Source organism: Hyperoodon ampullatus (assembly GCF_949752795.1).
Source record: "Hyperoodon ampullatus genome assembly, chromosome: X".
Classification (NCBI taxonomy): Eukaryota; Metazoa; Chordata; class Mammalia; order Artiodactyla; family Ziphiidae; genus Hyperoodon; species Hyperoodon ampullatus.
Window position 1 is genome coordinate 13,340,242 of NC_136913.1, and position 144,179 is coordinate 13,484,420.

Genomic DNA, 144,179 nt, shown 5'->3' on the forward strand with positions numbered 1-144,179 from the left:
TTTTTAAAATATATTGCTGTAGTCGGTTAGCTGATATTTTGTTTGGGCGTTTTGCATCTGTATTGAAAAATTGGCCTGTAAATTTCTTTTCTTGCACTTTTCTTGTGTGACTTTGACATTAAAATTATGCAACCTTCATAAAATGAGTTAGCAGTGTTTCCTCTTTTCTGCTCCCTAAAAGGTATGGTCATTGTGGAGTTCTAACCTGGTTTCCCATAAATCACCCCTCCTCGAATTGATTATTGTTGTTTTATATATTAGTGGTTGCTTATATGCCATGTATTTGCCAATACCTTTATCTATCATTCCTTAAGTTTCAGATCTTTTATCTGGTATCATTATTGTTTCATCTTAAGTATAACCTTTAGATTTTCCCTTGGTGAGGTCTTGGTGGTAAACTTAATTTTAAAAATGTCTTTATTTTCTCTGTTTTCTTTAAATTATGCAGTTAACCTTGCAGGATGCCTTTGTCTTATTAGGCTGAGGGAGGCAAAGTAGTTAGAGAAGTAGAAGAACTAGGAAATGTTAGTATCATAGATGATCTCTGAGGAGAATTTCAAGGACAGGAAGATTAGCAGTGAATAGAAGGAAGCTCTGTACGTAAAGGTACATAAAAACGGGATTGTTCTTATCAACTGCCCTCTCTGGAAAGGAAGGGTGTAAGGAAAATGGCATTTAAAGTGGAACTAGTATAGCTGATTGACTTTGTTATAAAGCAGAAACTAACACACCATTGTAAAGCAATTATATTCCAGTAAAAATGTTTAAAAAAAACAAAGTGGAACTACACTCCTGGACATTTTACGTAAACTCTCTAGATTATGAACCATCCAAGGGGTCAGTTCAGGCTTTATTCATCTTTGTGTCTGCAATTCCTAGCTCTCTTTTGAGCTAACATATGGTGGGTGATAATAAATTAGTCCTCATAACTAATGAATTATGTATCATCCCCAAGAGAGGAAGCCTTTAGAAGATAGGTAGGTAGACAGATAGATAGACACACACACACAGGCACTTGGATTTCCTTAAATTCTACTCCAGCATTCTCCAGGTCAGCCTTTTAAAGTTCTCATGATCACAAGAAGAGGAAAAGATGTGTTAAGAGTTTATCAAGTTTTGTCCTTAATACATGTCTAAAAATATCAAGCCTCTGATAATAGAGAGTATAATATGATGTTGTAACTTTATGTGGGTAGAATATATATTTGTGCTCTTGGAACTTTTGCAAACATTCACCACATATTAAGTCATAAAGGAAGTCTCAGAAATTCCAAAGCAGCTAGATCATACAGACCATATTCTCACCCCATTAAGCAACTAAATGAGAGGTAAGGTACTTAAAAAGAAATCAAATGTTAGGAAACTAAAATAACACCTCTAAATGACCCACGGGTTAACAACTTTCCTGCAATGTGTAATTCTTACTTCTGCTAAATAACTCGTAGGGTAAAGAGGATATCACAATGGAAATTACAAAATACTTAAAAGCTGAGCAGAGAATGTCTGTGGTCTCACTTTCATTTATTAGAAAACAAGGCCCAATAAAAATCAGCTAAAGATTCAATTCAAGGAGCTAAAAAATGAACACGAGTAAATTAGAGAAAGTAGAAGGAAAAAAGAGCAGATACTCATGGTATAGGAAAGAAAGATAGTAGGTATAATAAACCTAAGTTGGCCTTTTGAAAGAACTAGTAAAATAAACCTTGAATGACTGATTAAGAAGACAGGGAGAAGGCAAACACATACACTAGGAACAAAAAACAGAATTATAGATGTGGTAGAGATTTTAAAAATCATAAGAATTCAATGACCAGCTTTATCACAGTAAGTTAGAAAACTTAGATTAAGTGGAAAACTTTCTGGAGAAAAGAAAAATCATCTAAAATTGTCTCAATGAGAAGTAAAAAAACCTAAATACATCAATGACTATTAAAGACATTGAATTGGTAGTCACAGACCTCTACCACTCTCCCCACCCCACCATCACAAAGGCACACACATACACAGAAGGCCCAAGGTCTTTTGTTAGCCCCAGGAATACAAAGGTAATTCATAATCAGAAAATGCAGCAGAGGAATTTACCACGTTAACCAAGTGCTTCTCAGTGAAATTTTTGAACGGGCACAGTTCACAACCCAAACTATAAAAAGGTACACATTGCAAAGTATCTTACACCTCTTGTGCCTCTTCACTCCCTCTTCGTCTTCCTTCTTTAGCTAGCCATATTTGTTTTCTGTTTCTTTTTTCTATATTTGTTTAAGCAAATACAAACATTTGCAGTAACCAGATTAAATGAGGGAAAATGTTTATTTCAGTAAAGACAGAAACCACACTGGCTATAATTCACCTTTATGAAAAACAAACAACACTTTTACCAAACAAGATAAACTTTCTTAGCTCTGAAGTGTGCCTTCTAAAATTCTACAGCAAAGGTCATGGTTAATTATGAACCTTCAAAATGATTCCCAGAGTGTCAGGAAAAAGACAGTGATCTACAATATTATTTCTGTAATTCTACTGGATATAAAATAACCTAGTTATCAATATGGCAAGGAATATAAGAGGTATAACGTTTGCCAGTCTTGTCATTATTGGCTTATGGTAGCAACACAAAAATCTGTAGACTGCTTAATAATCTGATAGAAGAAATATACAACTTTTTTCTTTTATGGAGAAAATTACAAAGTATTATTAAAGAACATTGAAAACAATAGATCAAAAGGGAGATAAGTCATCCAAGATATAATATCTCATACATATCCAGCGTATGAATTCAGCTCTTCAAGGATGGGAGCTGAAGCACAAAGCACCTCCCCTCTCTACAACAGACCAGAGGTCAGCAAAGTCCTGTTGTCGTTGTTTTTTAATAGCCCCTGAGCTAAGAATATTTTTTGTATTTTTAAAGTGTTGCTAAAAAAAAAAAAAGAAGAATCGGCAGCAGAGGCCATATGTGGCTTCAAAGTCTAAGATACTTAGATGTTTACCATCTGGCCCTTTACCGAACAATTTTGCCAACCCCTGTAATAGGCCCGTAGTTCTCAAAGTGTGGTCCCTGGAGCAGCAGCAGCATCCTGTAGGAATTTGCTGTAAGTGCAGATTCTGGGATCCCACCCATGAATTAGACACTCTAGAGGTGGGGCCCAGTTATCCCCGTTTTAACAAGCCTTCCTGCTGACTCTGAGAGGTGCTAAAGTTTGAGAATCGCCGCTATAGGCCAACAGCTTAATCCCATCGTAGATGATCACCTGCTTCTCAGTCTCTCATCAGCTAGCTTCACAGGAAAGAGGAGATTCAGGGTAGGTTGTGGCCAACCAGCAGAGGATGCCCTAAAGGGAATATTTCATTATTTCAGCCTGATCACTCCCATTGTTGACATTTACATGGTCCAGCCAATAGAAGTGGTCCATCCAGTGCAAATGCTCTTCCGGGGTCGCACCAGGACTTTAAGTGGATCAGTGCTCAGAGTCCTTGGAGAAATAACAGATGCTAAGAGGTTTTAAACTATTGTTGATGTTGGATAGTTGTATATTTGCTGCTTTTGAACAGTATGACACCCAGTTAGTAACTATTTTCTGGTTTTCATTATAAGAATACTTTTGTATTTTTTCAACCTTTCTATATGAATTCTAGGCACATTTATAATAACTATAATATACTTTCAAGATTTTCTCAACCGACTAATAGGTCAATTAGAATTTAATCTTTTCATAGGGAGCATTCTACCTTATGTTAATAAAAATTCATTGGTATTGTGTTTAAAATTTTCAAAGTGCCCTTGATCTTCATTAGACTGTGGATAGATAAACAGACCTTATCTCCATTTTACAGAGAAGAAAATCAAGCCCAGAGTGACTTGCTCAGTCTCCCTGGACATAGTAGCAGGGGTCTTCTGATTTCATCACTCTGCCCGGTATCCTGAATCAGGCTATGAATTTTTTTTCACACTTGTTAACCCTAAAACACAGTTTCTGGCTGGTTGGTAATTTCACCAGCCAACAAATGCAAGAGAGAAAAAGAAAAGTTAATAATGGAATTCTCTGTTTTATGAGTAAGCACTGTATTCTGTTTATCCTGCAGCACTTAAAATTGTGTATGTGAGAGAGAGCGTGAAGGAGGTGAGCATGCACACGCAGGGAAGAGAGGAAGAAACAAAAAGCTGAGGGGTCATCTTTACCCTGGAACATTTAGTCCTGTCTAACAACAGAGGAGTGGCCAAAAATGAGCTTTGAGCTATTTTGAACAAATGTAAGGATGAGGCTTAAAAGTCCGCCACTTGAGATTAATGTTGGTTTGTGATGAAGTTTTCACTGGTCCTCAGCGAGAAAGTAATAAGGACAAGGTATTATGAGAGTATACACATATATATATCTGTGTATAAGGCAAATCTCTTCCTCATCTCTATGCTTTAATCACTGAGAGGTAAAGTCTTTCAAAGTGTCTTAGGTGGTGGGGAGGGGTGTGCGCACATGTGTGTTTTGATATCTTCAGATACCTTTTGAGTGTACATGTTTAGCTTCTTCCCGTAACATCTGGATTTACTGAAGGACTGGTTTTCAGAAAACTCCCTAACACTTGAGGGTTCTGTGGAGGGGAAAACATTTTCCTTTTACCCTTCTAGGTTCTTTGACTGGCCTAATAACTAAATTGATATAAGACAGATGAACCGGATAAAAACAAAAGTTTAACATGTGTGTATCCCTTGTATACGTGGGAGAGACCCAGGAGAACTGAGTAACTCTCCGAAGTGGCCCAAGCCACCACCTTCAATACCATCTCTAGCTAAAGACAGAAGATGCTAGGGTGGGGAGTCAGTTATTAGAGGTGACCAAGAAAAGCTCAGTAAACAAGGGTATGGTTGTGCAGATTTATGTCCTTGCCTTTCCCATTGATAAGAGTTTCTGGAGATTTCCAATCATTCCCCTCTTCCTGTTACAGAGAGGGAGGCACTTACAAATGGAGACTTCCTTTATACATGTAAATGTTTCTTATAAAAGGGTGACTTTTACTCACTTTAACGATTCCTGTGTGTGCTGTTTGTTAAAAATATCAGTCTAAAATAATCGGGATGCCAAAGAGGTATGTTTGGGGCTGTGTAGTTTGCTTCCCCTCAGTTCAGTTGTCTGGGAGCTGTGTTTGAAAGCAGCAAATTGTGTTGTCATAAGCAGTTATTATTACACTTGGCCTTGTGGTCCCAGGCCAAGTTTTCCTTACCTTGAATGCTCAGTTTTCTCTCTGTTTCTCCCTGTGTGTCCGTCTGTCTCTCCCTCTCCTCCCCTCAGCCCTCTTCTCTGTCCTCTTGTGCCCCTACTTTTCTCCAGCCTCTCTCCCTCCACTCCTACATGACCTCCTCCCCCATCCTCTCTTGCTCTGTCTTTTCTAGCTGCTTCCATCTCTACCTGTCTCTAGGGGTAAATGTTTAACAAGAGGTGTCTCATATGTAAGTACATGTCCTATTAATAACAATAATTAATCATTTTAATCTAAATGGAGATTTCTAATTTCAAAGATCTGCATCCCTAAAAGCTATCCAAGAGCAATAAGCTTTACATTCCTTGGTAATGGGCACTGTCTTGTTTATGGCGTCCGTAGTGGTAATATCAGCAGTGGTAGGAGTAATAACAACAATAATGTTTGATTCTTCTTCTTATGGCTAATATTTTTTGAGTTTGTTTTTTTTTTTTTTCTGCGGTACGTGGGCCTCTCACTGCTGTGGCCTCTCCCGTTGCGGAGCACAGGCTCCGGATGCGCAGGCCCAGCGGCCATGGCTCACGGGCCCAGCCGCTCCGCTGCATGTGGGATCTTCCCGGACCGGGGCACAAACCTGTGTCCCCTGCATCAGCAGGCGGACTCTCAACCACTGCACCACCAGAGAAGCCCTATTTTTTGAGTTTTTACCACTTGCCACATGTTGTCCTGGGGAAGTAGTAGTCTGCGGACCCTTGGAGATGCCCAGGACTCTTCAGGAGCCCATGAGGTCAAAGCTGTTTTCACAGTGATGCTGAGAAGCTTTTTTCCCTTTTTCGTTTGCTCTGATTACACGGAAGCAACGGTGGGCAAAACTGCTGCCTCCTTGGCCCGAAACAAGGCAGATGGCCATTATAGTCTTCATTGTCAGTACTCTCAGTTAAAACTTTTTTTTAAAGTCAATTTTATTGTAGAAAGCCCCCGATGAAGCAGTAAATTTTATTAAATCTCGACCCTTGAGTACATGGACTTTAAATATTCTGGGTAACAAAATCAGGAAGTACACATTAAATACTTATGCGTATTTGAGTTGCTAGCTAAATTAGTCACATTCTTCATGGACCACCATTTTTATTTGAAAGAACAACTGTTAAGTAAACTATAGTTATTCAGACTGGGGTATTTGGGAGAAATTTTCTTGAAGTCAGACAGTAATTTCAAGGAAAACACTATATTGGTCCAGTGGAGAGAGCTGTCCAGTGGCCAAACTGGATGATCTGACTTTAGGGGCAGGTGCTCCCAGGGTCCTTTTTGCTGCTAAACAGTATATAAATTCTTTTATATCTCATCTCATGTTTATAAATCATAATTAAAGAAAAGTTGTCCTTTGAATACTGACGAACTTTTATAGACAGAGCTAAAATACCATTTTCTAAGGTTTACCTACAACAGAACCACTCATTGTAAAGATTAGAAAAATAGAGCCCAGATATTGAAAGCCATATCCAAGGTAACACTCTACAAATACATGATTTATGGCCTCATCTTATATTTTATAGTGCTTGAAACTTTCAAGTACTTTCATATATACATTTTTCTCTGATCCTCACACAACCCTGTGAGTATCTAAAACAGTTTAAAGATAAGGAAATTGGGACTTGAAGATAATTCCACGGATGCTTTTTATATTTCCCCGCCCTTTTCAGCTATTATCGCTGAGGGCCTGAAATAACTCAGAACTACTGGAGAGGAGAGAGAATCTATACAATTTGGCAACTAACTAAGGGCAAAAAAAAAAAAAAAAAGATGAAGGAGCCAGGCAATTTTCTGAAGTTTCTTCCTTGGGTCCCTGGGAGGGTACCATTGACAGAGAAAATAAAAAATAGAGAAGGAATAGATTCAATCAACAAATGTTTCCTGAAGGCCTTTTCATTGGCACTATGTAATCTGCTTTGGGGGCTTCTTAGGATGTATGTAGACTGTGCTGTTACGATCTCTATATGGGAGGATATGGCATAAACACGAGTAACTCTGATTCAGGGGTGCTAAGTGTGTAGTTTAGGTCCTGTAGCTATTCACGGGAGGGAAGGAATTACTTCTAGGCCCAGGGAAAATTTTTATGGAAGAGGAAGCATTTGAAAGGAGTCTTGCAGAATGGTAGAATTTGGATGTGCAAAGGTGGTTGTGAGGAGACAAGGAAAATTCAGTTACAGAAAAATAGAGCGGGGTGTGGAAGGAGGATATAGAGGTATGTAGAGGTTGGTGAGAACACAGCATGTGTGTAGGTGGATAATGAGAAATTATTGGCAACAATTATTCCAATGAATTATGGGAAATGTTGACTGCTACATACATAGTTTTCCATTCTGTATTTAGTTCATTTTCAAAAAAGACACTTGGCAAACACGTCTTTTTAAGTACAACCTAGTTCTTTCTTTATACATAAAAGTTCATTTTTCATTGACTAGGGTGAGTATTTTAAGTTCACATAACATAATCGATCCTCCTAGATGTTGGTGTATGGTTTTAGAGGGTTACGCAAAATATTTTACTACGGTCTTATTTTTTAAATCTGTGGTGGCTTGTCTTAAAATAAAGCTGCAGTTTTTAGATAACTTTATTCTAGTCACACTTAGAAATTCCATCAGTCCTTTAAATTGCATTTTCATCTGAACTGCATCCCTGTGTCTGTCTTCAAGTAGCTTAGCTTTATCTTCCAGGTCTTTCTTCTCCTTTGGTATTAGTGTTGGTTATCATTCACTGCTGAATTTATCTGACTTGGATATTTATTACTGTTTTTCCCCTAGATAAATCAGATAAGTATGATCCACGTGATGTTGAAAGACTACAACAAGATGATAACTGGGTTGAAAGTTACTTATGTTGGAGGCATAATGTTGTAGATGATACACTGAAGATGCTTGATGAGAGTTTTCAGTGGAGGAAAGAAATGTCTGTCAATGGTAAGCTGTTCAATTTAACCTTGACTGTGTACTGTATCCCCTGCATAAATGTTACTATTTTACACTTACAGCGTATTTGCAAATATTCTTGGCAGTCATCAGAAATATCAGAATATAATGTTTTATAAAGACCCAGTAACATTTGAAAGGAGCATCTTATGAATAAATCTTAAAATAGGATTATTCATAAGGAAATCAGATCACCAAGGAGCAGAATCACAGTCAGATTCTTCACTCACAGCGGAGGCTCCTATTCTGTCTTTTTGGTTTAAAACCATTAAAATACCAAGACAGCATGTTCGCTCCTAGGCCTAGAAATAAGGGGATACTATTTGCCTATTTTTCTCAGTTGTTGCCTGGTGTCTGTCTCTATTCCCAGAGTTCCTTGTGCTAATAGGTGTTCCATGTGGAATTACTATACGAATGGGAGTCCCCAAAAAGCAAGCTTATCCCCAAGGATGCCTATAGCAGCCTCCTCTTAACTTCTTGATTTCAAGGCCCAATTCTAGATTGAAATTCCCCACCTCCCCAAAAAAGGAGTTTTAAATCTTAGAGGGGATTTTATAATAGTGTTCAAGTAAATGGAGAACTCTTTTCAGGAAAGGTTACCCGTTATCTCTCTCCTCCTAAAAAATTTAACAGGAAGAAACTGGCACAACTACTAGTTTCGATGGGGTATAAAGAAGGATTTCCTGACCTTGAGGATTATAAACTCTGGAGTGACTGAGTCTGGAGACTTAATACAAAATAGTCAACAAATAAATCCAGAGCAGATACTCTCCCCAGTCATCCTACTTGGAGAAGGAATCTATCAGAAGGAGAGTATTTAAAAAATAATTTGATTGGAAATATAAAAACTGTAGGTAATTTCAACAGTGAAGCATTTATTAGTCAAGCAAAGAAATGTAAACCTGACGTTTCTAAATCATTTAAGGACAGAATAAACCTTTAAACTCAACAATAGTTTTCTCTTACATAGAATTGCTAGTTTCCAGTGGCAGACAGCAGAGAGATGATGAAAGGTGGGTAGGGAAAGATAAAGAAATCTTTGAGAGTTCTCGGAGAAGTACTGATGAATGACACAAAAGCCTTGACATTTGCTGCCTTGCTGCGTTGGTTCTCGGCCTCACTAGAGAGTGGACCTCCTGCTGAAGGATCTAGCATTTTTCTTGAAGTATTTCCCACCTGCCCCAAGATTATAAATGTATTAGAGTCTACTGGTTATCAAACTTTGATTTCTAATACCACTTCTGAGGCTATAATGTGGATATTTACTGCCATGTTCTTTTGAAATTGTCCAATCGTGATAATATTTGTTTGCAAGTCATTATGTGAAATACAACTAGAACATGGAGATGTGTCCACATCATAATGGCTGATATGTAAAAGGAAATGGATTTTTTCCATTTCTCTCCTCTGTGTCTTTATGTAGTTTTTTTTCTACTTAGAAACACCATTTTTTATCGTCGGAGGTTCTTTCCAGATGTTTGCATAAGCTTTTTCTTTTTTTAATAAGTTTATCTTTTTTTATATCAGAGCTACTATATTAACAGTAACCTATATGGTGTAAGTTTTCTTTTTAAAAGGCCTCTAAGTTACAATTACTCATCAAACTTTATCACTTTTTAGACCTGACTGAAGCCTCCATTCCCAGGTGGTTATTGGAAATTGGTGGTATTTATCTCCACGGTTATGACAAAGAAGGCAACAAGTTGTGTAAGTATAATGTATGTACTGGCTTTTCAGGATTTTGAGATGTAGCCATCCATCTCAACTGAATTAATAATAGGCAGAGCTTTCTACTTATGTACCACACGTCAGGTTTCCTACAATAGGGATTGTTAGGGCCAGCTGGACCAAGCGTCAGATACTTAGCAGTTGAATGTACCGTTTGCATTATAATAAAGTAGGCTGTAAAGGCAAATGCCACATCCCATCACACAGCCAAAATGATGTAACTCAGAGTCATTATCTTCTTTCTAATTTACTGATGTTAAAATTCAACCCAGTATCTTTATGGAAAATCTTTTTGATAGTCACTAAGGGTGGCTAAATGGGCCAAGCCGAATTTTGGGCAAAGGGGATAGAGGAATAACTTGGTTTGTGCCAATGCTGGGACTCAGCAGGCGTGTCAGAGCCCCATCCTGAGCAGATGTCCTGCCAAGGCAGTTTCCTGCAGGTCGTGCCCGCCTTGCGCGCCCTGTGTGTGGCCCGTGGTCGGCTCCTGTTGGAACAGTGCTCTCGCAGCGTTTTCCTCCCATTGCTGGCTCCCCCTCAACCTTCCTTTCCCATTCCTCTTATTCCACCTGTACCTCACATGTGCTTCCCAAGCTTTGTTCCTTTCTTGGCCTCTTTTCCTTTCCAGCTGATGCAGTCTCCTTGGGTGATCTCAAGTACCTTGGCACCTTCAGCTGCCTTCCCCCCAACAGCGGTGACCCCAGGTTGTCCCCAGGCCACATGCACGTACACATCCAGCTGCCCACCGGATTGATGGTTGGCCGCCTTCAATACAACACACAGCTGAACCACATGCGTGCCACCACCCACCCTCCCTGTACTCCCAGCTCGGCCCCACAGCCATTGGCTCTTCCTCGACATAGAGCTTCACTTTAGCCCCTCCTCCGATTTCAGCAGCACTTCCTCAGTTCACTCCCAGCCCCTACCCCCTTAGCATTTCATGCAGAGTCCTTCAAGCCCCGCCTGTCTCTCTGTTTAGCTGCTCCTCTCACCACTTGTCACATTTTGTCCTAGCTGCCACCACTCTGAACGGTTGCCAGGCTCCGTCCCCACACACGACACCCGCTCATGCTGCCATCGTGCTTCCGTCTGGGCTTTTCCTCTGGACGGAACATTTTTCTAGTACTCTGTTTTTTGTTAAGCACAGTATAGAGTACTTTTAGGTTATTGCCAAATATTGTTTTTTCCCTTACTTACTAAGGGGGGAAAGTGTATTTTCTAAGGGGGGAAAATAGTTTACCTTTCTGCTACTCTTTAAGGTTCCCAAGTATATACTATTTCGAAGAGATGTTTTTAATCTGAGAAACAAAGACAAATGTCAAGGAAAAGGAATGATATAATATATGCATAAATAATATTATAATGCCATAAATATTTTTTCTTATTTTTATCGTATGACCTGCTTAAAGTCTGGATCAGGGTGAAGTATCATATAAAAGACCATAAGACCATATTGGACAAAAAGAAGCTTATTGCATTCTGGTTGGAACGGTATGCTAAGAGAGAAAATGGGAAACCTGTAACAGTGATGTTTGACCTGTCAGAGACTGGAATAAATAGCATAGTAAGCATTTTCCATTAATTCTAAATCATTGTTTATCATGGCATCCTCCCTCTCTCCCGTCCTCCCTGCCACTACCCCCTTGACCAAGTAGTCCTGTAAAACAGAGCTAACCAAGTCATGTTTGGGATTTATTTCCACCCCCTGCATTGTGAGTGAAGTCAAACGTGGAATAGGATTTGCAAAAAATTAAATATGCTTCAGTATTTGGCATTGAAACTGTAGATTTCCTAGAAATGTTCCTTGTCTGATACACAGGATATGGAAGGAAGACGTCGAGGCTGGCAGGGTAATGAGTAGATGTGGTAACAGTGAACTTTTCTATCAGAGCTAATAACACCCTCTACAGCACCTCCCCTGTGCCTGGCGCAGAGTAATGCACTCAAGAAATGTGGAGTACAGGGCCTCCCTGGTGGCGCAGTGGTTGAGAGTCCGCCTGCCGATGCAGGGGATGCGGGTTCGTGCCCCGGTCTGGGAGGATCCCATATGCCGCGGAGCGGCTGGGCCCGTGAGCCATGGCCGCTGGGCCTGCGCGTCCGGAGCCTGTGCTCCGCAACGGGAGAGACCACAACAGTGAGAGGCCCGCGTACCGCAAAAAAAAAAAAAAAAAAAAAAAAAAAAAAAAAAAAAAAAAAAAAGAAATGTGGAGTACAGTAATGTATGCTCTCCAGCGTACCATTACCCACATGCCATGTTTTGCAGTGGCGAGATGTTCACCTGCATTTTTGCACATCCAGCACTTTGTGATTTTGTTGAGGTTTTTTGTTTGCTCGTTTAGGTTCACTTTTTGTTTGATTTGGTTAGCTTTGGAAACCAGTTTTCTTCAGGTGATTTTGCCAAGCTTAAAAAATAAATAAAACCTACCGGTCTTTAATTTGGGCCCTTGTGACCTTAGTGCTAACTACAAACCCTTCAGCAGCGATGGGGATTTGTTGGCGCATTTATTAGAGCTGTTGTCTCTAACACTCAAAGCTGGGCTAATTCTGGTAGCAGTGAAGTGGCGTTCGGAGACATGCCTGGGGCAGTGTTAAAATCTTTTTCAAAATCCAGTTGGCAAAGTATGTTAATATCCCTGAAGTGTTCGTATTCATACTCTTTACCTGGTAACTAACTTCTGGAAATCTATTCTAAAGAAATGAACCTGAGTATAGAAAAAGTGTACCTCAAAATGTTCTTTCAGAGTGTCATTTAAAATGGTGAAAAATTAGAAAAAATGTAAATGTCAACACAGTGAAGTGAATTATGGTATATCTAATTGATGGAGTATGTGTAGCTATATAAAATGGTGTTTGTAAAGAATTTGTAGTAATATTGGAAAATAGCTTTTTTTTTTAAGAGAAAAGGGCGACAGGATTATATCATAGTGATATATAGCCCCCAAAAGGGAAGCCTTAGACATTAAACAAACAAACAAAAAAACAGGCTAGAGTTTTTTTAGGCAGTGGGACTACAAGTTTTTTTTCATCTTTCTTTGTCTCTAAGAGTCATTTGCCCTGGATTATTTTTTCAATCTAGTTTCCATGTCAATGAGTTCTAGATTACAGAGTAAACCATTTTATACCCAAAATCTAAATCAAAATGCCTAGATAAATATTGCATAATAATAAATTATGATTCTGTTATCCTTTATGTATGATAGTTTTCTAATTATTAACCCAGAATCATAAAAAATAAATGTTAATGTTTTTTATTGACAAATACAGGGGCAAGGAATTGAGCTGATTATTTTTCAAGCTACTTATATACTTTAATTTATAAAGTTTATTTGCATTATCTTTAATTTATAAAGTTTATTTGCATTACTAAGTAGTTAAATCATTAATGTTTTCAAATACTAGAATCTTACTGAATTACGTTTATACATGACCCTCGTAATTCAGAAAAGATTTAAGTCAACCTTTAAAGATGTATACATAATTGCAAGTCAAAATTTAAATTATTTACTAGAGTTAGGCCACTAATTTGGCTTTAAGCTTGCCTGAAAGAAATGGAATCATTTAAAATTACTCAGTGAACACAACATCGTAAAGCAATTATACTCCAGTAAAGATAAAACAAATAAAATAAAATAACTCAGTGGACATACTTTAAAACCAGCATCTTAGGAGAAGTGTATCTATTGCTGATACTTGAACCAGAAGAAAAGTCTTTTTTTTTTTCAAGTTTTATTCTTTAATTAAAATTTTTTTTTGATTGATTGATTTATTTTTTATTTTTTGGCTGCACGCATGTGGAATCTTAGTTCCCCCACCAGGGATCAAACCCACACCCCCTGCATTGGAAGCGTGGAGTCTTAATCGTTGAACAGCCAGGGAAGTCCAGAAAAGTCTTTCATGGGTCTTCAAAGGGAAGACATTTTAGAAGATAATGAATAGCATCCTTGAAAACATCCTCACAGAATGCAGAGCAATGGGTTTCATGGAGCTTCTTTATGTAGTACCCACTAATACACGTACACCAGTGGCATCCTATCAAATCGACTTGAATTAGCAGTAATTTGGGATTTTATAAGCAAGGTTATTCAATTAAAGATGAAAAGAATATTGGACAGAGACTTTTGGGGCAAAGTCTGGAGGCCACAGATCATATACTAGGTAACCAAATCTTTACATAACTAGTTATTTTGAGATATCTTCTTTGACTCTTACTTAACTACAAATTATTCAACTCTGTGCACCGTGGATATAATGATTAGTTATAAAGGTATTATTATATGCTAGGATTTATCCCATAATAAATATGTAATATAGTTATGGATGCTTATTTTCAGTTTATTAGCATTAAAGATGCTACAACTCACATGCTAGGAATAACTTTATAGACTCAGATCTCTAGGGCAGCTCGCCTTTGAGTAACAGATGGATTTAAGTTTGCCTGGTTGTATCTTTCATCCTACAGTCCTTATAAGATGGCTGATCAGTAAGTCAGCCTGTGGCCAGGGGAAACACATGGAATGAAATGATCCATGTGAATAGTAACCCTAATAATCTAGTTTCATGTTGCTGTGTTCAGTGCAGTAGAACCAATAGTCAGCTGTGTCTCCTAGAAATTGAAGTCAATGAACAACATTTAAATATAAACGAAAAAACTCTAATTCTTATTCTAAGCTCCTACACAAGAGGAAAGAAGCTAGAAGTGAAGTAGATACAGCAGGCCAATATGATCAGATTAACTGTTGTATAAATGATTAATAAAATATATTTTATTGACTATTAGGTATAGAAATTAGGTTTAAAAAACAAACATATCAGAATTAACATGCATATATATTGTCGTTCCAAGTAGTCAGGTTGAAAACTATATACTTGTTCTAATAATTCTTTAATTGTTCAACAGATGTTTAGAATTTCTTTATGGGGGTTCCTCTTTAGATCTGTTTTATAATGCCACATTACCTTAGCAGCCTGAAGTATCTAACTAGTCTGGGGTAACCTGAATGATGTTTAAGCTAATTTCTTTAACTCAGTTTTAGGACTGATTATTATAAGTAGCTTAATGACTTAAAAACTAACTCCCGGGAATATAAATATTTATTTATGAGCTATTTTTTAAAGAATTTAATAATTCCCTCATTTATATTTAATAATTTATCACCTTTAGATATATGCAATCTAAAATTCTTTAATGTGGACAGTCTTAAACATTTAAATGTATAATCTTTCTTTTAGGACATGGACTTTGTACGCTTCATCATCAACTGCTTTAAGGTTTATTACCCTAAATACCTCTGTAAGTAACTTCCTCCTTTATAAAAATACAATATAGCGAAACTGTAGACAGTGTCTAAGAATTGTGGAGCTTTGTATTATTTTAGACTTTAATACCTGAGACATTGTTTTCTGGTGAAGAGCTTAAATATGTTCTAGAAGTTGAAGTACATATCCTAGTAGGTACAGGAGAAATTTTTCATAAATAATCATTGTCCTTTACAGTTAGTTTTAAGAGTTCAAGTTATAATCTGTGTATATGCCATCCTATCACACACACACACACACACGCGCGCACACACACACACATAGAGACGTAAAAACATACATTTATTTCCAAGATTATCCCATTTTTACTAATTTTTCAATTGAGAAATTAATTTTAAATATTATTTGGAACTTCTTACATGCAAGAAACAGATGAGCAGTATTGGTAAGTAAAGTATACTGTGTGATAAGCAATACCCATACATAAAGTACACTGTGTTTCTAGTTGCTATTTTTAAATTGTCATTAAGAAAACACTTGACTAGTGTGCATGACATTTGAATCTGGCATTTGGAGTTTGTTTTTAATTGTGACTCTTCTATTAATTGCCTGAATGAAGAACTCCTAAATCTTATATATTCATTTTTGACTTGATAGATTTACATGATGGCTTCCCCCTAGGGAAATCAAGATGCCATTCCACATAAACAGCCAAATATTTTTAAAAACCCCAGTGGGTTGAAAGTGAAGAGACAGAAGAGAGGCAACAGGGACATCAGAAATGGAAACTCACAGGTCTGCCTGGGCACACCCCTGGCAAATACCACAATTAGCGTCTTTGGGGACTTGTGACTCAGGTGACACTAAAGCATGAAATGCCTAAGTCATTTTATTTTGATGTGCTTTCACATTAGTGTTAATGTGATGTGAGAAACAGACAGAAAGCATGGTGGATATCGAGGATCATTGCCACTCCTAGCCCTGTGCTCTCGTGTCTTCAGAGAGAGTGTTCATGAACATTTTTAGGTAAAAGGAATGTCTAGTTTGGGGAACCTGTAGGATCTGCTGTTCCTTCTGAATTCTTCCTGGATCTGGCATATACCCTGATTCATTAAGACTTGCTGAGTGGTGCCAGTCATTGGTCAGTAGGGAATCACTGCCCTGTATTATTAGATTTTTTCTTTCATGTACAAAATGAAAATATCCACTTGTTTATTGAAATATCCAAAGGGGTTTGTGAAGAGCTGTTTATAAAGAGCATAAATATTACTATTACTTTATAAAACACATCTAAGATTCTTTTGAGAAAACTATTAATAAATTCATTGTTCTATATAAAGATGAATTGAACACTGTCATTCCAAATAACTAGAGATAATGTATTTATTCTAGCTACATAATGTTTTTCAGACATTAAATTTTATAGAATCTTAAGTTGATTATGTTTCACAATTTGTCATGAAATATAATATTCTTAAAATCTTGAGTCAAAATCTTTTTAGGCATATCTCAGATGAAGAGTGAGGTACTGAGCACCAGGGTACCTCTTTGCAAGTACCTTGTTCCTTACATGTGCATTATTTGTCCTATAATCATTCTAGGAAGTTCTCTGTTCAGGGAAGAATGAAATTATGTTTTTTTTTTTTTTTTGCGGTACGCGGGCCTCTCACTGTTGTGGCCTCTCCCGTTGCGGAGCACAGGCTCCGGACGCACAGGCTCAGCGGCCATGGCTCACGGGCCCAGCCGCTCCGTGGCATGTGGGATCTTCCCGGCCCAGGGAACGAACCCGTGTCCCCTGCATCGGCAGGCGGACTCCCAACCACTGCGCCACCAGGGAAGCCCTGAAATTATGTTTTGATTCATCTGGAATAGAAGAATGAATTTGTTATCAAAAATCCCCTCTGTGGGTTCTGATTCTTTCTCACAATTGTTAATAGGGCTGCTTAATATCTTCATCTAAGTATACAAATAAAATTTCTGTATACTTTGGAATTATTGGCTTCCTGAGGCTCATAATATTAAGAAAAGTTGAAATAATTTTTGTTTCTTAAAACATAATGATTTATTAAAAATGGGGCAACTGTCAGAGTGGGTTTAACAATATAATATCTAGAAAACTAGAATTGAAGCCATAAATTAGACATTGAAATCATTTTAAAGCTCAGTGGACTTTAGCACTAATATGACATGCCACATCCAGAGTTTCCACTTACCCACTTACTATTTTTTGGTACCTTTCTGCAAACAACAAAAACAATAAATGAATAAAAGAACACGCTATTTGCCAAAGGGCAGTGATAGTACATTATTCATTTCACACAAGCCATCCTCCTAGGTGAGCCCCTCACCATTGTGAGAAGTCAGTTTAGTTCTAGCACCACTCACACTTTATGGAATTAAAACTGAGTCATCCATCTCAGTTTTTAGATACATTTAGATCACTCATTTTTTTTAGGCCAGGTATAAGTGACTACTATTGTGGTACTAAGTCACAGACAATGAATTTTTTTTTCATCTTTCAGCAAAAATGGTGATCTTTGATATGCCTTGGATAATGAACGGTGAGTATATTACTTATACTTTCCTAACATAAAACGTCTGGTTTTTTTTTCTTTGCCAATTTAGCCATATTTCTGTGGTTGTTTAAAAAAGAATGTTACTGTGTTTGGTGTGTAATTTTAAGAGGCTGGAGCTAGAACACACAAAGGCTGTTACTAAGCAAACTGGGCTAACATTGTACCCCCAGGCTCTGGGGATACCCATTAGTCTTGTCTAAAAACAGTTTTAAAATGTTCAGTCATTCAGATAAAACTGTAGCCAGAAGCCTATTTGTCATCTACAGATGGGATATGTCACAGAATGCAGACCTTGGCTAGGTTCTCTCATGGGCTTCAGGTGTTGAGGAAGAAAATGGGATGAGTCTAAAATTTAGTCCAAATCTCTATAGTCACATAATCCTTAGGACAGTCATGGTATATTTTTTTGGCAAAAAAAAATTTAAACCATTGAAAAACATTCTTTACCAACTTGGATGTGGTTGTAAATTTAATGTTATTTTCAGAATGTGCATTTTCATTTGTGTTTGCCAATCAGTTGTTACATAGAAAGCAGTAGAGCAAACCAATGAAATCAAAACTCAGTTCTTTGAAAAGTTCAACAAAACTGACAAAACTTTAGCTAAACTAATGAAAAAAAAAAGACTCAAATTATTAAAATCAGGAATAAAATAAGAGACATTACTACTGACCTTACAGAAATGTAAAGGATTATAAGGGAATACTGTGAACAGTTGTGTGCCAAGAAATTAGATAACCTAGATGAAATGGGCAAGTTCCTAGAAAGACACAAACTATCGAAATGGACCCAAGATTCTGAATAGAAGTATCACAAAAGAAATTGAATTAGTAATCAAAAAACTTCTCACAAAGAAAAGCTAAGACCCCAAATGGCTTCACTAGTAAATTCTACTAAACATATAAAGAAGAATCAACACCAATTCTTCTCAAACTCTTCCAAAAAATAGAAAACACTTCCCAACTCATTTTATGAGGCAAGTATATCCCTAATAACAAACATCACAGGAAAAGAAAACTAATATCAGACTAATATCCTTTATGAATATAAATGGACCAGCCCTCAATAAAGTAACAAACTGAATCTAGCAGCATATAAAAAGGATTATATACTATGATCAAGTAGGCGTTATCTCAGAAATGCAAAGTTGGTTCAACATATGAAAATCAACCAGTTATCCAACATATTAATAGACTAAAGAAAAAAACCACATGATCATCTTAATAGACACAAAAAGTATTTGACAAAATCCACTACACTCTCCTGATAAAAGCACCCAAGAAACTAGGAATAGAAGGTTCAAAGAGTTGGGACAACTGCAAAGTTAGTTGGATCACAGTAGTTCACACAAGACTACCCTCACTTATGACACTAATTGTAAGTTCAAGGGTTTTCCAAAACTACCCTCAGGTTTACTGGAATCATTCACAGAGCTCACTGAAAGCTATTGTACTCACAGTAATGGTTTATTACCAGGAAACAATTCAGATTAAAATCAGCCAAGGGTAAAAAAAAAAAAAAAAAAAAAAATATGGTAGAATCCAGGGAAGTACCAAATGTGGAGTGTGTTACTTTCCTGTCATCAATATGTGACAATGCTCATGAAGTATTTTCAAACAGTGAAGCTCACCCAAACCTCAGTGTTCAGAGTTTTTATTGGGGCTCCATTTCCTAGGCCTGACCAGTTTATCACATGGTTCATCTCAGTCTCCAGTCTCTCCAGAGGTCTACAGATACTGTGTGACCCAAAGCCCCCACCCTAAATTGTATTGTTCCAGTATGACTCAGGCTCCCTAGGCAAACAAAGACACTCCAACAGGCATGAAGGTTACCTCCAGAAGCTGAGGGTAAAGGCCAGACCTTTCTTTGGGTAAAGTTAATTTTTCACAGAAGAGAATTTCCTCACCCCAATAAAGGGCATCTATGTAAAACCAACATCTATGAAAACCCACGGCTAACATCATACTTAGCAGTAAAAGAATGAATATTTTCCCCCCTAAGGTCAGGAACAAGATAAGGTTGTCAGCTCTTACCACTTACATTGCCAGGACACTTTGGCAAGAAAAATAAATAAAAAGCATCCAGATGGGGAAAGAAGAAGTCATACTATCTATATATGCAGGTGACATCTTCTATATGGAAAATTTTAAGGAATACACACACACACAAGCCTATTAGAACTAATAAATGAGTTCAGCAAGGTGGCACGATACAAAGTCAATACACAAAACCAGTTGTATTTCTGTACACTGGCAATCAATAATACAAAAATGAAATTAAACAATTCCATTTATAATAGCATCACAAAGAAGAAAATACTTAGAAATAATAAAAGAAGTTGAAGACTCATGCTGAAAACTACAAGACACCATCGAAGGAAATTCAAGACCTAATACTCATCTCTTGTTCATAGATTAGAAGACCTAATATTCCTAAGATTCAATGCAGTCCCTGTCAAAATCCCAGCTGCCTCCCCCACTTTTTTTTTTTTTTACAGAAATTGTCAAGTTTGTCCTTAAATTCATATGGAAATGCAAGAGACCCAGAGTAGTAAAAATAATCTTGAAAAAAAACAGTGAAATGGAAGGACTCACACCTCTTGATTTTTTTTTTTTTTTTTGGCTGGATTGGGTCTTAGTTGAGGCACACAGGATCTTTTGTTCTCATTGCAGTGTGCGGGCTCTTTGTTGGAGTGCACAGGCTTCTCTCTAGTTGTGGCGTGCCGGCTCCAGAGCTCATGGGCTTTGTAGTTGCAGCATACGGGCTCTCTAGTTGTGATGTGTGGGCTTAGTCACCCCACAGCATGTGGGATCTTAGTTCCCTAAACAGGGGTTGAACCAGCGTCCCTTGCATTGCAATATAGGTTCTTAACGACTGGACCACCAGGGAGGTCCTGTACCTCTTGGTTTTAAAACTGACTACAAAGCTATAATAATTAAGATGTTGTGGTGTGGACATCAGAATAGACACATAGATCAGTAAAACAGAATTGAAAGTCCAGAAATAAACCCTAACATTTATGATTGATTTGTTAACAATGGTGCCAAGACAATTAGGTGGAGAAAGATTAGTCTTTTTAATAAATGGTACTGGGACAACTGAATATCCACATTCAAAAGAATGAAGTTGGACCTCTACCTTCCATCATATACAAAAATTAACTTAAAATGGGTCAGAGTTAAAATTATAAAACTCTTAGAAAAAAACATAGGAGTAAATCTATATGACTTTGGAGTAGGCAGTGGTTTCTTAGGTATGACACCAAGAAAGCACAAGCAACAGAAGAATAGATATATTGTACTTCATTAAAATTGAAAACTTTTGGGGCCTCCCTGGTGGCGCAGTGGTTGAGAGTCCGCCTGCCGATGCAGGGGATACGGGTTCGTGCCCGGGTCTGGGAGGATCCCATATGCCGCGGAGCGGCTGGGCCCGTGAGCCATGGCTGCTGAGCCTGCGCATCCGGAGCCTGTGCTCCGCAACGGGAGAGGCCACAACAGTGAGAGGCCCGCGTACCACAAAAAAAAAAAAAAAAAATTGAAAACTTTTGTACCTCAAGGGCCACCATCAAGAAGGTAAAAAGAGGGGCTTCCCTGGTGGCGCGGTGGTTGAGAGTCCGCCTGCCGATGCGGGTGACGCGGGTTCGTGCCCCGGTCCGGGAGGATCCCACATGCCGCCGAGCGGCTGGGCCCGTGCGCCATGGCCGCTGAGCCTGCGTGTCCGGAGCCTGTGCTCCGCAACGGGAGAGGCCACAACAGTGAGAGGCCCACGTATCGCAAAAATAAAAACGAAAAAAAACAAACAAACAAAAAAAAAGAAGGTAAAAAGAAAATTCTCAGAATGGAAGAAAATATTTGCAAATAAGACATCTGATGAGGGACTTAGGTCTAGAATACATAAAGAACTTTTATAATGCAACAATAAAATGACAAATGGCCAAATTAAAAAGGGTGAAAGATTTTAATAGACATTTTTCCAAAGAAGATATGCAAATGGGCAATAAATACATAAAAGATGATCAACATCATTAGTCATTAGAGAAATGCAAGTAAAAACCAAATGAGATACTACTTCACACCTACTAGGATGGCTGTAATCAAAAAGACTAAAGTAACAAGTGTTGATAATGATGTGGAGAAATTAGAACCCTCATACATTGCTGGTGAGAATGTTAAATGGTGCAGCCACTATGGAAAAACAGTTTGGCAGTTCCTAAAAACATTAAACCTAGAATTACCATATGACCCAGCAATTCCACTCCTAGGTATATCCCCAAGAGAATTGAAAACATGTCTACACAAAGAGTTGTACACAAATGTTCATGGTAGCATTATTCATAGTAGTGGAAAGTGGAAACAATCCAAAGTTTATCAGTTGATAAATGGATAAACAAATGTTACATATCCATAAAATGGAAAGTTATTCAGCCATAAAAAGGAATTAAATACTGATACATGCTACATCACAGATGAACCTCAACATGCTGAGTGAACAAAGCCAGTATGAAAAAAAACACGTTGCATGATTCCATTTATACAAAATGGGCAAATCCATAAAGACAGAAACTAGATTAGTGGTTGCCAGGGAATAGGAGAAGGGAGGATAAGGAGAGATTGCCAGTGGGTGCAGATTCCTTTTCAGTGTGATGACAGTGTTCTAAAATTAGATAGTGGTGATGGGTTACACAACTCTGTGAATATACTAAATAAAAAACATTGATGTGTATACTTTAAAAGGGTGAATTTTATGGTATGTAAGTTTTATCTCCATAAAGCTGTTATAAAAAGTCAGATTTTGCACTTCAGTTAATTCTAGTAGCATAGCTTCAAACATGTCAACTCAGACTTTTTAAATTGAAATTAATGAAAATGTTATGTAAAAAAATTTTAAGCATAATTAGCCAAAGTAAAAATGCAGTTTTCTGAACTATTGTTTAATCTTTATCATGCTGTTTTATTTCCTGATTTTTTTTCATTGACGCTTTTGAAAATTTAATGCTGGATTTCTCTTTTAATTCCTTTAAAATGTGCTTAGAAAGTCATGATGGAAACGAGGTTTAAAAGTTTAAGTATAGGTCTTCCCTGGTTGCGCAGTGCTTGAGAGTCCGCCTGCCGATGCAGGGGACACGGGTTCGTGCCCCGGTCCGGGAAGATCCCACATGCCGCGGAGCGGCTGGGCCTGTGAGCCATGGCCCCTGAGCCTGCGCGTCTGGAGCCTGTGCTCCGCAACGGGAGAGGCCACAACAGTGAGAGGCCCGCGTACCGCAAAAAAAAAAAAAAAAAAAAAAAAAAAAAAGTTTAAGTATAAATCAGAATGGCATGACAGAACAAAATTGTAATTAATAAACAGTTGTGTTTGATAACAGTTTATTTTTGCAGATTCTATAAAATCATCACAGTTTTAAGCTGCAGGGCTTAGGAGAAAGGCACAGAAGTACAGGCTTAGGATGGAAAGTCTGGGTCTGGCTCACACATAATGAGGAAGCCTGCTTTTTTCTCTTCCTGACTTCTCAGTTGAGAAGGTTTTTCAGATTGGGGGTTTATCACAGAGGCATAAGGGAAACGACTCTTCTCATACTATTGTACATATTAGTGAATCACAATGCTGTTTGATTCATTGTCTGGAAATCTTAGTAGTTGGGATCATTGATGGATTTGTACAGAGGCCAAAACCCTGATAGGTTTATTAATGAGCATCAGGATAATTTAATCTTCCTGAACCTTCCTGGAACATTTGAAACCCACAAGGGACAGTCAAAATGTAGATGCCTACAGAGATTAGAGAATGTGAATTAAGTACTGTGCCATGGAAAAATGCATATTAACAGATTTTAGCCTGAACTAATTTCAGAGGATGTGGGTTAGCACATACAGTAAGTAAATCGAGAAAGAGAATGAAAGGAATTTAATGAAGTGACTGTTTTTTCTTCAGCTGCTTTCAAAATTGTGAAATCCTGGCTTGGTCCAGAAGCAGTGAGTTTGTTGAAGTTTACAAGTAAAAATGACGTCCAAGACTATGTCAGTGTAGAATACCTGCCTCTTCACATGGGCGGAACTGTAAGTACAGTACTTGAAACCTGTTTCTAAAATAAGACTGGGTCATGGCACATGAGGCTGTATTCTTTCCTCAAGGAAAAAGGAAAAGCAATATCTTACCATCCTAAGAAAAATCATAGATATCCTAAAATAGCAAGCAGTGTTACAGATACTTTTTATTTAAGTTTTCAAGTTGTTAAATTTTTATTTGTGAATAGGTCATGTCTTTACATGGTTCGAAACTGAAACCTATGGAGTAAAAGTATTCAGAAACAGGTATTCAGTAAAAAGTCTTTGGACTGCTATGCCAACCACACTGTTCCTCTCCGTAGTTTCATTTATTATTTTTCTTTCCAGGGATCTTTGTTACCTATATAAGCGACTATAGTAAATATGCAATACATATATAAGCAACTATAGTATATATGTAATTCTTTCTCCCTCCCATCTCTTTTAAAAAAGTAGTGTATTTATACACTATTGTGTATCCTGCTTTTTTCTTCACGACTTACAGATCATTCTAAATCAATATGTGATAAGCTGTCTAACTCTTGTTTATGGCTGCATAGTATTCCAGTGTCTAGAGATGAACCATAAATTGTTTAAGAAATAACCATAAGTTATTTAATTTCCTTTTGATGTGTCTTTAATTTGCTTCCAGTTGTTTGCTGTTGAACAGTTTTTAATTTAAAAGGTAATATATACTGTCATTTCCATTTTTTGGAAATGATCTTACTACTTAGAAGTGAGAGACCAGGAGTAAGTAGTTATGTGTTAAATTTTTAATACTCCATAACAATGAAACATATTTGGTTTTTTTGTTTTTTGGTGTTTTTTTTACATATTTATTGGAGTATAATTGCTTAACAATGGTGTGTTAGTTTCTGCTTTATAACAAAGTGAATCAGTTATACATATACATATGTTCCCATATCCCCTCCCTCTTGCGTCTCCCTCCCACCCTCCCTGTCCCACCCCTCCAGGTGGTCACAAAGCACCGAGCTGATCTCCCTGTGCTATGCGGCTGCTTCCCACTAGCTATCTACCTTACATTTGGTAGTGTACATATGTCCATGCCTCTCTCTCGCTTTGTCACAGCTTACCCTTCCCCCCCCATATCCTCAAGTCCATTCTCTACTAGGTCTTTGTCTTTATTCCTATCTTACCGCTAGGTTCTTCATGACATTTTTTTTCTTTTTAAATTCCATATATATGTGTTAGCATACGGTATTTGTCTTTCTCTTTCTGACTTGCTTCACTTTGTATGACAGACTCTAGGTCTATCCACCTCATTACAAATAGCTCAATTTCATCTCTTTTTATGGCTGAGTAATATTCCATTGTATATATGTGCCACATCTTCTTTATCCATTCATCGGATGATGGACACTTAGGTTGTTTCCATCTCCGGGCTATTGTAAATAGGACTGCAATGAACATTTTGGTACATGACTCTTTTTAAATTATGGTTTTCTCAGGGTATATGCCCAGTAGTGGGATTGCTGGGTCATATGGTAGTTCTATTTGTAGTTTTTTCAGGAACCTCCATACTGTTCTCCATAGTGGCTGTACCAATTCACATTCCCACCAGCAGTGCAAGAGGGTTCCCTTTTATCCACACCCTCTCAAGCATTTATTGTTTCTAGATTTTTTGATGATGGCCATTCTGACTGGTGTGAGATGATATCTCATTGTAGTTTTGATTTGCATTTCTCTAATGATTAAAGATGCTGAGCATTCTTTCATGTGTTTGTTGGCAGTCTGTATATCTTCTGTGGAGAAATGTCTGTTTAGGTCTTCTGCCCATTTTTGGATTGGGTTGTTTGTTTTTTTGTTATTGAGCTGCATGAGCTGCTTATAAATTTTGGAGATTAATCCTTTGTCAGTTGCTTCATTTGCAAATCTTTTCTCCCATTCTGAGGGTTGTCTTTTGGTCTTGTTTATGGTTTCCTTTGCTGTGCAAAAGCTTTGAAGTTTCATTAGGTCCCATGTGTTTATTTTTGTCTTTATTTCCATTTCTCTAGGAGGTGGGTCAAAAAGGATCTTGCTGTGATTTATGTCATAGAGTGTTCTGCCTATGTTTTCCTCTAAGAGTTTGATAGTTTCTGGCCTTACATTTAGGTCTTTAATCCATTTTGAGCTTATTTTTGTGTATGGTGTTAGGGAATGATCTAATCTCATACTTTTACATGTCCCTGTCCAGTTTTCCAAGCACCACTTATGGAAGAGGCTGTCCTTTCACCACTGTACATTCCGGCCTCCTTTATCAAAGATAAGGTGACCATATGTGCGTGGGTTTATCTCTGGGCTTTCTATCCTGTTCCATTGATCTATCTTTCTGTTTTTGTGCCAGTACCATACTGTCTTGATTACTGTAGCTTTGTAGTATAGTCTGAAGTCAGTGAGGCTGATTCCTCCAGCTCCATTTTTCGTTCTCAAGATTGCTTTGGCTATTCGGGGTCTTTTGTATTTCCATACAGATTGTGAAATTTTTTGTTCTAGTTCTGTGAAAAATGCCAGTGGTAGTTTGATAGGGATTGCATTGAATCTGTAGATTGCTTTGGGTAGTAGAGTCATTTTCACAATATTGATTCTTCCAATCCAGGAACATGGTATATCTCTCCATCTATTTGTATCATCTTTAATTTCTTTCATCAGTGTCTTATAATTTTCTGCATACAGGTCTTTTGTCTCTTTAGGTAGGTTTATTCCTAGATATTTTATTCTTTTTGTTGCAATGGTAAATGGGAGTGTTTTCTTGATTTCACTTTCAGATTTTTCATCACTAGTGTATAGGAATGCCAGAGATTTCTGTGCATTAATTTTGTATCCTGCTACTTTACCAAATTCATTGATTAGCTCTAGTAGTTTTCTGGTAGCATCTTTAGGATTCTCTATGTATAGTATCATGTCATCTGCAAACAGTGACAGCTTTACTTCTTCTTTTCCGATTTGGATTCCTTTTATTTCCTTTTCTTCTCTGATTGCTGTGGCTAAAACATCCAAAACTATGTTGAATAAGACTGGTGAGAGTGGGCAACCTTCTCTTGTTCCTGATCTTAGTGGAAATGGTTTCAGTTTTTCACCATTGAGGACGATGTTGGCTGTGGGTTTGTCATATATGGCCTTTATTATGTTGAGGAAAGTTCCCTCTATGCCTACTTTCTGCAGGGTTTTTATCATAAATGGGTGTTGAATTTTGTCGAAAGCTTTCTCTGCATCTATTGAGATGATCATATGGTTTTTCTCCTTCAATTTGTTAATATGGTGTATCCCGTTGATTGATTTGCATATATTGAAGAATCCTTGCATTCCTGGAATAAACCCCACTTGATCATGGTGTATGATCCTTTTAATGTGCTGTTGGATTCTGTTTGCTAGTATTTTGTTGAGGATTTTTGCATCTATGTTCATCAGTGATATTGGCCTGTAGTTTTCTTTCTTTGTGACATCCTTGTCTGGTTTTGGTATCAAGGTGATGGTGGCCTCATAGAATGAGTTTGGGAGTGTTCCTCCCTCTGCTGTATTTTGGAAGAGTTTGAGAAGGATAGGTGTTAGCTCTTCTCTAAATGTTTGATAGAATTCGCCTGTGAAGCCATCTGGTCCTGGGCTTTTGTTTGTTGTAAGATTTTTAATCACAGTTTCAATTTCAGTGCTTGTGATTGGTCTGTTCATATTTTCTATTTCTTCCTGTTTCAGTCTTGGCAGATTGTGCATTTCTAAGAATTTGTCCATTTCTTCCAGGTTGTCCATTTTATTGGCATAGAGTTGCTTGTAGTAATCTCTCACGATATTTTGTATTTCTGCAGTGTCAGTTGTTACTTCTCCTTTTTCATTTCTAATTCTATCGATTTGAGTCTTCTCCCTTTTTTTCTTGATGAGTCTGCCTAATGGTTTATCAATTTTGTTTGTCTTCTCAAAGAACCAGCTTTTAGTTTTACTGATCTTTGCTATCATTTCCTTCATTTCTTTTTCATTTATCTCTGATGTGATTTTTATAATTTCTTTCCTTCTGCTAACTTCGGGGTGTTTTTGTTCTTCTTTCTCTAATTGCTTTAGGTGCAAGGTTAGGTTGCTTTTTTTGTTTTTTGTTTTTTGTTTTTTTTTGCGGTATGTGGGCCCTTCCACTTGCGGAGCACAGGCTCCGGACGCGCAGGCTCAACGGCCATGGCTCATGGGCCCAGCCGCTCCGCGGCATGTGGGATCTTCCCGGACCGGGGCACGAACCCGTGTCCCCTGCATCGGCAGGCAGACTCTCAACCACTGCACCACCAGGGAAACTCAAGGTTAGGTTGTTTATTCGAGATGTTTCCTGTTTCTTAAGGTGGGATTGTATTGCTATAAACTTCCCTCTTAGAACTGCTTTTGCTGCATCCCATAGGTTTTGCGTTGTTGTGTCTCCACTGTCATTTGTTTGTAGGTATTTTTTGATTTCGTCTTTGATTTTTTCAGTGATCACTTCGTTATTAAGTAGTGTATTGTTTAGCCTCCATGTGTTTGTATTTTTTACAGATCTTTTCCTGTAATTGATATATAGTCTCATAGCATTGTGGTTGGAAAAGATACTTGATACAATTTCAATTTTCTTAAATTTACCAAGGCTTGATTTGTGACCCAAGATATGATCTATCCTGGAGAATGTTCCATGAGCACTTGAGAAAAATGTGTATTCTGTTGTTTTTGGATGGAATGTCCTATAAATATCAATTAAGTCCATCTTGTTTAATGTATCATTTAAAGCTTGTGTTTCCTTATTTATTTTCATTTTGGATGATCTGTCCATTGGTGAAAGTGGGGTGTTAAAGTCCCCTACTATGAATGTGTTACTGTCGATTTCCCCTTTTATGGCTGTTAGTATTTGCCTTATGTATTGAGGTGCTCCTATGTTGGGTGCATAAATATTTACAATTGTTATATCTTCTTCTTGGATCGATCCCTTGATCATTATGTAGTGTCCTTCTTTGTTGTAATAGTCTTCGTTTTAAAGTCTATTTTGTCTGATTTGAGAATTGCTACTCCAGCTTTCTTTTGGTTTCCATTTGCGGGGAATATCTTTTTCCATCCCCTCATTTTCAGTCTGTATGTGTCCCTAGGTCTGAAGTGGGTCTCTTGTAGACAGCATATATATGGGTCTTCTTTTTTTTTTTTTTTTTTTTTTTTTTGCGGTACATGGGCCTCTGACTGTTGTGGCCTCTCCCATTGCGGAGCAGAGGCTCCGGACGCGCAGGCTCAGCAGCCATGGCTCACGGGCCCAGCCGCTCCGCGGCATGTGGGATCTTCCCAGACCGGGGCACGAACCCGTGTCCCCTGCATCGGCAGGCGGACTCTTAACCACTGCGCCACCAGGGAAGCCCATGGGTCTTCTTTTTGTATCCATTCAGCCAGTCTGTGTGTTTTGGTTGTAGCATTACTCCATTTACATTTAAGGTAGTTATTGATATGTATGTTCCTATTACCATTTTCTTAATTGTTTTGTGTTTGCTATTGTAGGTCTTTTCCTTCTCTTGTGTTTCCTGCCTAGAGAATTTCCTTTAGCATTTGCTGTGAAGCTGTTTTGGTGGTGCTCAATTCTCTTAGCTTTTGCTTGTCTGTAAAGGTTTTAATTTCTCCATCAAATCTGAATGAGATCCTTGCTGGGTAGAGTAATCTTGGTTGTAGGTTTTTCTCCTTCATCACTTTAAATATGTCCGGCCAGTACCTTCTGGCTTTCGCAGTTTCTGCTGAAAGATCAGCTGTTAACCTTATGGGGATTCCCTTGTGTGTTATTTGTTGTTTTTCCCTTGCTGCTTTTAATATTTGTTCTTTGTATTTAATTTTTGATAGTTTGATTAATATGTGTCTTTGCATATTTCCCCTTGGATTTATTATATATGCGACTCTCTGTGCCTCCTGGACTTGATTTAGTATTTCCTTTCCCATAGTTGGGAAGTTTTCAACTATAATCTCTTCAAATATTTTCTCAGTCCCTTTCTATTTCTCTTCTTCTTCTGGGACCCCTGTAATTCGAATGTTGGTGCGTTTAATGTTGTCCCAGAGGTCTCTGAGACTGTCCTCAATTCTTTTCATTCTTTCTTCTTTATTCTGGTCTGCGGTAGTTATTTCCACTATTTTATCTTCCAGGTCACTTATCCGTTCTTCTGCCTCAGTTATTCTGCTATTGATTCCTTCTAGAGAATTTTTAATTTCATTTATTGTGTTGTTCATCACTGTTTGTTTGCTCTTTAGTTCTTCTAGTTCCTTGTTAAACGTTTCTTGTATTTTTTCTATTCTATTTCCAGGATTTTGAATTATCTTTACTGTCATTACTGTGAATTCTTTTTCAGGTAGACTGCCTATTTCCTCTTCATTTGTTAGGTCTGGTGGGTTTTTGCCTTGCTCCTTTATCTGCTGTGTTTCTCTGTCTTCTCATTTTGCTTAACTTACTGTGTTTAGGGTCTCCTTTTCGCAGGCTGCAGGTTTGTAGTTCCCGTTGTTTTTGGTGTCTGTCCCCAGTGGCTAAGGTTGGTTCAGTGGGTTATGTAGGCTTCCTGGTGGAGGGGACTAGTGCCTGTGTTCTGGTGGATGAGGCTGGATCTTGTCTTTCTGGTGGGCAGGTCCACGTCTGGTGGTGTGTTTTGGGGTGTCTGTGGACTTTTTATGATTTTAGGCAGCCTCTCTGCTAATGGGTGGCATTGTGTTCCTTTCTTGCTAGTTGTTTGGCATAGAGTGTCCATCACTGTAGCTTGCTGGTCGTTGAGTGAAGCTGGGTGCTGTTGTTGAGATGGAGATCTCTGGAAGATTTTCACCATTTGATATTATGTGGAGCTGGGAGGTCTCTTGTGGACCAGTGTCCTGAAGTTGGCTCTCCCACCTCAGAGGCACAGCACTGACTCCTGGCTGCATCACCAAGAACCTTTCATCCACACGTCTCAGACTCCTCAATTTGGGATGTTTCATTGTCTATTCATGTATTCCACAGATGCAGGGTACATCAAGTTGATTGTGGAGCTTTAATCCACCGCCACTGCTTCCGAGGCTGCTGGGAGAGATTTCCCTTTCTCTTTGTTCTCACAGCTCCCGGGGCTCAACTTCAGATTTGGCCCCGCCTCTGCATGTAGGCCGCTGGAGGGCGTCTGTTCTTTGCTCAGACAGGACGGAGTTAAAGGAGCCGCTGATTCGCAGGCTCTGGCTCACTCAGGCCGGTGGGGGGGGGGGCATGGATGCGGAGCGAGCCTCCAGCGTCAGAGGCCACCATGACGTTGCACCAGCCTGAGGCCGCTGTGCGTTCTCCCGAGTATGTTGTCCCTGGGTCATGGGACCCTGGCAGTAGCAGGCTGCACAGGCTCCCGGGAGGGGAGGTGTGGATAGTGACCTGTGCTCGCACACAGGCTTCTTGGTGGTGGCGGCAGCAGCCCCAGTGTCCCACTCCCGTCTCTGGGGTCCGCGCTTTCAGCCGCGGCTCGCGCCCGTCTCTGGAGCTCTTTTACGCGGCGCTCTGAATCCCCTCTCCTCGCGCACCAGGAAACAAAGAGGGAAGAAAAAGTCTCTTGCCTCTTCTGCAGCTCCAGACTTCTCCCCGGACTCCCTCCTGGCTAGCCGTGGCGCACTAGCCCCCTTCAGGCTGTGTTCACGCCGCCAACCCAAGTCCTCTCCCTGCGCTCTGACCGAAACCCGAAACCCGGGCCTCAGCTCCCAGGCCCGCCCGCCCCGGCGGCTGAGCAGAGAAGCCTCTCGGGCTGGTGAGTGCTGGTCAGCACCGGTCCTCTGTGCGGGAATCTCTCCGCTTTGCCCTCCGCACCCCTGTTGCTGTGCTCTCCTCCGCGACTCGGAAGCTTTCCCTCTCCGCCACCCGCAGTCTCCGCCCGCAAAGGGGCTTCTAGTGTGTGGAAACCTTTCCTCCTTCACGGCTCCCTCCCACTGGTGCAGGTCCCGTCCCTATCCTTTTGTCTCTGTTTATTCTTTTTTCTTTTGCCCTACCCAGGTATGTGGGGAGTTTCTTGCCTTTGGGAGGTCTGAGGTCTTCTGCCAACGTTTAGTAGGTGTTCTGTAGGAGTTGTTCCACATATAGATGTATTTCTGATGTATCTGTGGGGAGGAAGGTGATCTCCCCGTCTTACTCTTCCGCCATCTTCCCCGGGAGTCCAATGAAACATATTTGGATAATGACTTTTTTAAATAAACTGTGAAACCTATGGATTTGGTATGCTTTGGGTTAATTTGATTAATATTTCAATTATTTGATTTTTACAATCTTCTACTTTGTACTGGCAAAATTGTATTCAACTAGAACCAAAGGACTAGCAAAAGGAAAAGTTTTGGTGTGTGCTTTTCTTTGTTTTCTTTCATTTTAAAAAAGTTGAACCAATATTTTTGGGGGGGAGTCATCTTTTATTTTTACAGTACATCTGTTATTTGTACAATACATCTGGAACCTATCAAAGATCATCTCTTAGCGACTGAATAAAATATCTGAACCACAAGTTACTCTTACTCTCCACGAGGATGATGTGTCATACAGAAAGTTCTCAGCAGCTTTTGGCAACCAGCTAAAGATGATTTTCAAAAGGAAAAAAAAGAAAAGAAGAAATAGTACGAAGTCCCTAGACAACACTTATGATCTGAGACTCAGATTTATTTTAAAGGATAACAAATATATATTATCCTTAGGTCTGAGATTCTGTTTCCAGACTATTAGAACTCAACAATCCTCCACAGAACTCCCAACACACTTCAACTCACTGCAAGAGAAACTGGGTGGGGTGGGGATAACAGAAAATTGAATTTTTCCTATACAGACATGCACAATTATTTCTTCAGCCAAATTGGACCTTAAACTGGTTACGAGTATCTTGATTCCCAGACATCTGAAAAACCAAATGAAAAGTCTCTATTATTACTGAATGATGGTCTTATTACTGAATGATGGTCATTAAAGATGGCTGAAAATGTTTCTTTTTTTCCCCCTTAAACATCCAATTATTTCTGTCTTTTTTTAACTTTTATTGGAGTATAGTTGCTTTAAAATGTTGCGTAAGTTTCAGGTGTACAGCCAAGTGAATCAGTTATACATATATATACATATATATCCATTCTTTTTCAGATTCTTTTCCCATATATTACAGAGTGTTGAGTAGAGTTCCATGTTCTGTACAGTAGGTCCTTGTTACTTATCTATTTTATATACAGTAGTGTGTATATGTTAATCCCAATCTCCTAATTTATCACTACCCCCATGTTTCCCCTTTGGTAACCGTAAGTTTGATGTCAAGATCTGTGAGTCTGTTTCTGTTTTTTAAATAAGTTCATTTGTATCATTTTTTTATTAGTTTCCACATATAAGTGATATCATGTGATATTTGTCTTTCTCTGTCTGACTTCACTTAGCATGATCATCTCTAAGTCCATCCATGTTGCTGCAAATGGCATTAATTCTTTCCTTTTATGGCTGAGTAATATTCCATTATATATATGTACCACATCTTCTTTATCCATTCCTCTCTTGGGCATTTAGGTTGCTTCCATGTCTTGGCTATTGCAAATAGTGCTGCAGTGAACGTTGGGGTATATGTATCTTTTCAAATTATGGTTTTCTCTGGATATATGCCCAGGAAGTGGGATTGCTGGATCATATGGTAGTTCTATTTTTAGTTTTTTAAGGAACCTCCATACTATTCTCCATAATGGTTGTACCAACTTTCATTCCCACCAACAGTGCAGGAGGGTTCTGTTTTCTCCACATCCTCTCCAGCATTTATGGTTTGTAGATTTTTTTTTTTTAATGATGGCCATTCTGACCAGTGTGAGCTGATACCTCATTGTAGTTTTTTTTTTTTTTTTTTTTTGCGGTACGCGGGCCTCTCACTGCTGCGGCTTCTCCCGTTGCGGAGCACAGGCTCCGGATGCGCAGGCTCAGCGGCCATGGCTCACGGGTCCAGCTGCTCCGCGGCATGCGGGATCCTCCCAGACCGGGGCACGAACCCGCGTCCCCCACATCAGCAGGCGGACTCGCAACCACTGCGCCACCAGGGAAGCCCCCTCATTGTAGTTTTGATTTGCATTTCTCTAATAATTAGTTATGTTGAGCATCTTTTAATGTACTTCTTGGCCATGTGTATATTTTCTTTGGAGAAATGTCTATTTAGATCTTCTGCCCATTTTTTGATTGGGTTGTTTTGTTTTAACTGCATGAGCTGTTTGTATATTTTGCACATTAATCCTTTGTTGGTCGCTTTGTTTACAAATATTTTCTCCCAATCTGTGGGTTGTCTGTTTTGTTTATGGTTTCCTTTGCTGTGCAAAAGCTTGTAAGTTTAAGCAGGTCCCATTTCTTTATTTTTATTTTCATTTTTATTACTCTAGGTGGTGGAACAAAAAAGATATCGCTGCAATTTATGTCAGAGAGTGTTCAGCCTATGTTTTCTTCTAAGAGTTTTATGGTATCTGGTCTTACATTTAGGTCTTTGATCCATTTTGAGTTTACTTTTGTGTATGGTGTTAGAGAATGTTTTAATTTCGTTCTTTTACATGTAGCTGTCCAGTTTTCCCAGCACCATTTACTCAGGAGACTGTCTTGCCTCCTTTGTCCTAGTTTAGTTGACCATAGGTTGGTGTGTTTACTTCTGGACTTCCTATCCTATTGCATTGATCTATATTTCTGTTTTTGTGCCAGTGCCATAATGTTTTGATTACTGTAGCTTTGTAGTATAGTCTCCAGATTGCTTTGGATATTTGGGGTCTTTTGTGTATCCATTCAAATTTTTAAATTTTTTGTTCTACTTCTGTGGAAAATGCCATTGGTAATTTGATACGAATTGCATTGAATCTGTAGATTGCCTTGAGTAGTGTAGTCATTTTGACAATATTGATTCTTCCAGTCCAAAAACATGGTATATCTTTCCATCTGTTTGTGTCATCTTCAGTTTCTTTTATTAGCGTCTTATAGTTTTCAGAGTACACGTCTTTTGCTTCCTTACATAGGTTTATTCCTAGGTATTCTTTTTGATGTAATGGTAAATGGGATTGTTTCCTTAATTTCTCTTTCTGATCTTTCATTGTTACTGTATAGGGATGCAAGACATTTCTGTGTATTAATTTTGTATCCTGCACCTTTACTGGATTCATGGATGAGCTCTAGTAAGTTTTCTAGTAGCACGTTTAGGATTTTCTATGTATAGTATCATGTCATCTGCAAACAGTGACAGTTTTACTTCTTTTCCATTTTGGATTCCTTTTATATCTTCTCTGATAGTTTTGGAAGTCCTATACACAGCAATGTTGTATAAAAGTGGTGAGAGTGCACACCCTTGTCTTGTTCCTGATCTTAGAGGTATTGCTTTCAGCTTTTCACCATTGAGTATGATGTTAGCTGTAGGTTTGTCATAAATGCCTTTTATTATGTTGAGGTATGTTCCCTTTATGCCCACCTTCTGGAGAGTTTTTTATCATAAATGGGTGTTGAATTTTGTCAAAAGCTTTTTGTGCATCTATTGAGATGATCATATGGTTTTTATTCTTTGGTTTGTCAATTTGGTGTATCACACTTATTGATTTGTGGATATTAAAAATCCTTGCATCCCTTTGGATAAATCCTACTTGATCTTGGTGTATGATCCTTTTAATGTATTGTTGGATTCAGTTTCCTAGTATTTTGTTGAGGATTTTTACATCAATGTTCATCAGTGACATTGGCCTGTAATTTTCTTTTTTTGATATCTTTGTCTGGTTTTGGTACTAGGGTGATGGTGGCCTCATAGAATGAGTTTGGGAGTGTTTCTTCCTGTGCAATATTTTGGAATAGTTTCGGAAGGATAGGTTTAACTCTTCTCTAAATGTTTTATAGAATTCACCTATGAAGCCATCTGGTCCTGGAGTTTTGTTTCTTGGGAATTTTTAAATCACAGTTTCCATTTCAGTACTTGTGATTGGTCTGTTTATATTTTCTGTTTCTTCCTGGTTCATTCTTCGGAGATTGTACATTTCTAAGAATTTGTCCATTTCTTCTAGGTTGTCCATTTTATTGGCATATAGTTGCTTGTAATAGTCTCTTGTGATCCTTTGTATTTCTGTGGTGTTTGTTGTAATTTCTCCTTTTTCATTTCTAATTTTATTTATCAATTTTGTTTATTTTCTCAAAGAACCATCTTTTAGTTTCATTGATCTTTTCTATTGTTGTCTTCATCTCTATTTCATTTATTTCTGCTCTGATCTTTATGATTTGTTTCCTTCTATTAGCTTTGGGTTTTGTTTTTTCTTCTCTTTCTAGTTGCTTTAGGGGTAAGCTTAGGTTGTTCCTTTGAGATTTTTCTTGTTTCATTAAGGTAAGATTGTATTGCTGTAAACTTCCCTCTTAGAATTGCTTTGCCGCTTCCCATAGGTTTTGGATCTTTGTGTTTTCATTGTCATTGTCTCTAGGTATTTTTTGGTTTCCTCGTTGATTAATTCAGTGATCCATTGGTGGTTTATTAGCATATTGTTCAACTTCCACGTGTTTGTGTTTTTTACGGTTTTTTTCTTGTAGTTGATGTCTGTCTCATAGCATTGTGGTTGGAGAAGATTGTTGATATGATTTCAGTTTTCTTAAATTTACCAAGGCTCACTTTGTGGTCCAGCATGTGATCAGTCCTGGAGAATGTTTCCCGTGTACTTGAGAAGAATGTGTATTCTGCTGCTTTTGGATGGAATGCTCTATAAATATCAGTTAAGTCTATCTGGTCTAATCTGTCATTTAAGGCCTGTGTTTCCTTATTGATTTTCTGTCTGGATGATCTGTCCATTGTTGTGAGGTGTTAAAAGTCCCCCACGATTATTGTGTTACTGTCAATTTCTCCTTTTATATCTGTTAACATTTGCCTTATGTATTGAGGTGCTCCTAAGTTGGGTGCATATATATTTACAATTGTTATATCTTCTTCTTTGATTGATCCATTGATCATTATGTAGTGTCCTTCTTTGTGTCTTGTAACAGTCTTTAGTTTAAAGTCTATTTTGTCTGATATGAGCATTGGAACTCCAGCTTTCTTTTGACTTCCATTTGCATGGAATACCTTTTTCAGTCCCCTCACTTTCAGTCTGTATGTCCCTAGATTTGAAGTGGGTCTTTTTTTGTGTGTGTGTGTTACGCGGGCCTCTCACCGTTGTGGCCTCTCCCATTGCGGAGCACAGGCTCCGGACGTGCAGGCTCAGTGGCCATGGCTCACGGGCCCAGCTGCTCTGCGGCATGTGGGATCTTCCCGGACCGGGGCACGAACCCGTGTCCCCTGCATCGGCAGGCGGACTCTCAACCACTGCACTACCAGGGAAGCCCTGAAGTGGGTTTCTTGTAGACAGCATATATATGGGTTTGTATCCATTCAGCCAGTCTGTGTCTTTTGGTTTGAGCATTTAATCCATTTACATTTAAGGTAATTATCTGTATGTATGTTCTTATTGCCATTTTTTATTTTATTTTTTTGGCCATGCTGCATGACTTGCAGGATCTTAGTTCCCCAACCAGGGATTGAACCCAGGCCATGGCAGTGAAAGCACCAAGTCCTATGCACTCGACCATCAGGGAATTCCCTCCTTAATGCCATTTTAATTGTTTTTTCCATTTGTACGTCTTTTTTCTCCCCTTCCTCTTTTGTTCTCTTGTGATATGATGACTTACTTTAGTGTGTGTTTGGATTCCTTTTTGTGTGTCTATTGCAGATTTTTGGTTTGCGGTTACCATGTTTTGATATAGCAGTCTATATATGAATAAGATTGTTTTAAGTTGCTGGTCTTTTAATTTCAAATGCATTTCCAATATCCTGCATTTGTACTTCCCTCTTCTCATGATTGATGGTTTTGATAGCGTATTTGTGTGTGGATTATTTCCTACCTTTACTGTTAGTTTGCCTTTACCAGTGAGCTTTTCCATTCATATTTTTCTTGTTTCTAGTCGTGGCCTTTTTACCCCCATCTAGAGAAGTTCCTTTAGCATTTGTTGCAAAGCTGGTCTGCTGGTGCAGAATACTCTTAGCTTTTGCTTGTCTGTAATGCTTTTGATTTCTCCATTGAATCTGAATGAGATCCTTGCTGGATAGAGTAATCTTGGTTGTAGGTTTTTCCCTTTCATCTCTTTAAATATATCATGCCACTCCCTTCTGGTCTGCAGAGTTTCTGCTGAAAAATCAGCTGATAACCTTCTGGGAGTTCCCTTGTATGTTATTCATTGCTTTTAATATTTTTTCTTTGTGTTTAATTTTTGTCAGCTTGATTAATATGTGTCTCGGGGTGTTCCTCCTTGGGTTTATCCTGTATGGGACTCTCTGCACTTCCTGGACATGGGTGACTGTTTCCTTTCCCATGTTAGGGAAGTTTTCAGCTATTATCTCTTCAAACATTTTCTTAGGTCCTTTCTCTCTCGTCCTTCTGGCACCCCTTTAATGTGAATGTTGGTCATTTAATGTTGTCACAGAGGTCTCTTAAGACTGTCCTCATTTCTTTTTGTTCTTTTTTCTCTATTCTGTTTCGTGGCGGTGATTTCCACCATCTGTCTTCCAGCTCATCTGTTCTTCTGCCTCATTCTGCTCTTGATTCCTTCTAGTGTATTTTTCATTTCAGTTATCATATTGTTCATCTGTGTTTGTTTTTTCTTTAGATCTTCTAGCTCTTTATTAAACATTTCTTGTATCTTCTTGGTCTGTGCTTCCATTCTTTTTCCGAGATCTTGGATCAACTTTACTATCATTACTCTGCATTCTTTTTTGGGTAGATTGCCTATCTGCACTTCATGTAGTTGTTCTTCTGGGGTTGTTATCTTGTTCCTTCATCTGGGACGTAATCCTCTGCTGGTCTCATTTTGTCTAACATGCTGTAATTGTGGTTTCTGTTCCGCAGCCTACAGGGTTGTAGTTCTTCTTGCTTCTGCTGTCTGCCCCCTGGTGGATGAGGCCACTCTAAGAGGCTTTTTCACGGAATTCCCTGGCGGTCCGGTGGTTAGGAGTCCATGCTTTCACTGCTGAGGGTCCACATTCAGTCCCTGGTTGGGGAAACTAAGATCTTTCAAGCCACACGGTGTGGCCAAAAACAAAAAACCATTTATTTAAGAGGCTTGTGCAGGTTTCCTGGTGGGAGGTACTGGTTCCTGCCCATTGGTATACGGAGCTGGGTCTTGTCCCTCTGGTGAGCAGCTGTGGGCTCAGGAAGACTTCAGGCAGAATGTCTGCTGATGGGTGGGGCTGTGTTCCCACTGTGTTGGTTGTGTGGCCCGAGGCATCCCAGCACTGGAGCCTGCAGGGTGTTGGGTGGGGCCAGGTCTTGGTGAGAAAATGGCAGCCTCCAGGAGAGCTCACGCCAATGAGCGCATCCCAGAGCTACCACCAGTTGTGTCTTTGTCCCCACAGTGAGCCACAGCTCCCCCCACCTCATAAGGAGACCCTCCAATACTAGCAGGTAGGTCTGGCCCAGGCTCCTATGAGGTCACTGCTTTTTCCTGTGGGTCCTGGTGCTCATCAGACCTTATGTGCATCCTCCAAGAGTGGAGTTTCTGTTTCCCCCAGTCCTGTGGAATTCTGTGGTCAAACCCTATTGGCCTTCAAAGCCAGATGCTCTTGGGGGCTCCTCCTGATGCCAGACCCTCAGGCTGGCAGCCTGTTGTGGGGCTCGGGACTTTCATTCCTGTGGGAGAACTTCTGCCATCTAATTATTTTCCAGTTTGTGGGTAGCCCACGCAGCAAGTATGGAATTTGATTTTTATCATGATTGCAACCCTTCTATCGTCTCGTTATGGCTTCTTGTCTTTGGATGTAGAATATCTTTTTTGGTAGGTTCCACTGTTTTATTTTGTCAATGTTTGTTTAGAAGTTAGTTGTGATTTTGGTGTTTTCATGAGAGGAGGTGAGCTCATGTCCTTCTACTCTACCATCTTGTCTCTTCCCTCAATCAGAAATGTTTCATTTTGGCGTGCTCAATTTTTGTCAACATTTTTATGCCTTCTAGGTTTCATGTTTTACTTAGAAAAGGGCTTCCCTTACTTAGGTTTTGTGTTTTTTGGGTTTTCTTGTTGTTTTTTTAATCCTCCTATGTGTTGTTCTGGAGCTTATGTCATTTTTTAAAAATATACACATACATTTAAAGCTTTTATTCATGTGAAATTCTTTTTGGTATAAAGAATGAGCTAGGGACTTCCCTGGTGGTCCAGTGGTAAAGAATCTGCCTTCCAGTGCAGAGGATACAGGTTCAATCCCTGGTCGGGGGACTAAGATCCCACGTGCTGCAGGGCATCTAAGACCACGCGCCACAACTACTGAGCTCGTGTGCCTTGATGAGAGAGCCCACATGCCGCAAACTACACAGCCCATGCACTCTGGAGCCAGCGCACCACAACTGCAGAGCCCATGCACCCTGGAGCCCGTGCACCACAGCTGGAGAGAGAAAACCCACATGCCACAACTAGAGAGAAGTCCATGTGCTGCAACGAAAGATCCCACATGCCACAACTAAGACCCGACACAGCCAAAAAAACAAAAAGTAAATTTTTTTTTTAAAAAAAAGAATGAGCTGAAGATCCAATTTGGTTCTTTTACAGATGGCTGGCCAGTTGTCCCACACCACATCCTGCTTTTTCCCTTGCTGTTTCGAAATGCTTGCTTTGTTTTAAATTTCACTATCTAATTAACTCTGTTTTCTTGGCCAGAGGAATGGATTTTCACTTTACTAAGAGAATTATTTCTCCACCAACCTCTTAGCAAGCTGATGCAAAATTCTTTTCTCTCAGGATCCTTTCAAGTATAGCTATCCACCACTTGTAGATGATGACTTCCAGACACCTTTGTGTGAAAATGGGCCTATTGCCAGTGAGGATGAAGCTTCAAGTAAAGAAGATATAGAAAGTGATGGCAAAGAAACCTTGGAAACAATTTGTAATGAAGAACAAACAGCTCTTCTTAAAAAGGTAATTTTTTTATAACATCTTTATTGGAGTATAATTGCTTTACAATGGTGTGTTAGTTTCTGCTTTATAACAGAGTGTATCAGTTGTACATATACATATGTTCCCATATCTCTTCCCTCTTTCGTCTCCCTCCCTCCCATGCTCCCTATCCCACCCCTCTAGGTGGTCACAAACCACCGAGCTGATTTCCCTGTGCTGTGCAGCTGCTTCCCACTAGCTATCTGTTTTACGTTTGATAGTGTATATATGTCCATGCCACTCTCTCACTTTGTCACAGCTTACCCTTCCCCCTCCCCATATCCTCAAGTCCATTCTCTACTAGGTTTGTGTCTTTATTCCCATCTTACCCCTAGGTTCTTCATGACCTTTTTTTTTCTTCTTAGATTCCATATATATGTGTTAGCATACGGTATTTGTTTTTCTCTTTCTGACTTGCTTCACTCTGTATGACAGACTCTAGGTCCATCCACCTCACTACAAATAACTCAATTTCATTTCTTTTTATGGCTGAATAATATTCCATTGTATATATGTGCCACATCTTCTTTATCCATTCATACATTGATGGGCACTTAGGTTGCTTCCATGTCCTGGCTATTGTAAATAGAGCTGCATTGAACATTGTGGTACATGACTCTTTTTGAATTATGGTATCTCTGAGTATATGCTGAGTAGTGAGATTGCTGGGTCGTATGGTACTTCTATTTTTAGTTTTTTAAGGAGCCTCCATACTGTTCTCCATAGTGGCTGTATCAATTTACATTCCCACCAACAGTGCAAGAGGGTTCCCTTTTCTCCACACCCTCTCCAGCATTTATTGTTTCTAGATTTTTTGATGATGGCCATTCTGACTGGTGTGAGATGATATCTCATTGTAGTTTTGATTTGCATTTCTCTAATGATTAATGATGTTGAGCATTCTTTCATGTGTTTGTTGGTGGTCTGTATATCTTCTTTGGAGAAAAATCTATTTAAGTCTTCTGCCCATTTTTGGATTGGGGTGTTTGTTTTTTTGTCATTGAGCTGCATGAGCTGCTTGTAAATTTTGGAGATTAATCCTTTGTCAGTTGCCTCATTTGCAAATATTTTCTCCCATTCTGAGGGTTGTCTTTTGGTCTTGTTTATGGTTTCCTTTGCTGTGCAAAAGCTTTGAAGTTTCATTCCCATGTGTTTATTTTTGCTTTTATTTCCATTTCTCTAGGAGGTGGGTCAAAAAGGATCTTGCTGTGATTTTTGTCATAGAGTGTTCTGCCTATGTTTTTCTCTAGGAGTTTGATAGTGTCTGGCCTTACTTTTAGGTCTTTAATCCATTTTGAGTTTCTTTTTGTGTATGGTGTTAGGGAGTGTTCTAATTTCATACTTATACATGTACCTGTCCAGTTTTCCCAGCACCACTTATTGAAGAGACTGTCTTTTCTCCACTGTATATTTTTGCCTCCTTTATCAAAGATAAGGTGACCATAGGTGCGTGGGTTTATCTCTCGGCTTTCTATCCTGTTCCATTGATCTATATTTCTGTTTTTGTGCCAGTACCATACTGTCTTGATTACTGTAGCTTTGTAGTATAGTCCAAAGTCAGGGAGCCTGATTCCTCCAGCTCCATTTTTCGTTCACAAGATTGCTTTGGCTATTCAGGGTCTTTTGTGTTTCCATACAAATTGTGAAATTTTTTGTTCTAGTTCTGTGAAAAATGCCAGTGGTAGTTTGATAGGGGTTGCATTGAATCTGTAGATTGCTTTGGGTAGTAGAGTCATTTTCACAATGTTGATTCTTCCAATCCAGGAACATGGTATATCTGTCCATCTATTTGTATCATCTTTAATTTCTTTCATCAGTGTCATTATTTTCTGCATACAAGTCTTTTGTCCCCTTAGGTAGGTTTATTCCTAGATATTTTATTCTTTTTGTTGCAATGGTAAATGGGAGTGTTTTCTTAATTTCACTCTCAGATTTTTCATCATTAGTGTATAGAAATGCCACAGATTTCAGTGCATTAGTTTTGTATCCTGCTACTTTAGCAAATTCATTAATTAGCTCTAGTAGTTTTCTGGTAGCATCTTTAGGATTCTCTATGTATAGTATCATGTCATCTGCAGTGACAGCTTTACTTCTCCTTTTCCAATTTGGATTCCTTTTATTTCTTTTTCTTCTCTGATTTCTGTGGCTAAAACTTCCAAAACCATGTTGAATAATAGTGGTGAGAGTGGGCAACCTTGTCTTGTTCCTGATCTTAGTGGAAATGGTTTCAGTTTTTCACCATTGAGGACAATGTTGGCTGTGGGTTTGTCATATATGGCCTTTATTATGTTGAGGAAAGTTCCCTCTATGCCTACTTTCTGCAGGGTTTTTATCATAAATGGGTGTTGAATTTTGTCGAAAGCTTTCTCTGCGTCTACTGATATGATCATATGGTTTTTCTCCTTCAATTTGTTAATATGGTTTATCCCGTTGATTGATTTGCGTATATTGAAGAATCCTTGCATTCCTGGAATAAACCCCACTTGATCATGGTGTATGATCCTTTTAATGTGCTGTTGGATTCTGTTTGCTAGTATTTTGTTGAGGATTTTTGCATCTATGTTCATCAGTGATATTGGCCTGTAGTTTTCTTACTTTGTGACATCTTTGTCTGGTTTTGGTATCAGTGTGATGGTGGCCTTGTAGAATGAGTTTGGGAGTGTTCCTCCCTCTGCTATATTTTGGAAGAGTTTGAGAAGGATAGGTGTTAGCTCTTCTCTAAATGTTTGATAGAATTCGCCTGTGAAGCCATTTGGTCCTGGGCTTTTGTTTGTTGGAAGATTTTTTTTTTTTTAAAGTGCATCAGTCATACATATACATCTGTTCCCACATCCCTTCCCTCTTGTGTCTCCCTCCCTCCCACCCTTACTATCCCACCCCTCCAGGCGGTCACAAAGCACCGAGCTGAGCTCCCTGTGCTATATGGCAGCTTCCCACTATCTACCTTACGTTTGGTACTGTATATAAGTCCATGCCTCTCTCTCGCTTTGTCACAGCTTACCCTTCCCCCTCCCCATATCCTCAAGTCCATTCTCAAGTAGCTCTGTGTCTTTATTCCTGTTTTACCCCTAGGTTCTTCATGACATTTTTTTTTTCTTAAATTCCATATATATGTGTTAGCATACGGTATTTGTCTTTCTCTTTCTGACTTACTTCACTCTGTATGACAGACTCTAGGTCTATCCACCTCATTACAAATAGATCAGTTTCGTTTCTTTTTATGGCTGAGTAATATTCCATTGTATATATGTGCCACATCTTCTTTATCCATTCATCCAATGATGGACACTTAGGTTGTTTCCATCTCTGGGCTATTGTGTATAGAGCTGCAATGAAAATTTTGGTACATGTCTCTTTTTGAATTATGGTTTTCTCAGGGTATATGCCTAGTAGTGGAATTGCTGGGTCATATGGTAGTTCTATTTGTAGTTTTTTTAAGGAACCTCCATACTGTTCTCCATAGTGGCTGTACCAATTCACATTCCCACTAGCAGTGCAAGAGTGTTCCCTTTTCTCCACACCCTCTCCAGCATTTATTGTTTCTAGATTTTTTTGATGATGGCCCTTCTGACTGGTGTGAGATGATATCTCATTGTAGTTTTGATTTGCATTTCTCTAATGATTAATGATGTTGAGCATTCTTTCATGTGTTTGTTGGCAGTCTGTATATCTTCTTTGGAGAAATGTCTATTTAGGTCTTTTGCCCATTTTTGTATTGGGTTCTTTTTTTGCTATTGAGCTGCATGAGCTGCTTATAAATTTTGGAGATTAATCCTTTGTCAGTTGCTTCATTTGCAAATATTTTCTCCCATTCTGAGGGTTGTCTTTTGGTCTGGTTTATGGTTTCCTTTGTTGTGCAAAAGCTTTGAAGTTTCATTAGGTTCCATTTGTTTATTTTTGGTTTTATTTCCATTTCTCTAGGAGGTGGGTCCAAAAGAATCTTTCTGTGATTTTTGTCATAGAGTGTTCTGCCTATGTTTTCCTCTAAGAGTTTGATAGTTTCTGGCCTTACATTTAGGTCTTTAATCCATTTTGAGCTTATTGTTGTGTATGGTGTTAGGAAGCGATCTAATCTCATATTTTTACATGTCCCTGTCCAGTTTTCCCAGCACCACTTATGGAAGAGGCTGTCCTTTCACCACTGTACATTCCTGCCTCCTTTATCAAAGATAAGTTGACCATATTTGCGTGGGTTTATCTCTGGGCTTTCTATCCTGTTCCATTGATCTGTTTCTGTTTTTGTGCCAGTACCATACTGTCTTGATTACTGTAGCTTTGTAGTATAGTCTGAAGTCTGGGAGCCTGATTCCTCCAGCTCCGTTTTTCGTTCTCAAGATTGCTGTGGCTATTCGGGGTCCTTTGTTTTTCCAAACAAATTTTGAAATTTTTTGTTCTAGTTCTGTGAAAAATGCCAGTGGTAGTTTGATAGGGATTGCATTGAATCTATAGATTGCTTTGGGTAGTAGAGTCATTTTCACAATATTGATTCTTCCAATCCAGGAACTTGGTATACCTCTCCATCTATTTGTATCATCTTTAATTTCTTTCGTCAGTGTCGTATAATTTTCTGCATACAGGTCTTTTGTCACCTTAGGTAGGATTATTCCTAGATATTTTATTCTTTTTGTTGCAATGGTAAATGGGAGTGTTTTCTTGATTTCACTTTCAGATTTTTCATCATTAGTGTACAAGAATGCCAGAGATTTCTGTGCATTAATTTTGTATCCTGCTACTTTACCAAATTCATTGATTAGCTCTAGTAGTTTTCTGGTAGCATCTTTAGGATTCTCTATGTATAGTATCATGTCATCTGCAAACAGTGACAGCTTTACTTCTTCTTTTCCGATTTGGATTCCTTTTATTTCCTTTTCTTCTCTGATTGCTGTGGCTAAAACGTCCAAAACTATGTTGAATAAGAGTGGTGAGAGTGGGCAGCCTTGTCTTGTTCCTGATCTTAGTGGAAATGGTTTCAATTTTTCACCATTGAGGATGATGTTGGCTGTGGGTTTGTCATAAATGGCCTTTATTATGTTGAGGAAAGTTCCCTCTATGCCTACTTTCTGCAGGGTTTTTATCATAAATGCGTGTTGAATTTTGTCGAAAGCTTTCCCTGCATCTATTGAGATGATCATATGGTTTTTCTCCTTCAGTTTGTTAATATGGTTTATCCCGTTGATTGATTTGCATATATTGAAGAATCCTTGCATTCCTGGAATAAACCCCACTTGATCATGGTGTATGATCCTTTTAATGTGCTGTTGGATTCTGTTTGCTAGTATTTTGTTGAGGATTTTTGCATCTATGTTCATCAGTGATATTGGCCTGTAGTTTTCTTACTTTGTGACATCCTTGCCTGGTTTTGGTATCAAGGTGATGGTGGCCTCGTAGAATGAGTTTGGGAGTGTTCCTCCCTCTGCTGTATTTTGGAAGAGTTTGAGAAGGATAGGTGTTAGCTCTTCTCTAAATGTTTGATAGAATTCGCCTGTGAAGCCATCTGGTCCTGGGCTTTTGTTTGTTGGAAGATTTTTAATCACAGTTTCAATTTCAGTGCTTGTGATTGGTCTATTCATACTTCCCATTTCTTCCTGATTCAGTCTTGGCAGGTTGTGCATTTCTGAGAATTTGTCCATTTCTTTCAGGTTGTCCATTTTATTGGCATAGAGTTGCTTGTAGTAATCTCTCATGATCCTTTATATTTCTGCAGTGTCAGTTGTTACTTCTCCTTTTTCATTTCTAATTCTGTTGATTTGAGTCTTCTCCCTGTTTTTCTTGATGAGTCTGGCTAATGGTTTATCAATTTTGTTTATCTTCTCAAAGAACCAGCTTTTAGTTTTATTGATCTTTGCTATCGTTTCCTTCATTTCTTTTTCATTTATTTCGGATCTGATCTTTATGATTTCTTTCCTTCTGCTAACTTTGGGGTTTTTTTATTCTTCTTTCTCTAATTGCTTTAGGTGCAGGGTCAGGTTGTTTACTCGAAATGTTTCCTGTTTCTTAAGGTGGGATTGTATTGCTATAAACTTCCCCCTTAGAACTGCTTTTGCTGCGTCCCACAGGTTTTGGGTCGTCGTGTCTCCATTGTCATTTGTTTCTAGGTATTTTTTGATTTCCTCTTTGATTTCTTCAGTGATCACTTGGTTATTAAGTAGTGTATTGTTTAGCCTCCATGTGTTTGTATTTTTTACAGATCTTTTCCTGTAATTGATATCTAGTCTCATAGCGTTGTGGTCGGAAAAGATACTTGGTACGATTTCAATTTTCTTAAATTTACCAAGGCTTGATCTGTGACCCAAGATATGATCTATCCTGGAGAATGTTCCATGAGCACTTGAGAAAAATGTGTATTCTGTTGTTTTTGGATGATCTGTCCATTGGTGAAAGTGGGGTGTTAAAGTCCCCGACTATGATTGTGTTACTGTCGATTTCCCCTGAAAAACTTAATTTTCACCAAAAAAATGAAATTGAGACAAAAGCTGTGACGTAGCCCCAGTTCTCCCACTAGCTGGCTGTGTAATTTTAGGTAATTCACTCAACTTGCTGCCCTTCCACATCTTTGTACGTCAAAGGAAAGAGGAAGCATGGCACTCGTTGACTGGTAGTGTGCTACAGTATAGAAAAGGTTGATTCCATGCTTTTGCATAAAAATTGGCTAAACACATCTTAAAAAAATCCTTTTATCTAAAATATTTTTTATGTATCTAAAATAAATAAAAGTAATTAACTCAGAACATTACCTTGATCTACTTTCTCTCTTTCATTTTTAAAGAACAGTTATGTTTTTATGAGATATCAGGGACTTGATAGAGGGATAAATATATTGCAATGTAGAACAGATTTTAAAATGCTTAAAAGGGAGGGGAATTCCCGGGTTGTCAAGTGGTTAGGACTCTGCGCTCTCACTGCTGAGAGCCTGGGTTCAATCCCTGGCTGGGGAGCTAAGGTCCCACAAGCCATGTGGGGCAGCCAAAAAAATAAAAAATAAAAATAAAAACTCTTAAGGGAATGACCATGTTACATTTTGCAAAGGGGCCTATTTACATAGTAGGCACTCAAATATAGGTCAATCATCAGGTTACTATATGTTAAGTATATAATTTAGATATAATAAACCTATGTTAAAGATTGTAATTTGGATTGAGTCACTGTAATGCTTACTTTTTGACCTAATGAACTGCCTGTCAGTGTGAAATTCAATTTATCTTTCTTTCCTCATATATATATATATATATATATATATTTTGTCTTTAGGTTAACATAACGGAACCTACTTCCAAAACAGAAGAGAATGAAAAAGTTGATTCCAAAATGAAAGCTTTCAAGAAACCACTGAGTGTGTTTAAAGGGCCCTTATTACACATCAGGTACTAGTTGAAGATTTTATTAGCTATGCTTTCATAATATATCTTGATCATTTTTAGGGAACTGCAAAATTAAGAAAACTTCTGGCCTGTTTTTGAAACTGTGGAAATATAAAATTAAGGGTTATCTGAAGACTCACCTTGGTTTCCAGATATAGTGGATATTTGTAGCTACCTTTTTGTTATTTATTCTGTTGAGTGTGTTTAAAGAGCCTTTATCCCACATCAGGTAATAAGAGTGAATATTCATATATTAACAACAAATCTGAATGACATACATTTTTCTCATTTTACTGATAGTGTTTGACTTGCACAAGTTTGAAGTTGCCAGAAATGACACTGAAGTAGCCATTTATCAATTTGACCTTCCAAAAGCTAAAGCTTAACCAGAATAATAGGGTTTTTACCAAATCCAAATTTCAGCACATCTGTTTTTCTTTCTAGGTTGTTCAATCCAAAAAATTCAGTATTGTTTCCTTATCATTATGTAAAGACCTTTCTTACTAATGATGCTTTTGGTTGGTAAATCTATACAGCCTTATGTTAATACTGCTTTACCAACTTTATTTAGTAATGGCCTACTGTATCATTTTCTGTCCCTTTACTTGAAACCTTTCTATGTAACTGTTAAAGACTCATTAACAATAGAGCCAGACATTTTAAACATCAAATCTGAAATTCTCTGACAAGATTGGTTTGTTTACATATATTTTGAATACTGTTCTATTCAGATTTATCTTCACCATCTGCGTGAGTCTGTGTGTGAGAGGGAAGGAGGGAAACACACGTGCATGTTCTTTTCCGTGGTTTTTCTTTGTCGTTTCCCCCACTTTGGAATTTGTTTGTTTCCCATTTTTCCCTCTCGTAGTTTGGAAGTTACTGTTTTTTCTCTGGAGGCCTGTCAAAACCATAGGTCCTGGCTTGTAACTATCAAGGTATGGCTAGAAGATCCGGCTAGGGAGAAAGCCAGCTCTGCAATGCCCACCCATCTCTCCAGAAAATCAGTGCTTATCCTACACGCACGCGCGCGCGCACACACACACACACACACACACTCTGTCTTTCTCTCTGTCTCTCTCTCTCTCTGTCTCTCTCTCTCTCTCTCTCTCTGTCTCTGTCTGTCTCTCTCTCTCTCTCTCCCCCCAACCTCTGTCTCCCTAGAGCTTTTCGTGGTTTTTGTGCTGGATACTGAGAGCAGTTCTGAGATCCATAACCTTCCTGTCTTTTCTGTGGTATATTTCAGATTGGGTTTTAAAAAGATGCCAGCAACCATGCTAATTTATGTCTTGTCCAAAGCTGGGCACAGCTCTCCTGGGAGAGCGCTTATTTTAACATGTGTGTTCTTTACATGAATAAATATCTCTGATATGCAGATATTCCTGATATAAAATGAATCTATTTAAAGGTGGAGGGCTTCCCTGGTGGCGCAGTGGTTGGGGGTCCGCCTGCCGATGCAGGGGACACGGGTTCGTTCCCCGGTCTGGGAGGATCCCACATGCCACGGAGCGGCTGAGTCCGTGCGCCATGGCCGCTGAGCCTGCGCGTCCGGAGCCTGTGCTCCGCGACGAGAGAGGCCACAGCAGTGAGAAGCCCGCATACCGCAAAAAAATAAAAGTAAAAAATAAAGGTGGAGCTCAAAGTCAAGGGCTATCTGAAGAATTCACCTTTTTATCTAAAAATCACAGTCCAGGCTTCCTTGGTGGCGCAGTGGTTAAGAATCCGCCTGCCGATGCAGGGGACACGGGTTCAAGCCCTGCTCTGGTAAGATCCCACATGCTGCGGAGCAACTAAGCCCATGCGCCACAACTACTGGGCCTGCGCTCTAGAGCCCGAGAGCCACAACTACTGAGCCCGTGCACCTAGAGCCCCTGCTCTGCAACAAGAGAAGCCACCCAATGAGAAGCCCATGCACCACAACAAAGAGTAGCCCCAGCTTGCTGCAACTAGAGAAAAGCCAATGTGCAGCAACAAAGACCCAATGCAGCCAAAAATAAAAATAGATTTTTAAAAAAGTAAATAAATAAAAATCACAGTCCGTTGCATCATTTGGAGGCACCTGATTTGGCTCATGTAATTAAACTACACGAACTTTGCTTGAGTCTTTTTATTTTTAAAATACAGTGGCCAATAATAGTAAAATTTGCATTTTGAGCCTCACTGATTTTTTGACAGTTTTTTCCTGTAGTTCCTGCCCCATATTTTGTGTTTTTCTCCTTCCATATTATTTAGAAAAAACCTTTCTATAGTCAGGACTTATTCTGTTACTTAAATATATCCCTGATGATCATTTTAAGTTATACTCTTTTCTGTTGATGTATAAAAATGTGCCCCATTCTAATGTTTGTAATTAGGTAAAGTTGAAGCAGCAATTTCTTCTCTGATTTTTATCTATCACCTACCAAAGAGTTTTAATAAATAAACCTTAAGATGGTGCTGATTATAGGACTAATTCAGAATCTTCCTAATTCGCTCCTGTTCTTTCCTATTTTGCTTTTAGATCTTGGGGGAAACCATAGGACTTTTTAGTGTGCATTGAATCAGTAAGATTAAAATACAAAATATATTAGGTATTGTTTTGTAATCTTCTTTGATGAAATCTCTTTATACAAATGAGTGTAAAATATTAACCAAATGTTTTTCTTCAAGCTGATGATTAGATTGTCATTTATTCTGAGCAATACCGTTGTCTTATGCTTTTGTTGCCACCTAGCCCAGCGGAAGAACTGTATTTTGGAAGTACAGAATCTGAAGAGAAGAAAGCTTTAATAATGTTAACAAATGTAACGAAAAACATAGTGGCATTTAAGGTAAATATCTGAAAGATATAAATTATGTGAAAATTGAAAGATTGATAATTTTGAACTTGCACAGTGTTTTTATTTCTACTTTTAGGCTTGTTATACTGCCTTCTATCTCTAACTGTGTGTCACAGCTTATCTAAAATTTTCCCTGAGGTCTGTATCTTAGTGTTTAATTTGCAGTAATAGGGTACTGTCCAAATTAGTCCCAGGGTTTGTTTGTTTAAAAAAAAAAAGACAATCACTTTCCATTGTATGAATAATTTAATTCATAGAGAGAGTGAAAAAATAAAACTATAAAATCTAAAGTGCATTTTCCCCCAAGTGTGGTATATTCTGGAGTATAGTTTATACTGGATACTAACCTGACACTGAGCATTAAGTATAACAGGACTGAGTCCACCACTGCGCCCCCTATTGTAGGGTATTACTTCCTTAAATCATCTACTTCCTAGATGTCCTTTGATTACTGCTTTTAAATTTCTGGACACTATTGTAATGTGTTCTAATGTGTGTTGTTTTTTGAACATGATTTATTAAATTCAGGTGATTAACAGGATAAATATTTAACGGTTGGATTTCTTTTTTTAATTTAAGAGGAAGGCTAAGTAATAGACTGATGAGTGTTTTTTTCTAGTAGATTGAGATGCTTTTTTCCTGCAGATGGGAAAAGATATATTCTATACATAACCACCAAGATTGTTTTATACACTTTATTAATGATTTTTAAGTCATTTTAAAGCCATTTCCCCCCAAAGAGCATAAAGGTTATATGACTACTGTTTTTTGTAAACAGGTGAGAACAACTGCTCCAGAAAAGTACAGAGTCAAGCCAAGCAACAGCAGTTGTGATCCGGGTGCATCAGTTGATATAGTTGTGTCTCCCCATGGGGGTGAGTTGTCACCTGGCTGGCCACAGTGGGGTGTTTTGGGGGGCCTGGGGCTGGGTGATGACTCAGCAAAGCTGGACTGGAATCTAGAAATTAGCAGGGCATCAGCAAGTCACCTCACCACACTCTGGGCATCTGTTTTCTCACCTGTAAAATGAGACGGGTGAATGGCTCTCATTAAAACAAAAATTTTTTAAGAAGTAAAATTGTTTAAACTGATGCCAGTTAAAATTGAATTTCAAACAAAAAAATTCTTCATCTTTAGGAGAACTTTTTCCTTTTTTAAGATCATTCCGGGCTTCCCTGGTGGCCCAGTGGTTGAGAGTCTGCCTGCCGATGCAGGGGACATGGGTCCATGCCCCGGTCCGGGAAGATCCCACATGCCGTGGAGCAGCTGGGCCCATGAGCCATGGCCGCTGAGCTTGCGCGTCCAGAGCCTGTTCTCTGCAACGGGAGAGGCCACGACAGTGAGAGGCCTGCATACCGGAAAAAAAAAAAAAAAAGTTCCATATTATTCTTTTTCCTTAGTGTTGTTTTCTAGAATAATGCTTAAGCCACATAGCCAACCCTTTGTCCCTTTGTAAAGGTTCCTGTTTATTATATAATAAGTTACCCTTTTGGAATGCAGGTTTAACAGTCTCTGCCCAAGACCGTTTTCTGATCATGGCTGCAGAAATGGAACAGTCATCTGGCACAGGCCCAGCAGAATTGACTCAGTTCTGGAAAGAAGTTCCCAGAAACAAAGTAATGGAGCATAGGTATGCTTTTCCCTTACAGGCTCTCAAATTGCAATGGGAAAAATCCCAAAGAGGAATGCGCCTACATGGGTAAGCAGGCATCCCTTCCTCCTGGCATTTGGCAGACATCTAGGCTTACACTCTGGGCCCCAACCCCTACAAGGCTCTGGGGTACAAGACCTGGAGTTTCTCTAGGAGATTGCTAATAGCAGAGATTTGCTTGCTGGCCAATGCAAGAATCTGGATGTGTCAAAATTACAAACACAGATTTTCTCTTACAGCAGTTACCTTTGTAGGAATGCTCACCTTATGTACTAGAATGTTTGCTGCAGTGAAACATTGTTTCACAGAAATTGTTTGTAGTAGTGAAAAATGGAAAAGAATGTAAATGTTCATCAGTAAAGTAATAGTGAAATGCATTTGAGAAGGAGTACTCTGAAGCCATTCAAAAGAGTGTAGTACATCTGTTTTTTCTGATACAGGAAAAAGACATCTGTGATATACTATTAGGAAAAGAAAAAAACCTACTCATAGAAAAATATGTATGACAATTATCCTATTTAAGAGAAAACCCTGTGACTATATAGGCATATACATGTATGTCTGTGCATGTGTGCAAAAAAGATGTATAGAAAAGAGGAGGAGAATAGAGAAGAAGGTTGATTGTGGGGTTTTTTCGGAGTGTGTCCAGTTTTGCCTCCCAAGGGACGGTTGTCAATACCTGGAGACGTTGTTGGTTGTCATAACTGGACAGTGGGGTGCCGTGGGCTTCTAGTAGGTAGAGACCAGGGATGCTACTCAATATCCCACCATGCACAGGACAGCACCCCATGACGAAGAATGATCCAGCCCAAAATGTCAGTGGTGTCAAGATTGAGAAAGCTCAGTTGAGGGTAGTTAAGGATGGCCACACTGATGACATTTGAGTAGGACCTGAAGGAAATGAGAGTAGGCCACCTAGATAATGGGGAAAAGAGCTTTGCAGGTAGAGGGAACCATAAATGAAAAAGATGTGTGCTTGGCCTGGGTGAGGAACAGCAAGGAGATCAGTGTAGCCTGAATCCAGTAAGGGATGCCAGATCATTGCCATAGTGAGAACTTCTGATTTTGAGAGGAGAAACCATTGGTGCTGAGCTGAGCCATGAGGTGACCGGCTTGTTTTTTTTTTTAAAGGATTACTCTGGGAGGCTTTGTAGAAAAATAGACTGTGGGCAGACAACAACACTTAGACTAGTGCTGGCATGTAGCAAGTTCTATTTAAGTGTGTTACTCTCATTTATTTATTTAGTCACTAAAACAACCCTAGGTCATAGGTAGTTATTTTCCCCATTTTGTAGATGAGAAGCTGAGAAACCTAGTAAGGGTTGTGGTTAAGTTGCATCTTCAAATAAGGAGTTGAAAGAATACAGATGTGGCTGGAACAGAGTGTGAGAGGATCCATGGTAAGAAAGAATGTTGGAGGCAGACAGCGCCCAGAGGAGCAGCTTGGGTACCATTGTAAAACCACTGGGAGAACGATTACCCTTTGTGGGCAATTCGGAGAGGGTAGGAGAACAAGAAGAATAAGAATGGGCCTGGGAAGACGAGCTTTATTTCCTCTAGGCTAGGTCTAACTTGTACCCAGCGAGAGAGGGTGAAAGTTAGACACAGCTCAGAGGAATATTTAGTAGCCAAATGAAGGAGGACAATACAGGGAGTCGGGAGGGAAAGCAGTCGGTGAGCTGTGTCAGTAAGGCCCAGGTTAGAGTGTGTTTCACAAAAGAGGAGCCAAGTGCTGCCCACGTCGGTCAAGGATGAGGTGTGAGAGGTGGCCGGTGCTGGTGACGTGATGGAGGTAATTGATGACCTCACGGGGAACACTTTCAGTTGGTAGGAGCCAGATGCCAAAGAAACAGAGGTAGTAAGACTTCTGGAGGTATGGCTTGCTGGGGAGGGACCAGGGTCACAGTTGGAAGGAAGACTGTGTTGAGAAGGGGTTGTGTGGGATTTTGTAATTGGAGATATTTGAGCATTGTTTAAAACCATAGTAAGGACCATTTCAGAAGGAGAGGCTGACCTTACACAATAAACCATTGACAGTGAAATTCCTGAGGAAGTTAGAAGGAACAGAACCTAAAGCCGAGGTAGGAAGGAACACGGATCTAGATAAGGCTCATGGCAGTTGTGACATGTTTGTAGATGAAGTAGACGTTTAAATTTTCAAGTTACATTTCAGGAGGGCCTACTTTTGAAGTTCTTATCAAACAGTACCTAACAATTACGGGGGTTTTTTCTTTCTTTTTGGTTTGTCCTTTATTCTCCTACTTTCTACTCTGAAATAACTATAGCTTTACTTTAGGATAAAATCACTTTCACTTCCCTTAACAAAAATGCACCTCCCTACTTCTCTTGCCCAAAAACATATCCTAATTCTTATGTATAGGGTTGATATACTTATTTCTAGTCATTTTAATAGTCCTTAGAAACCTTACTTTCTAGTGAAAACTAATAAATAAGCACTTGCAGTCTGTTACCCCAGCATTCTTTAGATTGGCAAATTTATGAATATATTTCATAATTTCTAGAAATAGATACTTCCTCATAGTATAGTTTTTCATTGTGGCACAAGATATGTTTACTAATATACCCAAATATCTTTCATTCTGTAATAAGAAGCCAGAAGTAGATAAACCTATGTGTAGTAATTAATGTTTCAGTATTTTATCTTATTTGGAAATGATCTAGATATTCAGTGAATTTCCTATCATTTAACTTAGCAAAACTCTAAAGTTTCAAGTTACCAAAGACATTTGGAAAACTGTTTGTAAGAGATATACCATAAAATATACTCATTGCTGATAAGTTCACCTAACGTTTATCTCGCTGACATTTATCTAAATCGCTTGCTACCAACAATTGTTTAGACTCTTCATACAAATGCCAGGAGACATTACACAAAATCAGCCATCATGCCAAGGTGTTCTTCTTGCTGACAGATTTTGTAACAGAGATAACATGAACTTATTTGAATAGTAAGCCCAGGTAGAATAAAGTTTGCATGTCTCTATTATATCTAATGTTGCTAACTCTGAAGACCTGCCAGTTAACCCAGTTTGTTTGTTTTCTATTGAAGTATAATTGATTACATTATATTAGTTTCAGGTATTCAACATAGTGATTTGATATTTTTATAGATTATACTCCATTTAAAGTTATTATCAAATAATGGTTGTATTCTCTGTGCTATACATTACATCCTTGTATCTTATTTATTTTTTTAACATCTTTATTGGAGTATAATTGCTTTACAATGGTGTGTTAGTTTCTGCTGTGTAACAAAGTGAATCAGCTACACATATACATATATCCCCTCCCTCTTGCGTCTCCCTCCCACCCTCCCTATCCCACCCCTCTAGGTGGTCACCCAGCACGGAGCTGATCTCCCTGTGCTATGCGGCTGCTTCCCACTAGCTATCGATTTTACGTTTGGTAGTGTATATATGTCCATGCCACTCTCTCACTTCGTCCCAGCTTGCCCTTCCCCGTGTCCTCAAGTCCATTCTCTACATCTGCATCTTTATTCCTGTCCTGCCCCTATGTTCTTCAGAACCATTTTTTTTAGATGCCATATATATGCGTTAGCATAAGGTATTTGTTTTTCTCTTTCTGACTTACTTCACTCTGTATGACAGACTCTGGGTCCATCCACCTCACTACAAATAACTCAATTTCATTTTTTTATGGCTGAAGAATATTCCGTTGTATATATGTGCCACATCTTTGTCCATTCATCTGTTGATGGACACTTAGGTTGCTTCCATGTCCTGGCTATTGTAAATAGAGCTGCAATGAACATTGTGGTACATGACTCTTTTTGAATTATGGTTTTCTCAGGGTATATGCCCAGTAGTGGGACTGCTGGGTCGTTTGGTAGTTCTATTTTTAGTTTTTTAAGGAACCCCCATACTGTTCTCTATACTGGCTGTATCAATTTACATTCCCACCAACAGTTCAAGAGGGTTCCCTTTTCTCCACACCCTCTCCAGCATTTATTGTTTGTAGATTTTTTTGATGATGGCCATTCTGACAGGTGTGAGGTGACACCTCATTGTAGTTTTGATTTGCATTGCTCTAATGATGTGATGTTGAGCATCCTTTCATGTGTTTGTTGGCAATCTGTATGTCTTCTTTGGAGAAACGTCTATTTAGGTCTTCTGCCCATTTTTGGATTGGGTTGTTTTTTTGATATTGAGCTGCTTGTAAATTTTGGAGATTAAGTCTTTGTCAGTTGCTTCGTTTGCAAATATTTTCTTGCATTCTGAGGGTTGTCTTTACATCTTGTTTATGGTTTCCTTTGCTGTGCAAAAGCTTTGAAGTTTCATTAGATCCCATTTGTTTGTTTTTATTTCCATTTCTCTAGGAGGTGGGTCAAAAAGGATCTTGCTGTGATTTATGACATAGAGTGTTCTGCCTATGTTTTCCTCTAAGAGTTCTACAGTGTCTGGCCTTGCATTTAGGTCTCTAATCCATTTGGAGTTTATTTTTGTGTATGGTGTTAGGGAGTGTTCTAATTTCATTCTTTTACATGGAGCTGTCCAGTTTTCCCAGCACCACTTATTCAAGAGGCTGTCTTTTTTCCATTGTATAGTCTTGCCTCCTTTATCAAAGACAAGGTGACCATATGTGCGTGGGTTTATTTCTGGGCTTTCTATCCTGTTCCATTGATCCCTATTTCTGTTTTTGTGCCAGTACCATAGTGTCTTGATTTAACCTAGCTTTTATTTACGAAAGGTTATCCCAGATTGTGTGAACATGAAAAAAATTGGGGGTTAGTTTCTATATTTCTGAGAGTTTTAGGAATATTCAATTTGAAAAGCACTTATTTTTCTTTAAGCCAGTTGAATAGTTTTTATGAATTAATCTTGGCAGTACCACTCAGAGGTAGAAAAATATCACACATTTATAACATACATATATACACACATGTAAACATACAGATGCAAACCAGAGACCTTATAGCTTTGGTTCCAATATTTTAGCCATGAATTAGGTACAATGACACAAAACTCACTAGCTTCTAAAAGAACAGTTGGATCTGAACTGTGTTTCTGGCAGTTGGAATAAGTTTACCTGCTCAGAGTGCTAAAGCTTTTTTTTTTAAAAACTAATATTTGTGTGGGGGGGTTGTTTTGCTTTTTTCATTTGCCCAATTTCAAAATAGTTCCTTTTCTTTAACTTCTTATGAGCTTCATTTTCCTAAAGTTTGCATTTCTAAGAGCTGGCTACCAGGTCCGGTGGGGTAGAAATTTTACACCTCAAAGGGACAGAGAAAGTAAGTTTTTTTCCTGGCGTTTTGGGGGTACTTTACCTATTATCAGAGGTTTAGAGTAATTACCATTTAAATTTTGTCTTACTTTTCTAAGTACAGAACAGTTCTGTTTCCAGTGACCTGGTCTATTTATAATACCTACAAGTATTTTGAGATAAATAGGGCAGGTTTTGGAATGGCTAGAATAGGTGAACTTTGAATTGCTTCTAGAGCCGAATTTCTGGTTTTGTGAAGATTTGCAAGACAAAGACAGTTGCTGTTAATTCCTCAAAAAATTGGATTGCAGCCTGAATGGCATCAAGGGACTGACCTACCCATCCAACTACATTTTCTTCAATTTGCTTTATATCAGGGAGATTTCCAATTAAGATGGAAATCCAATGATTTCTGTGTTCTGGAGTTTCAGGGCTTAATGCAGCATGCCTTTACAAAGTCTGTATAAAGCGTTCAACAAAGGCCTTTGAATGTTCTCCTTTTTCTGAGTGCACAATTCAACCTTGGACCAATTCACCTTTAGGGGAAAAAGCCCCTACTATTGCTTCTGTCAGCCCCTGAATATTGGCCTTCAGCTGATCCATTTCCTGATAATTTGGGAGGAATTCTGGCCATGCTGCCCGTGTGAGTGTGCCTGTTTTCCCTAGGGGGCCATCTGGCTTGTCTGATAACTACAGTAGAATCATGGGTGTGAAGAACACCCCTTAGCAGCCAATCAAGGTCCCTATGAGTGGGGAACTGATTGGCCACTAATCTTTTCAACTCTTCTCTAAATCTGGTAGATATCTTCTGAAAGTGGAGGTAAAAAGAGCTTTGTAATTTCATCTTACTAAGGACGTCCCTAAGGCTGGCCACCATACTCCTTCATGTCCTCCTTTCAAGTTGGTCTTTCCATAGATACCAAGATAATTGTTTAGGCTTAGGCTGAGAGCTCTCTAAACAATGTTTAAACACAGAAGTTTTTCCAATTCAAAAGATCCACCACTTGGCCATTGATGAGTAGTAGGATCTTATATTAATCTCAATAGCAACTCAAACTTGTAAGCCTTTTTATGGCTTAACCATGGATGCAAGAGGCATCCCGAAAGGGGGTGCAAAAGGTGCAGCCCTCACACGACTCAGAAAGCTCACTCCCAGTGTTAGCCTAAGAAAGCAAAGACCTTCATTGTCACAGGTGGTAAGAATGGGGTCGTGAAAAGTGTCTCCAGTTTCCCCTAAGAATGTGATATGCCTTCAGTTACAAACCTACGACACTGGGTAAGCACTAGTGGAATAGGACTTTTCCAGCCCTAAATAAGACGACAAGCTTGAGACGACAAGGGGCCCTTATGACAGATGCCCACGAGAGCCGGTACCATCAGAGAATGCTGCTTCTCAGTTAGTGTCTCGGATCCCCAGCCTATTCAGGTGGTCGCCAGATGCATGCAGACACATGCATCATCCAGCCGGCAGAGACCAGAGAGACTATTCTCACTGGTCATAAAGCCAAGCTCCCAAGACAGAATAAAACAAAAGGAAAATCTCATCTGTCCTATGGTTCTCCTTATGGCAACACAAAAGACAGAAAAGAAAACAGTGACCATCTCTGGGAGGAAAGAGGACCAGTAGAAGACAAAAATACTCGTAACAATAATCTCTACCAAAGTCACAATACCTAAGGAACTGGCTGACACAAATATTTTCTCCTGCTAATCTCAATTTGGAAAAGAAGGGACAAGGTGAAATTTTTACCTTCCTCTCTCAACTGCACCAGACTGAGATCCAGGAGAGCTGACTTTGGTAAGAATTCTTACCCTTCTCGGGCTTCTGCCAGTTTTCCAGAATCCCATCTGCAGGCTCCCAAGTGAGTATGGTATCTCAGCAGCTCCCATGGTAGGTTGCCAAACTATAGGAGAGGAAAAATAATTTTCCCTTTATTTTTCTACGTTCTTGGCTAAGATCCCCCCGCCCCGCCATACCCCCGTAATCATAGACAGATGAACAGAAGAAAACAGGAAAAAAACAGAAGTTTAATAGCATGTATACCTCCTGTATACTTGAGGAAAACAGTAAAACTTCCCGCAATGGCCCATGACACCACCTTAAATACCACCCCAGCTAAAGGGAAATGATGATGTTGGTGGTGAGGGAGCCAGTTCTGGGAGGATGGTGGGAAAAGTACAACATACACGGCTAAGGTTGTCCTGCGGATTTAAGTCTCTGCCTTCTCCATTGATAAGAGTTTCTAGAGACACAAAGTCATCCTCCTCTACCTGGCAGAGAGGGAGACACCCTTACAGATGGAAATTTCCCTTATAACTGTGCATGTCTCACAAAAAGGTAACTTCTATTCACTTTTCAGAGCTTTTACTGAAAAGTGAAAAAGGTTTCCACTTTTGTCTGCTTTTTCTTAAAAAAATAACCAGCTCAAGATAAACCTTGTGCCACAGAGGCACGTTTTGGGGTGGCAAATTCTGCTCGCCTTCAAAGATAAACACACATTGAGCTAGCTGCTCCCTTAGATATATCTGGGGAGAGGAATGAGTACTTTCACCTCTGTTACATACACTTCTGTGTTTAGCTGTTTTCATTTTACTTTTTTTTCAAAAATTCATTAAAAACTTTAAGAAGTTATGTTTCCTTTGTACTTTCATAGGTTAAGATGCCATATTGTTGAGAGCACTAAGCCAACCACTCTTACATTAAAAGACCATGCCTTTAACATGTCAGATAAAACCAGTGAAGATCTCTATCTACAAGTAAGTGTTCTTTCTTCCTAATTAAAAGTCTTTAATGTTAATCAATATTAGAAATCCATTTTTCCCCACTGACATAAAGCAAACCTTTGGCATAGACACGACAGGAATGCGCTCTTCTTTGTGAAGGGAAGCCAGATCGGAAATGGTAAGTGGTGAGTTACTTCTGGAGATCTTCTAGCTAACTTTCTGAAAGCTCCGGCTATTTCAATTTGGACTAGGGACCTTATAGCAAAGCGCATGGTGCTTTGGGGGGTATCGAAGAACTTGATCTCATGGAAAAGGTACCATGTAGTGCATTTAAATTTGAAAAAGGTACAGGGGCTCTCTTTCTGAATAGCTGGTTTCAGTACCTCCAGGAAATGATTGCTTTGTTCCTTTCTCAACTAGAGAATTAGACCTTTTCAGAATAAGAAACAGATACACATCCGTTCACCAACCAAACCTAATTCTGCATTGCGTTTCCAGCTCCCAGCCTTTCAGAGTAGATGGACTGTATCCCGTAAACGTTTGTGGGATTTCTCGTGTTCCTGTTTGTCACGCACGTGATTATTGTACTGTTTTATTGATACAAACCTTTCGTCCTTGTTTCCCCTCTTTAGCTCAATCGTTTACTAGAAAGCAACAGGAAGCTTGAAGACCAAGTTCAGCGTTGTATCTGGTTCCAGCAGTGGCTGCTTTCCTTAACAGTGCTCTCGCTTGCTTTGGTCATCTCTTTCTTCTATTTGTTGTACAGTTAAAGCAGTGGTGCTCGGTAGGAAACACGGCTTTTCCGTTCATTAGTTGGAAGAAGTAACACCCGGAACTTCTCCACCGTGCGGAAAGGGGCGCACATCTGTGCTTCCTTCCTCCAAGGACATGTACGGCATTCGGGGGGAACTGAAACATGTCTTGAAAATAAACTGTTAGAATAAGGAAACGCTGAAGATAATGATTATAAGAGACTATAGGTAGTTAGTCAAGTAAGTAAAGGTATATCTGTTGTGTGACTTAATAGAGATAATTTATTTTTCCCTTTTGATTTAATACTTTTAAAGCTTGTTTTATCATGTATATATGTTAGCTGAACGGAAAAGTAACATGCTTTTTTGCAGCCAAAAACTGTCATCTGCTTTTTTTTTTTGACAGAATTATTATAGCTGAGCCCACTTATTAGCTTTTCTATTCTATGTATATAGAAGAACATGTATATTGAAAAAACATACAGAGTAATTTCTGTAACCATGACTTATGAGAACTACTAACAGATGCTAGTCGATGTTCTTTTGGAATGTACAACTACTTAATGCCAAACTACCTTTAGCCTTTGTTTCTTATCCGTCTTCCGTAACGGCCTGCCTGCCTTTTATTACTCTCAGACTTTTTAATGAACACTCACACTCTCATTTAGCTAGGATTTGGGGAACTAAGTCTGGTTGGATTTTCTCTAAATTCTGTCAGTCAGTAACGTCCAGAAGAAGAACCTCTCCAGTCTTTTTTTTACACAGTGTCACGTTGCTCTCTCTGGCTGGACACGGGCCCTTTTGCTTCACTTATTATAAAGGCCTGATCCTCCAGTGGACCATCTTCACCCTCCTTTCTAAATGAAAGGAGTTAGATAAAATTTTTTTGAAAAGTTAGTTTTTGAGATGCATAGCAGTATAATTCATTTACCTTTCAGTTCCTTGCTAAAATCAGCCATGAGAAGGGAACTTGACGAAAGACTGGAGTATCGGTAGGGGTGAAAAAAATAAATCGAAAGTGTCACTTCAGACCAGGGTTAATTGACTCACCTGATATATTCTGCCTTTGTCACAGCAATACTGAGGACGGTTCCTCAATTCGTAACATGATACACCTCGCAGGAGCAGAGCCTAATGAAAGTAGTTTGTTTTCTCATTTAATATAAACAGGTTTGGTCCATGTTGGTTCACATATAAATACTTTATATGAAAGAAAAAAATAGTCTGCCTGTAAAATAAATTTTGAGTTTTGATTGAGCCATGTTTGCAGAATGTTTTATTCTGAGGTTGTAGTGTTGGCGGCTTTCATCTTGAGAACGTGATGATTCCAAAATGGCGTTATGAAGAATGAAAAAATAGAGTTCCTTCAAAATTGGCCTAGGAAATAAAACCTTAAATGGACACTGGTCTGATACTTTGTCTTAATTTGGGTTTTTCTGTTTCAGTTTCCCACCTTCAGATGTTAAAGTGACTGCAGCCCACCCTAAGTACTGTCCATAGTATCTCCCTGTGTGTGTGCACAGCGATTTCCCCTTATATGTTAGATTCCTGGCTTTGTTATAATCTAATCCCGAAGTATCTGTATATGTGTTTTGTTCTTCAGCAAATAAGCGAGGAAATAGTCAAAATTGGAAATGTATTGTCCTGACGGTGTCCCTTTAATGTTTCACATGAAAATTACACTGACTCACTAAAATGTTTTTCCCTGATGTCTGGCCAGTTGAATATAATAACATTTCTTGTTAACATTTGTGTGTCTATTAAATGTGACTAAGCAAAATTTACTGAAAATTAACCATAAAATCAAAGGCATCTAAACTTTTGTACTTGTCTTAATTGATCACGTATATTTACATTTGATTTTATTGTGTCTTCGTTTGATTTTATTTAATCACGTTTGTATGACTGAGTATGCTATAATTAATAATTTTATTTTTTAATATGTCATTACCTGTTCATGACCAAATTACCAAGGACCAACGTTCAGATTTAAATTATCTTCACTTGGAATGGAAATTCATAGAGTTTCCATGAAAACATTAATGAAATATCATTATAGGCAAGTAGACTAAAAATAAAATTACTGGTAAACCTAGCCTCAAATTTCATAATATACCATAACTGTTTTTATATCTTGCCACTAATTTTGACTGGATTTAATAGCACTTTATTGTACAATTGCAAAAAAAAAATATATTCCTAGAATTGTTGCCGGTGTAATTTCTCTAATGTTCTGGTGCTTTTCATATATTTTCAGTATTTTTATTACTATATTGGTATTTTCTTTGTATAAATTGATCAAAAGAACATGTTTTCTATTTTAATATGTTTTAGAAAAATAATTACATTTATGCAATAAATATCATCAGGAAAAACCTCTGGTCTCTAATTGATAAAGCATCTTAAAAATCAATGCTCAGGTTCACTCTGACCTTTCAAAGATCGCATTAATTTCTTCTGGACCTACTTACCTTTTTATAAGGACGGCACCACAAACTTCCAAAGACACAATTGTGTCATCAGGTGAACCCGTCCTTAGTGTGTCCCGTTTCTCCTCGCCCTTGGGTCAGGGTCTGACTGCTCTTCAGGGGAGCTCTCCATTTTCCCGACTTAGCATTGGCCTCACTGTCACAGCTGGGGGCTCCATCACAGAACCTATCACTAGAGTGGCCACACATGTCAGAATTGCCCTACATCCCTCAATCCTAGTACCTATACACCTGCCTGCCGACAGGAACCTGCAGGAAGCAGGCTGACAAGAAGTCCTACCTGGCTGCTGGGCGCATGGCAGGTGGTCCTGGCGAGAAGGCACCAGAGCACGGGACGTGGCTGTGGTTCAGGAGGGGCGGCCCCGGATAGTGATGGCAAAGGCCCTGGGGATTGTTTGTGTGGTTCCCCTCGCCACTGGAAGACACAACTCCCAAGTGCAGCTCCATAAAATGGAACGAAAAGGACAGGTCCATCTTCTAAACTGCAAAAGAGGTTGAGATACAAAACCATGGGAGAAATTCAAAACAGAGCCACAGAGACAGACCGGTAACCTACAAAGGAGCCCCACACCTACCCAGGCCTCTGAGGGTGTGGCCTCCTTTCCCCAAAGATGCAATTTTCTAGGAAAGAGCTCCTGTGTGGGGAAAGCTCCAGCTAGAAAAGGATCAGTTACTTTACAGCAACCCAGCTCTTCTCTAAATTTTACCAGCAACTTGAGGTTTCTTGATGTCAGAACAACATGGGTCCCCGGAAGCATAGGACTCCCCTTTTCTTCCTGGCCCAAGGGCACGGAATGGAAGTCCTCCCATTTGTCCCAGCTGAGGGAGTGGTGGTCAGGAGTGAGGGCTCTGAACAAAGACTGCCCGGGTTCAAGTCCCCTCTCTGACATTTGCTACCTGTGTGACCTGGGAATGTTAATTAACCTCTTTCAGCCTCAGTTTCCTCATCCCTAAGTGCCTCTGATATCAAAGTACAACTTCCCAGGATGAGTGTGAGAGTGAGAGGAAATCTTGCATTTAAAAGCAGCCCCGGAGAGGCTAGCCTGGCTTTGCTGATGTTGCCTCCACCACCTTCCATTCCAGCTCCCCAGAACTTTTCACACTTGGGTTGATGTCCTGAATATCCCATCTCACTCAAAGCCAAATGTCAGTTCTCCAAACTTTTCCCTGCTTTGTACTCCCATCCTTGCCTTCTTGGTACTTCACTCTGAATTCTGGTGCCCAGGTCAAGGGATGCATGTAGATGGCCAGTGATGATCAACTGCCTTGAATCCTGTAAAGGAGTATCCCCCCTTACCAGTCTGAGGAAGACTTGGTTTGATGCTCCCTTCCACCATTGCACCCACACCCCGTCAAAACAGCACACCCACACCTGGAATTCATCTTGCAATATTCCACTCATAACAGTTTCCCCTTACATTTGTAACAATTCCATAAAAATATCACATAGGATCTTTCACATCTTCATAACAATTTCATTCTTAACACTGAATATAATTACTTCCCTCTAATGTCCAAAGATTCTCTTCCCTACCCTACTCATGTCCCCTGCCATGCAAAGTAAAGCCAGTCTCTTGCACATGTTAAAATATTTGAGACAACTGGTTCAACTGGCAAGAATACAGAGGAACATCTCTCTGACCCATAGGAACAAGATCATGCACACTTTCAGGTCTTTCTAGAGAATGTGAGTGATCCTTGCAAATACCAGTTGTTCGTGTTCCTTTGTCTGAACAATGTGAGAATACATGATAAGACCTTGTGCTTTACAGATAAGGAAACCAAGAGCCTGAGAAATAATTCTTTTTCCCAAGGTCACAGGCTAGTTGGTTTCAGAGCCAAGAGTTGAACTAGTCTCCCAAGTCCACTGCTTGTTACAACCACTCAGAACTGCCACATCTGAGTAACAGGTTACAATGTTGAAAGGACAGCTCTGAGAACTTTACCTACCCTAAACAGCAGGAGAGGAAAAGAGAAGATAGAATACTTGAGGAGCAGAGGTGACAAAACACAAATAACCACTCAAGACCCTGGGTTGGAAACTTACTTGGAATTCTAAGCTACAGACAGAACTTACTTTGTGAAAGGTTTGAAACCTACAGGTTAATGTACTGTTTACTTTGATGGAGGGCTGTGTTGTGCAGCATCAACCTTCTGAGAGGTTTATCCATCACTCTGTAGAAGGGCACCTAGTAGGGTGTGCAGCTGCTAGTTGTCTCAGCCATAGTCTAGTCACCTCAAGGAGTCACGTGTTTAATACAATCAGATCATAGAAGTTTTCTATTGCCACGTAACAAATTACCACAAAGTGAGCATCTTAAAACCACCCAAATTATTTCATAGTTTGTGTGGGCTGAGTCTGGTACCGCATGGCTGGGTTCTCTGGTCAAGGTCTCACAACACTGTCAGCCAATGGCATCCTCCGTGGGGGCTCAACTGGATAAAGATCCACTTCCAAGGGCTCACCTGATTAGATCAGATCCACCCAGGACAAATCTCCCTTCTGATGAACTCAAAGATAACTGATTAGAAACTCTACATCTGACAAATCCCTCCTGCTGTGTAAGCTTACCTAAATCATGGGAGTGTTATCCCATCACATTCACTAGCCCCAGCCCCCACTCAAGGGAAAGGGTTATATAGAGTGTGTATTGGGTAGAACCTGCAAGCTCATCCAATCTGGTCCCCTCACTTTGCAGACCAGGAGACAGAGGGTCAGAAAGCTGAACCCAATCTTACCCAGTCTGACTGATTGCTTTGAATTCACAGATGTCCTCACATGAAAAGAAATAGACTAGAACTTCTGTGTTAGGCATCAAATGAGAGTCGCGGAGGACAGTATGTCTCTATCCCGGTTGGCTTTCTCCAGTCTCATAACTTCAGTGCACACAAATATTCAAACTTTTACAAGTCATTTGTTAAGGGAAAGTATGTCTCCACTATTTTAAACATTGATTCAATCATAAACACTCAAGAAACATTCTCATGATGAGTTAATGTGCTAGGGCAAAGAGCACTTCCAGTAATTGTGTGCCTTTGTAAACGAAGCTGTAGTGAAAAACAATTAGTCTTTTTTTACTTTCCTTTTTTTTTTCCGAATAATCCATTTCAGTTAGTTTATTTAAATTAGTGTTCTCGGACATACATATGCTCTGTTAAGGTAGCTATGAGAAAAGATTAAAACTAAGAAAGGAAAAAATCCTTTTCTTATGGAGACTTGCATCATGATTCCCAGCATATTTTCCATCTAATTTACTTTGTATCAAAGTCCAGTGCCTTGAATTCTATTATTCCAAAAAGTCCCCTGCAAATTTTCAGGTCATTATAGAGCAGTGTATGTATATGTGTGTTGAAAATGTCACTAGCTTTTTTAAGTCACCCAAAACTCCTTCTGCATGGATTTGCTATTGCCCCATGAATTCAAACTTGATTTTACCTTCTATGTATGTTTGTTTCTGACTGCAAGAAACTTTAAAACTACTAATATTATGACTGTCCCCTTTTGCAGGATCTGGGACTATAACAAACTAAGACGTGAATCATTTGTCTTTCCCATGCCAATATTCCTCTCTCTTTTCGGCAGCAAACCCTCACCCTAATATTGTCATACAGATTCATTCAGTAGAACTTACTATTTGCAGTTAAATTTGCCCTGAACTGCTTTCACCCACTAACAGGCAAATGTGCTTGAGTCAAATACCAAATCACTGTTCTCAGTCATAAACTAAATGTCAAAAATGTGTTTTAGGTACTTTTCCAATACTCCGTGACTCCAGCTACTTCCTTTTGCAGGGGTGGAGAGGGAGACGGTTATAATTAGGGGGAATAACAATAGTATGATGCAGTCTACCAAAATTTAAATTTTTTTCATGTGGCTGAACTAATATGTTGCTTAAAAGGAAACTGATGTAAAAAGCAAAGCTTCCTTGTAAACCCAGTATTTACTGCTCTGAGATCTCCTAAACCACTTAAGATCTTAGTCATTAAAGGTGGAGGTGTATCTTATAGAGGAATTACATCCTAAACTCAGTGCTTAGGGCAGAATTGAGTATAGTCAGAATTTTCTTTCCTAAATTCACTGGGAAGGTGCCAAAATAGAGATGGATATAGTAACCATATCTTGGTGAGTCCAAACCTTTCTAACACCAGATAAAGCATTTGGTTTGCTTCATAGTGTGTGTGTGTGTGTGTGGGGGGGGGTGTCATGTAGTATAATAAATATATGTATTGTCTTTAAAACTAGAATCACCATCAGCAAGATTCTCTTAAGAGACACAAGAGAATTGGGAATGAATGAAAGGAAAACATTCACATTTACCATTCTATATACAGTGCAACAGACCATCTTGATTCTAAGAGTTGAGAGCCAGATATAAGTGAGGTTGCTCACATAGTTAAGGCCAAAATCAGAAGTAAAATAGGGGCTTCCTCTTAGACAAACCTCTTTAAGAAGGATCCTCACCACATCTCCACTTCCATCTTGCTCCCTGCTCTCTCCATTCTAGTGTCTATTTCCATCATTCTAGCAAAACAGTACTTGCTAAGGTCCAGCAACGACCTCCTTATCACTTCTTCCATTGGACTTGCTTCAGCCTGAATCTGAAGTGAGTTCTTGCAGCAGCATTTGGCTGTATCAACCACTAGGTTTCTGAGACAACAAACTCCTGCTTTTCTTTTCTCCCACTTTACTGTCCTTTACTGGCTCACCTTCCTCCACCAGGTCTTCAAGACGTTAAAGTTAGAACTGGGCTCTCTTTCCTTTCTCTCCATAGGTGATCTCCTCTACACCCAGGGCTGCAATTAGCACCAGCAAGCCACTGACCCTTCGATATTCTAACCATACCTCCTGTTCTAGGTCTAGATATATGTATCCACCATCAACTCAGCAGTTCCATGTGTCCATCACAAAATGTCAAAAACAACTCATGATTCTCCCCCAGACCTAGTTTTCCAGTTCCTATCTCAATGGATGGTACCACCCTCCATCCATGTAAAACCAAGTACCCCTAAAACTGAGTTCCTCTGCTGAGTTTCTGATTAACCTCTCTATCCAAAACTTTATTCCCTTTCTTGTTCCACACCTATTCCCCCTCAAGATTTAGGACTATCAAGGAAAAGGGAGGATTGTAATCAAGCAGGACCCTATGGGGCCTTCCTGGGACAGACCTTCCCCCTGCCAGGTCCTCTGCCTGCCTCCTGTTTATAGAAAAACTTTAGCCTTTTAGGCCTTCCCCGAGTTAAAAAGCAAATTTAATCAGAGGAGTGAGAAAAAGCAGAAACAAAGGAAAACAAGCAAGACAAAATAACAATAGTTTAGCTACGGAACAAATTTAGTTCCTCCTCAAGGACTATAGATAATATTCTGAGCCATATCCTTGAGCTGTTTTGCAAATACTGAAACTCCCACCAGGTGGAAGAAGTTAACTGCATGTTAACCACAAGCACATAGACCCTAGACCAGTTGGAACCAGAAGGTTGATGATGCTGAGTCCCAATTACCTCACCACCGACCAATCAGAAGAATGTCCACAAGCTGATCACATACCCTAGAACCTTCTCCCTCACCTCATCTTTAAAACCCTTTCCCTGAAAGCCAACAGGTCTTTTGAGCCTTAGCCACCCATACTCCCTGCTTGGCCTTGCAATAAATGCTGCACTTTCCTTCACCACAACCCAGTGTCAATAGATCGGCTTTACTGCACGTGAGCGAGCAGAACCCAGTTTGGTTCAGTAACACATTTACACCAGCTAGAAACCTGACCTTCATCACTGACCGTACAGGGCTCCTCCCCTCTCCACTGCCATCCCCCTTCTTCAATCCACAGCATCTCTCACCTGGACTTCTGCAACAATCTCAGGCAGTGTCCGGGCCTCCCCTCTGACTCTCTGCAGTCATTCTTTCATACTGTAGTCAGGGACATTGACGACTCTTTGAAAATGCACATCCTATCATATCACTCCCCAGGTTAAAACCTTAAGTGTCTTCCACGGCTCTCAGCCCATGATTAAATTTTCTAACTTGGCCTACAAGCTGCTGAAGGCCGACCTTCCCAGCCTCATTTCCCCCCCTCTCTCCCTCTAAATAGTCTGGTTCCATCTCTATGCCTGGAACTTCCCCCCATTCCAACCTCCCACCTTCAAGGTGGCTCTCAGCTCCTCATTTGTTCATAAAAGATACCTCTCTGCACACCCTCACCACTCTTCTTCAACATGGTATTGGAAGTCCTAGCCAGAGCAATTAGGCAAAAAAATAAATAAAATAAAAGGCAGCCAAGATGTAAATGAAGAATAAAACTGTCAGATGACATGATATTATATATAGAAAACCCTAAAGACCCCACCAAAAACTGTTAGAACATATGAATTCAATAAACTGGCAGGATACAAAATCAATATACAAAAATATGTTGCATTTCTATACACTAATAATGAACTATCAGAGAAATTAAGAAAATAATCTCATACACAAGTGCATCAAAAAGAATAAAATACCAAGGAACAAGTTTAACCAAGGAGGTGAAAGACATGTACGGTGAAGCAATATTAGTGAAAGAAACTGAAGAAGACACAAATAAATGAAAAGATATTCTCTGCTCATGGATTAGAAGAATTAATACTGTTAAAATGGTCCATAATGCCCAAAGCAACCTACAGATTCAATGTAATCCCTACCAAAATTCCAGTCCATTTTTTCACAGAAATTGAACAAGCAATCCTAAAATTTGTATAGAACCACAAAGACCCTGAGTAGCCAAAGCAATCCTGAGAATGAAGAACAAAGCGGAGGCATCATGCTTCCCGACTTCAAACTCTACTATAAAGCTATAGTAATCAAAACAGTATGGTATTGGCATAAAAACAGACATATAGATCAATGGAAAAGAATAGAGAGCCTAGAAAAAAACCCATGCATATATGGTCAATTAATTTATGACAAAGGAGCCAAGAATATGTAATGGGAAAAGGATAGTCTCTTCAGTAGACTGTGTTGGAAAAATTAGATAGGCACATGCAAAAGACTGAAACTGGACCACTATCTTACACCATACACAAAAGTTAACTCCAAATTGAATGTAAGACCTGAAAGACTTGAATGTAAGACCTGAAATCATAAAACTCTTAGAATACATGAGGGTAAGCTCCTTGACAGTGGTCTTGGCTATGATTTTTTGGATTTAACACCAAGAATCAAAGGCAATAAAAGTAAAAATAAGCAAGTGGGACAACATCAAGCTAAAAAGCTTCTGCACAGACAACAATAACAAAAAAGGCAACTAGCAGAATGGGAGAAAATATTTGCAAATCATATATCTGATAAGGGGCTAATATCCAAAATACATAAAGAACTCATACAACTCAATAGCAAACAAACAAACAAAACAATACAGTTAAAAAATAGGCAGAAGATCTGAAGAGACATTTTTTCAAAGATGACATGCAGATGGCCAGTAAGCAAGGTACCTTAGGTCAACTGTATAAGGCACATGAAAAGATGATCAACATCACTAATCATCAGGGACATGCTAATCAAAACCACAATGAGATATCACCTCACACCTGTCAGAATGGCTATCACCAAAAAGACAAGTAATAACAAGTGTTAGCGAGGATGTAGAGAAAAGAGAACACTTGTGCACTGTTGGTGGGAATGTAAATTAGTGCAACCACTATGGAAAACAGTACGGAGGTTCCTCAAAAAGACTAAAAACAGGGCTTCCCTGGTGGCGCAGTGGTTGAGAGTCCGCCTGCCGATGCAGGGGACATGGGTTCGTGCCCTGGTCCGGGAAGATCCCACATGCCGCGGAGCGGCTGGGCCCGTGAGCCATGGCCGCTGAGCCTGCGCGTTCGGAGCCTGTGCTCCGCAACGGGAGAGGCCACAAGAGTGAGAGGCTCGGGTACCAAAAAAAAAAAAAAAAAAAAAAGACTAAAAACAGAACTACCATATGATCCAGCAATTCCTCTCCTGGGTATTTATCCAAAGAGAACGAAAATACTAATTCAAAAAGATATATGCACGCCCATGTTCACTGCAGCATTATTTACAATAGCCAAGACATGGAAACAACCTGTGTCCACTGATGGATGAATGGATAAATACACAATATATACACAACAGAATATTATTTAGCCATAAAAAAATAAGAAATCTTGGGCTTCCCTGGTGGCGCAGTGGTTGAGAGTCCGCCTGCCGATGCAGGGGACACAGGTTCGTGCCCCGGTCTGGGAAGATCCCACATGCCGCGAAGCGGCTGGGCCCGTGAGCCATGGCCACTGAGCCTGCGCGTCCGGAGCCTGTGCTCCGCAACAGGAGAGGCCACAACAGTGAGAGGCCCGCGTACCGCAAAAAAAAAAAAAAAAAAGAAAAAAAAGAAATCTTGCTATTAATGACAACATGGATGGACCTTGAGGACATTATGCTAAGTGAAATAAATCAGATAGAGAAAGACAAATACCACATGATCTCACTTATTTCTGGACTCTTAAAAAGAATCACCAAAAAATGAGCTCATAGCTACAGAGCATGGAGGTGGAGGGTGGGCAAAATGGGTGCAGGGGTCAAAAGGTACAAAGTTCTAGTTATAAAATAAATAAGTTCTGGGGATGTAATGTACAACATGGTGACTACAGTCAATAATACTGTATTGGATATTTGAAAGTTGCTGAGAGTAGATCTTTAAAGTTCTCAACACAAGAAAAAAAAATTCTGTAACTACATGTGGTGATAGATGTTAACTAGATTTGTTGTGATCATTTTGCAATATATATCAATATTGAATCCTTATGTTTTACACCTAAAACTAATATAATGTTCTATATCAATGATATCTCAAAAAGAAAAGGCCTCTCTCTTTCCAAGGACATGGTTGATCAGTTTCCACTATCAGATGTTCCCATGATACCACCATGTTTTCTTCATAGCACTTATTGCTGCTTATATTTAGATATTTATGTGACTTTTTTTAAATTGAAGTATATTTAATTTACAATGCTATGTTTCAAATGTACAGCAAAGTGATTCAGTTATACATATATATATGCACATATATATATTCTTTTTCAGATTCTTTTCTATAGGTTATTACAAGATACTGAGTATAGTTCCCTGTGCTATACAGTAGGTCCTTGTTGTGTATCTATTTTATACATATTAGTGTGTATATATTTTTTTTGTTTTTTTAAATTTTTGGCTGTTTTGGGCCTTCATTGCTGCACGCGGGCTTTCTTCTAGTTGCTGCAAGAGGGGGCTGCTCTTCGTTGCAGTGCGCAGGCTTCTCATTGCAGTGGCTTCTCTTGTTGCGGAGCATGGGCTCTAGGCACTTGGGCTTCAGTAGTTGTGGCTCGCGGGCTCTAGAACGCAGGCTCAGTAGTTGTGGCGCATGGGCTTAGTTGCTCCATGGCATGTGGGATCTTCCTGGACCAGGGCTCGAACCCTTGTCCCCTGCTTTGGCAGGCAGATTCTTAACCACTGCACCACTAGGGAAACCCTATAGTACTGTGTATATGTTAACCCCAAACTCCTAATTTATCTCCCCCCCCCAACCACTTTGGTAACCATAAATTTGTTTTCTATGTCTGTGAATCCATTTCTGTTTGGTAAATAAGTTCATTTGTATATTTTTAGATTCCACATATAAGTGATATCGTATATTTGTCTTTCTCTCATTTACTTCACTTAATATGATAATCCCTAGGTCCATCCATGTTGTTGCTTGTGTGACATTTATTAATGCCTTTCTCCCCATTAGACTATAAACTCCACAAGGGGAAGGGATGACATTCACCATCAAGTCCCTAGCACCTAGCACATACCTGCCACACAGGTGGAGCCTACTTAATGAAGGAATTAATTCCTTAGTTTTAAAAAATAGACTCTTCTGAAGTTCAAGGTTAGCCTTCCCCTTCCTCGTTTCTAGCTTTTGTTAATTAAGAATTAATTGTTAATGTCAATTAATTAACATTTACCAAGCACAGCTTTAGGCAAAGCATGTAACTTGTGGCATAGGAAAAATATCAAGTAAAAGAGACAGTGGCTGTTCTCAAAGAACCTAGAATAGCTGGTTTGCAGCCCTGAGGGGAATTATGGGTCAGCAAGGCCATTGTCTTTCCAAGCCTCACAATGATGGAATTCCTTCCACTAGGGCCGGACAGGCTCACCCAGATGTTGAGTGAGCAGGAAGCTTCCCCCAGCTTTTCTTACCCTACTCGCATCTCAGCAGAAATGACTATAGCTTCATTAATATCATGCCCAAGCAGTTTCTTAAGTGCTGCTTTCTCTCTCCATAGGCCTGCATTTTCCCCCAAGGAGATCCCTTAGAATACTAATTCTACAGTTTACTCTGGGCCAAAAGGCTTCCATTGTCATACAATTTTGAGAAACACTGTATTAAACAAAACTGAAGTTCTCCCCCATAAACTTTCTCAGTCTCTTTAGTGTACTAATGTGCCTGACAAATCTCTGAGAATATTATGTATTTCCCCAATTTTTATAACCATGGAATCCTCTTTTCAAGCAATATATTTTGGGACTAAGTATCCTAAGAATACACTTGGGAAAACATTGTGTTAGGAGTATTAACACATGTTGAAGGGATCCTGTATACCTGTAAGCCCAGCCTGCAACAGAAATTTGTCAGAGCCAAAGGTGATGCTTCCAAGTTAAAATGCCATGACACATGTAAATATAAAGATCTATACTGCTCAGCCTGGTATAGCTCTTTAGACTCTCATTTTCTAAATTCCATTTGTAAAAGTAACTGAATACGGCAGAAAGTCTATTTTAACTCAATGCTACCTGCACGCTCCAAGACCTTCCTGTGGATTTGCATTTCGATGTCCACTTTCCCCCTATAGCTAGTTTATATTTCAGTCATGACCAGACTGCCTATGTCTGACTCTCCCTTCCTTCCTAACCCTATCTGGACCAATATTTGTCTGCTACCTTTCTGTGGATCAAATATGTGAAACGTGTTTGTGACTCCCTTAGATGGAAGCTTACCATGAATGGCAGCCATTGTTGCTCTCTGCTCGGCTGGATTTCAGCCAACCCATGCATGACTTTGGGCCCCAGCTCATAGCCCATAGGCAGCTTTTACCTCCGGGAAACACACGCGCTTTTGTTGGCTTTCCTTCACTAAGGGCAAATCCAAATAGACCTCAAGGCCATTATGAGAATCCTAATTTAGGGGATTTCATTACAGCCATTAAATGTAAGTATGTTTCAAGTTAATGGCATTTTCTAAGTATTGACAGACTTGGATATAACTGCATATAATCCTATCATCTCAGCCTGCCTCTCCCTGTGTTAATGGCATTTCCTTTTTGAGTCTTCTTTTCCATCTTGATGTTTCTCTGAAGACAGAAATTCTGCTGAGTACTTCACTTCATGCCAGTAGTAGTTTCTTCTTCACTTACATCTTTGAATTTCAAAGGTTCTGGCACTGATCTTTGGCTACTTGTACCTATTAACCCTTCCATTTCATGGCTTAAAAATCAGTATACAGGGGCTTCCCTGGTGGTGCAGTGGTTGGGAGTCTGCCTGCCAATGCAGGGGACATGGGTTCGAGCCCTGGTCCAGGAGGATCCCACATGCCACAGAGCAACTAGGCTCATGTGCCACAGCTACTGAAGCCCACGCACCTCGAGTCCACGCTCCGCAACAAGAGAAGCCACTGCAATAAGCCTGCGCACTGCAACGAAGAGTAGCCCCCGCTCGCCGCAGCTAGAGAAAGCCCGTGTGCGGCAACGAAGACCTAACTCAGCCAAAATAAATAAATATGTAAAAACACAAAAATTAGTATACATTTTTTGTTCAAGGTTCAGGGGAGAATAAAAAGGTGACTGACTCCTGTGAGGTACCTAAATACAAATGCATTTTATTTACTCCAGGTACATTTTTCTCTAGCTGTTGAATCTACTGTTCTTTGACTCAATTATAGGTGAAATTTCCACGTGCCTTTCCTTGCCCACAGGACTCATTTTATTCAATATTGGATTTGCCTGTCCTCCAGTAAAGAGCATGCATAATAGTACTAGACTGTTTGCCAGGCAGCCCCTAAACAAACACGGGTTGAATCAAATGGTCTGCAAGTTCAAAGTTTTACAGTTTCAGGAAGTTCCAAGAGATAGAAATCTGCTTTGTTGCCCCTCAAACATAAGCTTGGAAAAGCCAATCAATTATGAAGGAGCTATAGAGGCACCAAAGAAAATATCACTTCTCAAGAAGGACCTGGTAACCTGAGAGAGAGACAGAGACACAGAGACACAGAGAGAGACAGAGACAGCAAGCACAATAGAGAGTCCTTGGCCCTTTTCAAAGAGTGAGTTCGAAGGAATCAAGAACCTATGAAGACACAGACCTACTAGAGAATGGACTTGAGGATACGGGGAGGGGGAAGGGTAAGCTGTGACGAAGCGAGAGAGTGGCATGGACATATATACACTACCAAACGTAAAATAGATAGCTAGTGGGAAGCAGCCACATAGCACAGGGAGATCAGCTCCGGAACTGTGTGACCACCTAGAGGGGTGGGATAGGGAGGGTGGGAGGGAGGGAGACACAAGAGGGAAAAGATATGGGAACAGATGTATATGTATAACTGATTCGCTTTGTTATAAAGCAGAAACTAACACACCATTGTAAAGCAATTATACTCCAATAAAGATGTTAAAAAAATTGCATATAGACACCATCTCAGGTGGTTCATATGCACATTAAAGTTTAAAGAACACTGATCTAAACAACTCCTTCCTTTTGCTCCAAAGTCCTTTTTCCTAAGGGCCTTCCCATTTTATTTGACTTTCCATCATTCCCTTGGCTGCAACAGTTTTGGTTAGAAGCTGTTATGCTCTTTTCATGGATTTTGCTAGCTAAATAGTTTGTGGCCATTTATAAGTGGGCTATGTATGTATATTCTTTAAAATAAGTTAAGCATTTATTGACTGTTCTCTAAGTACTGGGTACTGTGCTGGGCACAGTGTTACAAAGAGGAATAAAACGTGGGCTCTATATCCTCAGGGAATCACAGCCTTCGGATGGGGTGGCCCTGGCCCAGGTTTAACATATGGGGTATCACTTACACAAAAGGAGCCATTTTTGTCAAGAAACTTATTCATTGTATACTCTGAGAATTAAAAGGATGACACTGACATTTTCCAGCTGGCCCTGAAATCCACACATTCCAGGTACATTTACCATAAGTAATCCTATACAAACCTGGTATATCCTGACAAAAACATTCCATAGGTAAGGACTCCTCATTAGCAAATACCATCATGAAGTCCAAATACCACCATGAAGTCCAAATCTACAAGATTTGCTCAGGTCATTTTCCCCTGGTGTGACCCCAAGGTGGGAAAAGCTGGATTGCAGATCAGCTGTTAACTCCTTCCTTCCCACTTATACAGCTGTGTCATGCTGGGAGCTGGCTAATGAAGCACACTGCTTAGAGAGTGTGGGCTTTTCAGAAGCAGAAGGACAGGAGAGGCAAATTTCTAAAAGACTTATGTGGAGAAGAGTTGACCTTATTCTAACAAAACTCATCCTGGAAATGTAGCATCTGAAGCACGGGAGGCATTCAATAAATATTTGCTGAATGAATGAAAATGTAAATCTGCCTTAGGGGAAAGAGCTTAGAACACTAACCATAACACATCTCTGCACTGGTCTTGAGGCAATTAATGATTACCCTCTTCCACACTGGTGGAGGCATACCCCTTGTGCAGGGTTCACCTTGCACAGTAAAAAAAAAAACAAACAAAACAAAACAGGCAGGGGGGCTTCCCTGGTGGCGCAGTGGTTGCGAGTCCGCCTGCCGATGCAGGGGACACGGGTTCGTGCCCTGGTCCGGGAAGATCCCACATGCCGCGGAGCGGCTGGGCCCGTGAGCCATGGCCGCTGAGCCTGCGCGTCCGGAGCCTGTGCTCCACAACGGGAGAGGCCACAACAGTGAGAGGCCCGCGTACTGCCAAAAAAAAAGAAAAAGGCAGGGTATGGCCTGACCTCTATTTGGTTGGGTCTAGTTGTTAGAACTGCTGGTGTAATCACTAGTAATAAATGGCTCTAGGTTTATTCTCATTTCAAAAATTACTTTGATATTCAGCTTTGCAAAACGAATTCAGATGTTTAATGCTCCACTGAGAATTAATGGATTCGTTTAATGTTCGAAACCCATGAGCTAAAGAGTTTATTCTGGGGACCATTATTCAACATTCTGAGGCTCTCCAAAGCACCTATAAAAGAGACACCTTAACAGGTGACATTAACAACTTTCTACCCTCTAAGATGGTCCTCGGAAACAGAAAATACTAACCGAATCCTCTCCTGGCAATCGCTCCTATTAAGTATGTTTCCTTTGGGTGCTAATTAAATGGATTTTTGCTTTGCTGGATCTGTGAAATTACTCCCTTTCTTATTTAGCTCCTTTAGATAACCTGTAACTCCACTACTTTGTCTCCTTTATTTTCTTTATATCAAAAAGGGATTCCCAGGGACTTCCCTGGTGGTCCAGTGGTAAAGAATCCACCTTCCAATGAAGGGGATGCAGGCTCGATACCTCGTCGGGTGACTAAGATCCCACATGCTTCAGGGCAACCAAGCTCGCGTGCCACGGCTATAGAGCCCATGTGCCCTGGAGCTCTCCCGCGACAACTAGTGAAGAGAAAACCCACACGCCACAACGAGAGAGAAAGCCATGCGCCTCAACGAAGACCCTGCGTGCCGCAACTAAGACCTGAGCTGCAACTAAGACCCCAAAAATAAATAAATAAACAAAGAATAAATGTTTTTTAAAAGGGGGGGATTCCTGAATCTAGGGCTAGCTACCAAGTATTGCCAGGACTGGAGAGAAAGGCAGGGCTTTTAAATTATGATTAGAGCCAAGAAATGTCACTGGAAGGCAGATGGGGAAAGAAGAGTTGTTGTGCACACTATAGCAACCCTGCCTGTCACTCGTAAGGGGAGAGTAAAAGGGCAAGTCTGCATCTACGAATAGGTTCTACAAATAGCCACTGAACAAAAGTAGCAACTCGCAGGCTTCGCTGCCAACACAAGGATTAGATTCCTTCTTCCCAAGTGAGGAAAGTGCTTGGTTGTACTGGAAAGGGCTCTTGCCTCAAAAAGCCCTTGGAGTAGATGGTGGGATGTTCAGGATATTATGTGGGGGACGTGTCTCTCCAGGTTAGGAAATACAGGACCTTTGAAATTCACATAGTTCTGTGCAAATCCAGGCACCTCCCATAAATCCTCAGAATAGTTTTGAACTGTTCAAAACAAGACAGCAGGGCTTCCCTGGTGGTGCAGTGGTTGAGAGTCCACCTGCCGGTGCAGGGGACATGGGTTCGTGCCCCGGTCCGGGAGGATCCCACGTACCGTGGAGCGGCTGGGCCCGTGAGCCATGGCCGCTGAGCCTGTGCGTCCGGAGCCTGTGCTCCGCAACGGGAGAGGCCACAACAGTGAGAGGCCCGCGTACCACAAAAAAAAAAAAAACAAAAAACAAGACAGCAGGCCCCAAATGGAATTGCTTATGCTAAGCCTCATGTCACCAAACCAAGACTTAATTACATTTTCGGCTCTCCCAGAAACGGAAACTTAAACCAGTTGATAAGGAAATCACCTGATCAGCACTAGTTAGGTAATCCACCTGATAGACCCCTGCCATCCCCTGAAGGAAAGGAACTCTGCAATAACCAACCTGCTTTTTTGTCCAGAATGACTCCCTGGTTCCTGCTTCCTTCTGCCTATAAAAAGTCTTCCACTTAGTACAGCTCCACAGAGCTCCTTTCTATCTGCTGGACTGGATGCTGTCCTTCAGCAATCGCTGAATAAAGCCAGTAAGATCTTTCAAACGTACTCACTTGAATTTTGTTTTTTATCAGAACTCAAAACAAGGCAAAGATCATACAATGACAAAGAATAAAGATACAGGACAAAATTAAAACAAACTGTGACTTATGTTAGTTATATGATTTTTTGACACTTTAAAAATGTTAACTATCAATCATCAAAAAACAAAATTAAGAAGAACTGTCACTGGGGCATCCCCGCTGGCTCAGTGGTTAAGAATCTGCCTGCCAATGCAGAGGACATGGGTTCGAGCCCTGGTCCGGGAAGATTCCACATGCCGCGGAGCAACTAGGCCTGTGAGCCACAACTACTGAGCCTGCGCGTCTGGAGCCTGTGCTCCGCAACGAGAGGCCACGATAGTGAGAGGCCCGCGCACCGCGATGAAGAGTGGCCCCCGCTTGCCACAACTAGAGAAAGCCCTCGCACAGAAACGAAGATGCAACACAGCAAAAATTAATTAATTAATTAATAAACTCCTACCCCCAACATCTTTAAAAAAAAAAAAAAAAAGAACAATAACTGAGAATAATGATGAGTGTCCGTCCATTAAAAGAGAACAAATTAAAGCTAGATGACACATCTTTACCAACACCTCAGCAACGCACATGACAGGTCTCTTAAAAAAAAAAAAGAAAAGAAAAAAGAAAATAGAGATCTAAACCCACAATCTGAAGCCAGTTTAGGGCCCAAGACTTTTTTTTTCTTGTGCCTCTTCTCAGCTGGTGAGTTGCTTCTTCCCAGCAGAACCACCAACGGAAATGTCACATGCTCAACATGCTCACAGGGTTAGATTCGATAATAATCTTCAGCCCTTCTTTGTGTCAAAGATTCTTCCCTCTTCCTGACACCGTTGATTCCTTCGAGGCAGAGCAAAAAGAGAAGCACAGTCTGATGATTTTGCTGCAAGAGGTCTTGTGACTCTTTTCCCCTCTCATCAGTTTTTGTGTTTTTTTTTTTTTGACAGCTGGCTCTTTGGTTTCTCAATCTTGCATTTAGAATGTGTGCGAGCGCTAATGTGAAAGCAATGCTTAGATGTTCATGTTACACAAAATTCTCTGCTGACCCTTCTGGCAACCATCTCGAACAGGACTAAATGAAAACTCTTTTCTTGTTGGACTTTCAGTTGCTGTTTAAGCTTCTTTGAATATAACTTTCCAAACACATGTCAATAGGCTCTCACAAGTTTTGCTGAAGAAAAATAGGAAGCGATGGATCTAAAGTTGTTCATGCTTATTTGCATTGCTCCGAGAAACCATTTCATTTCAGAGAGTTTTCATTCAATGACCTGATCCTTTTTTCACTTTGGCAGGGTCAATGACTCTGGAGATAAACATGCTCATTGGCAACTGGGCCAATGCATGTGAACAACTGAACCTAACAGATTTCCTGAAGTTCTTGGAAATGAGGTCTTTGCGATCTTTACTGAAGCTCTTCTTAAAAATAATCTGCCCTCTGCTATTGCCTGGTATTTTTTTAAAATAAAGAACGTGGTTGATTTTACTTTGCTGATTTATTAAAATGCTGCTTATAAAACTTATATTCCATAATAAGAGTTCTGATTGGGATGCTATAATAATAAGAACTAGTACTTTTGGAGAGCTCACTATGTGTGGGTTACAGTGCTAAGCACTTTAAATATATTATCTCACTTAATCATTGTGACCAACCTACACAATATGTACTATCATTGCTCCCTCTTTACTGTTGAAGAAAGTAAGGCACACAGAGGTGACAACAGTTGGCCAAGCTTATAAAAGTAGTGAGCGACTGGGCTAAGATTCCAACCCAAGCACAATGGATCCAAAACTGCGATTCTACCCATCTCCCCTGTCTTGCAAGGTGAGAGTCACTTAAACAAGAAATGCCAGTAGAATAAGAAATTGGAAGTTATGATTTGTGTGCTCTCAGGCTGGTCATGAGAAGCACCATGAAGAAACTAATGTAAAGAAGTTCCATACCTTTAGGAAATGCATCTTACCCATCCTTGTTTCTCCCACAGGCTTTTTGGGTACCATAAGAGTGCCTCTCACAGAATGAGCGGGCAGTCAGTATTGGGAGCGTTGCCCCACACTAGAAGCTGGTCACTCACATCCTTGTTCTCCACTCACTCCATCTTCACCCCTCTGTAATTTGCAAGTCTGGTCCGGAACCAGTAGCTATGAAACCGGGCATTCTCTCCTCGGGCAGACCCTGAGGACAACCCATGACCCACAGTCACACATCTGTGCTACGCTCTGTCACTATCTCTAGCTGCCTGTTCATCCTCAGCAGGGATCGTGGAAGCTGATGTTCAAGGTAGATTAAAAGACAAAATCTTGAGCACCTTTGCTGTTCAGCCCTGGGATGGGAAGTCTCAGGCCCCTTTCCGCAGAAGAGGGGAGGGATGCTGAACAAGGGTTAGGATTGCCTTCCCTTTGTCCTGGTGAGCTTTTCATTCCTTCAAGTCAAGGTATCTCAAGTTTTTTGTTTTTGTTTTTCTGGTCTTTATTTTACTTATTTAAAAATTTTTTTAAATTTTATATTGGACTACAGTTGATTAACAATGCTGTGTTAGTTTCAGGTGTACAGCAAAGTGATTCAGTTATACATACACAGTATCTATTCTTTTTCAGATTCTTTTCCCATTTACGTCATTACACAGTATTGAGCAGAGCTCCCTGTGCTATACAGTAGTTCCTTCTTGGTTACCCATTTAAAATATAGCAGTGTGTACGTGTCAATTAAAGTTTCTTCCTCTCTTCTTCTTCATGTTGTCAGGACTATTTGTAGCTTAGCAGTCTCAAAATTAAAATAGCAGATCAGAATGAGACCAAAGAGTGAGAATTACTTTCCAATGCCTCCCAGGACAGCCTGGGAACTTGCAGAAATGCAGATTCTCAGATCCCACCCAAGACCTACTGAATCAGACCCACTAAGGGTGGAGGCCTGCAATCTCTGTTTTTAATGTTCTCCTAGTGATTCTGATGCACTGTCAAGTTTGAGAACCACTGGCACAGATTCATGATTCTCAACCCTGACTGCATATTAAAAATCACCTTGGGAGTTTTAAAAGTCCCAAATTCCAGGCTACATGACAGACTAATTAGACTTTCTGGGGCTGAGACATAGGCATAAGAATCTCTTAAAGCTCTCCAGGTAATTCCAGTATGGAGCCGAGGTTCCGAACCAGTGGGTTTGCACAGGGTTCCTCAACTGTGACAACACTGACATTTTGAGGCAGATCATTCTTTATTGTCGGGGCTCTTCTGTTCGTTGTAGGATGCTCCTAAGCATGCCAGGCCTCTGTCCAACAGCACCCCTCTCTGAGCTGTCACAGCCAAAAGTGTATCCAGACATTACCAAACGCCCCTGGTGGCGGAACGGGGGTGGGGGCAAAATCACTCCCAGTTGGGAATCCCTGGGTTAGAGGTCATCATTCTCTCTGCAAGAATGATTACAGGCCAATGCACATCACAATTATCTTCAGGGCTTATTTAAAAAGCAGATTATTAAGCCCCAGCAGGCCTCCTGAATCAGAATCCTCCAGGAAATCAGGCAGCTTGAGCATCTGAAATTCTCAAGTACCTTCAAGGTGGAGAACGACTGAATTGAGTATTTCTTCTTAAAAGCAAATTGAATTTGATGTCGGTGCTTAGGAAAGCAAAATTCGGCGTGTTTGGAATCCTTGTTCTTGATCACAGGTGGAAGTGAATTGATTTATGTTTCTTCCAAACATTCCAGCTTAGCCAGACAGACCTACTTGGAGAGTTTAGCCATCTCCCTGATGTGCACTGAGATAAAGTAAAACTCTAAAATTTCCATCTGGGCTTCCCTGGTGGCACAGTGGTTAAGAATCCGCCTGCCAATGCAGGGGACACGGGTTTGAGCCCTGGACCAGGAACATCCCACATGCTGTGGAACAACTAAGCCTGTGCGCCACAACTACTGAGTCTGCTTTCCAGAGCCCCCGAGCCACTACTACTGAGCCTGTGTGCCACACTTACTGAAGCCCGCACGCCTAGAGCCCGTGCTGTGCAACAAGAGAAGCCACCGCAATGAGAAGCCTGCACACCGCAACCAAGAGTAGCCCCCGCTCACCGCAACTAGAGAATGCCCGCGCACAGCAACGAAGACCCAACGCAGCCAAAAATAAATAAATAAATTTATAAAAAAATAAAATTTCCATCTAGTGACAGTAGTGTCATGTTTTGTGTCAATGAGTATTTCAGCATCTGCACAGTAACTTTTTATAGAGATTCTTGACTGTTAAAGGACATTTACTGTGAACGTCGATTCAGACATCTTGAAAGTCACGAATTACAGGGTGAGAGGAGTTTGCAACATTGATTCCAGTTTACTTAAGGGTATGAACAGCACTGATGACCATTTTTCTTAACAATTCTGGTCTTGGGTGTTCTGTTTATGGATGCTATCACCCCCTTAATTTTTTAATATTTTTGGAGAGCTTCTCGGCCATGTTCCAAGCATGCATCTACTTCTGATGGGTTTTGCTCTGTCCATTGACTGTAGGTGCATGAAACATATTTCTTGGTTTAATAAGAGTTGCCTGTGCCTCATCCTCCAGCTTCTGCCCATAATGTCACTTGGAATCATTCCTTCATTCACTCACTATGCAGGGATAACTGTAATAACAAATAGGTGCTTTTAGCGGAGCTTCAGACCTCTGACAAAGGTGTCATTTTTCTTTGGAAATTACCAAAGACTTTACAAACGAGGCGGCATTTAGGCTGGCCTTACAGGATGAGCGAGAATTCATCAGGTGGCCAATAGAGGTCTTTTTCGAAGATAAATCTTACATCGTAGAGTAGATGAGAATCTGTTTTTGTGTCTCAAAGAGTCCATAGTACCGTGGCCTGAAACTAAGGGTGCCATTTTCCCAACGATTAAAGTCTCTTATAGGTACATTTAGAAACATAATTTCTCCCAAAGAAGAAAACAAATTGGAGAATGAAATATTCCATATTTTGAAGTGTTACAAAACCAGACAACAGGCCCCAAAGGAAGTGGCTTATGCTAAGCTCCACATCACCAACCCAAGAGTTAATTACAGTTTTAGCTCTCCCCAAAATGGAATCTTAAAGCAGCCAATCAGGAATCACCTGATCAGCACTAGTTAGGTCATCTGCCCAAAAGGAAAGTCACCTTGCAGTAACCAACCTGCTTTTTTTTTTTTTTTTTTTTTTTTGCGGTACGCGGGCCTCTCACCGCTGTGGCCTCTCCCGTTGCGGAGCACAGGCTCCGGACGCGCAGGCTCAGCGGCCATGGCTCACGGGCCCAGCCGCTCCGCGGCATATGGGATCCTCCCGGACCGGGGCACGAACCCGCATCCCCTGCATCGGCAGGCGGACTCTCAACCACTGCGCCACCAGGGAGGCCCCAACCTGCTTTTTTCCACTACGTAACATCTTTGTTTCCACTCCCTCCTTTCTGTAAGAGTCTTTCATTTTTTCATTTTGTACAGCTCCTCAGAGTTTTCTATCTGCTAAATTGGATGCTCAGTTTGAATCATTGTCGCTTAAATAAACTCAAATTCTTTAATAAGCCTCAGTTTATCTTTTAAGAGTTCCAACACAGTCATGTAAAATTTCAAATGAGGCCAGAGAAACCCAAAACAAAACCAAATCCACCAAAAAGGCCATACATGACTCAGAAACGCCTTTCATTCCAGCCCAGTGATTCTCAGCTGGGGGGGCGGGGGGCGATTGTGATCCCTAGGGAACATCTGGTAATGTCTGGAGACACGGTGTGTATTCACACCTGTGGAATGTGTACATCCTAGAGACGCTGCTAAACATCCTCCGGTGCAGAGAAGAGCCCTGCCAGCCCCCATACAAAGAGTGCTCCAATCCAAAAGGTCAGCAGTGCCGAGGATGAGAAACTCGGTTCTAGCCCACACCGTATGGCTAAGGGGACATTTATTTAAACTGCCGTGCTTGGTCGAATGGAAATCAGTCCTGCTCTGCTCTTTGTTCCTTAGACGGTTTAAATGATGACATGTAAAATTTACCTTGTTCCGCCCTCACTGCTGCACAGTTCCATCTATAAACAGGGTCCTCATGAACTTAGGACACTGCACACTCATGTGAACTTAATAATTTGAGTTGCGGGAAAATAAGATAAGAATCCAAGGCTGGGGGCCCATCACTGTTGGCGCAACATAAATATTTATGAAAGTACATTCCACCGCGAGTGCATGTGTCTAGAAGAGAATTGCTTCATGCGGCTGTAAGAAGAAGCAAGGTTTTCTAAATACAGCCTGTATTATTTGAAATGAGTAGCCTTGCATTTGTGCCAGGTAGAAATAGCGCAAGAATTTCATATTCAGTCAGCAAACATGCAAAGAACAGGGGGTGGGGAACAAGAGTGTCTCTGTCTAAAACTCTATTTTTCAGTTTAGTAGTCACTAACCACATGTGGCTGTTGAGTACTTAGAATGTGGTGAGTCCAGCTTAGATGTGCTATAAATATAAAATACATACTGGCTTTCAAAGACTTAGTCCAGAAAAAAGAATGCAAAATATCTCAACAATATTTAGTTTGATTACAAGTTGAAGTAATTTTTCAATATACTGGGTTAAATAAAATATATTATTGAAATTAATTTGGCCTAATTTTTAATGGGGCTACTAGAAAATTTTTAATTTTGTATATATATATAAAATATACTAATATATTATATATTATGTATTTCTATTGGACAGCACTGTTCTAAAAGCACACATTTCTTCCTGCTGTTGTTTTTAAATCCTATTGTGATGCTGCTCCTGAAAAATCTGAGAGTTCAGATTTCTAACAGGTGTGTCCTTCTCACCAGGCCACTGGTTCTCAACCCTGGTTGCACATGGAAATCACGTTGGAGACCTGTTAAAAATTACTGATGCTTGGACAACCATCAGCAAAAACAAAGCAACAAAACTCTAGACCTAAATCCCACATCTTATACAAAAACTGACTCAAAATGGATCAACAGATTTAAATGTAAAATGTCAAACTATAAACTTGTAGAAGAAAACATAGGGGAAGAGCTTCAGGATCTAGGGCTAGGCAGCAAGTTCTTAGACTTTATACCGTAAGCACCATCCATAAAGGGAAAAATGGATAAATTGGACTCATGAAAATTAAAAGCTTTTGTTCTGTGAAAGCCCACTGAAGAAGACAAACCACAGATTGGGAGAAAATATTGGCAAACCGCATATCTAGACTACCCAGAGAAGGCTCAAACTCAACAGTAAAAATACAAATCATCTAATGAGAGTACGGGCAAAAGACATGAACAGATATTTCACTGAAGGAGGATACAAAGATGGCAAATCAGCACATGAAAAGACATTCATCATCATCAGCCATTAGCGAAATGCAAATTACAACCACTGCACTGGAATCTACAATGATCTCAATACAAATTTCAATTTTAAAAAGTACTACCACCCCCCTTCCCATCCTCCCACTCCTCTAGACTCTCATTTAAGTGGTCTAGAGTATGGCCTGGGCATTGAGAGTTTAAAATCTCCCCTCGTGATTTTAATGTGTGGCTAAGGTTAAGGACAAGTCTTCGGGGATAAAGAATGTAGCTTAATAGGAATTGATAAAATAGAGCCTGAAGGCAGGTGAGGGAAGGTACTGACTTGGAGCTTTCTGATTGAGGGTTATCTTCACACTCAGTCCCCAAATAAGAGAATGCCGCCTGTTCTCAGGATGTTTTATGTTCCAGCATAATGTCTAGCCAGAGACACAGCTATTTCTATCCATGGAAAGAACAGGATTTGGGCAAACTGACCAGGTGGGATTAAATTGTGATGCCTTCTTATATTCTCTCACCTTCTGAAACCGAGCGGGGCCCTGTGAGGCTCCCAGGCATGGAGACCTCTTTTTGGTCCCTCTTTCTTGTAGGCAAGACACCAGCCTCCATGACCTTCCCTGAGTTCCAAAGGACACATTAGAACAGTTCCTAATCAAGGGAGGAACAGCTAAGAAACCACCTGAGGCAAGATTAAAGGGACCAGAAAAGCTCATCAAGGTTAGGAGACCCACCACCTGAGACCCTGCACACACCCTAATCTTGTCAGCAACCCCACTCTTGGGAAGCATTGCTATAAAACTCATCAAATCCTCCTGTGTTGGGACACACAGTTTTTCGAGGCAGGAGCCTGCTGTGTCCCCCTTTGCCTGGCAAAGCAATAAAGCTATCCTTTACTACTTCACCCAAACCTGTCTCCAAGATTCGATTTGGCACCGGTGTACAGAGAGGCTGTACTCTTTGGCACAAAGATTATTTTGAGAGACAGCAGGCACAGGAGAAGTTCTGAAGACAGAGTAGAAGTTACCTTCTTGTAAGGGACATTTACATTTACAAGGGAAGTCTCTATTTGTAAGGGGGTCTCCCTCTCTCTACCAGGAAGAGAAAGATGACTAAATCACCAGAAACTCATCAATGGAGAAGGCACTGCCTTAGTCTTCGTAACAAAACTTACCCTTGTTTACCGTGCTTTTCCTGGTCACCTCCCATAACTGGACTCCCTCTCCCCACCACTTTTCTTTTGTCTTTACCAGAAGGTGGTATTTAAAGTGGTGACTTAGGCCATCTCAAAGCCACCTCAAGGAGTTATTCATTTTCCTTGGGTATTTCCCATGTATACATGAGGTATACATGTCAATAAACTTCTCTTTGTATTTCTCTTGTTAAACTTTTATCACAGGGTCTCAGCTAAGAACTCGGAAGGGTTGAGGGAAATTATTTTTCCTTCCCTACAGCAAGGAAATTTGATGATCACTGTTTTAGGCCACTGGCTCTCAACCTTGCCTGCAAGTTGGAATTACTTATGGGAGCTTTTCAGTATCCTGACACCTGAGAGCCAAAGACCCTGATTTAATTGCTCTGGGGTGTGGTCAGGTCAGCTGGATTTTTAAAGCTCCCCGAGGGCTTCTAACATGGAGTCAAGATAGAAAACCACTAGTTTAGGTATTCATCTTCGCTTATCTTCAACCCTGTGGGGCTCCTGGGCACGAAAGCCCTTCCTTGTCCCCCAGTTTCTTGATTACAGGCAATAGGCTTCATTCAGCCCCCCTGACCTTCCCTGAGTTCCAACAGGTCGGTGCTAATTAGGGAAGGGAGGGGAGACAAGGGAGGAACAGTCAAGAGAAACAACAGTGCAGCCTTGGGGCAGGGGCCTGGTTCCCCTCAAGGGACACACATAACAATATCTTTGAGCTGTTTAGCAGATACTGAAACCCCCGCCAGGTGGGAGAAGTTAACTGCGTGCTGCCCACAAGCACGTAGACCCCAGACCACCTGGAACCAGAAGGTTGATGATGCTGACGCCCACTTACCTCCCCACCAGCCAATCAGAAGAACGTCCACGAGCTGATCACACCCTCTGTGAACCATTATTGTCAAACTCCTGACTACACCCTCCAGGTGGGGACACACAGTTTTGAGGGCATTAGCCTGCTGTGTCCCCCTTTGCCTGGCAAAGCCATAAAGCTATTCTTCTCTACTTCACCCAAAACTCTACCTCCAAGATTTAATTCGGTGTTGGGGTACAGAGGCTGGATTTGGCTTCAATATCAGCTGTGTTTTGGCAAACAGGATTCAAGAGTGAATGCTTTCATAGGTTGGGAGAAAACTTTACAGGCTGGGGGGCGGGAGAGAACCTTGTCTGTTTCTCCAAAATTACTGATTACTTTACCTGCTTTTAAGGCTGGGCAACTTTTGCCACTTAGCCTCATTACCAGGGCATAGCACAATATCCCCTTTCCCTTGTGAAATGGATTCACCTATCCTGAGCTCACAAGACCCTTCCTAACCACCCATCCAATGGCCATGTGAATTGACTAAGTCAGTGGTTCTCAATTTGCTGCGTTTTAGAATCTCCTGGAGACTTTTTAAAAATACCAATGCCTGGCCCCCACCCTCAGATGGTCTGATGTAACTGGTCTGGGGTGCAACCTGGGCCTTGGGTGTTTGTTTTTGTTTTGTTTTGTTTTTTTGCCATGCCGCAAGGCTTGTGGGATCTTCGTTCCCCAACCAGGAATTGAACCCAGGCCCTCGACAGTGGGAACGTGGAGTCCTAACCACTGGACCGCCAGGGAATTCCCAGGACCTTGGGATTTTTAAGAGTCTCCACGGATCCTAAGGTTCAGCTAAGTTTGAAAACAACTGATCCAACTGAGATTTGATTTACTGTTGGGAAACTGACTTTGCACCAAAAGATCCTAACAAAAATAGTCAACAAGGTAAGCAGGCATGCAGAATGTGTCGTATGTTCAAGCTAAGGACTCCTAAACAATGTGGTGAAGCGTTCATAAATGCAACAGAGAATGCTTGTAGGTGAATGATTCCTGGGAACACCAAATTCCAAATCTAAATCGCCCCCTCCCACAGCTAAGAGCCCTACAGTGTATCAGAGTCTCTGGCATGATCTATGCAGAGTTCACGTGCATGCCCAGTTCTACAGATGTGAAGGCAAAGTAGTTCTTCTGCAAAACAGTGACTCTCAACTCATCAACTCTCTACCTCCTGGTGGGCCAATGTTATACCAACATCAAATGCAAATTAAAGATAAACTAATTTAAGTCCTAACTGCCTCTACCTCATCTCCTGAGGGGGGCTTGGTGTTTGTGATCACACCTCCAAAGCGGTGTGCCACCTGCGGGCTGTCATTTTCATCAGACGTGCCTAATTACACAGCTTCATTTTGAAGCTATCCGCCTGCATTCATTCCCAGGTTCCACAGTAGTGGAAGACATTTTCCCCAGTTAAAATATCCTGTCTGCCCCTTTTCAGAGGACACTTTCAGTTTCCAGATGAGCATCCGAGAGGAGGTGCCACCCCTGGCAGCAATCTTTAGGGAGATTTGGAAGAGAAGTTTAAATAAATGTCATAAGAGAGAATCGGGTGTTTTGCACTGTGGTTAAAAGTCCATCCTCTGCCTGCAAGGGATGAATGCCAGAAGATGAGTCACACCGAGTGGGATGTGAATGTGAATAGCAAGGAACAGCATGTAACAGGGGCCTTCTGAACCATGGCTAAAGGCAGACAAGTGGGATGAAATCTTGCTGCCTCAGATTTTCTTGGGCTGAGCAACCTGGAAGCAAACACACAGAACAGCTGGGAGACACTGTGGTGGTTTCGCCCAGCTGAGCCCCCTGGAAGCTCTCACCACATGCAGATGGAGATGTGGACTCGAGAAAAATGCGGGTTAGAAGGAAAATGTTACTTCTAAACTTCCCACTGGTTTGCCATGGTCCTCTTCCCACACAAAGGGCAGTCTGTCCTGCGGTAAACAGATGACTCAGCCAGGGAATAGAATGACTCTGGGAGGTTCAGCCGGGAAGCTCAGGAGATTCTGCTGGCAAACCTGTGTCTCCAGGTTACAGCCAGAAATAGAGAGACGAGAAGCAATTGCATTTCATGAAGCCCACTGGCTTTTCCGTACTGAGTTTCAAATTCCAGTACAATTAAAAATCTATACCAGTGGTTCTCACACCTCAGCGTGCATCAGAATCCCCTGGAGAGCCTGTTAAGATGCACCCCCAGCGTTTCAGTGTTTCTGGTTCTGCAGGTCTGTGCTAGGGCCTGAGAATTTGCATCTCTAACAAGCCCCCAGAAGATGCTGATGGGCCAGGGATCATACTCTGCGAGCCACTGCTCTGAGGACAACTCTGGGTATTTTTTAACCACAGAGGATGACTTACACATGACTCTGAGCACTTACCCCCAAGTACCTCTTTCTTCGTAGATATGTGGGACCCCAGTAGGTCAAGTGAGCACAGGATTTGGAGTCACGTGGAAGATGCTGACTGTGGATGCCCATGATGTGACTGGTGCGACAGCAACTTCTGGTTTCATATACAAAACAGCAGCTGACTGCAAAACAAGAAAAATAACATTACAAAACTGGTGGGAGCATAAAGGGAAATACCAAACCCCACATGCAGAATGCAGAGTGTGTGTGGGACTGGGGAAGGACTCAGAAGATGAAGGGATGTTATTTTGTGGATGAGATGCTCATCTTTTATATGGAAGACCAGCCTTGAGGGATGAAGCAGGAGGGTTTTGGTTATTTATTTACTAATTTCATGATTATTAATACCCACAGGGTGCACAGGGCTGTGCTGAGTTCCACATCTGAAAGAATATCATAGTTGGGAGGTTTGTGATGTTGGGATATGGTGCCAGTGGAAGTGGAGTTCATCTTCCCTGAATTTTTAAATTTGGGACTTGACCACTGTTTATTGGTCAGCCAGAGCTGGTTTTAGTCAGACTGTCCTAGATGCAGGAGAATGGATTTAATGATGTCTCAAGTGCTATTTCTTCTTTAGGTAAAGAAAGCATGTAAAGGAAAGTCAGTGCTTCAAGGGGAAGCTATGCTATGTCTATAGCTCACCCTTCCCCATAATCTCATTCTGAGTCTATGAAAGCTATTTAACAACTCTGTAAGCTGGAGATAACTGATAGCAAAACAATTATTGCCTAAAGACATGCAAATGGAGGGTCCATCAATTTCCCTCCCCCATGGGAAGAAGGAAGAAGTTGGTTTGATCTCTACCATTCAGCAATACCATTCTGATGCTATCCACCTGGAGTTAGGGTGGACTCAGCAGGCTAAGGGCACGGTCCCCAATAAGACTGCCCTCATTTCAGACGCCAGCTGCAAGTCTGGGGGTCCTCAAGCTACCAGCGCTTCTGACTAACTGGCTACAAATTCAGGGAGGCCCACTACTCCTTCAGGTTTGAGAATTCATGAGAATGACTCATGGAACTCAGGAAACCCCTATACCTAAGATTACAGTTTTATGATAAAGGATACAAAAGAGGACCAGTCAAATGAAGAGACACACAGGGTGAGGTCCAAGAGGGTCTCAAACACAGAGCTACTGTGTTCTCTTCCCGTGGAATCAGGGCATGTCATAGCACACGTGAGGTCACTCACCAGGAAGCTCACTGGAGCCTGGTGTCCTGAGTTTTTACTGGGGTCTCATTACATAGGCATGATTAATTGGATAATTGGCTACATGATTGGACTCAATATCCAGTCCCCCTCCTCTCCCTGAAGGTCCAGCTGACATCACCTGGCTCAAAGCCCCAACCCTCTAATCACAAGGTTGTGTAACAGGGAAGAGTCAATTCTGACTGCATATTGGATCTGTTTCTTTGACTTTGACCTTTGCTTCTCATTGCTTTTGTTATTATAATCACTGTCTATAGCTGCAAGCATACATAATAGCCTGTCACAGGGAACCCTGCCCCTCTGCCTGACTGTTAAACCAAAAGGCCTTTGTTCAACTCACAGAGAGACATTGTGACCCTGCCCACCTGTGAATGGCTGCAGAAAAGAAAAAAATTAACACATCCCCTCCTATTTTGCAAGATAAATGGCCTTTTTACTTTACTTCCTCACCTCCTCCCCCTCTCTGTTCTATAAAAGAAACTGGCATCCAGACCCCAATAAGATGATTTTGGGGGGACCCTAGTCCGCCATCTTCTACGTCTGCCGGCCTCAGCACCTCATCTCTCCGTTCATTGGCCTGTCGTGCAGTGAGCAGAGTGAGCCTGGATTCGGTAACGGTTGGTCTAATCACATGAGTCGTCCCCTTAGCATAAACCCAGTTGTGGTCCAAGGACCCACCAGGAATAACAGATGCTTCTATCACTCAGGAAATTCCAAGGATTAAAATTTCCCTCCCAGGAACTATGGGGAGTCAGTCCCCATTTGCATATTCATTTTAATATTCTTGATCCATAAACGTGTCTGTTTTTCAGATGGATGGTTTAAGTGGTTACAACATCACTGGGTTCCTTTGTTTTTAGTTTTACAACTTAGGTATCTGTAGCGGGAGGACACTTGGAACTGATCTTGGATCACCCCATCATTTTGTGGTTAAGAACCCAATGCCAAGAGATAAGTGACATGCCCTGGGGCCTCACAGCCGGGTGGAGCTGACCTGGTGTTACCGAGTCCAAGCTCGCTCTGCTCGCCACATGACAGGCCAATAAATCAGAGACGAGGTGTTGAGACAAGGAAGACAACTTTATCCGGAAAGCCGGCAGACCGAGAAGATGGCAGACTAGAGTCTCAAAATAACCGTCTTATCGGGGTTTGGATGCCAGTTTCTTTTATAGCAGAGAGAGGGAGGAGATGAGGAAGTAAAGTAAAAAGGTCATAAGATTTGAAAGCTTCCCCTGGAATGGCCAGCCTCAGGGAGGGAATGTGTTAATTTCTTCTTGTCTGTAGCCATTCACAGGTGGACAGGGTCCGGATGTTTCCCTGAACAAAGGCACTTTGGTTTAACATTCAGGCCCAGGGGCAGGGTTCTCCGAGGCAGGCCATTACGTATAGACAGTATCCTTTTAGTGAACCAAAGCAATGGGAAGCACTGGTTAAAGTAAAAGAAACACATCCGGGGCTTCCCTGGTGGCGCAGTGGTTGAGAGTCCGCCTGCCGATGCAGGGGACACGGGTTCATGCCCCGGTCCGGGAAGATCCCACATGCCGCGGAGTGGCTGGGCCGTGAGCCATGGCCGCTGAGCCTGCGCGTCCGGAGCCTGTGCTCCGCAACGGGAGAGGCCGCGACAGTGAGAGGCCCGCGTACCGCAAAAAAAAAAAAAAAAAAAAAAGAAAAGAAACAGATCCAACATGTAGTCAGATTTGGCTCTTCCCTGTTACACTGGGATTGGAATTTCTGCTTCCAGACTCAGACTCTAAGTTGTGTTTGTAGAAGGGAAAAATAATTTTCCCTCTGCCCTTCTAGGTATTGATTCTTGGCTGAGAGCCCCGTAATAAAAGACAGATTAACAGGATAAAAACAAACAGCAGTTTAACAGCATGTATACGCCTCCTGTATACATGGGAGAGACCCAGCAAAACTGAGTATCTCCCCAAAAGGGTCCAAGCCACCATTTTAAATACCATCTTCAGCTAAAGACAGAAGATGTCGGGTTGAGGGGAGTGGGTTAAGGGGAGGTTTTCAGGCAAAGCACAGTAAACAAGGGTAAAACTGTTACGCAGATTTCAATGGATGCCTTTGCCACTGAGAGAGCTTCGAGAGATTTAGAGTCATCCCCCTCTTCCTGGTACAGACAGGGAGACACCTTAACAAATGGAGATTTCCCTTATAAATGTTAATGTCTCTAATAAAAGGGTAACTTCTACTCTGTTTTCAGAGCTTCTCCTGTGTCAGCTGTTTCTTAACAATAATCAGCTCAAAGTAATCCTTACGCCAAAGAGGCATATTTTGGGGTGGCATATTCTGCTCTCCTTCATGGTCCTCGTGAGCAAAGTGTTCCCCTCTCTACCCTTCCCCAGACTCCCTGAAGAGAACACCACCCAAGGCCTGATTTACTCCAGTTAGGAACTCTCTGCTCGTCCACTCTGACTCTTCCTTTAGATCAAGAACCTGTAACTGAGCAGGACCCCATGGGGACCTTCCCCCATGTCCTCTGCTTTAGCTTCTCTCTGAAGCACCTAGATAATAGCAATTGATGCACAATCCCTGAGTTGTTTTGCACATGTAAAAAAACCCCTCCCCCTCCCCAACAAATGGAAGAACTACTTGACGACCATGAGCACAGAGCCCCAAGCCTCCTGGAGCCTAAGGTCTGATAATGTGAACCCCTGTGACACCACCCTGCTACTGCACCATCAGAGAATTGTGCACAAGCTGATCACAGACCCTGCGACACCACCCCTCACCTGGCTTTTTTTTTTTTTTTTTTTTTTTTTGCGGTACGCGGGCCTCTCACTGCTGTGGCCTCTCCCGTTGCGGAGCACAGGCTCCGGACGCGCAGGCTCAGCGGCCATGGCTCACGGGCCCAGCCGCTCCGCGGCATGTGGGATCTTCCCGGACCGGGGCACGAACCCGTGTCCCCCGCATCGGCAGGCGGACTTTCAACCACCGCGCCACCAGGGAAGCCCTCACCTAGCTTTTAAAAGTGCTTTGCCGAAACCCTTCGGGGAGCTCAGGGCTTTTTAGGGCATAAGTCACCTGTCTCCTTGCTTGGCCTTGCAATAAACCTCTCTCTGCTCCAAACTCCTACGTTTCAGTTTGTTTGGCGTCACTGTGTCTCTCGGACGCAGGAACTTGCGTTAACAAACCCCTTGGGGGTGAGTGTGGGACCTTGTCCCAATTGGCATCTACATTACCTAAGACAATTGCACTGGCACGTAGAATGTACTTAAAACTGTTTACAAACATATAAATGATACTTAATACAAAAGTACGTAAGTGAATAATAGCAAACAATGATAATTAACATTCATAGGACATTGGCTATCTGCATGCAAATAACTTTCCTTGCACTAACACACTTAAAACTCACATCAACTCCACAGATTAGGTACTATTATTATTATCGCTACTTTACAGTTGAGGAAACTGGTTCAAAAAGTTTGAAAAACTTACGGAGACAGAAGATAGCAGAGCATGGTCTCTTTGCTTCTTGAGTTGAACTCAACCTCTAGCCCAGCAGTTCTCAAACTTGAGTGTTCATCAGGGTCAGCTGGAGGGCTTGTTAAAACACCTGGGGTGGCTTGTGGAATTTGCATTTCTAGCAAGTTCTCAGGGGATAATGACGATGCAGGCTTAGAGTCCACAGGTGCACCACTGCTCTAGGCTTTGTCCGCCAACCGTGAATAAAAATTAACACAGGGCAACACAACCTAAGAAGAAATGCAGGCCAAGTTTTATACACCGCGAGCAATCTTCTTGTACATTTTACATTTTTCCCAAGCAGACAGGAGCGAGCCACGTTTACTCTTTCATTGTTTATTAAGCATATGATGGGATTGGGGCGGAGCGTGAAATTAAAGGGATGTCTTCTAGTGTTATTAGGATCTTTCAAGAAATGGGAAAAAAATGCCAGTAACCTATTTCTGTGCAGATTTCAAACCTGAAATACAGGACTGTCTTCAAATCAGAACATTATATCAATTGTGTGTTCTGAGAAAATGATACAGAGGAACAGAAAAAAATTATTTGAAACTCTTTTTCTTCTAGCCAAGCCTGTGCCAAACAGGAAGAAGGTGCTGGTGGCGGTGGTGGGTACCTGCAGTGGCCTTTAGGGGAAAAAATAGTCATTGTTTATCAGCCCAAGCCTTTTGTAACATAGCCCCCAGCTGTGACATCGTGGTCAGCTGCTGCTCTGCTGACCACGGTCCACACAATACCCTTAGTCTTTTTCAGTTTCAGGTGAATGGATCTGGACTGTTGGATTAGCTATCAAACACACACTGCAACAATCCTTTAAACAAGCGCCCGCACTGACCAAGGAGGAATCTTTGGAGAGGAAGAGTGGGCCGTTTAAAGTGGTGGTTCTCGAACTTCACTGCAAAATGACATCACTTGGGGAGCTTTTATAAATCCAAAGCCCGGGCCCTAGTCCAGACCTATTACAATATAATCTCTGCAGGTGGATTCAAGCATTAGCATTTTTGAAGCTGTCCAGGTGATGCCAACGTGCAACCAAGCTCAAGAGTCAGTGTCCTGAAGGGCACTTCTAACATTTTAAATTGCATAGGATTCCCCTGGGGATCTTGCTAAAATGCAGATTCCAACTTAGTAGGTCTGGGGTGGGGCCTGAGATTCTGCATTTCTAACAAGCTCCTAGATGGAGCTGATGCCACAATGTATCTCAAGTGCAAGAAAAGCAGCAAAATGTCTGGCAAAGTTGTGCTCCATTGAATGCAAAGATCTCCTGTTGCTGAGACCCTCCTGCTTGCCTGGAGTCAGAGCAAACCCCAGATAATGTCAGGAGGATGTCTGCTGTTCACCCCATTGAGCGTGTTAATAACCTGTCTTTGGCGAGGAGGCAAGGAAACTCCAGAAACAGCTGAAATACTAATTTCTTTTACCTAGCCTCACTGCATGAAATGTTCCGGATTTCCTGGCATAGAATATCGTGCCCCTCTGGATAGACTGCTGGATTCAATGAGCCCTTAGCAATCCTATGTTTGGCACTGCTCAGTGAAATCAGATTTCAGAGGACACGATATTCTTCCACATGATGTGCATCCGCCTAAGCCTTGCAAATGCATTTCTAAGTCGTCAGGCATTCCCCCTTCCCTCCACCACCAAAATTCTGTGAAGTGTGTGATTTGCATTGGACATATTATTCAGTGACATCCCCCCTTCCTTCCCACACTAGCTGTTCACCAAATCCCATCATCTTCTTCCCTACTGGTCTACCAATCACAGCCTCCTTTGCTCTTAGGTATGGTCATGTGACTGGACTGTAGCCAATGGAATGTAAGTAGAAATAATGTGCGTGGCATGCAGACCAGGCCCATAAAAATCTCTCCCCATGTGATCTTCTAAGTGCTCTCCCCTCTGCCAACTTTGTGCAAATGAGTTCAGCAACTTGGAAGCCATGTGTTGCAGATGGCAGAGCCACAAGATGGAAAGGGAGCTTCCTGCCAATTAGGAACATTTCTTTTCGACTTTATGAATAAATACAGTTCTTTTGTGTTTGAATCATTCCACCTTTTGTAATTCTTTACAGCAGCTAGCCATATTTTAATTAGTATACCTTGCAGCCAACACGGCCTACCTTTCATGGAGCAGAACTTGGGGATGTGGAGAGAAAACCATGGGTCAAATCCAGTTCACAGCATAGCCCCCATCCCATCCTAGAGAGCAAGCTATTTGTCGGAGGACTGGAAGAGGGTCTCCTCCTCCTTGTGGACGCCTCTTGCTATGCCTCTCTGCTGCTAAACTATTGCAACAGGGCTTGGGAGAGTCCCTCTACTAAGAGAAGAATATGGGGAGCCAAAGAAGGAGCAAGGAGAAGCTGATTGCTTAGGTCTACTTCTTGTGTTGGTTTTAAGAATGAGAATGATGATACATGCACCAACAATGTTCACAGCAGCACTATTTACAATAGCCAAGACATGGAAGCAACCTAAATGTCCATGAACAGATGAATGGATAAAGAAGATGTGATACATATATACAGTGGACCATTACTCAGCCATAAAAAAGAACAAAATAATGCCATTTGCAGCAACACAGATGAACCTAGAGATTAATCATCACACTAAGTGAAGTCAATCAGACAAAGACAAATATCATATGATATCATTTATAGGTGGAATCTAAAAAAAATGATACAAATGAGCTTATTTACAAAATAGAAATAGACTCACAGACATAGAAAACAAGCTTACGGTTACCAAAGGGGAAACGTGGGGGAATAAATTAGGAGTTTGGGATTAGCACATACAAAGTACTATATATAAAATACATAAACAACAAGGTCCTACTGTATAGCACAGGGAACTATACTCACTATCCTGTAATAACCTATAATGGAAAAGAATCTGGAAAAGAATATACATATCAATATAATTAATATATATTAGTTAATAATTAATATATTAATTTTAATTGATTGATAGAATGATTATTAATTAATATATCATTTATTAATTAATATATTAAGAATATGTTAGTAATATTATTATAACTATAATATTATAATTTATAATTATTAATTATACAGTAAACAATAATTAATATTAATTATATAATTAACAATAAGCAGTGGTTAATAAATTATTAATAAATAATAATAATTAAAGATAGTTAATATTAATTATATAATTAACATATGGTTAATTAATATATATTTATATATTCTTTTTCAGATTCTTTTCCATATATATATAACTGAATCACTTCACTGTACACTTGAAACTAATACGACATTACAAATCAACTATACTTCAATAAAAAAAAAGAATGAGAATGATGAAAAGACGGATTCACACAGTGTCCAAGTAACCTCACCAGAGGAGACAAGGCAGGGATAATAACAGTGATGGTGATGATGATGATGACGATGATAACTAACACTATTAAGGGGTTATCAGGTGCCACCACTGTTATACAGTTTACACAGATTACCTCATTTACTCTCCAGAACAACCCGATTATTAAGTACTATTAATATTCTCCTTTTGCAAGGGCAAAAACAGAGGCCCAGAGAAATGAACTTGACCACTCTGCAAGTGGCAGAGCCAAGAGCCAAGGCAGTCTCCCTCCAGATCTCACACTTGTATCCACTGAACTAGGCAGTTTCAGGGTCTGGGAGAGGAGATCCAACCACCAGTGGAAGGTAGAGAGAGGGAGGGAGGGAGGGAGGGAGTGTGTGTGTGTTGGGGGGTTCTCTTCTCTCTCAGGAATGAAACTGCAGCTGAACAGAGCAGGGATCTGGCAGAATCAGGGAACCCCAACAACTGGGGAACTCTCAACACATGAGGCACAGTCATAAGAAGAAGCTCTCAGGTAGCTCACACCTGGCCAACTACATGGTCTATTTTTCATGACTGCTCCCGGCTGAGACCCAAAATAACACCTTCAAACATAACCTTATGGGAACCTTAAATGAATTAATGCATGCAGGCATCAGAATAGGTTCATTTTCTTCTATGCCAGTTTTCTTACACTTATAACTTATCTGTATCCTCACAATTCTTGAATTTTATTATCTTGTAAAAATTTAATTATACAGGCAAAAAGTGTATGCAATGTATAAGTATATTTGAGGATTATAAAATGTACATCTGTGTACCCACCACCAAGCTGAAGCTAGAAGACATTCCAGGATCTTTGAAGCACCCTCCCTAGTCTCATAGTTTTACTCCCCCACCCCCAAAAGGTATTCAAAATTATTTCAATCATTTCCTTGCTTTCTTTTTTGCCGTACTCCAGGGTTCCTCAGTAGCAGCACTATTGGCATTTTTGATGGGATAATCTTTTGTTGTGGGGCGCTGGCCTATGCTGTTATGAGTTGAATTACACCTCCCCAAGGATATACTGAAGTCCTAACTCCCAGTACCTCAAATGTGACCTTGTTTGAAAACAGGGTGGTAGTAGATGTAATTAGTTAAGATGAGATTATACTGGAGTAGGGTGGGTCTTTAATCCAGTATGACTGGTGTCATATAACTCTACATACATGGAATCATACGTGTGTTCTTCTGTGACTTGCTGCTTTTTTGATCAGTGTTATGTGTCTGAGATTTACCCAGGCTGGTGCATGGAGCTGTCTATAGTGTATTCATTTTCTCTGCTGTATAGTATTCCACAGCATCAATATGCCTGGTTCCCCACTCCTTCCATCTGGGGAAAAGGTAGAGACAGGGAAGTTTCTGAGCTGTCTCCTCTGCATTATGGGTGGATTTCTTGTTCACTCTAACCCTAAGGGTGAAACTCTTCATGATCCTAGCCTTATGGAGGGTTCTCCTATTAAAGTCTCTACCTTAGTACTTCCTAAGCTTTATTTTCTGCTCCCTGGGCCCCATGAAGCCTCTAAAACAGAACTTGGGGGTCATCAGACACCCTCAGGGTGAAAACCAGGTTGAGCCCGCCTCAATTCTTGGGATTCCCACTTTCCCTTCCCCTTTGACCTTTATAGATTTCCTTCTTTCTTGCCAGCCTAGGAAGTGCATTTGAAAAGCTCATTTTTCCAGAACTATGATCAGGACTCTTAAAACTGAAGAAGTGTGGTTCTTCTCTTCCAAGAAAGAAGAAAAGCAATTCTTGGAAATGAACTGATCAGTCTGGTAAACCATAAGAAGTCTTGGAGTTGAACACTGAAACACCTCAAGAAACGGTATGTTTACAGCCAACCATCACTGTTCATGTCACATAACGAGATCTTGGGCCATCTATGGAAGACTGATCCTCCAGCATTTCCCTCACCCACTGCATTCCCGTTCATTACTTAACTGAATAATTCCACCATTAAGCACACATCCATCCCTGAGGCTAGTTCCAGACAAATCCCCTTTGCTTTATGTAGAGAATCAGAAACATTGAGTTAGAAGCATCATCTGCATTCTTAGCCTGAATTTACAGAGGTCACATGCCCCCTCCTCTGCATTCTGCTGAGATTTCTAGGGCCATTCCATAATTTCCAGGTCCAGTCATTCTCCTGTAGAAATTTCACTACGATGACTATGAGACCTGCCTTGCAAAAGCCGCACAATCATGCCAGAAGCCAGCTCTGGGGCATCCTTTCCTATCAAGAGATTTAAATCCAAAGACAGAGGCAAACTTTTATGCAAAATGAATAAAACAAAACCAGGTTGGGGAGCAACAGGGCATGATTGCAAATGTTCTGACATTCCAAATGCCAAAAGCCCACAAGTCTAATTTCTACTCCACTGGTTTATGTGTCTTTCTGTGAGATGTCAGCTGCTTAATAAACACCTGCTACCTGGCCACGGATTCTCAGAGATCTCTTTTGGAGTTGATTAGACCTCACGGGAATTCAGACACACTCTCAAGTTGAATTCAATGCCGTGTTTAACTCCTTTCCTCCCTCTCTTCCTCGAATGCCAGCGAGCAAGCAGGTGATAGATATCCTTTTATTCCCACAGCTTTATTGAAGTACAATTGACAAATAAAATTGTAAACTATTTAAAGTGTACATCATGATGATCTGATACACGTATATACTGTGAAAGGATTCCCCCTATCTAATTAATGAACATGGCCAAGGTGATGGACATCTTGATGCTGCCAGGCATGCTTCTGCTGCCTTGATCAGCTGCAAAGCACCACTAGGGAAGTTCCCTGTGGCTCATGTCACCCTTCAACCAGCTGCTCTCCATGGATGTTGGAAATAGGCAGAAATCACTATACAATCACACACCATAATTCCTCTCTATGATACTGCACTCAAGAATGACTTTGCTTTACACACCAAGAATAACCAAAGCAAGACTCTAATCTCATGGAAAATCTGTTAGGACAGACTTCTGCACCCGTGGAACAAAACTGATCCTTTATTAAAGTTGGAGTGGGGGGCTTCCCTGGTGGCGCAGTGGTTGAGAGTCCGCCTGCCGATGCAGGGGACACGGGTTTGTGCCCTGGTCCGGGAAGATCCCACATGCCGCAGAGCGGCTGGGCCCGTGAGCCATGGCCGCTGGGCCTGAGCGTCCGGAGCCTGTGCTCCACAACGGGAGAGGCCACAACAGTGAGAGGCCCGCGTACCGCAAAAAAAAAAAAAAAAAAAAAAAAAAAAAAAAAATTAAAAAGTTGGAGTGGGAAAGATGTTACTGGCAAAAGCTGAGCAAGGTTAAAATGATGTCATTCTCCCGCAGACAAGCCTCCAGTGATTTCCGGGAGCACGTATAATAAAGCCCTTACCGTGCCTTACATGCTACATCTCAGGTTGGGGCATCACCCAGGTCTTATCCTACTGCCTTCACTCACTTTTCTCAGACTTCTGTTTTCTGGTCCTTCTCCCTGGAATGCTCTCCTTCCAGGTCTTTCCATTGCTGCCTCCTTCCTCCTTATAATTCAGGTCTCTGACCAACGGTGATTCACAGAAAGGCCTTCCTAGACCACCCCTTGTCAATTGCCTCCACCCCTGTCATCTGTCTCTCTCCACACCTTTACCTTGCTTTATTGTCCTCAGAGCACTGAACTCCACTTAAAACACATTATTTACTTATTTTCATAATATTATAATAAAATCATTATATTATGATATAATGATTAAATCATTGTATTTGCATAATAATAATATATGTATAAATTATTTATTTTAACCTACTTACATTCTATCTTCTCCACAAGAAGATCTTGGTTACCTCTGTATCCAGGCTTTGCTCAGAGTCTGGCACATAGTACATGCTCAATAAATATTTGCTGACTAGTAAGATATGGAGAATTGGAATTAGAAATAATATATATATATATTTTACTAGAAAGTATGTGCTATTGTTAACTACTTTTTAAAAAAAATTTTTGGCCATACCGCGCAGCATGCGTGGATCTTAGTTCCCCAACCAGGGATCAAACCCACGCCCCCTGCAGTGGAAGCGCAGAGTCTTAACCACTGGACCGCCAGGGAAGCCCCCTATTTAACTATTTCAACCCATTTTCTGCATTCGTAATTAAGGACCAGGTGACATTAATCTAGCATTTAGGGGGAACCAGTGTTCCCCACGTGAATAAGACGGTATTAAAATTAGAAGGCAGCTGACTTTTGAGCAAAGAACCTTTCTATTAGGTTTCTCGCGGGGGCGGGGGTTGTGCTTTTTTTTTTTGCGGTACGCGGGCCTCTCACTGTTGTGGCCTCTCCCGTTGTGGAGCACAGGCTCCGGACGCGCAGGCTCAGCAGCCATGGCTCACGGGCCCAGCCCCTCCGCGGCATGTGTTATCTTCCCGGACCGGGGCACGAACCCGTGTCCCCTGCATCGGCAGGCGGACTCTCAACCACTGCGCCACCAGGGAAGCCCCCAGGCATGTTTTATAGGCAGCCTTTCTGTGCTTTTTAGTAAAAGGGACCTTGATATACTCCATTAGCGGTCAGTGGTGTAGGTGAGTTATTTACCACGAAATATCTAATTTTTGTTTTTTTTTCACAAAGCACCCCTGCTTAAATCAATAATCTCAGTATTCCATTTCCATGTTCACTTGGTAATTCATGAATGCTATGGGCAGAACATATTTAGGTCATTACATTTTTTTTCATTATTAAAAAATCATATCTACACCTAGAATAGTAATGCAAATTCAGCAGAGATAGCTTCTCACACAGTTCAGTCATTTCTTAATAGAGGATCTGTATCCTATTAGAGTCTGGTCCAATATAATCACAGTATATAGACTCCAGCTCCAAGCAGAAATATAGATTATGCTGCTAACATCCAGTTCCATCAGGTTGATGAAAGGATCCCATCAAATTCGAAGCCTTCAAAGAGTCTCTATACATTTTCTGTCATGCTGAATTTGTATGAGAACATAATATTTAAATCCATTGTAAAATGTGTTCTCTGAAAAGGAAGAGAAATCACAATTCTGGTGCCCTAGAGCTAAAGTAGTAAGTTAGAAGAAGTTACAAAAGCACTTCAGATGTTAGCCTCATGGGTCTTCACATTGAGGATGGGGAACCTTTGATTTTCAAAGACCATTTATGATGAAAGGATCCTGCACTGCTCTAAGAGTGAGGGTGTCTATCAAAGCATTGAGCATTTACATTTTGTAAAATACCTAAGAGGGCCACTTATGCTGTAACTGCTAAAGAGGGAGGTTCTGGAGTCCGTTAGTTTCCTCCAGCACAGTTTCCAATGATGCCAAGGAGACATTGATCATTGGAGCCCTTGGTGTCTTTCTGTCCCAAGTGGGTTCTAAAGCAAACAGAAATTCTTCAGAAAGTATCAGAAGAAATATTATTCTCTGTTAGAATTCTTTTTCTTCAGGGAGAGTTGCCAGAAATTGCCTTCTACAGCTAATACTAAAATTTCTCATTTAGTCTTACAATTTTGAGGCCCAATGAGTTGCAAAATGATGAGAAATTTGTAATGTATTGGAATTTGAGTTATGTTTTCATTTATGCAAATATCGGTTTGCAATTTGTTATGTAACCACAGGAGGCAGGGTTCCATATTAAACCAAGCCCTCTAGAGAACTGATATTGTTCTCAGATAAATGCTTCCTCTTTTGGTAGAGCTCAGGAGGAGGAAAAATAGAAAGAATGTTTGCAAAAATATAGGATAGTTGAAGGTGTATTAAAGTGAAATATTGTAAGTCAGATATAAAAGACTATTTAACTATTTTTCTCTTCTAGATTTTGAATGAGAGTGCAGTTATACAATATTTTAGATGAAATATTCTGGTTAATCAAAATTCTGTTTCCTAAATCTAGAAACAATAAATGCTGGAGAGGGTGTGGAGAAAAGGGAACTCTCTTGCACTGCTGGTGGGAATGTGAATTGGTACAGCCACTATGGAGAACAGTATGGAGGTTCCTTAAAAAACTAAAAATAGAACTACCATATGACCCAGCAATCCCACTACTAGGCATATACCCTGAGAAAACCATAATTCAAAAAGAGACATGTACCAAAATGTTCATTGCAGCTCTATTCACAATAGCCCGGAGCTGGAAACAACCTAAGTGTCCATCATCGGATGAATGGATAAAGAAGATGTGGCACATATATACAATGGAATATTACTCAGCCATAAAAAGAAACGAAACTGAGCTATTTGTAATGAGGTGGATAGACCTAGAGTCTGTCATACAGAGTGAAGTAAGTCAGAAAGAGAAAGACAAATACCGTATGCTAACACATATATATGGAATTAAAAAATATATATATATCATGAAGAACCTAGGGGTAAAACGGGAATAAAGACACAGACCTACTTGAGAATGGACTTGAGGATATGGGGAGGGGGAAGGGTAAGCTGTGACAAAGGGAAAGAGAGGCATGGACATATATACACTACCAAACGTAAGGTAGATAGATAGTGGGAAGCAGCCGCAGAGCACAGGGAGATCAGCTCGGTGCTTTGTGACCGCCTGGAGGGGTGGGATGGGGAGGGTGGGAGGGAGGGAGATGCATGAGGGAAGGGATGTGGGAACAGATGTATATGCATGACTGATTCACTTTGTTATAAAGCAGAAACTAATAAAAAAAAAAAATTCTGTTTCCTAAAACTTTAACAAGATATAGATTATCTACTTTTAAGGAATCAGGATTTAAGAAGGTAATATTAATGCTATTCTTAAATAGAATCTAATAACTAGTGCAATTGAGCTCATACTATGTGCTAATCACTTTAGAATACTATCACTTTCAGTTTATTATTACACGTATTAGTAAACATGGTTCTATTGAAAAATATACTTTAATTTGTCCTGTACTTGGGAAAGATTAGATGGACTGACTGATAGACACTTCCAAGTGATAAAATGGTTGCTAAGTAAACCATTTCATTATAGATAATGAAAACGAAAGGAAAATATTGACAATAGAACTGCGTAAGAATTAAAATGGAAGGTATGTTGAAAATTAAATAGATTTTAGCTTAAATATCTTAATCTTTTTCAACTTTACAGAGAGCCCACTATGAACCATCAAGGAAATTAATACCATAAAGTACATATACAGATAAAATGTAAACATCAGCACGTCCAATGCCTGGTGAGGGCAAATTAGAAGATTAAGATCAACCTTCCTATTGATATATAAAGACCTCTTACAAATGAATAAGAAAAAGACAGACAATGCAAGGGGAAAATAGGAAAACCACCTGAAGATGCACATTCCCATAGAGGAAATTCAAATGATCAATATCATATGGAAAGGTGTTCAACCTCATTGGCTACTAGGTAAATGCAAGTTCAAAGTACAGCAAGATGTCACTACATACACATCAGAGTGGCATCTGATAATACATGTAGATCAGAATGGCAAGACTTTTTTACATATATGGGTTTGGTAGATATTAACAAGGATGTGGATCCATGAGAACTCTCATGCACTGTTGATGGGACTAAACAGTGTAAAATCACATTTAAGTAGTGTCTGACAATAAAGTTGAAAATGTGTACAGACTATGACCTAGCGATTCTATTTCTGGCTCTCTATATCCCACAGAAATGCATGCTTATGTGCACCAGGAAACATGCCTTAGCATGTTCCCAACAGCACTGTTAGTAGATGCTCCAAATAAGAACTCAACAGTAGAACTGGTAAGCAAATGGAGGTAGGTCCACACCATACTCTACAGCAAGAAAATGAATGAACTGCACCTCCATACGACAGCATGGATAAATCTTAAGCACAGAAGACTGAGCTAAGGAAGCCAGACTGCATACTGTATGATCCTATTAATATATTTATATTTCAAATATTGGCCAAATTAAATTATTATTATACAATACAATAATGATAATATAACTATATAATAATTATGCACAACTCCAAAGGAAGCAAAACAATTCAGTGGAAGTCAGGATAACGGTCTCCAATAGGAGGTAGTTTGGGATTGTGATCAGGAAGAAACAGGTGGAGGCCTTCTAGGGGGCAGATGCCATTCTATGTTTTGACCTGCAGGGAAGACACATGGGTGTTCTTCAAGAATTTGTTAAACTAAATATTTATGTCTTATGCACATGTTGTATGTTGTATCACAAGATAAAACATTAAAGAAACTTATTTCACTGGTATTTCAGAAAGATGAGTTTATTTATGCCATAAATATTTAATGGACGCCTAGGGTACCTGGGCTTGTGCTAGAGATAGCTCATGATTTAAACCAGGTGAGGCAGAAGAGAACCAAGGGAAACCAAGGGAATTTCACTGATTTTATTTAGTTAGAGTTATCAACAGAGGAAGACTGGAAGATGCTCCAGTTAGAGATGAAAGGAACAGAAAAACTGGTGACTGAATAGAGCCAAAAGACTGTAAATGGTCCCAGAAACCTCTTACATCTGGGAGGAACTTTATTCTCTAATGAATTTCCTCCTCAGGTTTGAGCTCGATCCTCGAGCTTATTTGAAAATTGCTTGACTTCTCTCTCTGGTTCTTTGTGCTCTTTCTGCATTGCCTGTAAGAATGTTTTTTTCTTAATTTCCTTAAACTACTGACCAAGCGCCTATAACATTCATTATTTGGAGGAAAATAAATCAAATTCCATCCATTTGAAAGCCCCTGACTAAGTGTTGGAGCCTATGGGGTAAATACAAAAATCAAACTTGAGAACTTCTGACCTTTCTCTTACTGATGTACGTTGAAAGCAATTACATGAATGTGTATTTCTGCCCTGGAAAAAGAACAAAACAAAACACGCGGCCAGGACTAAATTTCCCACAAACAGCTTACTGTGCCATTTTTTTGACAGCTTCCTCTACTACCATAATTAATAACCTTGACTGTGACAAGAGATTTTTCAACAAAGTTTGTGGCTCTTGAGTTAAGAAGTGTAGAAGTTGAAACACGAACAAGGGAGTGAGTCTTTAGTCAGAATGTACTTGTGCATCAACCAGTATAGTGGCTAGAAAAACACAGTGTTGTAATGAATAACAATTTACTAACATTTTCTTGTGAGTGGCATAGAAGACCAAATTTGAATGCAAATCCCTGAATTAGAGCAAGCAAACGTGTTCTACCACTGTAGCCAGGTAAGAGTGGTAAGTCAAGAAACTTGGAGTAGATTTGTCATGAAGATTATGCATAAGGTATGACTACTGAGATGAAAGTACTCTTATCTCTGTTAAAATACCTTGCTCTATCCTGTTTAAATGCATTTTAAAAACATTCTCTGGGAAGTTTAGATAGTAACTTCAAATCTTTACAAAAAAGCACATGTACTATCCATGCTAAGTGTGTGAATCAGCTATGGTTGCTAAGACACCAGAGCTTTTACATTAGTTCTATCTTCAATGGGCAAGGTTAGGAGGGAAAAAAATCATTTTCTCCTAATTGGGAAAAAAGAAATATGCAGTTTAATGTTTAACTGTATAGAATGTCTCTATTTGTCTCAGAATTCATTTGCATGTTGCTGGAAATCATTTAGAACCATGTGTCCACTAACTGCTGGCAAAACAATTTGCACCAAGGGAATGTTAATTAAGAAAAACTAATGTTTGTTTTTAATTAAATGTATGCAGATATTTAAGCTTTTTCTAGAATGATGTAGAAACTTCCAACATGTTAATGTCATAGCTGCCTTAACCTTCTCAATATATGATCTTCACTTCCCCATCCACTTAAGGCTTCTACACTCCTAGGCACATTTTGGAACATAACATTGCCTGAAAATTTTCCACCTCTAAAATCTTGGACTCTGAAGTACTGCTCTCAGTTCATAACCTCGTATGGTATGGTTATCTCATTCTCTTACTCCTATGACAGGACTTGATAGAGGATGAGGTGGTCACCAACTTTTGACTCTCAGGTTTCTGCTTTTAGCATTGGACAACATTATGGAAGGCTATCTACTAAGATACAAACCCTGAAGGTGAAGCAGGTTTTGGAAGCGAAAATGATGAGTTCAAGTTTAGGTACAATTAGCCTAATATGCCCCAGAGATAATAAATGTATCTAGAGTTCGTGAGAGAGAAAAAGTCTGAAGCCACTGACACACAGACAATAATGAGGCCATGGCAAGTGGTGAGATCATTCAGGTAGAGAGTAAGAATGAAGAAGAGAAGCAGGCTTAGGGTCAGTGTCTCAGGAACTCTAACATTTAAGAGTTGATTAAAAGAAGAGGGCCTTAGAGCGGCCAGAAAGGCATGGTGTATGTAAACCACAGAGAGAGAGAGTTTCAAGGAAGAGACAGAGAGCACAGTATTGTCAAAGGTAGTGAGATGTTAAGTCAGAAGTCTGAAGATTGTCCATCGGATTTAGCAACATGGAGGCCACCAATGATCTTGGTAAAAGCAGTTTGATCACATGGAAGTTGTGGAATCAGAATGTGAGGTGTGAGAGGAAAGTGAAGAAATGGAAAGTATTGAGCATCCTTTTGTGAGGGAGAAAAAATAGAGCATCTGTTTGATGAAAATTGGACAGAGTGAGGGATTTTTAACTGGGAGAGGTGTAAGTGACTTTGAATGTTAATGGAGAGAGAGAAAGACCTGGGATCCAGAGCATGGGAGACACCTGAGGCTTAGAAAGGAAAAGACATTCCACCACTGTAAATTTGGTTTTCAAATTTGGTGATGGGCTGTTTAATAATTTCTTCTTCCTCCTTGAAATAAAAGGAAAAAATTATCTGCTGAATTTGTGGTAGAGATAGAGAGCTCACCTGACTAAATGTCATGCTTCAGGTGTGGTTTGAGCAGGGCTCTGGTTCCATTTCTTTGTCGTCCCCTCAGCCCTTCCCTTTTTCAGGAGTCAGCACTCTTCCAAGACAGGCTTTCACCATAATGGTAAACTGTGGACGAAGTTCCAGTCTTCACATTTGCATACCACTGTGGTATGCAAAGGAGAAAGAGTTTGTGTTTCAGAGTTCCCCCCAAGAGTCCTGAGATTCACTCCATTGGACAGGCATAGGAGATGCGCCCACCCATGAGTAGATGGCCAGAAAGATGAAATGTTCTGACTAGCTTGTATGAATTCATGTTTGACTCACGGGCCTGAGAGAAAAGTAAGTGTACCTAAAACCATGGGTTTCCAATGGAAATAGAGGGTTGCTTGAAACGTGGGACATGAGAAATAGATGGTGAGAAGGAAAAGAAAGTGGCTACTACAAAAGAATAAAGAAGGGATCCTGGATTCTTTCACAGCACTGAGAAGGAAGCAACCTTGCTACAACTTGATTTTGGACTTCTAGACTCCAAAATGGTGAGACAATAAATTTCTCTTGTTTAAGCCACACAGTTTTCATTTTTGTTGTTGTCATTGTTGTTACAACAGCCCTGGCAAACTAATGCATTTAGTTTCTAAATATTTGGGGGATTTTCCCAGATATATTTAGTTATTTCTCATTTAATTCCATCGTGACCAGATGATACACTTTGTACAATTTAAATCCTTTAAAATCTATTGACACTTGTTTTCTGGCCTAAAATATTATCTACCTTGGTCAATGTTTCATGTGCACTTTTTGTTTTTCACTAGTTCGTTCTATAACTGTCAAGGGGTCAAGTTGGTTGATCACGTTATGTCTTCCATATCCTTGTGGATTTTCTTCTTGTTCTAATCAATTATTGAGAAAGATATGTTAGAATTTCTGACTATAATTGTGGGAATTTATTTCTCCATGGAGTTCTATCAATTTTTGCTTTATGCATTTTGAAGCTGTTTTAGGTCTAAGGTCATTTAGAACTATGATGTCCTTTTGATTAATTAATCCCTTTATCATTTTGAAACTTGCCTTTTTATCACTGGTAACATGCTTCGTTCTGAAATCTACTTTGTTTGATATTAATATAGCCACTCCAGGTTTCTTTTGATTAGGGTTATCATGAAATATCTTTTCCATCCTTCTACTTCTAAGCTATTTGTATTTTAATATTTAAAGTGATTTTTTTGTAGGCAATATATAGTTGGGTTTTTTTTATATTGGAGTATAGTTGATTAACAATATTGTGATAGTTTCAGGTGTACAGCAAAGTGATTCAGTTATACATATACATGTATCTATTCTTTTTCAAATCCTTTTCCCATTTAGGTTGTTACATAATATTGAGCAGATATAGCAGTGTGTACATGGAAGTCACAGACTCCCTAACTATCCCTTCCCCCAGTTGGGTCATGATTGTTTATTTAATCTCATGATTTCTGTCTTTTTTTTTTTTTTTTTTTTTTGCAGTACGCGGGCCTCTCACTGTTGCAGCCTCTCCCGTTGTGGAGCACAGGCCCCGGACGCGCAGGCTCAGCGGCCATGGCTCACGGGCCCAGCCACTCCGCGGCATGTGGGATCCTCCCGGACCGGGGCATGAACCCGTGTCCCCTGCATCAGCAGGCGGACTCCCAACCACTGCGCCACCAGGGAAGCCCGATTTCTGTCTTTTAATTGGAGTGTTTAGACCATTTACATTTACTGTGATTATTTATTTATTTATTTATTTGGCTGCACCGGGTCTTAGTTGCGGCATGCGGGATCTTTAGTTGTGGCATGCGGGCTCTTAGTTGAGGCATGCATGCAGGATCTAGTTCCCTGACCAGGGATCAAACCCAGGCTCCCTGCATTGGGAGCGCTGAGTCTTAACCACTGGACCACCAGAGAAGTCACATATGTGATTATTTTTATGTTTGGGGTTAAATCTATCATTTTTCTTTCTTTTTTTTTTTTTTTTTTTGCAGTATGCAGGCCTCTCACTGTTGGGGCCTCTCCCGTTGCAGAGCACAGGCTCTGGACGGGCAGGCTCAGCGGCCATGGCTCACGGGCCTAGCCACTCAGCGGCATGTGGGATCTTCCCAGACCGGGGCACAAACCCGTGTCCCCTGCATCGGCAGGTGGACTCTCAACCACTGCACCACCAGGCAAGCCCCATTTTTCTTTCTTTTTTTTTTTTTTTTTTTTTGCGGTACGCGGGCCTCTCACTGTTGTGGCCTCTCCCGTTGCGGAGCACAGGCTCCGGATGCGCAGGCTCAGCGGCCATGGCTCACGGGCCCAGCCGCTCCGCGGCATATGGGATCCTCCCAGACCGGGGCACGAACCCGTATCCCCTGCATCGGCAGGCGGACTCTCAACCACTGCGCCACCAGGGAGGCCCTCTATTTTTTAATATTTGTTTTCTGTTGCTAATTTCCCCTTTTTCAGGAACATAATAGTGTTATCTTACATCAAGTTTGGAATCGATGGAACAAGAACAGGGATATAAATACATTATTTAAAATTACAAAAGTAACCAAAAGAAAAACTTATAATAATAACATAACTATAAACATTGGATGTAGGATATGGGAAACAGGTGGAGGAAAGTATATAATGAGCTAATTCTCACATTTCCTACAGGTATCAGTAAAATTATCATAATTGATAAGTCAAGAATATTATTTAGAATTATAGAAATCATCACTAGAAGAACTAAAAATAGAAATGGTTAAAGAGTCCCATCAAGGAATATCACTGGATGGTAGTATGGGGTGAAGTAAGAGATTATTCTTTTTCTTCATAAGCTCTCCAGTCCTCTTTGCTTTTTACTATGCAGATGCTTCAGTTCAATTATTTTTAAAACGAAAACTACACATTGTAGAGAATAGGAGAGTTGACTAGGAAATATTAGTGGGACTTTCAGCTAATATTAAGGGCCTTTCTAAAATTGTTATCTGTTAGAAAAATAAATGGGAGTGAACCTTACTTTGGGAAGCAGAGGTGGAAGGTATACCCTTGTGACCTGAGTGTTCTCTTGGATCAACTTTCATACCTTGGGTTAACAAAAGGCGTACCATATAACAGAAAGATTCTTAGAATCATCCATGGAACCCAGAATCATCCCCATCAATTTTTAAGCTGGAGCAGACAACTATCACCAGGTGATGTTAAACCAGAGCAAGGACAAGAATGGGTTTGTGAAATAGATAACTAATAAGGACAGGGAACTCTAATAGTACAGGAACTCTACTCACTACTCTGTAATGACCTATATGGGAAAAGAATCTACAAAAGAGTGGATATATGTCTATGTATAACTGATTCACTTTGCTGTACACCTGAAACTAATGCAACATTGTAAATCAAGTATACTCCAATAAAAATTAATTTAAAAAAAAAGAATGGGTTTGTGGTCAGCTAGCTGCACAGGCTTGCAGTAAATGATTCATTCATCATGCAGTAACACAATTCAGCTTTTTGGACTCATTTATTGCTTTATGCTGGGGAAGAGTTCCTGTATTTTTTTTATCCTTGACTGTAATTGTGTGTCCTTCTCATAAACACTGTGATTTGTAGTGTTTCTTACAACTGATATGCTATGCTTAATTGATTACTGCCATATTATTTCCATTATCCTACCACCAGTTAGTATACTATTTATTTATGATAAGTTTTGTGTTTTTAGATTATAAGACATTATTATCTACCTGATCAAATGTGTAAAATACACATACAGAAATAACTAGAACAGGGACTTCCCTGGTGGCGCAGTGGTTAAGAATCCGCCTGCCAATGCAGGGGACACAGGTTTGAGCCCTGGTCCAGGAAGATCCCACATGCCGCAGAGCAACCAAGACCGTTGAGCCACAACTACTGAGCCTGCACTCTAGAGCCCGCAAGTCACAACTACTGAAGCCCACGAACCACAACTACTGAGCCTGCGTGCCTAGAGCCCGTGCTCCGCAACAAGAGAAACCACTGCAATGAGAAGCCCACGCACAGTAACATAGAGTAGCCTCCGCTCATCGCAACTAGAGAAAGCCATGTGCAGCAATGAAGACGCAAGCAGCCAAAAATAAATAGATAATTTTTTTAAAAAAAGAAAAAGGGAAAAAAATTTTTTGCATAGATCAGAGTTTATGCAAATTTGAATCTTCGAACAAAAGGAAATTCCATTGTATTACCAGTCCCTGCCTTAGTAGGGCTTATCTTTACTCTTCACTCATCTCTTTCACTTTATGTGTATTTGAATAGTACATAACGTAACCATGGTTACTGGAAGAAAACTCCTTTCAGGTGTGAAGGCAGAGGCTGAATATGTTTGAACTTTTACTTCTACATCTTAAGATTGTTTAACAAATTGGACTTGTCTCTACTGTTCTGCTTCATGTGGTTTTTGTCATTATTTGAAAAGCGTGTACTTCTTCATCGGAAGTACCTGCTGGTTCAATACTCGTCACACTTCCTTGATATCACATTTAGAGAAAATTCTCCTCCTGCCCTATTGCCTGATGTTTTCCCCTCCATGGAATTCATTTCCAAGTAAATAGAATAAGAAGTGGTTTTATGAGCATTAAACAAGTAATTCTCTGGCACATTAATTTTGAAAGCATTGGATGGTAGCAACTGTGGAGAAAGAACGAATCTCAAGGTTGACATTTTCTACTCCAGGGAAAAGAAAGCTTTTATTCATAGATTACCTAAATCAGGTAGCTGGACATTCAATGATTTAATAAAAATATAAACAAAAATATGATTATTGGGCTTCCCTGGTGGTGCAGTGGTTGAGAGTCCGCCTGCCGAGGCAGGGGACACGGGTTCGTGCCCCGGTCCGGGAAGATCCCGCATGCTGCGGAGCAGCTGGGCCCGTGAGCCATGGCCGCTGAGCCTGCGCGTCCGGAGCCCGTGCTCCGCAACGGGAGAGGCCACAACAGTGAGAGGCCCGCGTACCGCAAAAAAAAAAAAAAAAAAAAAAAAAAAAAATATGATTATTGAGTGCCAGATAGTGTCTTAGGCAAGGGAAATAAAATTTCTCAGTTCTAATACAACAACCTTGCAAGGAAGATTCTATCATCCCTATTAAATATCCCAACTAATAAGTCCCAGAGGTTGGAGTCCAAGACCCTCACCATGCATCACTTACTATTTTTAAAAAATAATTACTGAATATCAATTTTTATGCTAGGTATTTTTAAGGCACTGTGATCTTTTCTTTTACAAAATTTATCTTTGAGAGATTTGATCTGTTATCTCACTATGTTATGGTAGACATTTGCTTCACAATGACTTTTTAAATTCCCACTTCGGAAATGTGGGTAAAATCATAATAAATGGCTACTACTGATCTTGATTTTATTTCATCTTCTATTACCATAATAAACTAGTGAATGTTGATTGTCATTTTGACAAAAGTGGCATATCTAAGAAGAATGAATTAATATGTAGTACTTGACAAAGCAATGATTATTGACATGTTGCCAAGATTTTGCCTTACTATAATCCTCTCTTTTTAAGGACTCAAGGTAACATGAAATGATGGTATCTCAGCTTAGCCCACAACTAGCTGAGTGAACTTGGGTCGTTTCTTCACTTATAAAAAGAAAGGCAATAATGCCAACTTCACTGGGTTTTGTGAGACTCTAGGGAGAAAACACGAATAAGAACATTTTGGAAATGGAAATGCCCTTTACAAATTTTATGTTTATTACAATTGCTGCTAAATTTGGAAATGCTTTTCTTCAGTTTGATTATTTTCAGACCATAATACAATTAAATCATGAATCCAAGTGATAATTTTCTCAATTAACAGTTTCAACCCACTTTCCATGAAAATCCAAGAAACCCTGAGATATTGACATATTTTTAAAGAAAATATGATCACCGTTAGTATTCTGCAATCTTTCAGCGTGAATCTGAATACTACAGCAGGAAAGATAGTTTCAAGGTTTGGAAAAAATCTTAACAGCATTCCCAAAGCCTATAAACCTTGAAAGTCATTCTTCCATTTTAAAATGAAATATTTTGAAGAGAACGACTGGTGAGAATCAACACTACTATCCAACTACAGAGAACATATGCGAAGGTAACACTCCCAAGGGTGCCAAAAGATATTAATTATAAAGTCAGTGTAAACAAAGGTAAATCTCAAGGATCAAAAAAAGTCAAGAACGGTCAGGACAATATCTGCAAAGCCTAAGAAATTTTGAATTGTCATCAGCTCTGAGACAATCATCAGAATCCTGTTGGGAAACTAAACCAGTGACAAAGTTTTTCTCTCTATTCGACTTTCAACCTGGGACCACAAATATATGTAATTGAGACTTCTTACCTATTTTTGAGTTATTCAGGTAGAGTGAAACTCAAAGAATTCTTTTCTCCCCAATTTATTTATTTCGTCAGTCATTTACAGATATTAGTGTGGATGCATGTCTATTTATCTTATACTTTGGGTTATAATCCAATACTACTTTAATTTGTTGCTCAAATGGTTCCTGACAGCATGTTCAGATTAGCTCCTGACATTCCAAGAGTTTCACTGTGCTTTGGAAAAGGAACAACGAGTGTGGATGGTGGTGCCTGGAAACAGGGGTGAAGCACTGAACTGGAAACGAGGAGACTTCAATTCTAGTCTCAGTCCTGAAATAACTGGTTTTGTGACTTTGAGCCAATCACTTAGGCTCTCTGAGCCCCAAAGACCTAAAGCACTGTAGCTTAGTGGTTACGGGCAAGACTTGGAGCCAACCCTTCTGCTCAGTCAGGCTCCTCCACTTACTGTGTTAACTTGGGAAAGTCAATTAACCTCTCTGTGCCTCAGTGTCCTCCTCTGGAAAACGGGGATGAAAATAGTAACTACCCTCTAGGGTTGTTGTAAGGATTAAACAAGTTACATGACGTTATAATCTAATCTGTTTAGAACTGTGCCCAATAAATTGGGAGCATTGAATTATATGGTAAAATGAGGACAATATATAACAACATTGTAAATCAACTATACTCCAATAAAAATTTTAAAAAAACGAAAAAAAATGAGGACAATATAATCTGCCTTACTTTACCTCTTCAGGTGCTGTGACACATGGGAAAGGGCAATATATTCTATCAAATTGTTGTTGCTTTGTAATGAAGAATAATAAACACTAACACAGTGTTTTATAACCACAGTTCATCTTTCTTCTGACCACCAACCTCCCACACACTCCCTTTTTGCTTTTTCTTTTTTTTTTTTTTTTTTTACTTTATTTGGATTTCACCAGTGTTTGCACTAATGTCTTTTTTGTGTTCCAGGATCCTGTCCAATATACCACATTGAATTAGCTGTCATTAGCCTAGTCTCCCTAGGCTCTTTGGTCTGTGACTGTTTCTCACACTTTCCTTGATCTTAATGATTTTGAAGACTGGTTTTAGAATGTTCCTCGATTTGGGTTCGTCTGATGTTTTCTCATAATTTGGACTGGAGATACAGATTTTGGAGGAAAGAACCAAGCAGGTGAAGTACCCTTCTCATTACATCAATTCAGGGGATACATAATGTCCACATGACTTATCACTGGTATGTTAACCTTGACCACTTGGATAAGGTGCTGTCCACCAGGCTTCTCCACTGTAAAGTTACCACTTTTCCCTGTCCATCCTCTGTTCCTTAGACTTAGTCACTAAACCTAGTCCACACTGGGGTGGGGGATTAAACTCCACCTCCAGGAGGGGGTGGGTATTTAAATGTATTATTTGGAACCCTTTATAAGGAAGGTATGTCCTTTCTGCCCTATTTATTTATTTGATCATTTATTTCTATTTGTATGGGTGCTTGGCTATTTATTTTCTACTTTGGGTTATAACCCAATACTACTTTATTTTGTGGCTCAAATTGTTCCAACTTTGGCCATTGGGAGCATGTTCAGGTTGGCTCCCGTGTCCCTTTGACATGCTGCCATCTTTGTTTTTTTGAGTACTTCCTTGCTCTCTAGCACCGCAAGATGCTTGAGGCTCATCTTGTCTTACCTTGTCTTCCCTGCTCCAGTTCTAGAATCAGCAATTTCCCTAAGAGGCTCTGGTGCATTTTAGTGGAGAAGAGTACAGCTCTGATTCTTAACAGGATGGGAACAATATGGGGTCTGAAGTCCAGATCTGAGTCCCGACTTCCAGCACATAACACCTGTGTAGCTGGGGACAAGCTCCCTGATTATAAAACGGGATAAGGAGACAGGACACCTCATAGCACTTAGCACAGTGCCTGGCACACAGGGAGCACCCAATAAGTGCTGCTTATTGGATTCGTTTCTTAGGGCTGCTGTAATAAATGACCACAAACTTAGTGGCTTAAAACAATACAAATTTATTCTCTTACAGTTCTGGAGGTCAGAAGTCTGAAACAAGTTAAAAGGGGCTAAAATGAGGTGCTGACAGGGCTGGACCTTCTGGAGGCTCCAGGGAAGAATCTGTTCCCCAGCTGTTACAGCTTCAGGAAGCTGTCCTCATTCCTTCGCTCCTGGCTGCATCTCTCCTATCTCTCCTCCACCTTCTTCACGTAAACTTCTCCTCCTCCTATCTCCCCCTCATAAGGACCCTTGCGATTACATCAAGTCCACCTGTATAATCCAAGACAATCTCCACACTCAAGAGCTTTAACTTAATCACACCTGCAAAATTGTTTTTTAATGTAAGGTAAGATATTCTCAGTTTCCAGGGATTAGGATATAGACATCTTTGGGAGCCCCTATGCAGCTTATTATCTTTTTTTTTTTTTTTTTTTTTTTTTTTTTGCGGTACACGGGCCTCTCACTGCTGTGGCCTCTCCCGTTGTGGAGCACAGGCTCCGGACGTGCAGGCTCAGCGCCATGGCTCACGGGCCCAGCCGCTCCGCGGCATGTGGGATCTTCCCGGACCGGGGCACGAATCCGTGTCCCCTGCACCGGCAGGCAGACTCTCAACCACTGTGCCATCAGGGAAGCCCGCAGCTTATTATCTTTATTCTTATTATTTCAGGTCTTGATTTTTAAAATTAAGGGTGTAGGAGGAAAGAACACTGAAAATAAAGGGAGTGAAAATACCAGATATTCATTATCATGACAAAATTAACGACGGTTAATAATTGTTATCTTAACTAATAATTAGTTTGGAATCTTACCCCAAAGGCCTTAGAAATATATATTTTTGAAGTTGTTAACCACATTTGGCATTCTCTTTCTGGCCTCAGAGGTGTCTTTGCCAAAATGAACTCCCACCTACTTAGGAAATGTTCTTTTGCAGTTAACCCCTCTCTTTATGTCTTCATAATGTTTTTTTCTTCTTTTCCATCAAAAAGTTACATGTCTTTTCTGTGATATTCTCTGAATCTCTCCTCTGGCTCTTACCCAATCTTCTCATTTTTCTCTCTGCCAAGCTCTAAGAAAGAGTTCCATACACCAGCTGTCTCAGTTATCACTTTTTAATATTTTACTCTAATGAATACACAATTATTATAATGTTATATTATAAAAGTACTTATTATTTATTAATAAATTAATATTATTTAAAAATTTCTAATAACTACCTAAAATCTTAGTTTGGTCTCCTCTTTTCTGGTGAAAATATACACTTGAAGGTAATCAGGACTTCCCTGGTGGCGCAGTGGTTAGGAATCCCCCTGCCAACACAAGCGACATGGGTTCAAGCCCTGATCTGGGAAGATCCCACATGCCACAGAGCAACTAAGCCCGTGCGCCAGAACTACTGAGCGTGCGCTCTAGAGCCCACAAGCCACAGCTACTGAGCCCATGTGCCACAACTACTGAAGCCAGTGTGCCTAGAGTCCATGCTCCGCAACAAGAGAAACCACCGCAATGAGAAGCCCACGCACCGCAACGAAGAGTAGCCCCCGCTCGCTGCAACTAGAGAAAGCCCACGTGCAGCAACAAAGACCCAATGCGGCCAAAGTAATAATCATAATAAAATTTAAAAAAAAGAAGATAATCAATATCATCTTTAACCACCAAGTGCAATAGCCATTTCTTTGTTCTCTCTGGACATTTGTTACTATCTGTTTTGAGATTCTTAAATCTTCTCCATGCTTGGAAACCATATGTGGTAGATGGCATTACTGTTTACCAAGAAGTCACCTCCCCTGCTCCCTGCTCTGTTTCCGTGGGAGAAGTAGTATTCTTCCTATCTCCCTATGAATACTGGACTTGACCATTGAAGTGACAGGGGGGAGTTCAAAGGCTAGTCCTTAAAAAGCCTTGCGTGCTTTCTCCCACCTCTCTGGGAGTCTGCACCTCCTGCCATGGGGAGAATGTACCACCTAGTCTCTGTCCCTCTCGCCTGAGTCAGGGAGTGAGGCAATGTGTCATAGATCTGTATCCTGAAGCAGTGCAGTCCCGGCCAATTGTAGACCTGTGGGCATGAGATTGGAGATGGCTCCATGAAGGGGACCACCAACTTCTAGCATCTGTGTCTCTTTGCCAAAGAGCTTCCTCTGGCCACTGGAGTCCACCCTGCCCATGCTCACACAGGCCAAAAATGCTGCGAAGTTTACATCCCTGACAATAACTCTCAACTCGTGACTGACGAAGATGGCTATATAGCATCCGTCTCCCTTCCTCCTTGGGCAGGATAACTCTAAGACCCACATTCTATATTAGCTCCTGGAGTTTCCCAGGGAACTGAGCTCCAGCTTCCCTAAGGGGTGAGTTGCTTGCTAATACACTCTTCACTGGCTGGCTTCCTTTCTCTGTCTCACTTCCTACTCCTTTTCTGCATTTCTTGTCTGAGACTATGCTTTTGGGGACCCAAACTAAGGCAGTAAAGGGATTTCATCCATCCTGTTGATATGACAGCCAAGATGGCTGCCTACTCAGTGAGATAACCTCAGTAATGAGAAGCTGTGGGGGATGAGAGGTTGGAAGGGACCAAAGCTGAATGTCTCAACCTCTTCAGGGTCTTGGGCAGCAGAGAGACCCCCTGAAATCCTTTATCCCCAAGAGCTCATACCCTCGAACCCCCAATCCACCAGAGAGCTGGTATTTGGCTCCTTTGGATGTCTGTCATAGGAGTATCAGTGATCAGACAGTGATTATCCAGTGACACAATGATAGCCAAAGAGGATGACAACAGCTACCTTAAGTCAAGAGGCACTTGTCTCCTTCCTTGTCTCTCCTCCCCGACCCTCTCTATAGTTAGTTCTGGAAGGCGAGTGCGGAAAACCATGTCTCAGAGCTGATTAAGCTCCTCTCAACTAGTTGTAATCATTGTGCCAGCTTAAGTTTGCATTGGGGGTGATGGAGGAGATGAGCTATAAATCATGCCAGAGATTGAAGTTTTAACCTGGGCTGGTCTTAAAGTAACTGAAAGCCACCAGAAAGTGACAGTATCTCCCAAGCTATCCATTAAGTGATTCACTATTTGCCAGGGAAGGGAGATATGACAGAACATGGTTGAAAGTAGTGATTGGAAGAAAAACAATCCAGTCGTATTTAAATCTTCTTCTCAAACTGGTTATGAGAGTAATTTCAGAGATGAATAAAACTCAAGCGCCTGTGTTGCGATGGCTTTAACCTGAAGAAAAGAAATGTCTGGCAGAAACTTATCTAATAATATTGAAGCATAAATCCAGCTTGTGTCTCCCCATACACCATCCCAGAGTGAAAGTCAAAATGTATGCCTGTGAGGATGCTCCCTGTTATGTTGTCTGATGAAAGCTCTGTGCTGACGAAAACCGTTCGCGACGTAGAGAAATAGTTACTACAAAATCCTTGACATTTTATTGTCGAGTTATTTCAACTCTTGAAGGTCAAGAATAAACTCCTCTTGGAAAAACAAGATGACAGAGTGTCCACAGAGCTGTTCAGAGTTCTTAACCCCATAGAACAATACTAAGCCAGGAAAGCTTAGAATTACAGGGTTTAGTTGACTTAACTTTTCCACTATCCCTGGAATGAGAGAGGTATAATGGAGGGATTGAAGGGGAGGGACTTACCATAGTCTATAAAATGGGGGTTTCACAAAAGTCTTGTCACAAAATAAGGCTTTTGGGACTTCCCTGGTGGCACAGTGGTTAAGAATCCGCCTGCCAATGCAGGAGACATGGTTTCGATCCCTGGTCCGGGAAGATCCCACATGCCATGGAGCAACTAAGCCTGTGAGCCACAACTACTGAAGCCCGCGTGCTCTAGGGCCCATGAGCCACAGCTATTGAGCCCACACGCCACAACTACTGAAGCCCATGCACCTAGAGCCCGAGCTCCGCAACAACAGAAGCCACCACAATGAGAAGCCCGTGTACCACAATGAAGAGTAGCCCCAACTAGAGAAAGCCAGCGCGCAGCAACGAAGACTCAACGCAGCCAAAAATAAATAAATAAATAAATTTATAAAAAACAAAAACAAAATAAGGCTTTTTTTCCCCCTTCAAAATGAAAAGAACAAGAAGAGAGAAAATTCTTCCAAGAGGGCACAGCCATATTGATCTAGAACATAAAATGTTACAGCTGGAAAAGACCTTAATGATCTAATCTAAATTTTATAAATCCAGAAGCACAGCACACAGTCACTTCAGGGAAAACATATACTTAGGATCGTAGCCTTATGATCATGTAACCAGAAACCTTCTAACTTTGGGCCGCTAGGAACAATGACAATGACACTGGTATAGATGAATCTGCTCCTTTTGCACAGCCAGATTTCATGGACACTTCATTTTCTAAACATAAGAAACTTCACAGTGCTTTATAGATCAAACTCTATAATAGTCTTCCACTGGCTGGAGAAAGAAGAAGGTGTGAATTTTAAAGAATCGCCTCCTTGTCCTACCTTTTGGATATTTTCCAGGTGGAAAGAGGTACTTTCCAGAATCCTTGAAAAAAGGTAATGGAAACTTTTAGACTGGGTCTGTCTCCATTATTAAAATTTTGTATGTGCTCATGTATCATTCTTTATTTGTTTCACTGTAGTGATACTAGCAAGTTGTCCTTAAATTAGGATGCACAGTGTATTTGCCTCCAGATCAAATGACTGAAAAGCTAACAAGTATTTTAAAATCAGACAAGGCCCAAAGAAAAAATAATCAGACTGGGTTTATCTGTGGAGTCATATTTTGGGAGAGAGAGTGAATAGAAATATTCAAAATGGAAAAATTGGCAAAATGTAAAAAGTAAAAAAGTGAGATTGAGCCATGGATCCCATAGAAAAAAAGGGGGTAAGAGGGGAGACAGGCAAGGATTGAAGGGTCCTCTTGGGGCCTTAACTATCTGGTGGTGATGTTTGAGGGACGCCTGGTCCTTCTCTCCAGGGTCTCTAAGCGCATTGCCTCCTTTCGGTGATGCCCAGTTCCTTACTTTAAAATTCTGGCCCTATAAGTAACTCCTGGCGCTGAGATAAGAGCATATTTCTTGTTTTTATGACACTTACTGTTAGAGCATGAAACTTAATGAATGATTGTCTTGTTTTCCTCCAGTCCCAGGATCTTATAAGCATGCGCAGAGGCTCCTGAGTGATGGAATCGACTAATAAATATGCTAAACACCACTTTACCAGTGTTTTCCGAATCAAGAACATTGATTAAACAAATCACTAAAAATATTTTTGACAGGAAAAACTGTTTCCAAGTAAAATTAGTCATTATTATGAGGCTTTTTTTTATGCATGGAGAAAATGCATTAGGTCTTGTGGATACAGCAGTGTGAGACACAGACTCTCAATTGCTTTCCAAAGCAACCTGATTTTGCAGGAATATGAAGTTTATGAGAGCTATCTTTAGAAGCACTGGAAAGCTAAAGGTATTTCACATTCAGACATGGCTCAACTAAAAAATGTATGATTATGAGAGTCTAAATTCTCATTTATCTTAGAGGAATCTAAACCAGAATTTGCTAACTAATAGACGTACTTCCCAAATTGAGAAGTTATCTCTCACCTTCCAAAAGGAGTAACTGGAAATTGTGTAAGAAATATGAGTTTTAAAGTGGTAATATAAAAATGTTCAAGATCAAGAATAGTTGCATCTGGGAAATAAGGACATTATAAATAAGGAATGTTTACACTATTCTCACAAACAAGCTAAATGAGGAAAAACTCTAAGAAAGAGGCATTAATACATACGCCATCAAGAGGAAATCAGAAAGAGTGAAAAATAAGAAATCAGAGAACAATACTTGGCACAATTTCTCCCTATGTAAATAGCCTGGAACCGAATGAGCTCTTTGAGGGAGAAGAGATGGCCCTCAGAGAAAATGTGAATTTATCATCACTGTTACTTACAGATGATATTTTTGTGTCTGTTCCCATACATCCATTCTCACTGTTGCTATATTGGACACTGGATGACACACTGGGACTCACAGGATATATGAGCCATTATGAGAAAGCTGAAGTGAAATGATGAATAGTTGATGACCCTTGGCATTTGTAGGTGCATAAATTGCATTATTTTCAGGCAGACAGATAAACATTGTGAAAAGACATTGTATCTGTCAAACTTTCAGGTGAAAGTCACAGAAACCCAACTCAAAATAATTTAAGCAGGAAAAAACTCAAAAGGGTACAGTAGCTGAAGTTATGGAGAAGTTAAAGGATGTAATTAATCAGACCCAGGGCTTCAAGTAATGTCATCTATCAACACATTCTGTCTCTCCATCTCTTGAAATCTCTCTCCATGCATCGGTCAAGATCACACCAGTAAATCAAGACTCATGTCCTGCTAGCTTAGTAACACCCGGAATAGGGAGTCATTTTTCCTAATCATCCAAAGAGGATACATATTAACCCAGCCTGGAGCAATATGCTCATCCCCGAATTAATCACTCATTCAGGGGGATGAGAGACTCTGATTGGCCAGAGTTTCTAACAAGATATTTAATCTCACAATCCTAAATATGAGCAGACACCAAGAATTACCAGATATCTGAAGAAAGCTTCTAACACACAATATTGAGACCAACACAGCCTACCAGAAAAAAACACCAGTGAGATATTACAGTGGCTATGTAGGGAGAGGAAAATTAATAAAACCAAAATCCTTAAAAGTCTATCACTAGTATCACCAGAGAAGATATTGCAAGCATGAAACAAGAACAAGATATCATCAAAAAGCAATATTCAAAAGATAACTACGCCTCTTAAAAAATTTTTTTTAATGATAGCGCAAATGAAAACCTCAATAGTTGGGTTGGGAGACATATTTCAAGAAGTCTTCCAGTAAGTAGCTCAAAAAATAAAGAGATAGGAAAATAAGAGAGAGAAGAAAATTAAAAGAGCAGTCTAGCATGTCAAAAATCCAAATAATAGGTGCTCCAAAAGAGAAAAAAGAACAGAGGCAAAAAACATCAAAGAAATAATTAAAGAAAATGTTTAGAATCAAAGGATATATGTTTCCAAATGGAAAAAACTGACAGAGCAAATAGGGCAACAGATAAACATATACACACGAGGACCCATCATCAAGAAATTCAGGATCCTGGGTATAAAAAGATCCTAGATACACATTGAGAGAGAGAGAGAGATAGACAGAGCGAGAACCTGAGAGGGAATAAACAGGTCACATACCAATACTCAGAAATTGGGATAATTTCAGATTTCTTAACAGCATTACTGGAAGCTCGAAGACAATGGAACAATGCTTTAAAAATGATTTCCCACCTAGAATTCTATATTCAACCAAATTTATGTCAAATGAGAAGATATATAAGGTCTCAAAAACTTACTTACCATCTTATATTCGTTATTAGGAAGCCACTTCAGGGTGTGCTTTACCAGTGAAGAAACCCCTGAATATAGGACCCAGGAGATCCAACACAGGAGAGAGGTAGCAATTCTCTAGCATGGCAGCAGTGCAGAAGGCACAGAAGGCAATGCAGCCGGAGTAGCACAGATGGGAAAGCACTGGAAGAGGTTTCTAAAAGAAAAGTAAACATTGAAGAACAATGAGTGTGACTGGACCTCTTGAAAAGAGATTCAGACAGTTGTTAAAAAGTATGGTATTTAATTAATGTTTAAAGCTAAATACATAGAAAACTTAGCATTCCTATGCAAATTCCTATGCAATTATCAATCACAGGAGAATCAAAAGCGTATGAAAGGAAAAGTAACCATATTTTACTACAAAGCTCACCAGTATATAGTATTTATATAGCCATAATGAGGTAAACAACAATATTAGCCTACCTGGAATTAAGATATAAGAACACTGGGGAAAGGGGAGGATGTTAAATGCTCATTTTCCACAGTGGAAAGTCAACTAATTATGCCTGAGCTGAAAAATCAAGAAGCAGCAATTATTGAGAGAAACGTGTTATTTAGAGAAGTAGAATAGTTAAATAAAAATAAATCATCTAAGAAAAGGAGAAAGTGATTTTTCTCTGGAAGGGGGCAAATGGCAGGGCAGACATTTGGTTTTTATATAAACCAGTAAAAACATTATATGCACATTATAACTTCACACATAGAAATATAACTTTGATAAATGTAGAAGTTAAAGAAACAAAAACAAATCTTGTGTTCTATCTAGTTCATTCTCTATTCTTAGAAACTCTAAGCTCTAAATTTCTTTGGAACTGATGGTTTTCATGTCAACAATTAGCTAAAAGAAGGTGACAGCAAATAGATTTGGTTTTCTTTCTTTTGAGATGTAAATTTAGTAAGAGTGACATAAATAAAAAGGAGACTGAATGAGGCATGTTCACAGTAAAAGAAATCATTTTTATGCCACAGTCCATTTATTTACACTAACATCAAGATTTTATTTTTTAAAAGACCTATTTTTCCATAGTAGATAAATATTGGAAGACTATTACACATTTCCCTTGGGGGGAAATCAATGAAATTATCTTATAGCAATTATCTAATAACTTTTATACTTTTATGATATGTAAATCAGAACAATGTCTTCTAAAATTGGTATGTGCTAAATCAGTAACAAAATTTCTCTCAAACCAAATTTTTTCTCAGAAGCAACTCACTTTTCTCAGGACAATCAAAAACTGTGAAATTAAAAACAAGCTCTGCTATCATAGAAATAAAAATAAAATAGTTTTCTAGTCAGCTATATACTGGTTGCAGCCCTCAAGTTGCTCACAGTCTGGTATTGACTGGAGAGACAGAAGTGTAAGCAGATACAATGTGAATGGACAATTAAAAGACAACGTGGCCAGGGTCCAAATGGGGTTGTGGGAAGAAAATAGAGAGGGGTATGTCTAACTTCCTGAAGATGAGGAGGGCACATTTCAGGCAGAGAACCCCCTTCTGAAAGACCAGGAGGCTGGAAGCACCAGAGCATGAGCTGCTGGTAGCCTCTGGTTCAGTACACAGAGGGACGTCTGGATAAGGGGATCCAATACAAAGTAGATGCCCGCCCTAGAGGAGGCCATTCACCAGGGAGGGAACACATTTAATGGGGTGCAGAGGTACAGGGTGGTCCTGAGAGGTTGAACAAGAACAGCTGAGGTACAGGCTTGGGAACCAAGGTCAGAAGATCAGAAGATTAGGAAGAAGAGTGGGTCTGGGAGAAACATCTCAAGAGAGTGGAGTCAGTTCAGACCTCTGAGGTTTTTTCTACAGGCCTCCTGCTAGGATCAGGTCTGAGCTGCAAGCAGAACCAGCAAGTAAGTCATTCGCTACTTCATTCTTGGCCTAGAATGCCCCACTATCTTTTTTTTTAAATTGCAGTAAAAAATCACATAATATAAAAATTAGCCTTTTAATATCTTTTTAACTGTACAATTAAGTAGTGTTAACCTTATTCACATTGTTGTATAACAGATCTCTAGAACTTTCATCTGGCAAAACTGAAACTCTCCACCCATCTGGTTCTCTTCCTAGATTTTCCCTCCATGTTGGGAGACCCAGCAGATATTTAAAGGATCAGCATCACCCACTTGACTTCTCCCACTTGGAGGAGTTCAGAACCCCAAGCCAGGCACTTTGAAGCTCTAAGTGTAGGGATTTTCCAAAATCTGTTAGCGTACTAGGGTGGAATTTTCAAGTTTATTCTTTTTCTAGAAGCAGTTCAGCAAAGATCTGCAAGGGGCTGCATGAATCAGCATCTGGTTTGAAAGAAGATCAATATAGCTTAGTGTTCTCAATAAAATAAAAACAGACAGCCAATTTAATTATTATGTTTCTATTGAGTTTTCTAACCCCAAAGCTAATTATTTTTTGCTGAGGATCTCTACCTTGATTATAGCCCATGTTATACAAAATTTAGAATTCAATCATGTTGTACCAGCTTTAGGGAGTCAGGCTCAGCAAACACATTATTATTAGCTAAAAGTTTTGGTAAAGGCAGAAACCCTGACAAAGACAGAGAAAGATAAATATTATATGATATCACTTATATGCAGAATCTAAAAAAAATGATACAAATGAACTTATTCATAAAACAGAAACAGACTCACAGACTTAGAAAACAAACTTATGGTTACCAAAGGGGAAAGATAGGTGGGGGGAGGAATAAATTAGGAGCTTGGGATTAACATATACACACTACTATGTATAAAATAGATAACCAACAAGGACCTACTGTATAGCACATGGAACTCTACGCAATACTCTGTAATAACCTATATGGGAAAAGAATTGATACATGTATACGTATAACTGAATCACTTTGCTGTATACCTGAAACTAACACAACATTGTAAATCAACTACACTCCGATATAAAATAAAAATTAAAAAAAAAAAAAGCAAAAGGGAGTGGTGGGGGGAGAAATACAGACAGACCAGACTTTGGGGTAGAGAGTCTTTAAGAATTTCTTTCAATATGAACAGATTTTCCCACAAATTCAAATTAGAAGGGTTCGTTATAGCACACATTTAGATTTACTCTACTGTTTCAGATACTTTGACTTCATCTCTGATAAATGGATTTCAACTACTGGAGATGCTGAGTGAATTCAATATCTGGCTGTGATCCCAGTTAGCTTCATTTGGTCCATCATCTTTGGCACCATGTCTCCAGACCCTTCCTATGAGTCCTTCAGCAGGTGAGGGAAGGAGTAATTATGGGAGGTGGCAGTCTCCTAGTCTGGTGTCACAGATGTTAGGGGAAACCTGTCAGGTTTTAGGTCTGAAAAGCAGACTGTGAGATGGGGATTAGCATGAGGGAAATCTATTGGGAAATGGTCTTGGAATTAACACCTATAAGGGAAGGGAAGGAAGCAGGCTTGGGCAGAAGGAGAAGATGGGCCTCAGACAATCATAAGGGGATCTCTCAGGGTGATCAACTTATCCCAGTTTGCCTGAGTCTTAGCACCGAAGTCTCGAGTCCTGGGAAACCCTTCAGTCCCAGGCAAGCGAGGATGGCTGGTCACCCTAGGGCCTCTGGAGCTGGGATGGCCCTGCAGAAATATCCTGATTGCAACCAGGTGGCTGGGCCTTTATGTCCCTGTATCAACCAGTCATTGGATAGGGGATGTCCTCTTAGCTCCCAAAGAGGCATAACCTTGGATGAGGTGGCTCTCTTCAGCCAAGGGCAATTTCTAGAGAGGGACTCAGCTGTGAGCTGTCCTTGACCAATCTTTTCAGCAGCTGGAAGAATGAGTGTTTCAGTCCCGAAGGGGGCAGTATTGGGAGATGCCTGATTTTGCAATAAGTTACATTCTGGGCTCTTAGAAAGTCCCTGAATATTGATGGATCCAAATGTGGGTCCAGTTGGTCCCTTACAGAGCAGCCATCTTAATCTGGAGAACCAAGGGCCCCACACTGAATGGCCTTTCCCCCCAACTGTTTCTGCTAAGTTCTTGGCACTTAGGGAAATTCTGGCCAACCTTCTGTCTATATGAGAAGCTATTCTAGCCCTCTGATGTGAGTACATCAACATGCGGGTGCTATAAATCCTGGTGGCCCCAACTCATCTTCCCCATTCAGTTCAGCCACTTTGGAGAGGGGCTCTGGCCAGGTCAAGGGCTGCCAATGAGCACTGGGAGGACAATGGCTGGTCCTACCTGCTTAAGCAAATATAATCTTCTATACGCCAGAAGCATGTGCTCAGGAGTCAGCCAGCCTGCATTCCCATCCACCCCTGACCTTGTGGGCAAGTTGTTAATGTTTCTAAACTTCAGTTGCCTCATCTATAGATGAGGCTACAATGCTTACTTTTTAAGGTTCTTGGGAAGATTAAATAGAATTTAGATAGAGACAGCCAGCCAGACAGACAGGTAGACAGACAGGGGTATAGACATAGGTTAAAAGGTACTATATCTTAATGGTTAAGAATTCACATTTTCTTAGTTTCATATTTTTGGCTCCACTATTCAGTAGCTATACATCATATATCGCTGGGTAAGTTATTAGCTTCTATATACCTCAGTTTCCTCATCTGTACAATGAGCTATAGTGAAAATCAAATGAAACAATCTATTGAAATGACCATGACTACAGCTTAACCCACAGGTAAGCACTCAGTGTATGCTAACTCACTATTATTCAAAGCCCTACCACAGTGTTTGGCATATACTAAGTGTTCAACAAGTTGTCTGTTATTAAGATTGAGGTACAATTCCTGCAAATAGCAATGAAGCAATGATAGAAGACCTCCTCCTTCTGATGATGCTTCTCTTTTCCTTTTTGAATGGGGCATCTTGGGTAGTGAAAGTTGGAGGTCCATGTGCCTTCTTGGAAGGTGCCTTTGGGCCAGAAGAGCTGAGAGGGCCTAGAGTGGCATCTCGGTGAGAATAACAGGGGCTCTGGTTGCTTGGGGCTGGCTATGTCTTGGCCCAGTGGTTCTAAAAGTCTGGTTCTGAGACCAACTCTATCATCAATTGGGAATATATTAGAAATGCAAATTCTCAGCCTTCACCCCCAAACTACTGAATCCAAAACTCTGGGGCTAAGGCCCCATAATCTGTTTTTTGAACAAGTCCTTCAGGTGATTCTGATGCGCATTCAAGTTGTAGAGCTGATATGCTAGGCTTTGAAAAAGAGATGAAAGGGACCTTGATTTTTTCATGTTAGGTGGGGAGTAGTACCTCTGGAGGCAAGAAACTTCCAGAAAATTCCTTCATGGATGTCCATAAATGGACATCAACCCTTACAGTTGGCCTTCCATGGAGCAAGCAGTAAGAGAAGACCAGTACCAACTCTCTGTATGCCACATCATAATGTGTAGATGCAGCTCAGCTACGCTGTGTGTGCTTGGACCACTGGCCCCTAGTAGGTGTTCAATGAGTAGTTACTGAACAAGGGAAGATATGCCAAGGACAAAAGTCCTCAATGTGTTCTAGTGCTTAAGCTACCATAATCTCTTCTTCACACAAATCCTAGAATAAGCAACTTCCTGTCTGTGGGCCTCCTTATGCCATACCTGTGTACCTGGCTCAGCATAGCTGTTGAGTTGAATAAGCACAGGATTTCTTTCAGACTAGGGATATGGCCATCTATCACCTAAACTACCCATGTGGCCAGGGCCCCTGCCCACACACTCAAATTTCTAAAATATTAGAGATTTATGGAATCAGGAGAAAACCCCCTGAAAAATCTCCCTCCAGTCAAAGGTTTTGATGTTCAGTGTAAACTCACTGCTATTAATCACGTACACTTTGGAATCTTGCTGTAATCAGAGACATGAAAATTGTGATAGTTGAGAAAAAGTTGAAACACTTGTTTCTGTTTTTGTTTTTTTTTTTTTCTGGTGGTACACGGGCCTCTCACTGCTGTGGCCTCTCCCGTTGCGGAGCACAGGCTCCGGACGCGCAGGCTCAGCGGCCATGGCTCACGGGCCCAGCCGCTCCACGGCATGTGGGATCTTCCCGGACCAGGGCACGAACCTGTGTCCCCTGCATCGGCAGGCGGACTCTCAACCACTGCGCCACCAGGGAAGCCCTGTTTCTGTATTTTTGTTTTAAGATTAAGAAAGCATATGGGAGTCCTGTTGGACACAAATGACTCCATATTTTCTAAATCTCTAAAACAAAATGCGTAAGTTAGTATCTTCTGCTCTAAATTCCATATGGCATTAATTAATTCACAAAGTGAGTAAATGTATTTTCCATTTAATGGAAAAGGCTTTTGGCAGTAGGACTACTTACTTTGCAGTAGTTAATGCAGCATTAAGAAAAAGACAGAGAAATATTAATCACATTTGAAAATATGGCTAGCTTTGGGGTTAGGCTATTAACCACGTAGAGTGCCACTTACAGAAATGATACAACATATTCAAAGGAAATGATTATCCTACTATTAATAGTATCTTATAAGAATGAATAAACCAAGATGTGATATTCTGTAAAAATAAATAGAAAACATTATATCTCCTGCAACTGAATAATGTCATCTTCCCAGTTAAAGTGTCTTATCATTATCAAACATGAGACTTTATCATTTGGCACATCTGCTCTAAGAAAAACAAATAGAAAGAGTAGAAATATTAGAATTCTTGGTCACAAGATTTGCAGGGAATGTTGTTCTTCAAAAAGAGAAGGAAACTGTAAATTCCCCAACAACAAAGGTGTCATGAAAAGCTCGAAGTCAGCTTCCTTAAAAAGTACTGCCTTTTGCTTCTAAAAAGGCTGTCTTTCGTATTATTGATTTCTACCCATAGAGTGAGGGTACTACGCATAACACCAAGGTCATTTAATCCCCCAATTTATAAAAATTGGCTTTCAAGCTGAACACATGGAACAATGATGAATGCTGCTTCATTTACAGCAGATGGGAACATCCTGGCAGCATCAAAAACTGTATTTGGCAAAGTGGCAAAGTATGTGAGAACAGTTCTTGAGGAATAAGATGGTGTTGGATGTATTCCAAGATAGTATACACCAACCCATTGAGATAACCAAGGTATATAACCAAGATATATTAGTTTGCTAGGGCTGCCATAACAAAATACCACAGACTGAGTGGCTTTAACAACAGAAATTAATCTTCTCACACTTCTGGAGGCTGGAAGTGCAAGATCAAGATGTGAGCAGGTTTAGTTTCTTCTGAGGCCTCTCTCCTTGGCTTGCAGGTGGCTGCCTTCTCGCTGGGTCATTACATGGCTGTCCTTCTATTTGTGTTTTCTATGTCCTAATCTACTCTTCTTATAAGGACACCAGTCATATTGGTATAGGGCCACCCTAATGACCCAATTTTAACTCAATTACCTCTTTAAAGGCCCCATTTCCAAATACAGCCACATTCTGAGATACTGGGGGTTAGGGATTCAGCATATGAATTTTGAGGCAGGTGGGGCACAATTCAGCCCATAACAGAAGAGAACAAAATTCTTCTAGCTTTGAGACTGTAGTTTTTCTTCATTCACTAATTCAACACAGTTATTCACTTAATGAACAAATAACTGTGAATCTCAACTGTAATAACTGTAATTCAAGCGAGATACGTAGGGTGATGAAAGCTTATATTAGGAAGAATCAGCCTGGTCAGAGATGTGAATGAAAACCATCCCCAAGGAAGTAACAATTCAACCAAGGTCTGAAAAATTATTAGTTATGGAACAAATGAAGGAGAGAAGGAAGTGTTTTAGAAGACAGTATACACAAAGACCCCCCATGTCACGGTAGGATGTGTGAAGGAGTAAAAGAAGGTCACTAGAGCCAGATCAGGAGGATGGAGGGAAAGTCTGGGACAAGACGAGGCTGGAAAAATGGGTAGAGACCATACAGGAAGGATCTTGTGGCACAGACTAACGATTTTGTGTCTATGTGATGAGTAATGATTTTAAAGTGTTTTAAACCTAGGGACGAGGATGAGGGTGGAAATAATCCTACCAGTTTGATTATAGTGTTAAGAATGAATCATAGATAGAGGTAGAGAAGAAGTGGGCAAGCAAGTGAGGAGGTGTTTGTAGAGGTTCAGGAGATGGTGGAGAGGCAAAAGAAGTGGACAGGTTTTTATTTTTTATTTTTAAAAAAATTTTGGACAGGTTAAAAAATATTTAAGAAGTAAAATCAAAAGGATCCAATTAATGATGGATTAGACGTGTGCTGGGGAATGGCGATAAAGAACGATTACTAGGTTTCAACCTTCCAAAACTTGATGAATGGTGTTAACATTCCCTGAAGTAGAGATCAATAGGATAGTACCGGGTGTGGGAGGAAAGGTCATAGTTTCCTTTGGATCCTGTTGAGTTTGAGCTGCCTTCAAGAGATCAAAGAGGTATAAAGCAGATAATTAGATATGCAGGTCTGGAGTGCAGACTAAAGGTTTGGGCTAAAGATACAAATGTGTGATTTATTTCCTTATGGGTGGCAACTGAAAATGAAAATGTAGATGAAATTATCCAGAGAGAGAGTCTAGATTGAGAAGAGGAGTGGGTGTAGAATTGAGCCTTGGAGAACCTTAACATTTCATCTTTAGTTAGAGACAGATGGGCCTGTGAGGGAGACCAGGCAGGAACAAGCAGAGAAATAAAAAGAGAATCAGTGGTACAAAAATGGTGTCAAGGTGTCAAGAGAGTATTGCAAGAGGTGTATGCAGTCAATTTGTGTAACGTCACTCAGAGGCTAAGTAAGGAAGGATTGAAAATGCCCTTTGCATTCACTGACACAGAAGTCTTCAGTGACATGGTGGGGCAGAACCCACATGGGAGTGATTGGAGAGTGGTAAGAGGTGATGAAATAGAAATGGGTTGTCTGAGGTCTGGCGCCCCCAGAAACAGATCCTGAGACAAGAGTTTGATATAAAGTGGTTTATTTGGGAGATAATCTCAGTAAGGGAGAAGGGAAGTGAGAAGGAAAGTGAAAGAAGCAAGCGAAGGGTAAGATACTGAGCATATTAATGCTGTGGGCAACTGTCGCTCAGCCCTGCTGGGGATCTCTGGGAGACGATGTAGAACATAACTCAAAGTCATGCTCATTTCACCCAGTTGCTGGGAAGTTTGCATTTTTCCTCCAACCCCCATCCATCACTGGCTGAGGCATATTCCCAAGGGCACGAATTTCCCAATTCTTCTGGTGTGCCCTGCACTAGACAGGAGAGAAGTCTCAAGATGGGTATCCAAGGTGCTTAAAGTAGGATGCAACTGGCCTGCGCCTGGAGCTGAGTGTTGAGTGGAGTTGAGGGGGTCATTGACTGCATCTGCCTCAGAGTAGTATGGATGACTCAAGAAATCTGGAGATGATGAATAGGAGGGAGATTTGGACTTGGCTGGAGTGAGATATAAGGTTAAGAGAGATTATTTTGTTGTTTTAAATGAGGAGATTTAGAAGTTCACGGGAAGGCAATAATGACAGGGAGAGAGTAAGCATACCAAAAAAAAAAAGGATAATCATTTAGACAAACTGACTCCTCATATTTTGTACCATTGTTGATAGATACATCAAGTTGTGTACTCCATATTTTCTTCATTTCCACACCACCTGTAATCATGATTACTACCTATACTGATCAGCTGGCAGAAATTTCTGTAAATAAGATCAAAATCATGACATGCATTAAATGACTTCCTGTACAGTTTTTAATCTAAGACGATCTGCTGAGAGGCTAACTGGGAAGGACTATAGGATGAGACATGTTGAGCTGCTTCAGTGGGTATTTATGTGGGAGAATTTCATTTTCAAATGGAAATAATAGATCAACATATTCCATACAATGCTATATATATTCTTCTGGGTGACTGAAATATATTAAAAGATGATGTAAGCTGAATCTTTAAATTAGTCTCTTCAATTTACACCGAATTCTTTATTCTAGTTCCACTATTGGGTTGTTCCCCTGCCAAAGTACCTTATGACAGAGCCAGGAAAAGCTTTTAGTCTCTGCTTATTTGCATTCCATTTCTTAAATTTAGCATATATCTAACCAAATCAAATATGAGTTTGGCAATTTGCAACATCTCCAACTACTTGCTGAGCTTCAGCATTAAGGTACATTGTTTTACGGAACAATCATCAAGGTGTGTCCAGTAGGGTTTATCTTGGATTTTGATTTTTCTATTTTCATCTCTCTCCTTCCTTCCTTCCTCCCTCCCTCCCTCCCTTCTTTCCTTTCTTTTTTCTTCAATAATTGTAATAATTATTTGTTGAGTGCCAGTCAATATGATGTGTTCTTTGGATATAATAGTGAATAATAACAAAAATACAGTAAGTGATTGTATGAATGTAGATCAGCATTCATTCATTCACCTATTATGTCTTTTTTATGCGATCCAAGTCACAGAAAACCTAACTAACATAAAGATATTGTTTACTACATGAAGTCTGTTGGTAGGTGGTCTAGGATTAGCTCAGCAGTGCAATGGTGTCATCAAGGACCATGCTTCTTAACCTTCTTGTTCTTATTGGCCCAGCTCTAAATAGAACATCTTCCCAAGACAGTGTTCAAAGCACTAAGTGGAGGAAGAGGGGAAAGGGCTTTCTCTTTGTGCAGATTTTAACTTCTTTGCTGCCCCAGAATCTCCCCAACAGGGTTCCCATTCCATCTCTTTTGCCAGAACTGTGTCACACACTCACGCATCAACAGATTGCTAAAGCAAAGGAGAACAGGACTGCTGTTATGGTTTCGATTCATCATGGTTCACCCTCTAGGGACAGATCCAATTTTTCCCAAGTAAAATTAGGGTTATGATAGCTACGAATAGGGGAGAATGGTACTGGGTAGACAGCCAAAGATGTCTATCACAGGTTTCATCTTATAAATAGTCTTCTAAACATCACAGTCAATATTTACTGAGAACATTCTACACACACACACACACACACACACACACACACACACACGAGGTTCCATAGAGAGATTACTCCTGTGATTGCCATGGATGTTGTCAGCTGCTTCCAACAAAGGAATAGTACCATGGCCTCCTCCTTATTTAGACTACCCTCTTGGGAATACAGTCCTGTTGTGGATTCCACTGAGCAATATTTTCATTGTTGAATCATTGACATGAATAGTAGAGCTCAGCCAAATATCTAGAATATAAGGTCCATTTGACCACAGGGTTAGGAATCTTTGTCTATAAAATGTCTATACAAAACATCTACACAATACCATTATGTGGCATGAGGAAGATTTAAAATCCCCTTTTCTCTGCTGTCTTTGACTCTCTGAGAAACTGTGTAGAGTCACCACCTCATTGCGTCCTCTGTTGTTTCCATGATTATCATGGTGTGTACACATTTAATTCTCTAATCATCTTTCTTCATTTTTGTTTTCCCCGGTCATTTCTCCCTTGCTCATCCTTGCATTTTTCTCATCTTTTATCAACCATCTTGGAGCTCCATTTTGCACCTCATGTCTTTTTTCATTTTCCATTTACCAACTTCCAATATGTCAAAAAAGAGTAAGTACAAACACCCATATATATACTTAATGCAAGGGGGTTTGTGTTTGTTACAGAAATGGAGAGGATTCATGTTAACAGAAAAGTGCCATTGAATTTAGTAGCAAGTGCCCTGCAATCAGACTGCCCAGATTTCGATCCCCTCCCTACCACTTATGAGTCCTATGATCACGGGAAAATTTCTTAACTTCTCTGGGACTCAGTTTCTTTACCTGAAAAATAGGAATACTACTACTACCAACCACATAGGGTAGATGTAATCAAATATGCAAACACAAAAGCACTTAGCATAATCTCCGACACATAAGTTCTCAATCCTAACTTTTATTATGATGTCTATTAGATAGGAGTGGGATGAGAATTAATGAGGGGTTTTATTTATTCAGTATTGCTTTATTTTGTTCACAAAGAATGAATTTACATATTACTTGTGGAAAAAATTAAGATAAAGAAGAATGAATTTTAAATAAGTTTTTAAGAAGCTGAGAGTTGGATTTAAAATAAATAAATGGTATTCCTTTGAATAGACTGCAGTTGATAATAAACTATCTCCCATGACCTCAATATTTTCCATATGTTCTATGCCATTAGTATTACCTTTACTCTTATTTTAAGGCATGGATAGATGTAGGCTCTGGTTGCCATTGGCCTAAGACTTGAAATAACAAAGCAATTATGTCTTAGAGGAATTTCAATAAGGAACGTATTCTTACATATACAAGTATAATAAAATCAAAACAGTCCTGAGCACTTGACAACATGGAGCTTTTGCTCCAAAAGGATGTCCCTTCTTGGACTCTCACCCTCAGGGCTATCATTAAGCCAGAATATCTTATACATTTTTTATTACCCATGGTTAGGATAAAACTAATATATAAAATTACTTGATAAGCTCTTTGGTCCTAAGAGAGTGGCACTAAAGCTCTTTGGTCCTAAGAGAGTGGCACTACTTTCTGACCAGTGCTAAATTCTCATTGGAGTGACCTTGGTCTCAGAATGATTCAAATATGTTGCAAATTGTAAGGGGAACACAGTGTTACAAATGACTACCATACTTTTTGGTTTTCCTTCCTTATGTTGTTGGCCTGGAAAGCACCTCTGTCAAGTGTTGTGTTTTTCTAGCCCACAGTAGACTGGATGGGAAAAGTGAGACCTGAGAGACAGTGATATATTGGCTCTTCTGATCTGGGTTAGATCAAAAGATACTAACTATAGCCTCTATGGTTAATGTATTCTTTTAAAAATATTTCTATTAAATAGTGAGTAGATACAAAATAATTTTAAAATTACGTGTGTAAGATAAAGAATTCCAAAAATATGAGCACGTATAAACACTTCCTTCTTTAAAAGTCCCCATTCACCCATTCTCATCCCGTCCTGCCCCTCAGAGATAACCACTGTCTTGAATTCTGTGTTTAACTTTCTCTTGCTTTTCTTTATAATTATTTTTTCTTTATAATTGTTTAATTTCACATGGTTTTGAACTCTTAAAAATACAATCATCACACTGTATTCATTCTCCTGGGACAAATATTTTCACTTAACATTATGTTCTGAGATTCATTCACACTTTTATGTGTAGCTGTAACTAATTTCCCTTAGACAGCTGTACAGGGATCCAAACAAGTGTTAATTATATGGGTGTTCACTGTGCAATACTTTTTAAAAAGTTCTACATTAGTATTTTAGCCTACTTTCCTGGATGTGTGTTACATTTCACAATAAGAAGTTTTAACGGTTTGGGGGTAACAAAAAGCAGAATCCAGAGAGATGGGCAGGAGGCACTGGGGAATGAGGGGTGGAGGGAAGTGGGGGCCACAGCTATGGCTTGTGTGGTGGGAGGACCCAGTCCACTCTCCCTGACCTGGACCCAAGTGCCTCAAGTTTCCTAGGTACCCAAGACAAGGGGGAGAAATTGTCTCAACATAGGACCCCAGCAATAATCAGCCCTGTCCATTCCAGGACAGTGACTCACGCCTGTCTTGGTGGTCCTACCTGGTGGTCCCAAGGTCTCTGCAGGGTGGAGAGTTACAGTAGCCTCAACTCAAGCACAAAGGGGCCCTGGGTGCCTGGAAGACATAGGGCTAAAATAAGCTCTAAAATGGGAAAGCAGCATCGTCAGGGATGGAAACAAATTAAAGGCAGCGATCGATGGGCAACATCTCCCTGATAAAGAAATCTAGAGGTTTTAACGTGCTAGTGGGTAAAGCTAGAAGGGAGAGAGGCAATAATGAGGCAAGGCTCAAGCCCCACACCTCTGCTTGTGTAATTTTGTTATACCGCCCGCCTTCTGTAATTGTCCTTCCTCAGACTTCTGGCCTGGAAAGCAGCTTTTCCTGGTATTGTGGTCTTCTAGCTCACAGTAGATTGAATGTGAGAAGTGAGCCCACACAGATAGCCACGTGTGGTGTTGACTCATTGCCTGATATTTAGCAAGAAGGTAGAAAATGAAGGGTCAAAGCATTCCCTGAGTGGCATGACCTGGGGCAACTGTCACCTATATCAATACTCATAGAAGTTATCTCTGCTTGATTACACAGTGTAAAGATAGATGTTCTCACTGAACCTGACCCTTAATGGAAGCTTAAACCATGTCTCTTACAGTCTACATAAGATGATAAGAAAATATATGCTTTATTTTATTGATCCCAAGATTTCCCCTCACTTCACATCTCCGAACCTGGATGTAACTGTCCATTTGTGACATAGTTTTATGTGCCCAAGCATGCTCAGATTTGGTTGTGACTATTGATATTGTTATCACCTCAACAGTCACATACATGGATCGTTGGCATCTCACTTGTATAGTCACCATTTTTAAAATGGCTTCCAAAGTTTCCATTGTGATTTGGGATTGAAATGAACAGTGACTGGGTTCATAGAAAGTCATAAAACAATATAGGGATATGACTTTAATAGTACAGAAGCAGGGGGAGACCTTCAAGATGACACAGGAGTAAGATGGGGAGATCACCTTCCCCCCCACAAATACATCACAAATACATCTACATGTGGAAAAACTCCTACAGAACAACTACTGAACGCTGGCAGAAGACCTCAGACTTCCCAAAAGGCAAGAAACTCGCCACGTACCTCGGTAGGGCAAAAGAAACAAGAATAAACAGAGACAAAAGAATAGGGACGGGACCTGCACTTCTGGGAGGGAGCCGTGAAAGAGGAAAGGTCTCCAAACACTAGAAGCCCCCTCACTGGGGGAGATGGGGGGTGGGTGGGTAGGGGGAAGCTTCAGAGCCATAGAGGAGAGCGCAGCAATAGGGGTGCAGAGGGCAAAGTGGAGAAATTCCCGCACAGAGGACTGCTGCTGACCAGCACTCACCAGCCTGAGAGGCTTCTCTGCTCACTTGCTGGGGCGGGTGGGGGCTGGGAGCTGAGGCTTGGGCTTCGGAGGTCAGATCCCAGGGAGAGGACCGGGGTTGACTGCGTGGACACAGCCTGAAGGGGGCTAGTGTGCCACGGCTAGCCAGGAGGGAGTCCGGGAAATAGTGTGGAGCTGCCAAAGAGGCAAGAGACCATTGTTTTGGGGTGAGTAAGGAGAGGGGATTCAGAGCACCGCCTAAACAAGCCCCAGAGATGGGTACAAGCTGTGGCTATCAGTGTGACACCAAAACACACCACCGGATGTGGTCCTGCCCAACAAAAAGACAAGATCCAGCCTCATCCACCAGAACACAGGCACCAGTCCCCTCCACAACCCACTGAACCAACCTTAGCCACTGGGGACAGACACCAAAAACAACGGGAAATACGAACCTGCAGCCTGTGAAAAGGAGACCCCAAACACAGTAAGTTAAGCAAAATGAGGAGACAGAGAAACACAGAGCATATGAAGGAGCAAGATAAAAACCCACCAGACCTAACAAATGAAAAGGAAATAGGCAGTCTACCTGAAAAAGAATTCACAGTAATGGTAGTAAAGATGATCCAAAATCTTGGAAATAGAATGGAGAAAATATAAGAAACGTTTAACAAGGACCTAGAAGAACTAAAGAGCAAACAAACAATGATGAACAACACAATAAATGAAATTAAAAATTCTCTAGAAGGGATCAATAGCAGAATAACTGAGGCAGAAGAACGGATAAGTGACCTGGAAGAAAAAAGCGTGAAAATAACTACTGCAGAGCAGAATAAAGAAAAAAGAATGAAAAGAATTGAGGACAGTCTCAGAGACCTCTGGGACAACATTAAACACACCAACATTCAAATATAGGGGTCCCAGAAGTAGAAGAGAAAAAGAAAAGGACTGAGAAAATACTTGAAGAGATTATAGTTGAAACCTTCCCTAATATGGGAAAGGAAATAGTCATTCAAGTCCAGGAAGCACAGAGAGTCCCATACAGGATAAATCCAAGGAGAAACATGCCAAGACACATATTAATCAAACTATCAAAAATTAAATACAAAGAAAAAATATTAAAAGCAGCAAGGGAAAAACAACAAATAACAAACAAGGGAATCCCCATAAGGTTAACAGCTGATCTTTCACCAGAAACTCTGCAAGTCACAAGGGAGTGGCAGGACATATTTAAAGTGATGAAAGGGAAAAACCCACAACCAAAATTACTCTACCCAGCAAGGATCTCATTCAGATTCGATGGAGAAATTGAAACCTTTACAGACAAGCAAAAGCTAAGAGAATTCAGCACCACCAAACCAGCTTCACAACAAATGCTAAAGGAACGTCTCTAGGCAGGAAACACAAGAGAAGGAAAAGGCCTACAATAGCAAACACAAAACAGTTAAGAAAATGGTAATAGGAACATACATATCCATAACTACCTTAAATGTAAATGGATTAAATGCTCCCACCAAAAGACATAGACTGGCTGAATGTATACAAAAACAAGACCCATATATATGCTGGCTACAAGAGACCCACTGCAGACCTAGGGACACATACAGGCTGAAAGTAAGGGGATGGAAAAAGATATTCCCTGCAAATGGAAACCAAAAGAAAGCTGGAGTAGCAATGCTCATATCAGACAAAATAGACTTTAAAATAAAGACTATTACAAGAGACAAAGAAGGACACTACATAATGATCAAGGGATCCATCCAAGAAGAAGATATAACAATTGTAAATATTTATGCACCCAACACAGGAGCTACACAATACATAAGGCAAATGCTAACAGCCATAAAAGGGGAAATCGACACAGGAACACATTCATAGTAGGGGACTTTAACACCCCACTTTCACCAATGGACAGATCATCCAAAATGAAAATAAATAAGGAAACACAAGTTTTAAATGACACATTAAACAAGATGGACTTAATCGACATTTATAGGACATTCCATCCAAAAACAGCAGAATACACTTTCTTCTCAAGTGCTCATGGAACATTCACCAGTGTAGATCATATTTTGGGTCACAAATCAAGCCTTGGTAAATTTAAGAAAATTGAAATCATATCAAGAATCATTTCTGACCACAATGCTATGAGACTAGATATTGATTACAGGGAAAAAAACTGTAAAAATTTCAAACACATGGAGGCTAAACAATATGCTACTGAATAACCAAGAGATCACTGAAGAAATCAAAGAGGAAATCAAAAAATACCTAGAAACAAATGACAATGAAAACACGATGACCCAAAATCTATGTGATGCAGCAAAAGCAGTTTTAACAGGGAAGTTTAGAGCAATACAATCCTACCTCAAGAAACAAGAAAAAAGTCAAAAAAAAAATCCTAACCTTACACCTAAAGCAATGAGAGAAAGAAGAACAAAAAAACTCCTAAGTTAGCAGAAGGAAAGAAATCATGAAGATAAGATCAGAAATAATGAAAAAGAAATTAAGAAGACAATAGCAAAGATCAATAAAACTAAAAGCTGGTTCTTTGAGAAGAAAAGCAAAATTGATAAACCATTAGCCAGACTCATCCAGAAAAAGAGGTAGAAAATTCAAAACAACAGAATTAGAAATGAAAAAGGAGAAGTAACAACTGACACTGCAGAAATACAAAGGATCATGAGAGATTACTACAAGCAACTATATGTCAATAAAATGGATAACCCGGAAGAAATGGCCAAATTCTTAGAAAAGCACAACCTTCCAAGACTGAACCAGGAAGAAACAGAAAATACAAACAGACCAATCACAAGCACTGAAATTGAAACTGTGGTTAAAAATCTTCCAACAAACAAAGCCCAAGACCAGATGGCTTCACAGGCGAATTCTATCGAACATTTAGAGAAGAGCTAACACCTATTCTTCTCAAACTCTTCCAAAATATAGCAGAGGGAGGAACACTCCCAAACTCATTCTATGAGGCCACCATCACCCTGATACCAAAACCCGACAAAGATGTCACAAAGAAAGAAAACTAGAGGCCAATATCACTGTTGAACATAGATGCAAAACTCCTCAACAAAATACTAGCAAACAGAATCCAACAGCACATTAGAAGGATCATACACCATGATCAAGTGGGGTTTATCCCAGGAATGCAAGGATTCTTCAATATGTGCAAATCAATCAATTTGATACACCATATTAACAAATTAAAGAGAAAAACCATATGATCATCTCAATAGATGCAGAAAAAGCTTTCGACAATATTCAACACCCATTTATGATAAAAACCCTCCAGAAAGGAGGCATAGAGGGAACTTACCTCAACACAATAAAGGCCATATATGACAAACCCACAGCCAATATCGTTCTCAATGAAGAAAAACTGAAACCATTTCCTCTAAGATCAGCAACAAGACAAGGTTGTCCACTCTCACCACTATTATTCAACATAGTTTTGGAAATTTTAGCCACAGCAATCAGTGAAGAAAAAGAAATAAAAAGAATCCAAATTGGAACAGAAGAAGTAAAACTGTCACTGTTTGCAGATGACATGATACTATACATAGAGAATCCTA

General features: G+C 40.3%; 1 protein-coding gene across 1 annotated transcript; it reads left to right on the forward strand.

Annotated features, from left to right (window-relative positions):
* Nucleotides 1-8,086: 8,086 nt before the first annotated feature.
* On the forward strand, nt 8,087-61,218 carry MOSPD2 (motile sperm domain containing 2; the record flags this gene model as incomplete). The annotated part of the gene is made up of 13 exons (XM_079727918.1): nt 8,087-8,147; nt 9,777-9,863; nt 11,294-11,448; nt 15,114-15,174; nt 17,663-17,701; nt 23,643-23,767; nt 40,464-40,640; nt 47,907-48,019; nt 50,727-50,823; nt 51,611-51,707; nt 52,333-52,462; nt 60,379-60,481; nt 61,081-61,218. The coding sequence occupies exons 1-13, from the start codon at nt 8,102-8,104 to the stop codon at nt 61,216-61,218; spliced, it is 1,368 nt and encodes a 455-aa protein (XP_079584044.1). The 5' UTR covers nt 8,087-8,101.
* Between the last annotated feature and the right edge of the window lie 82,961 nt (nt 61,219-144,179).